This window comes from Silurus meridionalis, chromosome 7 (genome assembly GCF_014805685.1).
Source record: "Silurus meridionalis isolate SWU-2019-XX chromosome 7, ASM1480568v1, whole genome shotgun sequence".
Taxonomy (NCBI): domain Eukaryota; kingdom Metazoa; phylum Chordata; class Actinopteri; order Siluriformes; family Siluridae; genus Silurus; species Silurus meridionalis.
The window spans coordinates 1,733,155-1,870,654 of NC_060890.1; the positions used below are offsets into that span (position 1 = coordinate 1,733,155).

At 41.0% G+C, this 137,500-nt stretch overlaps 9 protein-coding genes across 15 annotated transcripts in view; 5 read left to right on the forward strand and 4 right to left on the reverse strand.

Annotated features, from left to right (window-relative positions):
• The window catches only part of raraa (retinoic acid receptor, alpha a), an 87,102-nt gene extending 73,855 nt beyond the window's left edge, over window positions 1-13,247 (forward strand). Inside the window, 8 exon segments of the mRNA XM_046853716.1 lie at window positions 1-104; window positions 2,322-2,463; window positions 9,820-9,980; window positions 10,561-10,737; window positions 10,812-11,015; window positions 11,369-11,508; window positions 11,510-11,526; window positions 12,393-13,247. The exon segment at window positions 1-104 is cut by the window's left edge and continues 45 nt beyond it. Coding sequence (XP_046709672.1) covers window positions 1-104; window positions 2,322-2,463; window positions 9,820-9,980; window positions 10,561-10,737; window positions 10,812-11,015; window positions 11,369-11,508; window positions 11,510-11,526; window positions 12,393-12,595 — 1,148 coding nt within the window. The 3' untranslated portion in view covers window positions 12,596-13,247.
• Window positions 13,248-19,497: 6,250 nt separating this feature from the next.
• mki67 (marker of proliferation Ki-67) lies at window positions 19,498-31,069 on the forward strand. Its single transcript, XM_046853807.1, has 14 exons — window positions 19,498-19,586; window positions 20,949-20,983; window positions 21,293-21,408; window positions 21,494-21,565; window positions 21,948-22,017; window positions 22,119-22,766; window positions 23,083-23,312; window positions 23,405-24,305; window positions 24,407-24,528; window positions 24,634-24,808; window positions 25,163-25,288; window positions 25,913-27,115; window positions 27,221-29,644; window positions 30,581-31,069. The coding sequence occupies exons 1-14, from the start codon at window positions 19,498-19,500 to the stop codon at window positions 30,667-30,669; spliced, it is 6,300 nt and encodes a 2,099-aa protein (XP_046709763.1). The 3' UTR covers window positions 30,670-31,069.
• Window positions 31,070-31,533: 464 nt separating this feature from the next.
• On the forward strand, window positions 31,534-39,364 carry tut1 (terminal uridylyl transferase 1, U6 snRNA-specific; the record flags this gene model as incomplete). Its single annotated transcript, XM_046853808.1, has 10 exons — window positions 31,534-31,597; window positions 32,676-32,866; window positions 32,981-33,187; window positions 33,278-33,392; window positions 34,378-34,502; window positions 34,615-34,841; window positions 35,567-35,676; window positions 36,065-36,187; window positions 36,583-36,675; window positions 37,996-39,364. Coding segments are annotated over 10 exons (2,328 nt in total), but the record flags the coding sequence as incomplete, so codon positions are not given.
• Window positions 39,365-47,613: 8,249 nt separating this feature from the next.
• Window positions 47,614-51,064, forward strand: pyyb (peptide YYb). Its single transcript, XM_046854153.1, has 4 exons — window positions 47,614-47,766; window positions 49,290-49,470; window positions 50,511-50,588; window positions 50,723-51,064. The coding sequence occupies exons 2-4, from the start codon at window positions 49,304-49,306 to the stop codon at window positions 50,754-50,756; spliced, it is 279 nt and encodes a 92-aa protein (XP_046710109.1). The 5' UTR covers window positions 47,614-47,766; window positions 49,290-49,303; the 3' UTR covers window positions 50,757-51,064.
• Window positions 51,065-66,644: 15,580 nt separating this feature from the next.
• mpp2b (MAGUK p55 scaffold protein 2b) lies at window positions 66,645-90,820 on the forward strand. Its single transcript, XM_046854654.1, is given in 13 exon segments — window positions 66,645-66,800; window positions 75,523-75,623; window positions 78,879-79,031; window positions 79,116-79,192; window positions 79,194-79,269; window positions 79,445-79,672; window positions 83,709-83,840; window positions 84,007-84,109; window positions 84,710-84,778; window positions 87,018-87,179; window positions 87,282-87,484; window positions 88,552-88,680; window positions 88,843-90,820. Coding segments are annotated over 13 exon segments (1,683 nt in total). The 5' UTR covers window positions 66,645-66,727; the 3' UTR covers window positions 89,020-90,820.
• Window positions 90,821-96,592: 5,772 nt separating this feature from the next.
• Window positions 96,593-101,188, reverse strand: psmc5 (proteasome 26S subunit, ATPase 5). 2 transcript variants are annotated; one of them, XM_046854869.1, is made up of 13 exons: window positions 101,119-101,188; window positions 100,432-100,503; window positions 99,923-99,992; window positions 99,653-99,750; window positions 99,518-99,574; window positions 99,323-99,427; window positions 99,115-99,240; window positions 98,896-99,022; window positions 98,607-98,797; window positions 98,238-98,336; window positions 98,027-98,137; window positions 96,884-96,970; window positions 96,593-96,752 (listed from the first exon to the last, which is right to left on the reverse strand). In XM_046854869.1, the coding sequence occupies exons 1-13, from the start codon at window positions 101,140-101,142 to the stop codon at window positions 96,699-96,701; spliced, it is 1,221 nt and encodes a 406-aa protein (XP_046710825.1). In that variant the 5' UTR covers window positions 101,143-101,188; the 3' UTR covers window positions 96,593-96,698. The 2 variants fall into 2 exon arrangements, with proteins under 2 accessions (XP_046710825.1, XP_046710824.1); XM_046854868.1 differs by lacking the exon at window positions 101,119-101,188 and adding an exon at window positions 100,691-101,029.
• A 2,787-nt stretch (window positions 101,189-103,975) lies between these two features.
• Window positions 103,976-114,076, reverse strand: smarcd2 (SWI/SNF related, matrix associated, actin dependent regulator of chromatin, subfamily d, member 2). 2 transcript variants are annotated; one of them, XM_046853730.1, is made up of 13 exons: window positions 113,773-114,076; window positions 110,645-110,841; window positions 110,491-110,533; window positions 110,277-110,411; window positions 110,045-110,164; window positions 108,393-108,488; window positions 107,650-107,751; window positions 107,389-107,550; window positions 107,213-107,310; window positions 107,000-107,135; window positions 106,746-106,868; window positions 104,803-104,904; window positions 103,976-104,270 (listed from the first exon to the last, which is right to left on the reverse strand). In XM_046853730.1, the coding sequence occupies exons 1-13, from the start codon at window positions 113,908-113,910 to the stop codon at window positions 104,217-104,219; spliced, it is 1,506 nt and encodes a 501-aa protein (XP_046709686.1). In that variant the 5' UTR covers window positions 113,911-114,076; the 3' UTR covers window positions 103,976-104,216. The 2 variants fall into 2 exon arrangements, with proteins under 2 accessions (XP_046709686.1, XP_046709687.1); XM_046853731.1 differs by having other exon boundaries at window positions 110,289-110,411; window positions 113,773-114,075.
• Window positions 114,077-115,103: 1,027 nt separating this feature from the next.
• Window positions 115,104-124,838, reverse strand: atxn7l3b (ataxin 7 like 3b). 5 transcript variants are annotated; one of them, XM_046853734.1, is made up of 9 exons: window positions 124,682-124,833; window positions 124,509-124,573; window positions 123,761-123,856; window positions 123,135-123,267; window positions 121,684-121,855; window positions 120,417-120,514; window positions 118,660-118,682; window positions 118,127-118,172; window positions 115,104-115,879 (listed from the first exon to the last, which is right to left on the reverse strand). In XM_046853734.1, the coding sequence occupies exons 3-9, from the start codon at window positions 123,809-123,811 to the stop codon at window positions 115,839-115,841; spliced, it is 564 nt and encodes a 187-aa protein (XP_046709690.1). In that variant the 5' UTR covers window positions 123,812-123,856; window positions 124,509-124,573; window positions 124,682-124,833; the 3' UTR covers window positions 115,104-115,838. The 5 variants fall into 5 exon arrangements, with proteins under 5 accessions (XP_046709690.1, XP_046709688.1, XP_046709693.1 ...); XM_046853732.1 differs by having other exon boundaries at window positions 124,678-124,833; XM_046853737.1 differs by having other exon boundaries at window positions 115,104-115,854; window positions 120,417-120,548; window positions 124,509-124,838.
• Window positions 124,839-126,207: 1,369 nt separating this feature from the next.
• The window catches only part of slc4a1b (solute carrier family 4 member 1b (Diego blood group)), a 13,194-nt gene continuing 1,901 nt past the window's right edge, over window positions 126,208-137,500 (reverse strand). The window contains exons 2-17 of the mRNA XM_046854721.1: window positions 136,044-136,210; window positions 135,775-135,910; window positions 134,840-134,906; window positions 134,710-134,752; window positions 133,916-134,100; window positions 132,973-133,186; window positions 132,541-132,744; window positions 131,759-131,907; window positions 131,469-131,663; window positions 130,467-130,715; window positions 130,295-130,384; window positions 129,202-129,368; window positions 128,739-128,980; window positions 127,706-127,875; window positions 126,474-126,647; window positions 126,208-126,366 (exon numbers count right to left, since the gene is read on the reverse strand). Of these exons, the coding sequence (XP_046710677.1) occupies window positions 126,286-126,366; window positions 126,474-126,647; window positions 127,706-127,875; window positions 128,739-128,980; window positions 129,202-129,368; window positions 130,295-130,384; window positions 130,467-130,715; window positions 131,469-131,663; window positions 131,759-131,907; window positions 132,541-132,744; window positions 132,973-133,186; window positions 133,916-134,100; window positions 134,710-134,752; window positions 134,840-134,906; window positions 135,775-135,910; window positions 136,044-136,185 (2,508 nt within the window). The 5' untranslated portion in view covers window positions 136,186-136,210 and the 3' untranslated portion in view covers window positions 126,208-126,285. The remainder of the gene's footprint in view (window positions 126,367-126,473; window positions 126,648-127,705; window positions 127,876-128,738; window positions 128,981-129,201; window positions 129,369-130,294; window positions 130,385-130,466; window positions 130,716-131,468; window positions 131,664-131,758; window positions 131,908-132,540; window positions 132,745-132,972; window positions 133,187-133,915; window positions 134,101-134,709; window positions 134,753-134,839; window positions 134,907-135,774; window positions 135,911-136,043; window positions 136,211-137,500) is intronic.

Sequence of the window (137,500 nt, forward strand, 5' to 3'; positions counted from 1 at the left end):
CGCCGTCGCCTCCTCCGCCACCGAGGGTCTACAAACCCTGCTTTGTCTGCCAGGACAAATCGTCCGGCTACCATTACGGCGTCAGCGCCTGCGAAGGCTGCAAGGTAAAAAAAAAAAAATGCGCATCCACACACGTGTACACCAGCGGCGTAACAGTACGCGTATTCGTACCGAAAGCGATTTTCTACTGCGGAATCGCCACCACTTTTAGCGTCATTAACGTTTTTACAAATGTCCAGCGATATCGCGTTTAACGTCCACAATGTCTTTTAAAGAAATAAATATGGACAATATTAAGAATTAAATTTATGAATAAATTTTATAAATCAATAAATGTGCAGAAATTAGTAGAAGAGTTAATCAGAACAAATCTTTCGAAAATGTACTATTAAATGTACAAACACCGAAATAGAGTCAAAATGTAATGTGTTTCATTAAAATGTTTTATTTAACCAATTACTCAAACAATATACTGTATTTTCCGGACTATAAGCCGCTACTATTTCCCCACGCTTTGAACACCGCAGCTTAAACAATGAAGCGGCTAATTTTTGGGTTTTTCCCGGTTTCACAAACTTCAAGCCAAAAAATGAACCCCATAACATTAGACCAATGAAATTGCAGGACGGGTTCAGGTGAACCAATGAAACTCTTTATATTAAATCAGATGCGCTCCCACTGAATCAGGCCGCACCACATCATAAATATGGATGATGTTCCTCTGATGTTTGACCTGCCACTCACTCGGACTGTCTACAGGAAATGTGAATCATTCACACGCTGAAAACAACCGGGCATGGAAACACACTTCACCTGTGTTCTGAGCTGCACAGCATCGGGAGAAAAGCTTCAGCGATGGTGATTTTTAAACGCACGACGATGCCAAAAGATAAACTCCCGAGAGAAATAGTTGTGAAAGGAAGGAGGAAGACAGTGAACAATGACTTTCTTGGTAGGCTACTGTTTAGATACAAGCCGTGTAACAGACACTGTCTTTCATCAAAGCCTGTGTAAAGTTCATTAGTTTCAGTGTAGACACCTGCGGCTTATAGACAGGTGCGGCATGTTTATGTTCAAAATAAACATCTTTGTAAAATTCAGTGGGTGCGGCTTATATATGGGTGCGTTTAATAGTCCAGAAATTACGGTAATCAAAATTAAAAATTTTATAATAAAAAAATGTATTCGATTTATTTTTATTGAAACAAGCAGGCGTTTTATAAAAAAAAAAAGGAAACCGTTGTTCACTAATGTTGATAATAAAAACGATCCTTGAATTTTGTGTACCATTACGCTCCTAGTATACACATGAACACACACACACTCACAAGCTGACATTTCCTCCTTTGTTTCATGTAACACTTAACTTTGTTAAGTCTGTGCTCGGACCTCCTGTCCGATCGCTCTCTAAAAGCCCGAATGGTGTGATGATAAATTAAATTTATTAGTATTTAAAATTATACACTTTTTACATGATAAACATTTATTTAGAAAGTAAACCCCATTTTTCAGGAATCAGGGGGACTTGATTAATTAGTGTGTTATTTTTACACACGTGTGTGTGTGTGTGTGTGTGTGTGTGTGTGTGTGTGTGTGTGTGTGTGTGTGTGTGTGTGTGTGTGTGTGTGAGAGAGAAGCTTGGTGGAGGAAATATGGCAGCCCTGGAATTGAGCCTGGTGTTTTTTCATTTGTAGGTCTTACACACACACACACACACACACACACGCACGCACGCACGCACGCAGAAAACAACAGTGTCTGTTGTATGCAACGTGTGTTTGTGTGTGTGTGTGTGTGTGTGTGTGTGTGTGTGTGTGTGTGTGTGTGTGTGTGTGTGTGTGTGTGTGTGTGGTATGCAGTTTGCATGCCAAGAGATTTGTTCCATTTCTGTTTCTGAAGCCGTCTGTTACTGTAGCCAAGCAAGGATCTGTGTGTGTGTGTGTGTGTGTGAGAGAGAGAGAAGCACCCAAACATGATTCATCCTTCCACCTTGTCTGCCAATAGCTGTCTGACACTGATTGTGTAAATGACACACACACACACACACACACACACACACCTTTTGTTCTGTTATCTTTCGGTCCTCTCTCTTTACCTCTTTGCTTTAAATGCATTGCTGACCATAGAATCACTTCTAAAGCTACTGAGGATGATGATGATGATGATGATGATTAATCGATTACATGTCACAGTGTCGCTTAATTGAGGTCATGTGACCCCACGTTTGTTTATTTGTTTGTTTGTTCGACGTTGAAAAAAACAACCACCACCCTACATTGATTCCTCTCACGCCCTCGCGTTGGTGCTCGTCTCCTCCGCAGGGTTTCTTCCGCAGGAGCATCCAGAAGAACATGGTGTACACGTGTCACCGCGAGAAGAGCTGCATCATCAACAAGGTGACGCGCAACCGCTGCCAGTACTGCCGTCTGCAGAAGTGTCTGGAAGTGGGCATGTCCAAGGAGTGTGAGTACCTCCTCCCTGAAACCTCTTCCTCATCTTCATCATTGTCGTTTCGTTTAAATTCGTTCGGAGATGCACAGTGAAAGGCGTAAACCGTGAAGACATTTTTCTGGTCAGAACAGTAGAACAGCCAATGCCCATGTAGAAGCATGGAGGTGGTTTTGTGCACAGGGGCCACTGTATGGTGCACAAAACCACCTCCATCCTTCTACATGGGTGGGAGTGGAAGATCTTCTGCTGTAGAGCTTGAAAACTTATTGAACACCTTTGGGATGAATTTGCAACCCAACCCTCCCTCGCCTAGATCTGTTCCCGACTTGACCAGCACCCTTGCGAATGGACGAGTCCCCACAAATCTCCACGAGCCCACAAGCAGAATGGGGATTAAATGGGGTCAGCTGTCCACAAACTTTTGACTTGGCTTTGCGCACAGGGGCATCGTCATGCTGGAACAGGTTCGGGTCTCCTAATTCAAGCGAAGGGAAATTTCACGTTACGGCACCTGAAGACGTCCTAAACAACCAGTTAAATTGTTTTAATCCAAAATTTAATTTAATTTAATGTACTTTGAATGTTCAATTAATTTGAATTTAGAAATTGCAAGGTTTAAAATTCTAATAAATAGAGCAGATTACAAGTGGGTCATTATATTCCGCTGTAATACTTGTGTTTATTTCTATTTAGAATTCTCTTAAGAATAAAGTCAGTTGTTTGTACCTCTGCTAGAAACTCACTCGTTCGTTTTGTTTGTTTGTTTATCGTCGTCTGGTTGTATGCGAGTGGATCCGGATGCGCGAGCGCTTTATTCCAGACTCCACCCTGAGAAACTATTGAAGTCTATTGTCTTCTATTCGATGTATTATCCAGGTACCCGTCTAACAGGACTGCTCGGTTGTCACGCTCCGCCGTTCATTCAGCGCTCGCTCACTTCCTGTCGTCTTTGTTTCGTCCGCGAGCTGCGATTTCAAAGAAATAAAAAAGAGCTAGATTGTCTGACTCGCGTGTTACGCCTGTGCTGCTGCGTTACGTGGCCCTGACTCTTCACCTGGACGCTTATTTGATTTTAGTCACTTGTCGCCTCTCCTTTACCCTCAACCTCACCCATAGCCGCCTGGCGTCTGGTCCGGGTTCGGACGATGCGCTGCAGACATCACCGTGAGAACGGAGCGCAAAACAAACACGGGGGCTGAAGTGAAAATGGGGAAAGAAAAGCGAGCGCTTGAAGTGAAACAAGGAGTCCGTCTGGTAGCCTGTCGCCGGCTCGTGGGAACGGAGAAGCAAGAATTTGAGCACCGGGTACTGGCGCGTATCAGAAGCTAACAGAGACAGATGCAGGAGCAGGATGCTGACTATACAAAGGATGTAGAATTGAGATGTAGGTTTGAGGATGTAGACCACACCCCAAAGAAATAACTACCGCTTTTTTAACAATATATTCCTGATTTTCCTTCAGGGTTCAGCTTAAACTGCAACATTTGCATTACTGTCAAACTACTACTTTCTTTCGGCTTCTCCCATTAAGGGGTCGCCACAGCGGATCATCCGTATTCATGATCCGTATCTTTTTACGCTGGATGCCCTTCCTAACGCAACCCTCCCCATTTATCCGGGCTTGGGACCGGCACTAAGAGTGCACTGGCTTGTGCAACCCTAATGGCTGGGGTCGGTCCCCCATTTAAGGAAGGAAAAATGATGTGGCCCTCAGAGGGTCCGCTGTACTATAGTGTCCTTTATGGCGTAACTGCTTAGTGAAAATGTGACCTAGCTAGCAAGTGTCAAGTAAAGAAAGCTACTAAGCCTGGTAAAAAAAAAAAACTAGCTAAACGGCATGCTAGGTCTGGTAAAGTTTCAGTTAGCGAGATGCACTAACATGCTAGTTTTGGCGTTTTGTAATATTGTTTGAGTGTGTTTGTGTAAGACTGTGTGTGTTGAACGTTTTATCTTCTTTGTCAGAATGTGCTTCCATACTGACATACACCAAGACACACACACACAGACACACACCAGGGTTTCCCCTGTGGCTGGATGATCACACATTCTTTCAATTCTGTCTGCTAGTGTCAGACTTGAGAAGTTAATTGGGAGAGGCGAGAAAACCGAGTACACACACACACACACACACACACACACACACACACACACCAGATAGAGCCTTACAGCAATTTATCCTATTCTTTTCTATTATAAACCCACGGATGTGTGTGTGTGTGTGTGTGTGTGTGTGTGTGTGTGTGTGTGTGTGTGTGTGTGTGTGTGTGTGTGTGTGTGTGTGTCTCCAGTACTCCTTAGGAGTGAATAGGGTGATCCATCATTGCCGGATTACTGAAATCTACAGCAGCAAGCTGAAACTGCACACACACTTGCCCCCTAGTGGACACTCAAATTGTGTGTGTGTGTGTGTGTGTGTGTGTGTGTGTGTGTGTGTGTGTGTGTGTGTGTAAAAGTGCCGGTCTTTGCACAGTCGAGCAGTGTGTTCCTGTCATATACAAATCACAGCAATCGTGGAGTCATTTGCAATTTTGTTGAACTATTGATTTTTCAAAATTGCCGAAATTAAACAAACGTAAATGTTCCCAAATGACAATGAAACGTCGCTTGTCATCACATAGCATGATGTCACAAGGACTGTTGCTGGTTAGCTAACTTAGTGAAAGGTAATTAGGTTTTGTGGGTGTTTCCATAGCAACACAATCGCTCATTTTGTTCTCTCAGTGGTAATTCACATCTCAACATAGTCGTCTTACCTCTGTGGTAACCTTCAGTTACCACAGCCTTCGGCTTTAACAAAGAAACGACCTCAAAACTATGGTTTTTACGGACATGCGGCATTGAAAAAAGAATTAGATATGTTTTTATTTTGATTGTAAAATAAGGTTTTTAAGGACTAAAATGCAAGAAATGTGGCACAACATGTCAGGAAGCTAGCGGTTAAAACAAGACACACACACACACACACACACAGACACAGACACCACTTTACATGATACACAAACACATCAGTTCCCAATTCCACTCATACACACACCACTCGCACTCACACACTCCCTCAGTCCCATTACAGCTGGAGCTCATCTCCGGGCAGGATGATGGAGGGATGCTGAAAAGAGGAGGAGGAAAGGAACATTGACATTTTTATCTTTCCGTTGAATTTCGTGCGTGTGACAGACGAGCTGTCAGCGCTTTAATTTTCTTCCCTCGAATTACAGCCGCAAGAGACAGGCGGAGACACGAGCGCACACACACACACACACACACACACACACACACACCTTCTGCTATACAGAACTGGCGTTATCAGTTTCTAGCGCAAGATACCAATATAAAATTCCAGGACGCTCATACCTATTCTGCTTCTTTTTTTTTTATATCAATGTTTCCTTAAAGAAAATAAATATATATTTTACTACTTTTTTGTGGTTAGATAAAAAAAAAATTTCAAACAGCCAAATGTCCCCATAAAGACTAAAATGAATTTTTATCATTTGGTCCCAATAAACCATGAACAGTTATGTATAACAACCCCTCCCACACACACACACACACACACACACACACACAATAATATATTTTTTTACATTATAAGGACAAGAGTTTGTGTGTGTTTTGAGGACTCTCCACTATGCAAATGTTAATACAGTCACCATGTTAATTGAAAACACACACACACACAAATCAGATTTTCAGTGCTCTGGTTAATTTTTACCTCAGTAAAACCCCAAGTCCCCATAGAGTAGGTAATAAACCGGTCCCTATAAAAGTTTGTATTTGAGTGCAATGTGGAATTTTTACTTTCATCATCCCCTGATGATTCCTCCTGCACTTTCTCTCTCTCTCTCTCACACACACACACACACTTTTAACAGTCCCTATTCTTCAGACGGTAGGCGTGTACCTGATCCTTATAAGCCCACCTTTCTTTTCTACACTCTTGGATTTCTCAGTGTGTCTTTACCTAATGAATTCCAAGATGAGAAAACACACACACACACACACACACACACACACACACACTTTGTTCCCCCTGCAGGATCTTGTGTGTGACTGATGAAGCGGCCACGCTAATAGTTCTTTAATGGCTTCATTAAACCGTGTGTGTGCAGGGCACCGATCTGTCAGCACAGCTAACGTGGCGGCGTTAAGCACGGCCCGCTTTTATTTAGGAATTAATTTCACCTCTCCAGAGGCACAAAGACGGAGGGAGAAAGCGAGAGAGGGACGGAGCATTAATGTTCGCACAGATTGGAAAAAGAATAATGGAATGATGCAGGCGGCACAATGACAGCTTCAGGTGTGTGTGTGTGTGTGTGTGTGTTTGTGTGTGTGGAATATTGCTCACACATGGTGATAAATCACATAATCGACTAATGTGTGACAAATGTCTAGCCTCCAACTTTAGAAAACAGAAAATACTAGCTACCTACCACACACTGGCAGGATTCCTGAGAGGAATTCAAAGCCCAGCTAGCTAGCCTGAGCAAACGCTGACCATTTTTCACCTCAGACGTGAAAAGTGGTAAAAAAGTGGCCTCAGCAACATTTTACCACATTTACCTAGGATAAACAAACGTGGAAGGAATTCTGATTTTTTTTTTAAAAGCTAAAAGCTCTTTAAGGCTAGTTATTAAATGTGAGTTAAAGTCGCATGATTTCTGAAAGAATCTTTCCATCATTTCATTATTTTAAAAATAATTCATTCGTGATAGACATAGCTAGAATTGGCTAATGTGATGGGAATTCTGTGAGAATTTTAACTTTATGCTCGAAATGTTTGATTGTTTAGTGAGATATTATTATATAGACTGCTAGCTAAAGTGACAGTGTTATTGATATTTTTATTTCATTAAAATATTTGACTTATACTTGTTAATAATTTACACACACACAAACGTTTTTCTTAATGAAATGTTAATAATTTAATAATACACATCTAGCTAGCTAAAGTTAGCAATAGGGACAATTTGTGAGAAAATTTTTGCACTATGTCAAGAGTCTCTCCTTCAATGTTACCTTAGTTTAGCTAAATTGACGGTACTTATATTACGGTGTTATTAAAAATTAGGGATGCACCGAATATTCGGCCACCGAAAATTTTCGTACGAAAATGGCCCAAAAGTGCATTTTCGGTTTTCGGCCGAAAGTGTGAAACAGTGTGTTGTGATGACGCAAACAGAAACCGCTGCCTGCACGTGCATGTCTAAAACAACATGTCTGCGGGGTGAACGTATTTCAGTATATCTGAGAAAGACCCACAGAGAGCGATTTGCAAAACATGTAATGCCGAAATTTTGTCTGCAAAAACTTTCTCCACGTCGGGTTTAATTTATCACCTGAAATCCAAACATCCCGATCGCTATGCTGAATATCAGAGGAACACGGCACAGAAAAGCAAAACCCCTCCGAGCACGCGCACTCCGTCTGTGGTGGACGTTTTTGAAAAGGCAGGAAGTTTCCCAGTGATGTTGTATTGTTGTATCTTTAAGCAGTTGCACTTGTTCTGAATGCACTTTGTTTTTATGAAAGAACATATTTAATTTTACAACCTTTCAGCAGGCCAGAGGGCCTGTACATTATTATTTAATGTACACATGAGCGCATTTAAGTTAAACATTTAAGACTAAGTTTTATTTTATTTTATCCTGTGCATTGCTGCAATGTGCTATAAATAAATATTTTCATAATTTGTAATTGATTTATTCTTTGAAACTTTAATTTTAATTTATGCAATTGAAATGCCTTGATTTTAGTAAGTTTAGTACACAGTCATAGACATAAATGCAATGGTAATAATAATTAGCATAATTTATTTCGGTGTTTCGGTTTTCGGCCTTGCTTTCCTCTTTTTTCGGTTTTCGGTTTCGGCCAAGAATTTTCATTTCGGTGCATCCCTATTAAAAATCATTAAGTGCTAAAGAGAGAGCTAGCTTGAGCTGAAGCGGTGGGATTCATAAAAGGATTTAAATTTTGCGCTTTTCCTGAAACGTTTGCAATTGCATGGCTGGCTAGCTAACCAATGTGAGCAACAGTGACACGGTTTGTGTTTTTCACCTCGTATTTTTTGAAAAATCGGTCCTTCAGTGCCAGCTGGTGAAAAGTGAGCTAATGTGGCAGTATTTCTGAGAGGATTTTTACCTTGTAATTAGAACATTTTTCTAGTCTTTGAACTATTTGAACTAGAACTACAGTCTTATAACTAAATTCAACAGCTAGCCGATACGAGCTGAAGTGACTAGATCGCTAAAAGCGCATTGTTAATACCAGTGTTGGGCAGTAACGCACGCGTTACCGGTAACACGTTACTTTTGACAGTAACTAATACTGTAACGCGTTACTTTTAAAAATAAAGTAACTCCGTTACTGTTACTGTATGGTGCATTACCCGTTACTTTTTTATATGAATGAATTTGGGCTGAAGTGTAGACTACAGTCTAACCTGCTTACAGCAGCGACGCATTGAAGGATTGGAGGATTAACCCCTGTACACAAAGAAGATGCACTGTGGGCGTGTCTCCGTTTATTCAGGTCTGTGCGGCAGTAATGGCGAGGCGAGGCGAGAGCAAGACGAGTTTCTCAAAGTGGAAATATGATCATTATTTCACTTTAGTTGAGTATAAAGACAAAAACTTTTTAGTCTAATGTAAGCTGTGTCTTTCTGGTTCGAAGCTCGTATCTACTGCGATAGCAACACCTCCAGAAACTCCATGCCTGAGGAGCTAGAAGCTAACCCGGTGTTCTGTTCTACATTGTTGATAGTTTTCATACTTCAGCTGTGAAAGGAACATTTTTAAGAGCTCAACACAACAGCTTTTATGATGCAGAAGCCACTTTAGTTTTTGATTGTGAATATATTATTCAGCTTGTTTTGTTATTTATTTCAGAAATGCTTGTGATATATTCAGTTTGTGCTGCTCTGACTTCAGTAAAATAGTGTTTAAAAATGACTTTGTGTTTAAGTCAGTTTTGTGTTTGTAGACCATAACACATAAAAGGGCATTAATTGGAACATTAAAGAAGGTTCTTTAAAAAAGTAACTAAAAAGTTACTTTTAACAATACCGCATTACATTTTGGTGTAAATAATCAACAAAGTAACTGAGTTACTTTTTGAAAGAAGTAACTGTAACTAGTTACTATTTTTTAATAACTTGCACAACACTGGTTAATACCATGCTAAGCGGCTAGCTCGCTATCACGAACCCTTTCTGAGAAGATTTTTTTTATGCCAAGTTAATGCAAGCTAATTATTCAGCGCTAACCCATTAGCTAGCTGGCACAAATGAATGTGAGAGGAATTCCATCTAATGTGTGTGTGTGTCTGTGTGTGTGTGTGTGTGTGTGTGTGTGTGTGTGTCTGTGTGTGTAGCGGTGCGGAACGATAGGAACAAGAAAAAGAAGGAGGAGAAGAAGGTGGAGTGTGTGGAAAGCGGCGTGCTGAGTGCCGACACGGAGCTGATGATCGAGCGAGTGAGGAAAGCGCACCAGGACACGTTTCCCTCGCTGTGTCAACTCGGCAAATACACCACGGTGTGTGTGTGTGTGTGTGTGTGTGTGTGTGTGTGTGTGGGCAAAATATTTTGCTTTAATATTTATGGAAGGAGTCTCAAGTGTAAGACATCCAGCTGTCACCTGAAGATTTCTCACTAATTGAACTGTGTGTGTGTGTGTGTGTGTGTGTGTGTGTGTGTCTCTTTGTGTCTTCACGTGTGTATGTGTTTGTCGGTATATATGGTTGTGTGTGTACCTTTGTGTGCGCTCTCTGTCTGTCGTTGTGTGTGTTTGTGTCTGTTTCTTTGTGTGTGTGTGTGTCTGTTTCTGTGTGTTTGTGTCTGTTTCTTTCTGTGTGTGTTTTGTCTCTTTCCTTGTGTGTGTGTACATCTGTTGCCTTGACTGTGTGCGTTTGTGTCTCTGTTTCCGTGTGTGTGCATGTATGTATATGGTTGTGTGTACGTTTGTGTGCGTCTCTCTCTCTCTCTCTGTATGTCTGTCGTTTGTGTTTGTGTCTGTTTCTTTTTGTCTCTGTGTGTGTTTGTGTCTGTTTCTTTGTGTGTCTCTGCATGTGTGTACATCTGTTGCTGTGTCTGTGTGCGTTTGTGTGTGTACACAGAGTAACAGTTCGGAGCGACGCGTGGCTCTGGACGTGGATCTGTGGGATAAGTTTAGCGAGCTCTCCACCAAGTGCATCATAAAGACAGTGGAGTTCGCCAAGCAGCTCCCGGGCTTCACCACGCTGTCCATCGCAGACCAGATCACGCTGCTGAAAGCCGCCTGCCTCGACATCCTGGTGAGACTCTCAGCCGTAACCGTTTTTATCGCTAAGCCGTACCGTTCGTCACGCTAACGCCCCTCTCGCGGCAGATCCTGCGCATCTGTACGCGCTACACGCCCGAGCAGGACACCATGACCTTCTCGGACGGTCTGACGCTGAACCGCACGCAGATGCACAACGCCGGCTTCGGGCCGCTCACAGACCTGGTGTTCGCCTTCGCCAACCAGCTGCTGCCCCTTGAGATGGACGACGCTGAGACGGGACTGCTCAGCGCCATCTGCCTGCTGTGTGGGGTAAGCACACACACACACACACACACACACACACACACACACACACACACACACTCACGATCACTCGCTCATATACACACACTCACTTTCTCACATTCACACTCATTCACACACACACACACACACACACACACACACACTTTTTATCTATGAATTTATATATTTATATTATTAGTCATTTTTGGCATTTAATTATGTTTGAGTTTCACAGCAGGCTACTATATGTAGGCAATTTATGGAATTTCAGCACCATCCAGTGGCAACACAGTGACCTGCTCCTATTCATATACGTGTGTGTGTGTGTGTGTGTGTGTGTGTGTGTGTGTGTGTGTGTGTGTGTGTGTGTGTGAGCAGATCGACAGGACCTGGAGGAAGCCGATAAGGTGGATGTGCTGCAGGAGCCGCTGTTGGAGGCGCTGAAGCTTTACGTGAGGAAGAGGAGGCCACACAAACCCCACATGTTCCCCAAGATGCTGATGAAGATCACAGACCTGGAGCATCAGTGCTAAAGGTGAGTGTGTCTCTCACACACACACACACACACACACACACACTCACACTGTCTCACGTTCTCACACACACTCGCACATTCTCACACACACACATACTCTCACATGCATTCTTACACACATGCAAATTCAAACACATTCTCACACACACGATCACAAACACACATTCTCACACAGTAACTCATTTTACTCTCTCTCTCTCTCTCTCTCTCTCTCTCTTACTGTATCTCTGTCTCACTGTATCTCTCTCTCGCTTTCTCTTGCTGTGTATCCCTCTCACTGTATCTCTGTGTCTCTCTTTCTCTCTTTTTGCTGTATCTCTCTGTCTTACTGTATCCCTGTGTCGCTCTCTCTTGCTGTGTACCTCTCTCTCACACTGTATCTCTCTGTGTCTTTCTTTTCTCTCTTGCTGTATCTCTTTGTCTCACTGTATCTCTCTGTGTCTTTCTGTCTCTCTCTCTCTCTTGCTATATCTTTCTTACTGTATCTCTCTCTCTCTTGTTGTATCTCTCTGTGTTTCTCTTTGCTGTATCTCTGTGTGTGTGTCTCTCTCTTGCTGTATCTCTGTCTCTGTGTATCTCTCTATTTCTCTCTCCCTCTTGCTGTATGTCTCAGTATCACTTTCTGGTTTAGTCTCTTTGTCTGTATTTATCTCTTGCTCTCTTTTTCTATTTTGTCTTGCTTTCTTGTTGCCTTTCTTGTTGGATTCTCTCTCGTTATATCTCTTTTCCGCCTCACTTTCCACTCTCTCTTGCCGTCTCTCTCCCTCACACGGTTTGTTTTTTTTTCTCTCTGTTTGTTCAGCAACTTGAAAAATGAAAGTCATTATTTGATACTTGATCGTATTGAACAAATATTTCTCTTTCAGGGGCGGAGAGAGTGATCACGCTGAAGATGGAGATCCCAGGCTCGATGCCTCCTCTGATCCAGGAGATGCTGGAGAACTCCGAGGGGCTGGAGAGCTCAGTGGGTGGAACCAGCTCACGGTCAAACCCCGCCCCCTCGGGCAGCTGCAGTCCCTCGCCCTCGCCCAGCTCCACCCACAGCAGCCCATCTACACAATCGCCCTGACACACACACACGCACACACACACACACACACACACACTATAATCTCCTCTTCTTCTTAGCTCCACCCACTCACTGCTGCAGGGGATCAGTCGTCCACCGCTTTCTTTTTCTTCTCTCTCCGTTATTGTAAAGACTCACCAGAGAGACGGAGGAATAATTGACAGACACGAAAAATCGGAACGAACGAGAGCGAAGGATTCGAGACGAGTGTGGACATTTTTTTTTGTTTTCTTTTACATGTTCTTCCTCCAACATCTCAGGCCCGGACTCGACCACGACGAATAAACGATGGACTCGGCCTAACTTCCAAAAGGCTGTTCTTTTTTTGTTTTTGTTTTTTTACATAAATATATAAGTATATATATATATAGACAAGCCTAGGAATGATCGTGAAGCAACAACAACAACAACAAAACCTTGGAAAACTTTGGACTCGGAGTGTCGCTGTATTTCTTCACTGTTTTGTTTTCTCTCTTTTTTTATGTCTGGAGATGAAAAAAATACAGAGGGAAAGAGTTGTTCTTTTATTTCAAACTGATGATGATGCAGGGTTTTTTTTCTTTTTCTTTTTTCATGGAAACAGAAATGTTGAACAAAAAAAATTTACACTTGTGTAAATTGTGCACAGATGAAATGAGATAAAACTGTGGTTGCAAAAAAAAAAAAAAAAAAAAAAAGCCTCGGTTGCATTTGTCATACAAAACAGTGTTCGTTGGTTAAGGCATAGGATGTGGAATCGGAAGGTCACGAGGTCAAATTCCGAGCTAATCCAAGATGCCGCTGCGGGGCCCTTGTGCAGGGCCCTCAACTTCTCGGTTGTAAGTCGCTCTGGATATCAGGGCATCTGCCAAATGCCATAAATGTAAATCAAATCTTGCTAGTTTGTATTCCTTTGATGAAACTCTACAGCACCACCTGCTGGTGCATCCTGTGTCACAGTGTTAGAATAGAATAGCCTCCTTTCAGTGAAACTCTACAGCACCACCTGCTGGTGCATCGTATGTCAGTGTTATACACCACCTTCTTTCAGCTGCTCTTATTAGGGGGCGCCACAGCGGATCATCCGTCTCCATCCCCCCTGTCCTCTACATCTGCCTCTTTCCAACCAACTACCTGCATGTCTTCCCTCACCACATCCATAAACCTCCTCCTTGGTCTTCCTCTTTTCCTCCTTCCTAGTGGCTCCATCCTCAGCATTCTCCTACTGATATACCCCATGTCCCTCCTCTGAACATGTCCAAACCATCTCAATCTCGCCTCCCTCACCTCGTCACCAAAACGTCCTACATGCGCTGTCCCTCTAATAAACTTATTTTGAATCCTGTCCATCCTCATCACTCCCAACGAACATCTCAACATCTTCAGCTCTGCTACCTCCATCTCCACCTCCTGTCTTTTACTCAATGCCACTGACTCTAATCCATACAACATCTCAGGTCTCACCACAGTCCTATAAACTTTCCTTTCATTCTCACAGATACTCTTTTATCACAAATCACTCCTGTCACTCTTCTCCACCCTCTCCACCCTGCCTGCACTCTTTTCTTTACTTCTCTAACACACTCTCCATTACTTTGCACTGTTGACCCCAGGTACCTGAACTCCTCCACCTTCTCCACCTCTTCTCCCTGTAACCGCACCACTCCACTACCCTCCCTCTCATTCACACACATGTACTCTGTCTTACTCCTACTGACTTTCATTCCTCTTCTCTCCAGCGCATATCTCCACCTCTCCCGGTTTTTCTTAACCTGCTCCCTACTCTCACCACAAATTACTCATCATCTGCAAACATCATAGTCCAGGGAGACTCCTGTCTGACCTCGTCCTTCAACCTGTCCCTAATCCTAACCCTAACCCTAACCCATCACCACTGCAAACAGGAAAGGGCTTAGAGCCAATCCTTGATGCAATCCAACCTTCACCCTGAACCAGTCTGTCGTTCCTACTGCACACTTCACTGCTGTCACACTGTCCTCATACATGTCCTGCACCACCCTCACATACTTCTGACACACCTGACTTTCTCATACAATACCACAACTCCTCTCTCCATCCTGTCGTACGATTTCTCTAAATCCACAAACACACAATGCAACTCCTTCTGACAGTCTCTATTCTTCTCCATCAACATTCTCAAAGCAAATAATGCGTCTGTGGTTCTCTTCCTCAGCATGAAACCATACTGTTGCTCACAGGTGGTCACCTCTTCTCTCAGCCTGGCTTCCACTACTCTTTCCCATAACTTCATGGTGTGACTGATCAACTTAATTCCCCTGTAGTTACTGCAGGTCTGCACATCTCCCTTATGCTTAAAGATCAGTACCAGCACACCCCTTCTCCATTCCTCAGGCATCCTCTCACCTTCCAGAATCTTGTTAAACAATCTGGTTAAAAACTCCACTGCATTTCTCCTAAACATCTCCACACCACCTTATGTCATCTGGTCCAACCGACTTTCCACTCTTCATCCTCTTAATCGCTGCTCTCACGTGCTCCTTACTAATCCTATCCACTTCTTGCTTCACCAACTACACATCATCCAACCTTCTCTCTCTCTGATTTTCCTCATTCATCAGCTGCTCAAAATACTCCCTCCATCTTCTCAACACACTTTATTGCTCTAACTTGCAGCACATCCTTCCCAGTTTGGTTCCTCTTCCTGGCCATTTGCTACAAAATCCTTCTCTCCTTCCTTATTGTCCTACTTCTACAACTCCTCGTATGCCTGTTCCTTGGCTTTTGCTACATCCCTTTTTACCTGCTGCTGCATCTGCTTGTACTCCTGCCTACTTTTCTCATAAATCTGTCTATCCCACTTCTGTTTCTCCAGCCTCTATCTCCTTATGCTCTCCTGCACTTCGTCATTCTACCACCATGTCTCCTTGTCTTCTTTTCTATTTCCAGATGTCACACCAAGTACCTTTCTATCGGTCTCCCTCATCACTCCTGCAGTAGTTCCACAAACATCCAGCACCTCTTTAACGCCACCGAGCCCCTGACTGACCCCTTCCCTGAACCTCACACTACACTCTTCCTCCTTCAGTTTCCACCATCTTATTCTTCTCTCAGTCCTCACTCTTCTCCTCTTCTTCTTCACCTCCAAAACCATCCTACAGACCACCATCCGATGCTGTCTAGCTACACTGTCCCCTGCCAACACCTTACAGTCTCCAATCTCCTTTAGGTTGCATCCCCTACATAGAACATAGTCCACCTGTGTGCACCTTCCTCCACTCTTATACGTCACCCTATGATCCTCCTTCTTCTTAAAATATGTATTGACCACTGCCATTTCCATCCTTTTAGCAAAATCTACCACCATCTGCTCTTCCACATTCCTCTCCTTAAAACCATACCAACCCATCACCTCCTCATCACCTCTGTTCCCTTCACCTATACGCCCATTAAAGTCTTATTTGTAAACCGCATATTCGATTTGGCACTTTTTTACACTGGATGCCCTTCCTAACACAACCCCCCCCTTTTATCCGGGCTTGGGACCGGCACTAAGAGTGCACTGGCTTGTGCCTCCCTAATGGCTGGGTTAGTAAAAGGGAAGAAATGCGTAACGTAAAACGGCTTGTCGTTTTTTTTGCATTCATTTCTATTCGTTCATGAAGTACAGGGGGCGTCCCCTGTACTTCAAAGAAGAGCCTTGAAGTGTACTTACCTCTCATTCTGAGAGAAGGAGGTACCAGTCGAGCAGTGCTGGAGGATCTCAGACAGCGTGGTGCAGTGCGAGATGTGATGAGGTCACTAAGGTAAGATGGTGCTGGTCCATTTTTGGCCTTGTAGGCACGCATCAGTGTTTTGAATCTGATACGTGCAGCTACTGGAAGCCAGTGAAGGAAGCGCAGCAGTGGGGTGGTGTGGGAGAACTTGGGCAGATTGAACACAAGTCATGCAGCTGCGTTTTGGATCATTTGTAGTGGATGAATAGCGTTCAGGGGAAGACCTGCCAACAGAGAGTTGCAGTAGTCAAGTCTTGAAATGACAAGAGACTGAACAAGCACCTGGGCAGCCTGTATGGACAGAAATGGTCGAATCCTTCGGATGTTATAGAGAAGAAATCGACAAGAACGAGCAACATTAGCGACATGTGGGGAAAAAGACAGTTCATTGTCCATAGTTACCCCAAGGTTACGAGCAGTGGCTGAAGGGGAGAGCAGAGGGTCATGAAGTGTTATTTGGAGATCTTGACCTGGAGATGAATCACCTGGGATGATCAGCAGTTCTGTTTTGCTGGGGTTGAGTTTTAGTTGGTGAGCACTCATCCATAAAGATATGTCTGACAAGCATGCTGAGATCCGAGCGGAAGCTGTGGTATCTGATGGAGGGAAAGAAAAGTTGAGTGTCATCTGCATAGCAGTGATAAGAAAACCCATGTGAGGATATGACTTCACCAATGGAGTGGGTATAGAGGAAGAAAAGGAGGGGACCAAGTACAGAGCCAGTGGTGAGTCTGCACGGGGCAGATGTGGATCCCCTCCATGTTACCTGGTATGAGCGACCTTCCAGGTAGGAAGCAAACCATTCCCATGCTGTTCCGCAGATACCAAGGCTCTTGAGGGTTGACAAAAGTGTCTTGTGGTTGACTGTGTCAAATGCTGCTGAAAGGTCCAGGAAGATAAGTACAGATGACAGATTGGCTGACAAAAGCCATGCAGTTTCTCAGAAACAGCCAAAAGGGCCGTCTCTGTGGAATGTGCCGCTTTGAACCCAGACTGGTTCGGATCATGAAGGTTGTTCTGTGACAACTACGTTCCGCACGTAAAAAAAATTAAAAATAAACGATTGCATCCGGTAAATGAAAGCCCAGTATAACGCCCCCGATAATTCGTGGATTGGAAAATTTGCGGGTTCTCGTTTGGAACCAAACTAACGCAAGTCACGGATTATCTTTTAATCCGCGGGAATCCGAGGTGGGACCGAATGTTTAGGAACGTTAGGAATAACATTTCACAAATTCTATAAGATTTTTAAAAACACAATACAAATCTTTTTAATTTAATCAAGTGATAAATAAAGCAAATAAAATGCCAGTGAGTTGGTGGAGTTCTCCGACCAATCAGGAAGCTAGAAGGGCTGTTGACTTAGCCAATAGAATCGCAGCATCTTTGTTCCTCAATACAAAGCAGCTATCTCTCTCTCTCTCTCTCTCTCTCTCTCTCTCTCTTTTAGTCTGTTCTAGTAAAAACATTGTTCCTAGTGTTCGCTTTGTTTATGGTCTGAAATGCGACTTTTACTGTAAAGCCTGTGTAGGGGGTTGTGGGGAGTACGTCTAAAAATCATGGATTTCTTAATTTTCCGGGGGACGACTGTACCGTGTACCGTTACACCCCTAGTACCCAGTGATTGCCCAAAATAAAAATACAATTCAATACGTGTAAACTTTAGGTTCAAGCAACAAATGTAAAAACTGCTAACAGAATTTTTGTCGTTCCCAAACCAGACGGCAATGCAGCTGCTCAGGATTCTCTGAATGGCAGCTGTGGCTTCTTCGGTTTTCTCACGAAGTGGAGATGCTGCTGGACTTGTCAGAGCCACAAAGACGGTGTGACATGGGCTCTCTTGGGCTTGTTAAATACAAGACCTGCTGCTGCATGTTGGATGTCTGGCCAGAAAAGCATTGCAATGATTCAGCCTAGAAATGACAAGGGCCTGGACGAGATGCACTGTTAGGAAGGGTCTGATCTTCCTGATGTTGTGTATGTTATAGTAGCTATAAACATCCGTTCTATCAGTATTATTATTTATTATTAGTATTATTAGTTATTATGAATATATAAATATTTTGGAAGAGCATCTAAAATGTAAAAAAAATTAACACCAATAAAAATGACATATAGTTTCTATATAGTAAAATGTATTAATTTCATTTGTGATTATAATCATTAAAGATAATCTGCATAATCTGCGTTCTGACTGGCCATCTGTGCTGTCACTCAAACGCAGTTTAAACAGGAGCCGTCCTACTATTGGCTGGAAGGTGTTCCGCCTCCTTTCCAGCGTCGAACCAATCAACTGCCTTCGCGCGGAATTTCGAACCCCATTCAAACTCGTAGTCGTGATTGGCCGCGGTGTTCATCCGACTTGTTCGAAGTAAACAAAATAGTTCCTGACGGAAAGGCACGCGGATGGATTGAATGGTTTGTTTAGTTCGTGTGCGTTAATGTGAAAATAATTCGTGTTGATTTATTCATTAGATTTAAAAAGAAAGTCTGTGTTGCTTAGCGGTTTGGTGTTTGGCGGATGGATACGGATCGTGCACAGTGGCCCCGGCACGCTTCGTACTGTAGTCAGTGTGAAGCGGTCGCTTCCAGAGGAGGCTCATGTCCGCTGTAGTGTCGCATTTTTTTATGATCAATGGAATATAATTCGCCTTGAAGATCTGTTTTAATTTAGGTAACGCGTGTATGTCGTAAATCGGACGTTTTGTGCACTGTTTTTCCCCTTTAGCAAACTTAGCGGTTTTACGCCTTTTAGATCCTAACCGTTTTCCGACTGCTCTCTCCATGTGCGCCGTGATTGGCTGGTTTATCTCGCGAGCGTCTTCCTATTGGCTGGTTTCCATGTCCGTAAGACGTGCCAGTCAATCAGCGCCAAGAGGCGGGATTTGTCGGAAAACGAGTGCTTGAAAGAACACCGGCGGTTTTATAGATAAACTAATATCGTGTTTAAAGTCTATAATCAATAATCATGCGTGGTTGTATGTTGTTTATTTTTCTGACATTATAAAGCAGATTGTGATCGATATAGGGAGCTGTGGAGCAGCACATGTTAGCGGGCTAGGTGTTGACTTCAGCCTCAAATTACAATAAGAATAAACACTTATGCATTTTAATGTTTTTCATCGCTTTGTTTTTCTCCATCAGGTAAGTACATCTGGTGTAAGGAAAATGCCTTTACTCGGCAAAATCGTGGTGATCAAAAGAAACGGGACTGATGGCACCGAATTTCCCCTCACAGCATCCTGCCTTTTCGGGAGGTATGTAATAACCAATAATTCGTATTTTAATGTCTATTTATATATTTGTATATATGTATATATATGTAGTAATATAAAGTAATTTTTTTACTTATGTTGTCTAACTTTTCATACCCAACTCTCGCATGGCTGTTTAATAGCCATGTGTCGTTAGTAAAGGAGTCGACTCACTGTGTCGAATTGAGTCGACTCTCCTACTGTCCACGATGTGTATTTATATAATTTGTTTTTTCTTTTGTGCTGTAATATAAAGTGTAACAAGAAAACAAATCGAAATCAAAATCTTTTCCTTTTAAACGCTTGAGCTGCGTGAGGGTGAATCGTCCTGTTTTTGATTCCGAGCCGACACAAGCTGTTAGACTGTGCATAAAATAACAGCATCTTGTTTTGTTGTTTTGAAAAAATATAATATCTGTTTATTTATTTAAAAGGATCGCATATCAAAATCGTTTGATTTGGAAACTAAAAAAAGAAATGTAACACGTTGTATGGGAGTCGATTCGTACGATTTGATTTGACTCACTGAAAAAGAAACTTGTTTGAACACGCGGGTTTTTTTTTTTTTTTCGTTTGACGTCATAAATTCTTATAGCCAATCAGCGTTGGTTTTTAGACACCACGTGACCAAGCGATTTCAGATCCTTAATCATTTGACACCTTTTTTTTTTTTTTGGAAATTATTTCTGCTGTGTCCAAATACGAGTCTATAAATAAATAAATAAAAGAAAAATCACTTAATTTACTTTCAGTAGTCATTTGTTTATAATATTTGATTGCGATCACCCAATATATTATTTAGCTCTTTTTATCTCTGATGCTTTTTTTAAATGTTTTTTTAATATATATATATTTTGAATATATATATATATATATATAATAAAAAAAAAAGGCGTGTGACTCACCAAGCTGATGGTCGACCTTCTGGTGTTTTTTAAACGTTGAACGGCTTTAGTTTTTTTTTCTGCATCATTGGCTCAAGTCCAGTTCCAGGTCTTCCGGTTTCCCTGTTTGGATGCCGAATACAGTGATCAAAGCGTTAGCCACGCCCACCATATGCCATTAAACGCAGCCCCCAAAAGGAGGTAAAAACGATAAATGGCGACTAAACTGTATGCTTAAACCCTTCCAGTAAAGCAGCTCAGCCACTGCAGCCAATTCGACGTCGTTTATAGACTTTGCCGCTTGTTTAAAGCCGATCGTTTGATCTTGTACGTCAGGAGGAGACGCTGACTCTGGGATTTAATGCAGGCTTTTTCTCCACCCTGAATGAATAATCACTCAAACTGATGGCTGGTTCTTTCTAATTGTTTTACAGGAAGCTTGACTGTGATATCCGGATCCAACTGCCCCAGGTGTCTAAAGAGCACTGCAGAATCGAGTTCAACGAAAACAAAGAGGTAACGAAGAGTGTGTTGTGTTTTTTCCGCCGACGTTTGTGGTAATCGAATGTATTTGAATAGTAGGGCAGATGGTCTGAGTCATTAAAAGCTTCCTAGCTGTTATTATTTATCATCACCCAATAGAATATGCAGATGAGCCACTCTGTATTTGTGTAGAACTAGTCACTTGTAAGCCCCGCCCCCTCCGAGCTAAGTCTTAATAAAAACAATGGACTCTCAATGAGACGACCCTATGATGCGTTCGATCATGTGACCTTTTCCATAACTGACCTTTTTTTCCCCACTCTCCTCTCTTTATTTGCAAAGCTTATTTTGACCAACCTGAGTTCAGTGAACCCGACTCTCATCAACGGCACGATCCTGCAGCAGTCCGAGCGTTTAAAGCACGGAGATCTAATCACAATTATCGATCGCTCTTTCAGGTGCGTTTTTTTCTCAACATTCTCAGTGCAGGAATTATTTTTTTAAATAACTAGTTTGGTTTTAACTTGTTCTTGACCTGCGCAGATTCGAGTATCCACCTGCGCCAACCCCGAAGAAGAAGCGCTTATCTACACCGGTAAAGGAGACGCCGTCAAGGTGAGAGGTTTATTTGGGCGAAGTGTCCAAAATGTCCTGTCGTAATGCTGTTAGAAAACAAAGCACTTTATGAAAAAAGGTATTTAGTATTTTGATTTTTTTCCTTACCGCCCACCAAATTTTCAGTCAGATTTTTTTTTATCACGCTAGTGTTTAAACTATTTAAAAACAAAAATGTTACAAATAAAAAAATGTTTTTTTTGTTTGTTTTTTTGAAGTTGAATAAATTGTTTATTTTTATTTTGTTTAATTTTTTCCCTTTTATTTTTAATTTATTTCTATTATTTTTGTTTCCCCTTTGCCAAGTAAATTCAGTGTGAACCCTTGAGGCAAAGAAAATGAGAGATATGCAATTTAAATGCCCTCTGTTTCGAATTCCCAGGTCTTGAAAGACCAGCAGGTGAAGCGCACACCTGGAACCACAGAGAAAAAGAAGTCTGAAAACGCCACAGGTGAGTTCTCCTGATTGTTTTTTTTTTTTCCCAGATGAACTTGTGTTGTATAATGGCCTGTGGGTTGACCTTTATGTCTTAATTTCTTTCATTTCTTTTAGATACTTGTTTGAAAGATGGCTCCAACCTTCCCGCCCCCCTGGATCAGAGTGTTGGAAGTCAGGAAAACAAAGCGAGTATGGACAGCACCTTGTCTCCCTTCTCTGATCTTTACAACATGGTCAAACAAGATCTGGTCACCAAACCTGCGTGGAAATCTACCAGTTTTTCCGACACCCCCCTCTCTAGACCTCCAGCGGAAAAACAGGAAGTCGAAAAGGTTTCCCATGAGAACGAGAAGCCGGTGACTCCGAAATCGACCCAGAAGAAGAGAAGATCCTCTGCTGCCAAGCTTGTAGACGATGCTCAAACGGAGAACCTGTCTGCTCAGGTTAACGCAGCCACACCCGAGGGCGTCGGCACACGTGGATCTCAAAAGAACACGCCGCAGAAGTTCACCCCTGGCCAGGTGGCCCAGCAAATCGTCTTTGAGAGTCCGAAGACCAAGTCTCCGAAAACAAGGAGGAGCAGCGCTTCTCGAACTCCGGAGAACCAGACCACTTCCCCGAATCTCTCGGAACCAGCAGATGCTGAAGAGGCCAGTGCGAAACAGGTCACGAGGACGTCTCCGAGAACTAACGCGGGAAAACGGCTTCAAGCCCAGGATGTCTTACAGGAAGTTGTAGCCACGCCCACTTCTGACAACAAAGGTCAGATAAATATTTTATAAATGTTATTTACCAAAGAATATGCTTGAACACAATACAAATAATTACTATCTTTGTTGCTTATCTACATGTAGAACTTACGGTGACCTATTGTTAACCCTAAAAATCGCACTTGCAAAATGCGACAAACTGCATTTGTTCATTCAAGGGAGTGTTTAGTTTTGCTTTATGTTCACTGTATTTCAGTGACTGTTAACTCTTAAGCAGAAGCAGCTTTACTCAAAAGGAAATCCTGTCTAGCAGATTATTTAACATGCATTTTTTTGCAAACTTTTGACTGAACCACCTTGGTGTCCAGCAGGTGATGGCAAGGCCTTGAGTAAGAAGCACAAATGTGACGACCTTCACCTTCCAGCGGCCAAGAGAAAACGAGTGTCTTTTGGTGGACAGCTGAGCCCTGAACTTTTTGACAAGCGTTTACCGCCTAATTCCCCTCTACGCCGAGGGGCAACTCCCGGGAGACGCAGCCTGGGGTTCTCTCAGAAATCTCAGTTTCTACTCAGAAGAGCCTCCACTATCGGACTGATGGTAAAGTTCGAAAAGGGGCACTTGTAGTGTTTTGTTTTTAGGTGCTCATTTTCATCAGGTTTCTTAAGTGCCTCTGCCTCTCTTGTCTGTAGGGTTACCAGCTTGATGAGGATATTGCTGAGAGCCCTGTTAAGAATGCTTTGCCAAAAACATTGGCTTCCCCTGCCAAGACGCCCAAGACTCCAAAAACTCCTTCCCCTGCCAAGACGCCCAAGACTCCAAAAACTCCTTCCCCTGCCAAGATGCCCAAGACTCCCTCCCCTGCCAAGACGCCCAAGACTCCAAAAACTCCTTCCCCTGCCAAGATGCCCAAGACTCCCTCCCCTGCCAAGACGCCCAAGACTCCAAATACTCCTTCCCCTGCCAAGACGCCCAAGACTACCACCCCTGCCAAGACTACCACCCCTGCCAAGACTACCACCCCTGCCAAGACTACCACCCCTGCCAAGACTACCACCCCTGCCAAGACTACCACCCCTGCCAAGACACCCAAGACTCCCTCCCCTGCCAAGACTCCAAAGACCCCTTCCACTGCCAAGATACCCAAGACTGCTACCACTCCCAAGACTCCGAAGAGTCCATCATCAGCCAAGACTCCTTCCTCTGTCAAGAAGTCTCCAAGCCCAAAGGCTAAAACTCGTAAACTTTCCAGTACCCCTCCATCCTCATCAAACCAGTCAACCCCTAAATCCTCAAAGCGATCTAGTCCATCAGTGAAGTCGCCCTCTACAAGTGAAGCGTCCCTTCTCAAGACGCCTACAATGCACGGCCGATTTTCGGTTTCCCGAATCAGCACCCCGTCTCCAATCCCCTTTCAGGAGAAAGAAGAGTCCGTACTTGTAGAACAGCCTCGGGAATGCGTGACCCCGAGGGCCACGGCGAGACGGAGCAGCATGAAGGTGTCTGCCCGGAAGACCCCGAAAAGCGTTCTAAAGAGTGCACGTGACGTCGTACGATCACGGAGAAGTGGAGCTTCACGTGCTAACTTAAAAGGTACGTTTGATGTAGGAGGTAGAATTATTTGTTGTCTTCTTTTTATTATTGTTAAATGTCTTTTTTTTTTTTTTTAATCTCCCTTTTTGTTTTGTTTGAAGTTGTCAGTTCTTGGGCTGACATTGTGAAGTTTGGACAAGCTAAACCTCAAGCGGAAGGTGGCGCTAAGAAGACGGCAAGCAAGAAAGCAGCAGTTAAGCAGACCAAAGTGGCCAAACCGAAGGTAATTTTGCTGCTTTGCTTAGTTTTTTATTTATTTATTTTTTTTTAAATTTTGGATTCTTTCATTGTTTAGTTAATATTTTATTATTATATATCTTCCTTGCAGACTCCTGCCCACAGACTAAAAGATCTCACAAGTACTGGGCATGCAGATTCCCCAGCCAGTATAGTCGTAGGCAAAGCCTACTTGAGACCGACTCAGCGTGTTGGTGCTGCCCCTAAAGTAGTATGCAACGTCGCTTTGTTTAAAAAGGACATGAAAATGGATGAAGATTTTACCGGTGTGTGTGTGTGTTTTATTTTTTATTAATTTTATTAATTTATCTTGCATTTGCATAACAAACTTATTTGTGTGTTTTTAACGTAATATTATTCTTAAATTTCATTCTTTATGGTCTTAATTCTTAACTTTGACACGGTGAAACCTGCAGAAACCTGATTTTAAGCTCAATTCATTGTCGCTGTTAGCTAATCACTGACTTGACCCACTGTAAAGTGGGCGGGGCTAACCGGTTTACATTGTCATCTACTGATCGCAAAGCAATCCTTACTTCAAAATGACTACAGTCTTCAATATTTTGGTACTGTGCTAGACGAGGGTTTCCCGGATTTCTGAAATCTTGGCTTGTTTGCAGGGGTGTCGGATATCTTCAAAACTCCCGCTAACAGACGGAAGAGTGCTTTTACAAAGACTAATCAGTGTCCAGCAAGTCCCCTTGGTGTCGCTGAAATGTCCATAATAAACACACCAGAAGAATCTGGTAAGTCTTGGTTCCTTTTTTATTTTAGTTTTACTTATTTTATTTAAGTTATTTTATTTTATTTTTTTTATTTTTTCCCCAAAACTACGGCCCGTGGGCACATTTGGAATGGCTCTCTGAACAATGGCAATTAAATTTTGAAAACATGGTTTTAATTAAAAAATATATATATATTTGCCCATATAACTGTATTTAATAATACAAGGTTGTCTTTCAAATTAAAATATCAAATGAAATATAGAGGTGGAGGCACAGATAGTCGATCTCTGGAACTATCAGCAAAAATACACCGCTAGTTTTTCCAGGTTCCGGTCTGCTGCTGTTACAAGAGCGGCCACTAGAGGCAAATCACTGGCACCGCGTGTTGTGTGCTGCATGGAGAGCGCATTAATATATTTATCTTTTTAGAATTTTTTGAAAACAGAATTGTAGTTTTTTTCATACATTGTCCATTTTTAACAATTTGTAGATTTAATCAGTTATAGGCAAATACAATCTAATCAATAGCAATGAATTAGAAAAAATTAAGAAATGTGGCCCTCACTGCAAAAAAGTGGGGACCACTGTTTTAAATCTTTAAGTTTAGTTTTGCCAGAATAAACTTGTTACATTTTCCGCATACAGGTGAAATGGTGGTCTCCCCCATGAGTCTCGCGTCCACTGCCAAACCGGGGCGCTACAACAGCGAAGCTGTAACCAGACTCCTCCAGGGCAACCAGGATGGAAGTTTAATTGAAGAAATGGACGTCTCTGCAGCCTATTCTCCATCTCCCAATATGCCCAGTGAAGATCAAACCAAAAACAAGAAGGTCGTACCAGCCCGAACACCACGACAAAAACCAGCCCCGTCAGAATGCCTTACAGGAGTCAAAAGACTCATGAGAACGCCTAAGCAGAAACCAGAGCCTATCGAGGATCTAAGAGGCAAATTGCTCAAGACACCCACAGAACCAAAACTACCTCAGGAAGAGAGTTTGGAGGGTGTTCAAGAACTTTTTAATACCCCTAAGCGAACGGAAACCTCCTTAGAGGTTAAGAACAGTCCTGTAGTGTGTGCTGTACGCTTGCAGAGACTTGACAAGACCCAAAAGGATAAGCGAGAGGAGGACCTCACTGGAGTGAAACGATTGATGAAAACTCCCAAGCAGAAGAAACAGGTGATTGAAGAAGACCTCACTGGCATACAGCAGATGATGAAAACGCCCAAGTTGAGAAGGCAACCGTTTGAAGAGGACCTCACTGGTGTTAAACAGGTGATGAAGACCCCCAAACAGAAGAAACGGGCGGTGGAGGAGGACCTCACTGGCATTAAGCAGATGCTGAAAACCCCCAAGCTGAAGAAACAACCAGTTGAGGAAGACCTGACTGGCATTGAGCAGTTAATGAAAACTCCCAAGTTGAGTAAGCAGTTGGTTGGGGAAGATCCTACTGGCGTTCAACAGAAAATGGAAACTCCCAAGCAGAAAAAAAAACTAATTGAGGAAGACCTCACTGGCATTCAACAGCAGATGAAAACCCCCAAGCAGAAGAAACAACCAGTTGAGGAAGACCTCACTGGTGTTCAACAGTTAATGAAAACTCCCAAACAGAAGAAACAACCAGTTGAGGAAGACCTCACTGGTGTTCAACACTTGATGAAAACCCCCAAGCAGAAGAACCAGCCGGTTGAAGATTTAGTTGGTGTGAAGCGCTTGCTGAAGACCCCCAAGGAGAAAGGAGAGCCAGTCGAGAACGACTTTGGAATCGATAATTTGATGAAGTCTCCCAAGCAGAAAAACGATGAATTGCTGGGTTCCACCGTCGTTTGTGAGGTTTTCTCTGTGGAAGGTGAGTTCATACGCTGTTCTTTCCAGTCACAATTGTTTAGCTCTTGTTTGAAATATTTTGTAGAAGAATATACTCTAAAAATGGTGTTCATCTGTTCCTTTAAAGATGCCAGCGAGGAGAAGGAGAACATCTGCCCAGCTGAGGATGTGAAAAAGAATGCCCAAGCAGCTGTTGTTCTGCAGATTGAGGCTGAAGGAGCAAAAAATTCTTACCAGGAAATGGACCTGGTCACCTCTCACGAAGCGATGGTTGTTGGCACTTCTGAAACCATGAGCATGGCTGTAGAGTCCACACCATCTGCAGGATTCCAGCAAGAGGAGCAATGCCACAGATCCACCCCTGCGAAAAAGACGAGGCGTGATGCTCAAGTTAGAACTACCCAGAAATCCCAGAAAAGTCAAGAATATCTGGTGGATTCTGATTCCCTTTCTGCTACAGTTTCAGGAACTGAAGAGGAACCTAGCGCTGATTCCGCAACATCTGTTCTTTCTGTGCGAGCAAGGAGAGGCAAGTCCTTTGTTGAACTTCTCAAGGACGCTCCTGTACAAAGTCCTGCTCGAAAATCGAGCAGAGGAAGAATGGCCAAGGAGCAAGTCGAGGTTCAGAAACCATCTCAGTCCTCTTCAGAAGATGAGCAAGTGGCACTTAAACCCAGGAGAGGAAGAAACGTTGGACAAAATTTTCAAGTTTTGCTGGTTGCTGACTTGAAGGCTTCTGCAGAACCAGTACTCACCGTGAACTCTCCAGCTCCTAAAGCCAGGAGAGGCATAAAAAATAAACATGAATCGGAGAAACCACACAAGCCAGAAACTCTGCCTAAAACTTCGGTCGAGGAAGTTGATGTGGCATCAGAGAGTTCTGAACTTCAGCAATCAGCTGAGATTGAGGCTCCCACTAAGTCCAACACCAGAGCAAGAAGAGGCAGGACAACAAGAAAGGAACCCACACCGGTTGCAGAAGTTAAGGAAATCTTTGAGATTCAAATCCGAGATGTTTTAGTGGAGACTGAAGCTGTTGTACCAGAGAGTTCTGCAGCAGAAATTCAGAAATCCACCACAAAATCCAGAAGAGGAAGGCCAGCAAAGAAGGAAATGCTAAAGGTGCCGCTAATTGAGGAATCTCTCGAACCCACCAACATCGTCGTGGATTCGGACGCCAAGAGCTCGGGTATCGTGGTGCTTGATGATGTAGTTGAGCCCCAAGTACCAGCAAGTGCTGAAGTTCAGTTTGGAGAACTTGCCAACTCGAAAACAAGGAGAGGCAGGATGACAAAGAAGGAGACCCCAGTTGAAGAAACCTCAAACCCCGCTCCAGATTCTGAGGTGATGCCTGACGAGCCCGTGGTGAAGTCAAGACGAGGAAGGAAGGTGGCTTTTAACAATCAAGCAGTGTTTGACAAGTCCAATGTCCAACCTCATGCAGTTGAATCTGAGGCTAAACCAGAAGCTCCAGCGGTCCGGTCCGGCCGAGGTGCCAGAAACAAGCGGGACGCTGCGAATGGTCCTGCTACAGAAACCATTGCGACAGTTGCTGTGATTGAGGAACCAGCAGAAGAACCGGTGGTGAAAACTGTCCGAGGAGGCAGGAGGACAAAACAGCCCAAAGCTCAGGTCTTAAATGAACCTCAGGATGAAGAACAAAACAAAACCGGTGTTGACTCGGAAAATGCTCAGCAGTCGGAGGCCCCTGAAGAAAAAACAGTCAGAGGAAAGCGCACAGCTGCTGTCAAGGCTGAAGCAGAAGCTCCAGTTAAGAGAGGCCGTCAAGCAGCTAGCGTCAAAGCTCCTCCTCCAGTTGTCAAGCCCAGCCGTGGAAGAAAAGCCGCGCCAAAATCTGAGCCAGAACTCGCCGAAAAGGATGCTGTAGCAGTTGTGGAAGCTGTCAGCAATGAAACAAAGGTAGCAGAGTCCACCGGTAAAGAAACCGACTCTGATGGACCTAGCAGTAAGGCGGTACCTAAGAGAGGTAGAGGGAAACCCATCAAGAAAGCCGTGCTCCCAACTAAGGACACCTCAGTCAATGAAAGTAAAGAAGAACCTGAACTGCAGAAGTCTAAGACGAAAGAAAAACCAGAATCTAAAGACGATGCAGAGGCCAAGCAACAGTCGCATCCAGCAGTCAAAGGGCGCAAAGGAAGAGGAGCAAAGAAACAAGAAGAACCCGAACCGGAGACACCAGTTGCTGAAGAAAATGTTCAACCAGTCCGGAGAGGAAGGGCGGCCCTTCCGGTAGTCTCTCAGAATGTCGAAGGCCCAAAGAGGGGGCAGAAAAGGAAGGTCGTGGAGGATGTAACCGAAGAAACGCAAGATACAGAGTCCTTACCAAAGAGGAAAAGGGGCAGAGGAGCTGGAGCAGAAGGTCCAACAAATGAAGCAGCGCCAGCCAAAGGGAGGAGAACGGTGACAAAGGAGGCAGAATTAACTACCGAAGTGGAAGCAAAAGTCGTCGCCCCTAAAAAGGAAGACAAACCCGTCAGAGGTCGGAGAAAAGCAGCTCCGGAAGACGTTCCGGCTCAGGACCCGGTCTCGGGTGAGTTCTCCACTTGATCAGTAATTAGTGCAAAAGCTAGATTTTAGAGCTTTCACACGCTTTTAAGTCGGACTTTTTAAACGCAGGGTTCTGATCGGCTCAGCCAATCAGACTGCGAGTAACTTTGAAATACAAAAAAAAAAAAAAGCATTGAGGCAAATAATGTAGTTTGGTCTATTTAACTACACACGGAGCATTTTGTTTCCCCACGGACCATTATTACTGACGTGCCACCCGCTAAACTCTGCACTGCTCTGGGGGTCTCGTATATAAATGTGGGGAAAAATCTTTGTAAAAATCGCATTAAAATCGCTCGTCGTTTAACGTTTGTTAGCGTCAACAATTTTATTTTTTAAATGTTTTTCTTTAACGTCTGCTTGTTTAAACAATATATATACAATGTGTATGTATATAATATAATATAATAATTTCTAAAATGTATATGAAATAAACCCGAATAAATCGAACGAACGCAATCCATGTTTTTATTACATCGATCAAATTGAGTAGTCAATTAAATTAATTAAATAAACGGAACAATTGTATTAAATAGTTCGCAATTTTTTTTTACTTTAACAAATGTCTTAATTCCTTCATTCCCTCGATATGCGGAATTATCAGGATTTTCTCTTTTTCTGAGAAATTCTTGAAGCAAACTAAAGAATCCGCAAAACGGCGCACTACAAATTGTATTTCCAGCACTGGGCGAGTAACCACGGCGACGCCGCGCTAACCCGAGCTTCTTTCTTATACCCCAGGCGTTGTTGCGTAAGTGCGAGACGGAGACTAAACACAGAATTCTGCGTATCTGTCTGGAAAATTGTGGAAAATTTAAATGGGGGGAAAAATGTGTACGAAGCCTGTGAATGTGCAGAAACGCTAATTCTTTTAAACGATTTAAACCCTATTAATGACCACCGATTGTTCCGTCCGCAGAGGCGAGCGCTCGCCGAGGAACCCGAGGGCAGAAGAAAGCCGAGACGGACGTCCCTTCAGCTCCCGTCAGACGGACGAGAAGGAAATAAAGCACTGATCTTCAGATGTAAATAATCTGCAAGAAAGAGGGGTTTTATATATTTTTGCTGGCTTTTTGTATCTATTCATTATTTTTTTATTCCCATTAATTTGTTTAAAAAAAAGCATTGTTTTTAAAAATCATTTCAGATTTATTTTTTTAAAGCTTGAAACATTTGGGGCATTTAATGCAGTTTTATCAGGATTGTTATTGGGGGGCGTTTTCCCTCCATCTCCTTTTATAGCCGCTCTGCCATTCCTCTTCTTGTTTGGAGACGTTTCATTTTATGTCCTTGTGTCAATCATATGCTTTTTTTTCTTATTCAAATTCATGTATTTTAAGCATTTATCTGTATTTGCAGTTTTTGGGGAAAAGAAATCTTCATAATAAACAGTCTGAGGATTGGAAAATGGTGTGGAAACTATTTTTTTGGTCTGTGTGTGATGGAGTGTTTGAATAAACTCCAGATTTGACTTTTATTTTTATTAGAGTTTTATAAAAGTTTATAACAAAAAAAAATGTAGTGCAAAATCAGCTGAAACAAAAATGTACGAATCTCCATCATCCAAGTAAAATACATTATTTAGCTGTTTTAGCTCCATAGCTGTAAATAACATTGATATAAATTTATGGCTGTTTAAATTGATTTGGTTTTATAATTAATTTAAAGAGGCTTCTATGGCCATAACCAACTTTTGACCTGTAGGTGGCGGTGGTGCGCATTGCTGAAAAAAATTCACCCGCCAACAAGCCGAAGAAGAAAAATAAATGTGTCGCAGAAGAAGAAGCTCGCCTTGGAGGAGGAAGTTAAATCTGACCCGGAGGGAGATTTGATTTTTTTCCTCCTCTTGTTGCGAATCACGATGGAGGCTGATCCGACATCCAGACCTTACCGAGAGGATTTCACTGTAAACTGTGTGATGTTCAAATCCCCAACGGTGCGTTCTTGATATGTCTCCATGAGGAATTTGTATTAGCGCGAGCTAACCGCGTTAGCATTCCTCTGTGGGAAACGTTTTGAGCGCGTTGTGATCCGAAATAACTGAAGCAGCGTGTTGCCTAGAATATAAAACCAATTACATGTATACATTTCTGTTCATATAACGAACGGACCACAAATAAAGCAGCGTGTTTATTTAAGTGGATTTTATTCGCATCGAAACAAAGTTTATTTAAGTTCTGTTGCGGTTCAACTTTTCACGGAGGAGTCGGTTCGTTGAGTCGGTTCTTTTGGGTGGATGTTGATGCGCAGTCGTGTGTCGCGAGCGCCTGTCTGTCTGTCTGTCTGTCTGTCTGTCTGTTTGTCTAACAAACATAAACACCCATCTGTCTGTCCGTCAATTATAACCCCTGCCTGTCTGTCCAATATAATCATCTGTCTGTCTGTCCGTCCATTATAACCCCCTGTCGGTTTGTCCAATATAATCATCTTTCTGTCTGTTCAAAATAACCACCTGTCTGTCCGTCCAACATAATTGTCTATCTGTCTGTCCATTATAACCCCCTGTCTGTCTTTCCAGCATAATCATGTCTGTTTGACTGTTTGTCCAACATAATCATCTGTCTGTCTCCTCAGCAGTTGTGTCTAACTAACATGTCTATATTGCATGTCAGTCTCTGTCCAACATAACCACCTGTCATAACCACCTGTCTGTTCAGCATAATTATCTGTCTGTTTGACTGTCTGTCTGTCTGTCCAATATAACCCCCTGTCTGTCTGTTCAACATAATCTGTCTGTCTGGCCAACATTAACCCCCTGATTGTGTGGTTTACATAATCAGTGTCTAGCTGTCTGTCTTACATAACCACCTGCCTGTCCAACATGTTTACCTGTCTATCTAGCCTGTCTGTGTGTCAACCTAATTACCTGTTGTCTAACCTGTCTTTCCAACATAATTATCTGTCTGTCTGCCCAGCATTACTGTGTGTCTAACTACCCCCGCACGTCTGTCTCTCTCTGTCTAGGCTGCGTGCCTGCCTAATGTCTGCATACCTGTCTGTCTGACATGTTTCAGGGCCGACTTTAGAAGCGCACAAGAAGGGGAAGAAGCATCAGAACCTGTGCAGGCTGCGCTCCAAGAGGAAAGCTCAGGAGCAGAACAGCGTCTACGTCAGCGGCTTCAAACCCAACGTATCCACGTGTGACCTGACGGAATATTTCCAGCAGTTCGGACCCGTGGCTGAGGTCATCGTGGACAAGGAGCGGGTCTGTGTGTGCCAGTTTATTTAAGCACAAACCCTTTAATGGAACGTCCCAGTGCTGAACCCTGAGGAACTTCCCATTCATCTCCTATGTGTGCCTGTGTGTGTTTCCAAACAGAGTCTGTATGCCATAGTGGAGTTTGTGGAGACTGCGAGCACCGAGGCAGCGTTGGCTCAGCTGCAGCACCGTCTGGACGGATTGAAGCTCCGTGTCAAACCCAGAGAGAAGAAGGGGTTCAAGTTGGCCAGCAAAGAAAAACACGACCATGGCAAAGCTCACATCAGCTTGGAGAAGCTCAACTTTGAACTCTGCCTTACATCTTCCGTAAGCTTCCTGACTCTCTCTCTCCATCTCCATCCCACACACAAACATTTGTTCATCCATCTCACATTGTTTGTTTCCTCTCTCCCTCAGGTGAACGAGCAGATGCAGAAAATGGTGGAGATCTTCCAGCTGAGCGAGAACGACACGAAAGCGAGGAACCTCTTCGTCCAGCTCCTGCAGGAGGTCTTCATCGAGTTCCTGCCAGGTCCCCATAAACCTCACGTCTGTCCTATAAACGATCAGGAAGTAAACGTTAGAGCTGAGGGACATTTTTACAGTCGTATCACAAAATGAAAAAAATTAATAAAAAAATGTGAAATTAGTATAATAATTAATTAATAATTTCAATAAATATTTGAAATAATTAGTTCGAGAGACGTTGAGATCATTTCATTTGCGCTGAAAAAAAACCCTGGAGGAACAAAAGTAAAATAAATATTTTAAATAAATACACCTGGTTCCAGGTTTTATATTTTTTTATTTATCATGAGATTAAACAACCTTTATAAAAACAAAACTTATTTAATGTCTACAAATATCTATCACTAGAGGGTGATAGGTTTTATGCTGGAACATTCGGCTATCGGCAAAAAATCCATACCGATAGTTTTTCCGGGTTTTCCGGTCCACAGGGATTGAGAGTGACCTCTAGAGGCAAATCACTGATATCACGTGCTGTTTTTTTTTTTTTTTTACGTGAGACTGCGTGCTGCACAGAGAGCGCTATATTATATTAATTGTAAGTTCTTAATTATATGAATTCATTGATATGTTCATATTGATTTCCTTTAGCACATTTTCATGATTCAATACTTATTTTTTCTTTCATCATAAAGTTCAGTACTATTTTACATGAAGTGTTTGGAAAACAAAAACAAGTCTCCATCGGTTAAATAATCGTTCGGCAAGTACGATCCAACCTGGCTATCGTTATCTGTAAAATCCACTATCAGTCGACTTCTGTACAGAGGAATCCCGGGAGCCAGACTGACAGGGGTGTTTTTCCCTGACTTGGCGTCTTGGTATGATTGTGTTGCCGTGCTGCTCATCACGTTCAGTACGATTCCCTCTCAGTGTGTCCTGCTGTAAATTTCCACTATTCCGGCATGTTCATGTTAAACTGTCGATCGCTGCCTGTGTTGGCGATTTGATCTCCGCTTACCCGCTGTCCTCTATTTATTTTCCCTCAGATTGCCGGATCGTACCTTTCGGCTCGTCCGTGAACACATTCGGCGTCCACTCCTGTGACCTCGATCTCGTCCTGGACCTGGAGGACGCCAAAGCTTTCCAGAAGCGCAGCAGGAAGTCTGAACAGGTCCGTGATCACACGAGATACTTGGCCTCGATAAAAAATGGTTTGTATAAAAAAAAATCAGGAAGAAAAATGGGATAAAGATGTGGGATTTTCTCCTCATGGTGGTGAGCAGACCGGAGAGAACCAGTCAGAGGACGGCCAGTCGGAGGACTCCATCCTGTCCGACATCGACCTGGCCACGGCCTCCACTGTGGAGCTGCTGGAGCTGGTGGCAGCTATTTTAAGGAAGTGCACGCCAGGAGTACACAAGGTCCAGACGGTGAGCAGCGCACGTCTCCCCGTGGTCAAGTTCAGCTATCGGCAGCTCAACCTGCAGGGGGACATCACCATCAACAACAGGTACAACATCCTCCATCCATCATTTATTCATCCATCATCATTTATTCATCATTCATTCATCCATCTATCATAATTCAAATATTCATCATTCATCCATCCGTTATCATTTATTCATCATTGTACATTAATCCATCCATCCATCATAATTCACGTATTCATCAATCATTCATTCACCCATCATTTATCCCTCATCATTAATTCATCCATCCATCATTCTTCTATCTCATTCATCCATCACAATTCATGTATTCATTATTCATTAATTCTTCATTCATCCGCCCATCATTCATTCATCCATCCATCACCATTCATTAATTCACTCATTCATGTGTCATTCATGTGTCTATCATTTATCCCTCATCATTTATCCATCATCATCCTCCATCATCCATCATTCATCCACAGTTATATGCAGGCATCAATAATCATTATTTGTTCGTCATCGTCTATTTATAATCCATCCATCATCTTCATCTTAACCATTTATTTGCAGCAGGAAGAAAAGCAATACATTTTTGCTTTTTATTTTTCAAAATTTGTATTTTTTTTTTTACCTGATTTTACTTATTATTATACTGATGATTATTATTATTATTATTTTCCACCTTGTCCAGTTCGTTTGACAGATTTAACTTCTATTATGACCCCGTTTGAAATTAATTTCAGTCGTTTGTTTGACATTTTGACTATTTTGACCCTTTATTTCATTGATCTTCTGACTGCAGGTTGGCGGTGAGAAACACGCGATTCCTCCAGCTGTGCTCAGCGCTGGACTCCAGAGTGCGTCCTCTCGTGTATTCTGTACGATTCTGGGCCAAACAGAAACAACTCGCAGGTACCGGATCAGAACACACACACACACATTTTAGGGATTGTAAGATTCAGCGATCCACATCGGCAAAAAGTTAATGGTGTGAAGCGCGAAAGATGAAGTATGTAGATCGTCCACCAGGGGGAGCTCAGATCACTGTTGTTCATTACACTGTTCACACTTCATGTGGATAGTTTATTTTCTCTTTTTAATCTAGAATGTTGCATAGAATAAATAAACCTTACAGCCAAAAGTTTGTGGACACCTGACCATAAGATTGGTTATGGCTGGATAAAGTCAGGCATCCCAATACTTTTGTTCACATACCGTATTTTATATGTATACACGTACAAATTGTTCTTCACCAGATTATTGTTTATCGTTTGTCCCGCGAATTTGTTTCCTTTCGCAGGGAATCCATCGGGCAGCGGGCCACTGATGAACAACTACGCTCTGACGCTGCTGGTCTTCTTCTACCTGCAGAGCGTCGCTCCACCTGTACTGCCTTCAGTGGAGCAGCTCAAGAACCTGGCGTGTATGTAGAACCGACCCGATTTACCTCCGTAATCCCTCATTGAGGAGAAAAAAATAAATAAAAAATCAGCATCGATGCAGGTTACATCACACTCCGAGATTTAAATACTACATATTTAAACCTTATGCTGTAATAATGAGCGCTCTTGGGGGCGGGGCTTGTGTAAAACAGAGTCTAACAGAGAGGAGGTTTTTCTAAAAGCAAATGGAGATTAAATGTGGAATAGGATGAAGCACACACCAATCTCAAGTTCGGGGGGTCTGCAAACTTTCGTATTCATTCATACATTAAAAAAAATTCCATATTAATTCAGCTTGTTTCCATGGTGTGTGTTTAAACTGAAGAGAGTTCTAGGAGAAAAGGAATTGATCCTTCATCTGATCTGCTTTGTGTAGGCGAGGAGGAGGAGTGTGTCATCGACGGATGGGACTGCACCTTCCCCAGCCAGCCGATCAGCGTGCCTCCTAGTAAAAACACAGACGACCTGTGTAAGTGTTAATCATTACCTCCATTACAGACCATCCATCATGACCCAGGATTCGCACAGGGTTGAATCACGAGTCCGGCTCGGAGCTGAAACTATGACTGATTTTTGACTTCCGGGGGTCTTGATTGTGGACTCGAGTTCCACAGTTGCATTTTGAAGCATGTGCTAGCACACACAAACCAAGTCTCATCTTTTACATCTGACCAGGTAGATGTTTCATCCTGGCCAGCGTCACAAAGTGTTTATATTTCGGTTAGTTAAATAATCAGATTATTTGTGGGAATGAATAGGATTAATCAAATTATCTGTGAGCGAGAGTGGGTTTAACCAGATTATCTGTGGGAGCGCATGGGATTAATCTGATTATATGTGGGAGTGGGTGGGATTAATCTGATTATCTGTGGGAGTGGGTGGGATTAATATGATTATATGTGGGAGTGGGTGGGATTAATCTGAATATCTGTGGGAGTGGGTGGATTACGTTGATTTGTGAGTGTGGATGGGATTAATCTGATTATCTGTGGGAGAGAGTGGGATTAATTTTATTTGTGGATGGGATTAATCTGATTATCTGTGGGAGAGAGTGGGATTAATCTGATTTGTGGGTGTGGATGGGATTAATCTGATTACCTGTGAGTGCGGGATTAATCACATTATCTGTGGGAGTGGGCAGGTTTAACCAGATTATTCATGGGAGTGGATGGGATTAATCAGATTATCTGTGAGTGTGGGATTAATCAGATTATCTGTGGAAGAGGGCAGGTTTAACCAGATTATCTGTGGGAGTAGGCAGGTTTAACCAGATAAAATGTGGGAGTGTGGGCTTAATCAGATTATCAGCGGGAGTGTGGGGTTAATCTGATTATCTGTGGAGTAGGCAGGTTTAACCAGATTATCTGTGGGAGTACGTGGGTTGTTGATTTGGCTCAGGAGAGAGTTTGATATTTCAGCCAAAGTATGTTATTCTGTCACACATGTATATGCTTGTTGAACATCTCATTCTAGATGTTTGCCCTTTTGTTGTTTAATATGTAGCTTCAGGGCATTGACCATGGAGATTAGTGTTCATTCAGCTTTACTGAGATCAGGGACTGATGTTGGGATGTAGAGGCGGCTCCAATACAGTTTTGTCCCACATATGGTTATGATGACCAGGGCCTTCATGTCAAGGGTAACTTTCTCCAGGAGCAGATGATATCAGCAAGAATTCCTTACAGTTTGGGTTAAAAAAGTCTCGGACACACTCAAGGTTGATCTTTTCATGTAGGTTCTGCCATTGTTTCTGTTTCTAACAGTCCTATTTCCCCTTCCTCCCTGTCAGGCACCTTACTTTTTGGTTTCTTTAAATTCTACTCCAATTTTGATTTTCCCGGATCGGTGGTGTCCGTGAGAGACGGCCGCACTCTTCCCATCACGGAGTTTCAAACCAGAGATGAGGAGATGCCTGATACTTCAGAGAGCTCAGACTCCACCAGAGAGAAACCCAGTGTACGCCCTAAACTGGGACCTGTAAACATTCTGGACCCATTTGAACTCCACCATAACGTAGCTGGCAACATCACCGAGCGAACGCACAAGAATCTGAGCAGGGAATTGTGCGAAGCGGAGAAGTACTGCCGGAGCCTGCAGTACCAGCGCAAGTCGTCCAAAGGCAAGTCCTGGGGTTTGGTCAAGCTTTTCGCACCTCGCATCGAGGGTTCGCACGATGTCACGGAAAAAGCCACGGAAGTCATCATCGCGTTCAGGGAAGCCATTTTGACACAGTCTTTCCGCACAGAGCTGAGTTCTGCAGGCGAGGCATTTCGAGTCGTTTGGTTCAAGAAGGTCCTCTCCATATTGGAAATGGTTTTCAACAACATTCTCAAGTGTACACCTTCTGACTATGTCGAGATCTGTCAAGATCAGGCCAAGGAAGAGGAAGTGAACAATAATCTTGAGCTGACATCTCAGTCTGGGAAAAAGAGACCCTTGTCCACGGAGGAGGCTCCATCCTCGTCTTCCGCACCCCAAGGAAAGAGGATGAGACTGGAACCTTCAGCAGATTATCCAGAGGAGGCTCACTGGACCTGGACACAGACACACCCGGTGTGGGCCGGGCGACGGAAGATCCGAAGAGTTTTGCTAAAAACGAGTGACGAGGCCTCAAAGCCAGAGGGGGGCTGCAGCAGCATCGAGAGCAGGGTGACGCAGTATATCATTGACAACGACCCAAGCCCCAAGGAGAAGCTGGTGTTTAGGGTGGACGCGGTCCTGGCGGGGAGCGACGAGTGCACTAAGGCCGTGCTCAAGTTCAAAGCGACTGACGATCCTGCGGGACATTTTCAGGACTTTTTCCATTTTCTCGATACTTTTCTGACCAAGATGGTGGAAACTTTGCTGGCGAAATCCGAATAATAATTTTCATTTTTCTGAGTTTGTTCTTCCTGCACGTTTATTTCACAAATAAAAGAAATGTGTTTGACCTTAACTTGATTTGTACGCAGGACACAAAAGATAACAGGAAATATTTGCCGTAGTTTGGTTGACTTCTGTTTTGTTTTTTTTTGGTTTTCTGCTCTTTATTTGTATGATGTCCACTAATGTTTTTGAACTTCAGTGTTTATTCAAAGGTTTGAAAAAAGAAATCGTGTTTTTTCGTTGTAGTATATTTTTGTTTTTGTAAGTGCAGGTTATTAAACTTTAAGCTACCAGTTTGCGTTCTTCAGTTTCTGTTTTAAACATCTTTCATTCATGAGGTCGTGAACGTGCCATGAAGCCTGTCCATCGTTTCTCTCTGGATTTTCCGTGTTGGATCAGTGATTCTTGAAGCATTTCAGACGGGGATTCAGAAGCTTGCTGAACCCTTTTAGACAAATCTACCCTCCTGTTTAGCTCAGTTTTAGACCCACTAAATCAGGGGTCTCCAATCTCTTCCACTAAGGGCTGATGTGGGTGCAGGTTTTCATTCCAACCAATCAAAGACTTGTACTCAAAGCACCAAATTTAAACTGCTCTAGTAAAAAATGCACAAGTTGAGTTGGTCCTGTTTGTTTGTTCCTTATATTTGAAAGTTCATCTCTAATAAACGAGCCGGTGACTATTGCGGCGAGAAAAACCTCCTTGAGAGGAACCAGACTCAAAAGGGGAGCCCATCCTCGTCAGGGCGGCACTGAGTTAAATGGAACCTGGTGTTGAGCACATTGCACACTGTTGATATTAATTACATTTGCGTTTGCGGCATTTAGCAGAGCCCTTGTCCAGAGCGACGTACAAAAGTGCAGTCAAAATCCATCCTCAAAGTTCTTAAGTTGCTCAGTAACTTCATGTATTCTTAGGCTGTTAATGTGGAACCATTATCAGCTGAGCAGGGTGGCCTCCAATCGAAGAAAACCCCATCCAGAGGCAGGGGATGAACCAATCAGATTCGAGGAGAGGAAATCCTACTGATCATGAATATGATTTGTCTTAAGTTAAACACTTATCCCCCCTTCGGTTTTGAGGATCGATTTGTGGCCATGGCACGCTGAAACAGGTTGTGGTTGATGAGATTTACCCTCTAAGATAAGAGAGAATCCCTGACATGACCAAAAATGATCCAATGAGTCCCTCACTCACTTGTCCATCGAAGGTGGAGCAATATTCCATTTCAATTTGAAAATTGTCTAAAAACGCTCAGCGTCCCCACTTTTGTGTTCAATCATTTCACAAAAATCGTTCGTCCACATCGAAACGTCCAAAAAATCTATCGTTCCTGTACACGCAAAACCATAATACGTTTCTACCGCCATCGTATCCGCCTACCATTTAATTACTTTCCGGTTCTTTCCCAGTCCGCTCTTCAGAGGGAATTCCAAGTCATTTGCTGATTTACTGAGCTGAGGCGCAGCTTGGAAATGAAAGAAATGGACGCTGATGAGGGGCGGTTCATTGTCCTGCCATATCCATTTTTCTGCTCATGGTAGATCAATCGATCGTAATGAATAGACCGAAATGTTGCCTTAATACCTTTTTTTCAGAATACTGAACAGATTTCACTCTCTGTATTTTGAATCCTGACATGGATTTTTTTCCACGGTGTCTGATTTTCCCGAACTCCGTAAGAAGGATGTTCGGCTTGTAAACTCCTTTACTGAACTCCTTCCCAGCAAAGACGAGGATTCCTCGTGATGGATGAGTGTAATTACGGATAGGGATGTGCTGTGTTGTTCCAGATGTAGTGTGCTGGCATTGGAATAAGCGGCCCCCAGACAGGCTCGCTGATTAACATCACCTCGTTTCGTTTCGATCTGAGCTGACGTGATGAGTCGGGACTGCATTAAGATGTAGAGATGGAGACAGGGAGAGAGATAGAAACCAGGGCTGAGTGATCAGTGCTCTGCTCTAGGGTTGGGTTGGTACAGGATACTCGTGTACGATCTCAAAGGTGGGCTAATGCAAGATGAATCGGAATTGAGCAGATCCAAGGTTCCTTAAGGTGCAGGGTTAAACAGGGAAAAAAAAATTGCTGCTAACATTTTTTGTTCATTGGATCCTTGACCAATACAGTGTTGGCAAGCTGACAACAGGGAGGACAAGTGGACATAGAGGACAAGTGCTGACACGATTCAAACCCCTCAAGTCAAGGCCAGCGAGTGGAAATGTTGAAAAATGAACACTGCTAGCACCTAGGACCTTTTTATCAAAAGAAGTCGACCGGAGCGTTGAAATGCAATCCATTGTGTTTCGGTTTAAAAAACGATCTCATCGGTGAGATTGCGCTTTTGTAAATTTGCCCCTTAACGTCCTGCAATTCATCCCCCGTTTGGCTTTGTGTCAATATCTCCGATTGTCATGTTTAAATCAGGTTTATCGTAACCCTCATTTGTTGGGGCAAATTTAACGAGATCAACAAATCGATCGGAAAATTGGCATGTGAAGCCACTCCCATGGTGATTAGACGCCGACATCTCATTTACGAGTACTTAATGGTTTTCATTACGAAAAAACCTGAGGCATGATGGTTTACCGCGGGTTCCTCGAGACGAAGGCTGAGAACGGCTGGATGAAATTGTTGATTAGATGTTCTTCGACCCGAATTGAGGTTCACAACGGACCTCATCCCACCACTACACAATTCTGACTTCTCCACAAACGCTGCTGAGAGGAAAATTCCTATGGGATCATCAGTGATCATCAGAAATCATCGATTATTAAACTCGAGTGGGTCTTTGGAGTTTTTGCATCTTTTAAGACTTTCTCATACTATGTAACATAGGTAGCACTATAACTATCAATGTGTGTGAAGATAGCTAATCAGTGTAGAACCTGTGAATGAGCGCCCCCTGGCCCTCATATTTACCTCAGGAAAATATGAGTGCCCCCTGGCCCTCATATTTACCTCAGGAAAATACTCCTGGAGAGTCTGAAATGAAACGGAACATGAGGCATCCCCTTTATTTCCACAGTGGAACAATCAAATTAACAAAGCCTGTAGGATTCATTTGCTATGTTGGCTTGTTTTGTATGCTGATATGAGGTTCGACTAGCAACACTCGCAATCACTAATATAAATTGGCTTAGCCATGCAGACAAACCGAGACCGAGTCTTTTTAAGCCGAAAATTGTCCGATAGGTAATAAAAATTTGTGATAAACGAATCAAATAATTGTATTATTTAAAAATAGTTCTTTCTCAGCTAGTCCTTACTTAGCATTAGCTAACTAACTAGAATAGATTGAGCTGAGTCTCACTGGATGTTTTTTGCTTTCTGCACCATTCTAGAGCAAACCATAGAGCTGCCTTAATCAAGCCTTGTTCGGGGTTTTTGCAAAAATGGGGAGGGGGCAGAATACATATCAGATTTACATATAAGACCCCTCCCTCAACCTTTTTTTTTTAGGCACTTAGTGGGGAGGAGACATGGCATGTTTAGAGCTTAATTAATTCGTTACATTTATATAGCGCTTTTCTGCAGCACTCAAAGCGCTTTACATATGAAAGGGGGGATTCTCCTCAACCACCACCAATGTGCAGCATCCACCTGGATGATGCGACGGCAGCCATATTGCGCCAGAACGCCCACCACACACCAGCATATTAGTGGAGAGGAGATAGAGTGATATAGCCAATTAATATGAGGGGATGATTAGTAGGCCAGCGGGCAAGTTTTTGGCCAGGATGCCGGGGCACACCCCTACTTGTTTTCGAAAGACATCTTGGGATTTTTTATGACCACAGAGAGTCAGGACCTCGGTTTAACGTCTCATCCGAAGGACGGTGCTTTTTTTTTTTACAGTATAGTGTCCCTGTCACTATACTGGGGTGTTAGGACCCACACAGACCACAGGGTGAGCACCCCCTGCTGGTCTCACTAACACCTCTACCAGCAGCAACCTGGTTTTTCCCAGGTGGTCTCCCATCCAAGTACTGGCCAGGCTCAGCCCTGCTTAGCTTCAGTGGGCTAGCTGTCTTGGGCTACAGGGTGATATGGCTGCTGGGCTTAGTGTTCAGGGTTACATATGGCTGCTTTAATTTTATTCCCTTCCAACAACCCATCATTATAACTATATTAAATCAGCCGAGCTTCGATTGCGTTTGATACAGTGGCGTGACACTCAGAATGTTGGTTTGACCCCCGTCGATCTCTCAGACGCTCTGGGAAAATCGTCAATTTGCCTAATTTAATGCCTTATTATCGAGGCCTGATGCTTCTGTGTTTAAAGAAAGTTCCTTATTCGCAATATGGGACTACCGTCATCCTTCATGTCCTCTTTACTCGATCTCTATCAGTCTGATCTGTGTGTTCTTTATTCTTTATTCTGCTCCCACACACCCGCGCAAACAGGCCTCCCGAGCACTCTGCTCACATTAACCACCTCAGACGGCATGTGCGTTCATGCGCTATCAGCAAGGCACCCATAAAGCAGCAACACGCCGGTTTAGGACTCGTCCGAGCGAACACACGGCGGACCATACCATTAACGCTACAGAGAGCTTTTAAAGTGGCCTGGTCTCTCGCAGAGGGAAACAAAGAGGTGTGGGTTCGGTGGAAGATGTTTGTCTTGCCTCCAGTGAGCGTCTGGAGGATTGACGCAGCACTCCGGCTCTGATTTTATTATGTTTAATGTTCGGAGTGATTGACGCAACGGAGGAAGACAAATCTCCGACTTTTAATCCCTCGGACAAATGAAAATATTGAACTCGTCCTACCATTGCTCTTCTCATCCCAGCCTCCAAAGATTAGCATCGGTCCCCTGCAGCTAGGTTCCGACGTCGTACATCGTACATATCCGGCGATCGGCTTTCTTTCTTTCACCCTTTCTTTCTTTTTGAAAACGGTGAGAAGCTCCCTAATGAAAACTATAAATCACACGTGTCCGACTTCGCCATGTTGTCCCATCTCTAAACTCGGTAATGCATAGCTAAAGGTGCATGAATACACGCATAAATCGGGCGTTTTTTCCATACACCTTTAAGACGTGTTTTATTTCCCAGAAGATGCAAGAGTTCTTTTTCATTTTTCTTTCTTTTGAAGATTCTTGGCTTGTCGTGGCTAACGCGATTTGCCTCCTGTCAGGCTACGTAGCATAAATGGCGATTTTATTCTCAGAGCTATAGATATACTTCGCTACAGAAATGCCATCGAAGAGCCAATCAATCAGGGACGTGTTGAAATGTTTATATTGGATTACGTGAAAAGCCACTTCAAGCTAGATGACTTTAAATTCATGTGCAATTAGACCAGGGGGGGCAGCGTGATTCCTGTCTCAATGGACCTTTATTAAAACTGGTTGCCGTTTCCATTTTTGACCACTGGGATACCAAATAAAGTGCAACATCTCAAAACCATTAGAATATATCTGTCAAACAGCAACATTTAAATGATTAGCTATTAAAAAGGGGTAATTAGCATATATAAATGCTGTGATCTTAAAAGGTCTAAAACTAGCCCCAGACATCGAGGTCGATGACATCGGTATGATTTTTTTTAGTGAAGCTGGGCTTTAACGAAAAAATCTGAAGTCCTGTTATGTACACTTAACTAGCATTAGCTTTCTATTTCTTATGTTAGCCAGGGTTGGATGTAGCATTAGCATTGAACTCAGTTTTTTATTAGGAGGTTGGTGCAATTTGAGAAGACCTGACAGTCAGATACTGTAAAAAGAAGACCACATTTTTTGGTTTTGTTCTCAGGCTTTGCATGGTGGTTGAAGGTCACTGTGGTATGTTCAAATTTCCACATTCCATACGCAGATTTGGTATGTGCTTTTTGAACATCTCATTCCGGGGGGCAGCGTGATTCCAGCAACATTTTAAATGATCAGCTATTAAAAAGCGGTAATTAGCATCTTATGGTAATGCTGTGATCTCAAAAGTTCTGAAACTAGCCCCAGACATTGAGGTGTTGGAAAAAGAGTGGACTTTTTTTTAAAGTTTTTTTTTTTTTTTGATTCAGATTCAATTTGTCTCAGACCAGGGGAGCAGCGTGATTCCTGTCTCGATGGACCTTTATTAAAACTGGTTGCTGTTTCCATTTCTGACCACTAGGATACCAAATAAAGTGCAACACCTCGAAACCAGTAGGTAATATCTGTCAAACAGCAACATTTTAAATGATTAGCTATTAAAAAGCGGTAATTAGCATCTCATGGTAATGCTGTGATCTCTCCTAAACTAGCCCCAGACATCGAGGTGTTGGAAAGAGTAGACAACATTGTTTTTGGTGCATTTCTCAGTCCGGTAATCTGTAGATCACCAGAGCTGATAACTTGGAATAAAAAAATTCCTGGCAAGACTTTGCTTCCCTTCACTAGGACGTTTATTTACCAAACACGAAGCTCCAGCAGTCTTCCTTTTAGGAGTGCATTATCTGAGCGGACTTAGCGTAGCATGAGGGCTTGTGTTGGTTCTTATCTCTGCTGGCTTTCTCCGTGTTTACCCACGCCAATCGGCTGAAGTGGACGATCATCGTCTACTGCGCGTTGGCGGACTTTTATTGCGCGGGGGGATCGGTGACCGCGGCGGAGCCGGAGCGAAGCGCGAGAGCTCGGCAAATGTTTGTTTTAGGGCTGTCAGGTGCGGAGGCGTACGCTGCTGTGTAGATATCGCAGTGTAGTGCGGAGTACGAAAAGGTCAACTGATATTCGATACGTTCTGCGCTTTGCGATGTTGATATTATGTTAAGATTATTGACCCTGAAGTTCCTCTCGCTGTCTGGTCGGTCACTGGTGCAATTTTTCCGGTTCGGTTTTCCATCCCTGCAGATTTGTTAACGCTACATTCGTTCGGTAGCATCAGCGGGTCTACAGGCAAACGTAAAAAAAAAAATGTTTGTACCTGACGTCGATCGAATTGATACGATTGATGGAGAATGTATTTGTGTGTGTTTTTTTGTCCAGGAGCATTGGCACTCCACTTCAGGGCTCGTTCGTGAAACAAGCCAGATCGCTCTCCTGTCAACATCTCTGGCGCCGTCCTCCTTCTTTTTGGAGATATGAACACGACAGTCTATGTGGACACGGATGAGTTATTGGTGTGTTGGTAGAAAGGAAGGGAACTGAAAGGAAAGACGAATGACGCGTAGCGCTAGCGTCGCTCCAGGTCGCGGAGGTGGGACCTGCTCGCGAATGCACCACCGAGGCATTTTTAGATCATAGAGAACAATGTGGACATCCATCAAAAATACTTAAAGCTTCAGCCTCATATGAACCGTTGGGTTTTAAGATTTGTATCTCGGACCTTCAGATTCATATTTCTACCAGAGAGAGCATGTGGAACATTCAGGAACTGGTACAAGGTGTGTTTTTGGAAAGGTTTCACAGAAAGATTTCACAGAAATCAATGGATTCCAAAGACAAGAAATTGTCTGATTCATAATATAAGCAATGTAGCATCTGTATCTGGAACTCACACCAATGTTTTGTGAAGCGACGATAGCACATAACTCCACGTGCCAATAATTCATGTGTCCACATAGACTGTTGTGGTCATATCTGCTTTACATGGCAACCTCAGGCCTCCTCACCTTCTCACCTACATCTGACTTTTCTAACACCTTTGTAGCTGAATGAGCACTAATGTCCACAAAATCTAGTGGAACATCATCCCCTTTTTATAACAGCAAATGTGGAATGAGATGTTCAGAAAGCACATACCATTCTTATGCTCAGGTGTCCACAAATTACAATATTTATCTAAAATTATTATTATTTTTTTTAAAACCATGTTTTGTTTTGTTTTTTAGGAAAATTTAAAAACATTTTGTATGTTTACATTATTTTTATATTAGATGAAGTGTATTATTTTAATCAATATACTGTATATATTTATTGTTACTTTTTTATTGATTAGTGTTAGTGAATTTTTTTAACCGCATTGGAAGCAAATTCTTCTTTAAATATATTTAAAAAAAAAAAAAAAATTATTCCTGAGCAATCGGATTGTGATAAACAGACAAAACAACTTTATTTTTAAAAAGAATTACCACTTTGTAGACACGACTTAACCAAGAAAATCATATTTTCTAAATAAATGACATTTTATTTTATGCATTATTAGAAATGAAATGTATATATTTTTTAATTATGTGATGTTCCTTAAAAAAAATGTTTTTAATAAAAACAATCTACACTTGCTATTTTTTTACACGGTTAAAATGTAAATCTTTTGTATCATCTTTGATTTTGAATGAAAAAAATGTATTAATTAAAAAATAATAAATAATATAAACAAATAAACAAACAAATAAATAAAAATAAATGTTTTTCTTATTTCCTGCTCTGCTTCAAAAAAAAAAAAAGATTTTCATTATGTAAATTTTTATTTAACTTATTTTAATTGATTAATTTATTTGTTTGTTTACTTTATTTTTTTATTTTTATTCTGAAGCTCTACAGAAGCCATTTAATTCTTATTGTGTTGGAAAAGCCTCAGCATTAGTTTTTGCCCTCCTTCTTGCTGACTTCGAGGCTGAAAAGTGAAAGTGATGAGAGCGAATTGTTCCCTCGTTCCCTCCCTCCCCACCTCCTCCCTTCCTCCTTGCCTGTATATAAGCAGTGGCTTTCGAGATCACAAGAAAAACGAGAGCGACGCCTGAAGCTGCACTTCTGCTCCGACTCTCCACATCCACAACACAGTAAGTGAAGAATTCTCTTCTCTTCCTCCGTCTTTATCTCTGTGCTGTCACTCCATCTCCATTTCCCTCTCTCTCCCTCTCTCTCGCTTTCTTTCTTGAATACATTTTTGTCTGTTAATTTTCTTTCTTTCTTTCTTTCTTTCTTTCTTTCTTTCCTTCTTTCTTTCTTGCTTTTACTATCCCCTCCTCCACCTTTTATTAACTTCTTTTCATTTGTTTTTTCCTTCTCATGCTTTTTTTCATTTCATTCTATCTCTCCATTCTCAATATCTGTATCTCAGTTGTTCTTTCTTTCTTTCTTTCTTTCTTTCTTTCTTTCTTTCTTTCTTTCTTTCTTTCTTTCTTTCTTTCTTTCTTTCTCCATTACTGTCTTGCTTTTACAATCCTCCTCTATCTTTCATTTACTTATCGATTGCCTCTTTTCTATCTCCTCACCCTTTTCATTTTATTTTTAATTTCTATCTATTTCTCCATTCTCAGTTTCGGTCTCTCGGGTTGTTCTTTTTCTCTTTCTTTCTTTGTTCTTTCTACACCTTTTTCACACGGAGGATTTTCCTCTATATGCAGCAGTAAAGGAAGGAGTCTCCAGTGTCAGTGCTATATATATATTTTTTTATATAAATTTTTTTTTTAAACAAAATGTAGTTATTTATATTATATTTTAATAGCTCTCTTTGAAATAGCTTTTAAGCTTTTTCAACCTTAAAAATGCTTTTAATCTTTGATTTTTTTAATAAAAAATTATATAAAAAATTTCGGGACAAATTTAAATGTAACAAACTGAACACAAATCTTTTTTAAGCGTTTAGTTTTATTGTTATAAATCAGTAAATTAGTCACTCGATGCGATAACGATTTAGAAATCGATCGCGTTTGGCGAATGGCGTCTCGTTTCTTTATAAAAAAGTGTCTGTGTTGTCATTTGACTCACTTCACGAATCATTTGACTCTTTTGATTCCCAGTTGACTTCTTTTTCACAGCATGTACTGGTTGTTCGTGTGAATGAACGACACTAACGATAAACGAGTGAAAAGACAAGAGTGATTTCTTTCACACAAAAACGAAAAGCCAGAGTGATGTGGTCGTCACTGACAAACGCAGAGACGATTTGCTCCCAAACATCTGCAACATCTGCTCCATCATTACATCCTTTATAAAAAACAAAAAAACAAATGAAATCTGAAATCTCTGCTTTTATTCTTTCTTTCCTTTCTCTCCAACCCTTCCAAATTTCGTTCATTCTTTCGTTATTTTTCTCTTCCTCTTTCCTTCTTCTCCCTTTCTGTATTTTTCCTATTTCTTTCTCTCCATCTCTTCCCATGTACTCCTTTTCTTTCTTTCTTTCTTTCTTTCTTTCTTTCTTTCTTTCTTCTTTCTTTCTTTCGTTCTTTCTTCCTTCTTTCGTCTCTCTTCTATATCTCTCTCTTTTTTCTGCCTCCTTTATGCTGATAATGCACTAATGTAAGACACACACACTCTGTCAGTGTTTGACCTTGTTATGATCTCCATGTGTTCCCCTCAGACTCAGCTGATACGATGAGGTCCTGGTTGGCGCCCGTTGCCATGGTGCTGTGCGTCCTGGTGTGTGTGGCCGAGGCGTACCCGCCCAAACCCGAACCACCGGCGGGAGACGCAGGACCCGAGGAACTGGCCAAGTACCATACAGCACTGCGCCACTACATCAACCTGATCACCAGGCAGAGGTGAAGCTTCAGAGAAACCTGATCACAGAAACCCAATCAGCACCAGATTCGAGAATTTCACAGCACTGCAGTGTTTCAAATCGTGTGAAGAAAGAGTGTGTGTGTGTGTGTGTGTGTGTGTGTGTGTGTGTGTGTGTGAGTGAAGACTGTGCAGTGTTGTCAACAAGTGTGAATGTGTAGTTTGCGGTGTGTGTGGTGTTTGTGCACAGTAAAGGCATGGAGTGTGTGTGTTTTTGTGTGTATGTGTTTTTGGGCACAGTGAGGGCATTGTGTGTGTGTGTGTGTGTGTGCACAGTGAGGTATGGAGTGTGTGTGTGTGTGTGTGTGTGTGTGTGTGTGTGCGCACGGTGAGGGCATGGAGTGTGTGTGTGTGTGTGTGTGTTTGTGCATGGTGAGGCATGGAGTGTGTGTGTGTGTGTGTGTGTGTGTGTGTGTTTGTGCACGTGAGGCATGGAGTGTGTGTGTGTGTGTGTGTGTGTGTGTGTGTGTGTGTGTGTTTGTGCAGTGAGGCATGGAGTGTGTGTGTGTGTGTGTGTGTGTGTGTGTGCACAGTGAGGGCATGGAGTGTGTGTGTGTGTGTGTGTGTGTGTGTGTGTGTGTTTGTGCACGGTGAGGGCATGGAGTGTGTGTGTGTGTGTGTGTGTGTGTGTGTTTGTGCACGGTGAGGGCATGGAGTGTGTGTGTGTGTGTGTGTGTGTGTCAGCCTGGTTACTCTTCACACCGCTCTAAACAGCAGTGATTAAGTGGCTTTAACTTGTCACATTTATCACACACACACACACACACACACACACACACACACACACACACACACACACAGTTATTTACCAATGGGGGGGTTTTATGCTCTGTAACATGTAAAGCACTTAATTATCATTATTTTCTCATTCTTTGATAACTTTGATCTTTTTATTCATTCCCCTTCTTTCTTTTTTCTTTCTTTCTGCCTTAATATCTTGCTCTTATTGCTCTGCTTTTATTTTGTTTTTCCTTTCTTTATCTTCTCTCTCTCTCTCTCTCTCTCTCTCTCTCTCTCTCAGGTATGGGAAGAGATCTTCTCCGGAGGTAGAGATGGCTGAGTTGCTCTTCGGTGATGATGAACAGGATGCGAGGCCGCGGTAAGACAGAAAACTTCTCTGATTATCAGTCACTTTCTCTTCCTCTCTTTCTACTTTACACACACACACACACACACACACACACACACACACACACACATCCACTCTGACTCTCTTACACTGTTCTCTTCCAGAATGGACAGAATGGATGACGGTTTGGGCTGGTAGTCGTTGTGTCTCATTGCGTTCCTGCGTTCCTGCCCTCCTCGTTTATCATCACTTCATCCATCCTTCAGCCCGTTCCCTCACTCTCTCTCTCTCCCCGTCTCTCTGGAGGAAAAACCAAACAGCCAAAGCAGCATCAAAAATATTGGCACATGTATCTCTCTCTCTCTCTCTCTCTCTCTTTCTCTGTCACTTTCTTCTTTTCTCTGCGTCTCTTTCTGTCTGTTTAAAAGTTTTCTGTGAAGCGACAATTGTAAATAATTTGTTACTCACCCGATTGCGAATAATAAACAATGACTAAACGTTAAAAAGGACCTCTTCCTTGAGCGAGCACACACACACACACACACACACACACACACACACACACACACACACACACAAACCATCTATAGGATGTCACGTGACAAATCCAATGAATCGTATCTAGAAGATTCACTGTTGCTTAATTGAATAACAAATGATTGAGTGCATTTACACTCTTTTGCAACAAGATGGCAGTATTTAGCGGTTTTTATTACTTTAGTCCACAGTTTTGTGTGATAATCATTTTTAGAAATGTGCTACTGGGGATTTAACCACCACTGTATTTATACATTGTCTATATAATATATGTGAAAGCAAGTAGTTGTAGGTGTTGGGTGCCATTTTGCTCTCCTTTGTTGCTAAACACCAAAAAAACATGGATGTTAGCATGAACTTTCCAGTCAGACTCACAGTTAGCATAAAAATCCTTAAGACAAAACTGTGTAAAAAGTCCACATTTCTTTCAATTAAAGTGAAAAACTACTCAAAAAAAGACAAAATATGACTAAAGTTGCCAAGTAATGACACAAATCTCAAATTAGCATTCCAGAGGCTAGTGTTAATGCCTTGAACTGGATGTATTGTGTATGTATTGATGTATTGATTATGAATTATTATTGTTTTGTCTGATGAGACTCCATTAACAAATTCCTCTAATATTGTCCTAAATGATTTTACATTTGAATATTTTTGAGGAACCAATAACCAACATACCCAGAACATTGCAGGGTGGTTTGGTTGTAACAAATTTATGACCACCTGCTTAATATTGTGTTGGTCCCCCTTCTTCAGCAGTTTGAGCTACAGGAGCTCATCTGTTGGATCAGAACCACACGGACCAGCCTTCGCTCCACACGTGCCTCAATGAGCCTCGGCCGCCCACCCTGTTCCTTCCTCTGAGCACTTTTGATAGATTCTGACCACTGCAGACCAGGAACATCCCACAAGAGCTGCAGTTTTGGAGATGCTCTGACTCAGTCATCTAGAAGTCACAATTGGTCAAACATGATCAAATCCCATTTTTGCTTCTTCTAACATCAACTTTGGGGACAAATGTTCACCTGCTGTCTAATAAATAAATCCAACCACTAACAGGTGCCATGATGAAGATCATCAGTGTTCTTCACCTCACCACTCAGAATGTTCTAATGTCATAATGTTAAACCTGATCGGTGAATAAAGAACCAATACATTTAGTTAAGAGGTTCGGCTGAACGAAACCAAGCAGTTGTAGGCATCTAGAGTTTCACCTTCATTTGACCACATAAGCGTCAGTATTGAATGAGCTGCTGATGTGCTGTGAATTAAAATAAAAGCTTTGATGCATCACAAATGCATGCTCTCCATTAATTTCATCAATACCAAGGTCCATGACAAGCTTCATTTTCACTGTTGAGCAATTCTCCTCTGTCAGACGAGCGCTTTGATACGTCACACACGCACGTTCCTCGTTCCTAGTTTTGATCAAGGCTTAGGTCAAAGATGCCACGTGATGTCAGCTGACGTCACCATATTACTTAGCAATCAACCCTCCGTACCATGTTGAGCGCTTTGATATGTCACATGTCCACGTTGCTGGAGTCGTGAGTTTAGGATTTCACGTCTTTGGCCGGGTTAACAAGCACGTGATGCCATGTGAGGTCGACACAGTACCCAGAATGCACATCTTTACAGTTTTCTTTTTTTTCTGGTAACTTTCTTACCTTTGGACCAGGTCCATGAACATGGGGAACACAGGTGAACAGCTGAAAGACTGTTACCTGAGCAACACTTTGACGACTATTTTTGGTGACTGTTGGCAAAGGAACACGTTTTAAAACAATGGTTGGCAAGGTGAAGTTGCTGCTGAAAATCTATTGGTCTCATTTTGATCCAGTGGATTGTGTATTGTTGGGCCAGAGTTGGCATGGTGGGCTTAAACGTGGCTAACAATTTGTCGGCCAACATTGGAACCCCCACCGGATGGCTGATGAAGGGTTGAGACCGAGCCAACACCAGTATGCCACCTGGGTTATAAATACTGTACGTGACACCCGTGTTGAATGGCTTCATGAATAATAATAGTGTTTGATGTGTTCAAAAAGCTACATTCAAACGCCAAATTTATTATGATTGATTATTGGTGGTAAATGTAGCATCAAGTCATTTCCCAGGTGTCGATTCATCGTCGATAGCTAAAATTCCCTTCATGTCTACAGTAGCCTCAAACCTCACGTCCTTGTTGTTTTAATGTCATCAAAACTCATGGAGATGCCATAACTCATTGAGACCTCATGGAAATGTCATCATACCTTAAGGAATTGTCACTAAAACTTGTTAAGATATCATCATTTTTGATGATTTCACTGAGATGTCATCAAAACTCATGAAGATGTCATAACTCACAAAGACGTCACGGAGATGTCATCAAAACTCATGGAGACGTCATGGAGATGTCATCATATATTAAGGAGATGTCATCAAAACTCATGGAGATGTCATCATTTTTGGAAATTTCACTGAGATGTCATCAAAATTCATGTAGACGCATTGGAGATGTCATCAAAACTCACGGAGATGTCTTAACCTTTGGATACATCACAGAGATGTCATCATACATTAAGGAGATGTCATCAAAACTCTTGGAGATGTCATCATTTTAGGATAATTCCCTGAGATGTCATCAAAATTCATGCTAATGCCATGGAGATGTAATCAAAACTCTTAGAGACGTCATAACTCATGGTGATGTCTCTAAGATGCCATCATTATTCATTCAGATGACATCATAACTCATGGTGATGTCATGGAGATGTCGTTATAGTTCATTGAGATGTCCACATGTCCACATGTCCCCGGATGTTGAAACACGATTAAACATTCAGGACGCAATAATATAATGAAATGCAAATGAAACAATTGCAATTTAAAATGTGTGGGAACTTAATTTTGATAATTAAAATATAATAAAAGGAGGATTTTCAGATTATTTCTGGGGTCAAAAAACGCAAACTCGTTAAACTGACTGCTCCTGAACCTGCGCGCGTTTCCTGGCGCTTAAAACAGCAACGCATTTAAGCGCGGCAGGGGTTGCGGTGGTGGGCCCCACTTTTGTGTGCGTTTCTGCTTTAAGAGCCCAGCAGCGCGCTGACCGAATGGATCACTCCGGATTCAGAGGCAGCCGATTGGGAGTCTCATTCATCCTATAATATCAGCTGCGATCTGGTTCTAAACATCGAATTGTGTATTTTGAAGATTTATTCCACGGATCAGGAAGGATTTCTAGAAGGAACTGAGGGGAAAAAAATCTCCGACCTGCCAGATTATCCAGCATTTAAATCTCATACTGGAGAGGAGCAGCAATAAGGGTAGGTTTCTTTTAGAGAGGATTTATAATGATTTACAATGAATGTATTATCGAACACAATTAATATCGTTTCCGGAATAAATAACCTCCATTGGGGCAAAACATAGGGACATCCAGGGATGCGCTTAGAGACGAGCTGTGGTTGTCAGGGGGCGTGGCCTGTTGTCTAGGCGATTACAGAGCCTGTTTCATGAGCGCCATATTCCCAGAAAATACCCTGATACCCTGATCTTTCCATATTTATACCAGTTTTCTATATAAATACTATGCACTGCTCATATTCACTCCCTAATAACACACCAGATGTGTGTGGTGATTTATTTGTTGTTGTTGCATTCAATATATCCATGTTTTAGCCACAAATCAGGCTAAATCCAGATGTTGATGATGTTGATGTAACCTGGTCCAGAGGTGACAAGAAATAAAAAATCTCCTTTAGAGAAACCCTCGAGACACAAAACGGACCTCCGAATAAAGTGTAAAGAGTTGTTTTTCCCGGACCCGTGTCAACCTCACGTGACTCGGCGTGACATCACGTGCTCGTTAACCAACCAAAGGCGTAAAATCGCAGAGCATGCGACATATCTTAACACTCAACATGGTAGGGAGGGTTGATATGCTGGGTAGTATGGTGACGTCAAGGGAGGCCAAGTGACTCCACGTGACATCATGTGACGTCGTTGACCTTGGCCTTGATCGAAAAATAATGAGGAACATGCGTGTGACATATCAAAACGCTCGTATCGCAAAGGAGAATTGCGTTGTATGGTGTTGAATTTTGTACAAATAACCATTTTTTTTGCCAGGAAATGCATTCTTGTCAATTATAAGAAAAGTAAAGACAGAACTGAGTGTGTGTGGTTGGATGTACAGGATGAGGTTTTCATCGTTTGAAACACCACAGTTCAGATAAGCTAATTTACACCAAATGGACTTGAGCACTCTTTTTTTTCTTTTTTTTTTTTTTAAATATATTTTATATATAATAAGTATTTTTCCTTTTCCTATTTTTCACATTTAATCACAGAAAGCATTTATACATTTTACAAATTTTATTAGAGCAAAGCAAATAAAAAAAATAAGAGCAGAATTTAAGAACCTCTAATGAATTTGAAATGGAAAGAATACCACACATTTTTGCCTAGCTTTGTGTTCCTGTGGAGTCTTGTAGATAAGTAAAATAATATTAAATAAACTTCTGTCATGTCATTTAAGTGTTTTAGCATAATTTAAGCTGGTAAAAGCATTTTTATAATTCACCTTTGATTTTTTTGGAATTTTCTAAAAAATTCATTGTTATTTGTAGTAACAAGTACAAGTTTTTTACTAGTCATGTCATGAAAAGTTGTATTATTAAAAAAAGTTGTTTATTATTAATGACGTCAAGTAAAGTTGTTTTATTAGTCACATCAATTGAAGTTTTTTTTTATTAGTTATGTCAAGTAAAGCTTTTATTAGTCACATAGGGTACATTTTTTATTCTTAGTCACGTCAAGTAAAGTTCACAGTAGTCACGTCAATTTATTTTATCAGGGATGTGAAGTTTTTATTGTTTGTCACCTCCAGTAAAGTTTCTATCGTTAGTCATGTCAAGCAAAGTTTTTATTGTTAGTCACTTTAAGTAAAGTTTTTATTGTTAGTCATTTCAGGTAAAGTTTTTATTGTTAGTCACTTCAAGTAAAGTTTTTATTGTTAGTCATTTCAGGTAAAGTGTTTATTGTTAGTCACTTAAAGTAAAGTGTTTATTTTTAGTCACTTAAAGTAACGGTTTTATTGTTAGTCACTTCAAGTAAAGTTTTTATTGTTAGTCACTTCAGGTAAAGTTTTTATTGTTAGTCACTTCAGGTAAAGTTTTTATTCTTAGTCACTTAAAGTAAAGTGTTTATTTTTAGTCACTTCAAGTAAAGGTTTTATTGTTAGTCACTTCAATTAAAGTTTTTATTGTTAGTCACTTCAAGTAAAGTTTTTATTAATCACATCAAGAAAATTTGTTATTGTTAGTCAGGTCGACTAAATTTTTATTAGTCATGTCAAAAAAAGTTGTTTTAATAGTCACCTGTCGTAAAGTTTTTTTTAATTAGTCAATTCAGGTACATTTACATTCTTATTCACAACGTTTTTTATCAGTGATGCCAAGTAAAGTTTTTATTGGTAGTCACGTCAAGTAAATTTTTTATTGTTGACATCAAGTAAAGTTTCTTATTAATGATGTCAGGCAAAATTGTTAGTCATAATAAGGTTTTTTAAATTAGTCACTCAGATAAAGTTTTTATTGTATGTCACGTCACGTCAAGTAAATTTTTTTTATTAGTCACATAATATCAAATTTATTTATATTACCTCAGTGAGATATCTGAACAACATAAAAGTGTGTGCCAGTCTTTCCACGTCTCTCCTTGCCCCTTCTGTTCATAATCATTACCCCCACCCTTTACCTCTGGGGTCGTTTCCCTGGAAACCACCATGATCTGAGAGAAAATGAGTAATTAGTGCCAGAGTTGGAGTGCTCTGTAAGCGCTCTTTTGAATGCAGTGTGCCTTATGGGTATGCTTTTTTTAGTTGTGGATAAACCTGACTCGGGAAATTTTGTCTTCTTATTTCCGACATGAATCTGTGTGCAGAACAGATTCAAATCAGCGAACTTCTACATTCTCTCCTCGTCTGACCCACAGAAGCAGAGGCTAATTGATGCACAAGGGTTGAATTAACTCGAAGCTGTGTGTGTGTGTGTGTGTGTGTGTGTGTGTGTGTGTGTGTGTGTGTGGCGAGTATCTTTCCACAGCAGAGCAGCAAAGCTTGACGCTGACGTTCCTTAGTGACACTTTCTTCTCATTAATATTTATGAGTACGAGCAAATAATTAATCCAGCTGCAGCCTGCAGGACCAAATCAGGGTCATAATTAGCATTAAGGTACCTGAATCTATTCGCATTTTCCAACGTATCCGTGTCAGGTGTCGAAATTGAGTATGACGAGCACAATATCAGACGGATGATTAATTACGGAACAATCTCTGTTCACGTCGGATTAACTGAACAAAGCAGGACTTTAATGCACGCAGGATCAGTGTAACCCCTCTGCTGTTAAATAATAATGCTGACTTATAATTATTTGATGCCCTTTCTTTAGTTGCCATGGCAAAATGAGGGAGAAGAAAGTGGATGGGGTGGAGGCAGAAAGAGGAGGGAGGGGGCTGTTACGGTTGTCTTGGATACAGTCGTTTTCCCTGTGATGTAATGAGGAAGTGGACCTGTGGGAGAGCAGGAGGCTATTCTTAGGACGGCGTGAGGATGATTGTGGATGTTGAGTGTTTAGGGCACTTCAGGAATATTCAATTCAATTCAATTTTATATGTGACATTATGCGACTTTACGCCAATACGCTGGGGAAACCGGAACATCTCAAACGTTCTGGAACTTAATACAGTTTTAATATATATATATATATATATATATATATATATATATATATATATATATATATATATATATATTTTATGTCAGCTAAATAAAGCTATCCAAAAATGTTTACATAAGACAAAATATATTTAAAATGATTATACTTATACTATGGCATAAGGAAGAAACCTTGAGAGGAACCAGACTCAAGAGGGAACCTCATCCTCATCTGGGGGCACCAAATGTCCATTTATTACAGATAAACGATGTTGCAGGGTGCAGTGATGGAGATTAGAAGCAAACTGTAGTCCTGAGTCAGTGTAACAGACTGTTGACATTAACTAAAGTCCAAATCCAAATCCTTAAAGCTCCTGCTCTTACTCCATAATTTTATGAATCCCCAGGATATGGATTATTATGTGTCCTTAATGTTGTATGAAAGTTAATGTCACTGTGCATTTGGGACTCTGGCAGCATAACTAAAAGGGAGAACCAGAAGGTAACACCGACATGAGGGAGCGCTGGAATAAGAGACGACCCACCAAACCACCGTCAACAAACCCGAGTGAACGTGTGAGAGTGAGGTCAGGTTTCTTAATTAGGAAAGTTGTAGGAGAGGGATTGAGAATGCAGGTTGATGATTTTGATGAGGAAATAAATGAAATGAAGTCATTCTGTCTAGAAAAGGAGTAAAACTTTGTAATTGATTGTTCTAATTACAGCACCATCTACAGTATACAGTTTGGATTTATATTAATCGTCTGGATTTTTTGCCTGATATTTTCCTCTTTATTATTAAAAAAGTGAATGAAATCATTACTACCTATTGATGGTGCGCTTCGGAAGGCAGTTCTTTTATTTCCTGGTGATTTTGCTACTGTGCTGAATACAAATCTAGGGTTATGCTTGTTATTGTTTTATGCGGGTGGAGAAATATGCTGATCAGCGGTTTTTAGCAAAGTCTGTTTCTCAGTGGCTGAATGAATCTGTCCATCGGTCTCTCTCTAAATCTATCTACCCTTCTCTTTTCTCACACACACACACACACACACACACACACACACACACACACACCACAAGTCTCACAGGCCAGCAGTCAGATGTATAGTCAGTGTTTCAGAGCTCCACTCAGATCTGCATGTCTGGTTCTGTATATGTGTGTGTTCACACTTCAGTCAGGAAGCTGGTGTGTGTGAAGCTGTAATTAATGTCTTTTGTTTGTGTGTGTGTGTGTGTGTGTGTGTGTGTGTGTGTGTGTGTGTGTCTGTGTGTGTGTGTGTGTATACTCCCTCTTAGTGTAATTATATATATTTTGCTAAGTGTATATTTGCCATACAGTGTGTGTGTGAGAGACGAGTGTTTAAGGAGCAGTCTATGTCCAAACGTCTGTACTTTTCACAACAAACGCATGAAATCACCAGCAGCTACAGTCACATGCTGAAAACGCAAGATCGAAGCACCTTATCATTAGAGGAAACCCAGAAGAAAGACATTGTGGTCCATCATTGCTCGTTTCCTCAAGACGAATATACTGAATTTAGCGGGACCCCTGATACAAAATGTGTCAAAGATAGCCAGTGATATTAATAGAAACCAATCATTTTAGTTATATTAATTTATATTTTAAGTTACTTTTACTATCAGGTGGACTATTATACATTTACATAAATATCAGCTTTAAATTTAATAGAACTTTAATGTAATAATTATGTTATTTTTGTTAAATATTTGTAACTTTGAAGTTTTTACCTATTTAACCAAAAATTATTTGTGCTATAATAATAATAATTAGCCGACCCCCTGCAGTACCACCAAAGAATCCCTAGGGGCAGTAAAGTTTATACAGTACGGTACTGTAAATTGCTGCCTTTGGCTAAATTATGTTGGGTAATATGTTATTAACACATTACAGTATTCCAATCCTATACTAAACACTCTTAAAGACTCCTCAGAGGGCTTAGACCATATTGATTCCCTGGAGGCATGTTTGAAAGCCTCCAGGGAATCAATAAAAAATCATGAGCTAATTTTTAAAAATAGTAATATTAGAGTCTAATTTGTGGATTATTGTAAGATCATTTATACTAAACCTAACCCGAGGTCGTTTAATCATCTGAATGGATGCTGAGGTATGACTTCACTTCCTGTTTGGTGGCAAATTTGTACAAAGCAATTGCCCTATTATATTACTAAGAAAAACATAAATATTAAGCACTAACAAAGAGTGAGAAAGTAAAAGAGGCATAGAAAAAAGAGATAGAGTGAAGGAATGAGAGATGCTGAAATAAAAAGAGAGAGTAGAAGGGAGAGAAAAAAACGAGAGAAGATAAAATAGGAAAGAAAGAGAGAGAGTATAGTTATATTACAGTATATTATTTTTTATAGTTTATTGTTATTTCTGAGTGACTGTTATTTCTGTTATGTGAATTGATATTTATCTGTTGTTGAGTCTTAAATCTGGAGAAACAGAGAGAAAGAGAGAGAGGGAGAGAGAGAGAGAGAGAGAGACCAGGAGAGACAGTGAGTCTGAGAAAGAGAAAGATATTCAAATTGAAACGGTGTGACAGATAGACAGTAAAAGAGAGAGGCTAACAGGAGAAGCTAATATTGAACCAGAGACAGACAGACTGGAAGAGACAGTGAGTCTGAGAAAAAGACTAAAACAGAGAGGAACTAAAAGAACTAGATACTAGATACTAGATACTGAGATAGAGACAGAAAGAGGAAGAGCGAGAGAGAAACCAGGAGAGACTGACATATCAAGAGACATGTCCGAATTTGGCCTCTAGGTCTCTCGACAGTGGGATGGTCTTTGCCAAAGACTTCATTAGAAAGCATAATAATAATAATATTATAAGGAGAAATCATAGAATTCAGAAAGGTGCTTGGGCCCCGTAATCGCGGCAATCACCCGAGTACAGTGCTAATGTTACAATAATTTCCGCAACATTTATAATTTGTTACTGCAAAAAACTCCTGGCATTTCTGCAGTGCTCCAGTTTGAAGTTTAGCCTCTCTCATCCTGAAACCCTGCATTTTTGGGCCAGGCAGGTCGATTCGTTCGCTCAGAAAGCCTCAGGCACGATATTGATTGAAAGCTGCTCCGATGCACAGCTGTAACGCTTTAGCATTGTCTTCACTCGCGTGTCCCTTTGTGGTCACTCGCATCTCCGGCCCGGTAAATTAAAGCGAGACTTCACTCGTACACAGTTTCATAAATGCCGTTTATCTCCCATACTTCGTTCCGCTCGCATAGGATTACTGCCTCAGTCTTTTTACGGATGATATCATTCAGTCCGGACGTTTTTTCCGTAAATCAATTTCCGGAAAAAGACACTTCCTGCGTTATGTATTATCTGCAGCGATAAAGAGCCAGTCAGGTGTTACTGTGCACAAAGTAAGCGAAAAATCTCAAATTACTTAAGCGTTATTCATTTATACATTTCAATTTATTTCAAAGGTGACCAATGGATAGCATTATGTCTGAAGGAGATGGACAAAAGTTTGTGAACACCTGACCATAAGATTGGTATCTACTTTTTTACAACATCCCATTCCACATTTAGTCTCCATTTCCTGTTATTATAACCTCCACGATTCTGGAAAGATATTCCACTAGATTGTGTTTGTGGAGATTTTTGGGGATTCATTCACACAAAATTAGATGAGGTACCACCACTGGAATGGAACAGTGAAACAAAAATTTGCTGTACCACATTATCAGAATTAGTTACCTCAGAATTACCGCACAGCTGTCATTATGCTAAAATTGCTTGATCGAAATACACAATATACAGTAGCTAAAAGTTCCAACAGCGGATTTTAGGCTACTTACAGTTTTTTCTCAGTTGCTTTGGATCTTTTCTCAGATCAGAAATGAAATTCTCAAAACTACGTGTTCAACCTCCACATCACGTTGTCACTTGTGCACATCAGCGATTTGAACAAATTTGTTTGTGTACGTTTGTTTAATTGATTGTGTACACTTGTCTGCTGTTTCCTACATTATCAATTGTTTATGTTCATGTTGTTCAAAATATTTCATCCTGGTACTCACCTGAATAGTCCCCCCCCCCAAAACATTAGCTCATTAAATGCAAAATGATTAAACCAGTTGTCAGAATGTGGGAAGCTTGAATTTCTATTAAACTTTTTTTTTTTATAAGTGTTTTGAAAACTATTCAGTTGAGAACCAGTATAATACACTTTGATCAACATGACATAAACAACAGATAATGTAGGAAACAGCAGACGCAACATAGTAAAAGATCGTAGCAAAGCATTCTCAATTTGTTCTAAGCAATGAGAAATTGGTTTTACCATGTGACCATTGAACAAGTCGTTTTATGAATTTTATTTCTGCATTGAGAAACCCTCCAAAGAAACTGAGAAAAACTGTAAAAGTGCGAATCCTAGCGTTACAGTTCTGCTCTCTCCTCAGTGCATGTTACCTCATTTACATTTAACTTGACATGAGACAATCATGTAACCCAAGAATTCTTCTTGGTAAAGCTGTGTTTTTACCACAGAGGGTCAAGTCAAGTCAAGTCAAGTTTATTTTTATTGCGCTTTTCACAACAGACATTGTCTCAAAGCAGCTTTACAGAAATTACCAGTTAAGGTGAATGGTGTGCATTTATCCCTGATGAGCAGCCGTGGCGACTGTGGCAAGGAAAAACTCCCTTTGATGTTATGAGGAAGAAACCTTGAGAGGAACGAGACTCAAAAGGGGAACCATCCTCATTTGGGTGACATCAAGACTGTGATTATAGTCTTTAAACAATACAGTACACTGGAGAGTGAGAACTAACATGAGCACTGGAGTGTAAGATTATGAGTGATGTTCTTTCTACAGTCTTTTACAATCATTTGTGGTTATAAAACTAGGAGCTACTGAGCAACTCATAAAATAGCTCAACATTTGTGATCACCACAGATTCAACACCAGCTTCTCCATGCCAGAGCCTTTAAACACTCAAGAAGGTCCAATGTCAAAACTCCACATAAAGTGGGATCCAATAGGCACTGGTACGTCTCTAAATGGTTCGGGATGTTTGCGGGGTCGGCATTTCTTCGGCACTTCTTTAAAGGTCCACAATCTTTGTAAGGTGGGACGTGACTGGGCTGGAGCAACCTCAGGATGCCTCGGGATGGGGAGAGAAAGAGAAGCAGTGGAGAGAAATTAGCGTAGCTGCTGTTCATGATAGTAACAGCACAAGTTGATAATGTGCATGTGAGAGGGTGTTATACTTTATTGTCTCTCTTGTGTTACCGTTTCCCCTGCCTTGTGGGTTTTCCCACTCAGCCATTCAACTAACCACTGATTTGAAACCCTAAAGGATCCAAACTGTACAATATGGAAAGTAGTCAACAAAAACATTTTCATATTATTATTATTATTATTAAATACTTTGTTTCTGTGTTTCTTTGTTTCTCTCCTCTTTGTCTCTCTTTCCTCTCTCTACGTCCCTATTAATCTTAGAAAGCCCAGAAGTTTCAAGATACCAACCATGCCTGTTGCATCATCTAGCTCTGACTCAGGTGAGCCTCTCTCTATAATAAATCTCTCTCTTATAAATCCTTGGACATGCCCTGCCTCAGAGCTTACCGTCAAACACATTGCAATGCGGCATTAACCGAACAGACAGAGTGACGCAAACAAGGCAAAGGCAAGATAAAAATGCAGTGTAGCATTAGATCTAGAGCTGTAATAGCTAGAAGCAATGGCACATTTGCTGAGGGGATACAAATTTATGGTGGGCCCCACTCCGCCTCTTAAAAAAGGAGGGGTAAATACAAGAAGAACTACATTACATGCAATGGTAGTCCTCAAAGTTGATGTGTTAGAAGCAGGAAAAATGGGCAAGCGTAAGGATTTGAACGAGTTTGACAAATTGTGATGCCTAGACTACTGGTCAAAGCATCTCCAGTACCGCAGCTCTTGTGGGATGTCCCCGGTCTGATGTGGTCAGGATCTATCAAAAGTGGTCAGGCAGACTGACCAGTGTTTTATGTAGTGGGTGGGAGGAGTTATCCAAGATGGAATGTACTTTGGACAGAATTTTTCTTTCAGACACTATCGTCAGAAAGTCCAGCTCCTCCCCAACTACTTTGCTGTTCTTGTGGGCAGGTCTGTTGAATCTGTTTGCCTCTGCCTCTCTCAGCCTGCTTCCCCAGTGTGCCACTGAGGTAGCTCAGTGGTTAAGGCACTGGGTTACTGCTCTGAAGGTCAGGGGTTCCAGCCAGTACATTTGACAAGTACAAAGTGCTTTACTTCCTTTCTTTTCTCTACAGCATACAGGAACGCACTGGCCATAAAGGTCTCATTAAACATCTAAGATGTTAAAGGACCTCAGCCTCCTCAAAAAATATAGTCATCTTAGGCCTTTCCTGTAGAGTATACAGGAATAAGGTAGACAAATTTAGCACACTGGAGTGCTGTGTGCTTTCTGAGACATGGGGGCCTAAGGATACTCAGGATGCAAATTTACATTTAAATTTGCGGCATTTAGCAGACGCCCTTATCCAGAGCGACGTACAAAAGTGCATTAAATCTCTAGTAATGAATAAATCTACACTGGTACGCCAGATTACAAACTTAATATAAATATAAGCCTAGAATTCTACAAACTTGGAAGTGCTAATTTAAGTGTTTCAGGACGAGGTAGGTCTTCAGTCGTCACTTGAAGATAGTCAGGGACTCTGCTGTATGGACATCTAGGGGAAGTTCATTCCACCACCTTGGTGCCAGAACAGAGAAGAGCTTTGAAGTGTACTTACCTCTCATTCTGAGAGAAAGTGGTACCAGTCGAGCAGTGCTGGAGGATCTCAGACAGCATGGTGCAGTGCAAGATGTGATGAGGTCACTGAGGTAAGATGGTGCTGGTCCATTTTTGGCCTTGTAGGCAAGCATCAGTGTATTGAATCTGATACGTGCAGCTACTGGTAGCCAGTGAAGGGTGGTGTGGGAGAACTTGGGCTGATTAAACACAAGCCGTGCAGCTGCGTTTTGGATCATTTGCAGTGGACGGATAGCGTTCAGGGGAAGACCTGCCAGCAGAGAGTTGCAGTAGTCGAGTCTTGAAATCACAAGAGACCGAACAAGCACCTGGGCAGCCTGTGTGGACAGAAATGGTCGAATCCTTTGGATGTTGTAAAGGAGAAAATGGACAGACCTTGGACTAAGTGGAAAGTGGAAAGGAGGATGGCCATGTTCTTTGTAAACAACAGATAGGTCATGGACATGGGCTTAATAATGCTCTTGGGGAGTGAAGGCTTGTCTGTCTGGTCTCATTCAACAGAAAAATTTCTGAAAACTTTTGACAGAAAGGTGGCAGAACAAACACAGTATCATAGCTTGCTGTGAATGGGGGCTGCATAGCTACAGAGCGATCAGAGAGCCCATGCTGACCCCTGTGCACCACCCATAATGTCTACATGAGCATCAGAACTGGACTGAGACCACCGGATGCAATATGGGAAGCCAGCAAGCCAGCAGAGGCAGTATAATGCTCTGTGTGATTTTCTGCTGGAAAGCCCTGTGTGCTGGCTTTCATGTAGATGTTTTTTTGACACATACATCCTACCTAAACGTCGTTGCAAATCAGGATACATGGTTTCATGGCAGTGGTATTTTCTAAAAGCAGGGTTCAGCAGGATAGATCACTAGACTGTTTGACATGCTGGATAAACAAATCTAATCGATGGAGGTCCCAAAGGTTCTTATGTCTCGGTGTCGTCCAAGTTTTGACTAGTCGGTGCTGTTTTGGTCACATAAAGAGGAATTACGCAAGTTTATTTCTGCTTGTTGTGTCTTGGCTTTGTATTGTGGAGAGTGAATATTTTTTTGAAGAACAAACCTGTCAAACATTTTTTTTTCATTGCATTTGAAGCCTACACGTGTTTAGAATTCAGACTCAGATCTATACAAAAATATCAACTGTCTCCAGCCAGTCCTAATCGAGGCACTATTCGCAATTTCCTCTTGGCACTACAGTCTGGCCCTTTTATTCTTTTCCATCTGTTTACAACTAAGCTAAAAAGCTGGACGATGATTTGATGAAGATTCCTTTCCTCAGATTGAGATCGCAGTTTCCTCAGGATGGCTTCAGGATAAGCAGAGAGGGATATTTCACTCCTCCCTTTTCCTCTGATATCTCTCAGGAGTCGTTTAACTCTGCTCTCTATCTTTGGGTCTCGTTTGGATGCACTGCCTCCTCAGGAGAATGAGTCCCAAAGCTAATCGGCTCTCCGAATCCAGTTCTTATACCAGATTATTGTTGTAGGTGTAGTCATTTATGGGTTGGAGTGAAAGATCTCTTTCTATAAAGCTCCAACGCTTTTGAACACCTTTGGGATGAATGTGAACGCTGACTGCCTCATCACCTTTTCACCTACATCAATACCTGACTTTACTAACACTTTCCCAGAAGAATTGAGGATATTTTAACAGCATTTTCAGACTAAATGTCTAAGGGATGCTCAAAAAGCAAATACAGGTGTCCACAAACATTTTCCCATATATCTGTGATATCTAGTCACAAGGTCAAAATGCTGAATTTGGAAGTCATTTGAATCCCGAAAAGCTCTGGAAATTCCCAGTAGGAAAATTAAAGAAAGACACAAGACAAGCGAAAGAGCCGATATTAAGATACGGGGAGGCTCGCCTTTGTTCAAAAACACTCCCAGCTATTGTCAAGAGAGATCGAGCTGAGAAGCAGGTGACAGGAACTAATGAGGAGAGGAAGACTGAGAGAGGAGGGACTACAGGAAAGGAAGGGAAGGGAAGGGCTGCCGGCAAGCGTTGCTGATGTCAGAGAGGTGGAAAAAAGCGAGGGAACAGAGCAGGAGGAGGAGAGAGAGCAAGAGAGAGAGAGAGGGAGTGAGCGAGAACAAGGCAGAGAACGAGAGAGCGACGGAGGAAGCATGGCTGGGAGTCTCTTTAACAGGCTGTCTCTGGAGGAAGCCGGCTCTCTTAACTCTCTCAGGAGCCCAGGAGGTGAGATAGATAGATAGATAGATGGAGGGATGGAGGGAGGGAGGGAGGAAAGGAGAGCATGGGTATGCTGATTCTAATTCCATTGATATTGTTTGCAATAGTACTGTCCAATAGTACTGCATTAATTTCACCACTAGGTTTTGTATATCGATGATACCGATTTGGTTTTTAAGTGAAGAAAAGAGAAAAAAACGTTCGAGAGAGGGGCAAAAATATAAAACCGGTGACAGATGAGTACCTAATGACGTTTCGCGAGTGTGGAGAAAGTGAGGTGCGTGTTGTTTTCTTCCTAATCCTTTAGCCACACTTTCGACCACGTAGGTTCGGTGTGAAACTTTTCCTAACTGTGACGTCACAACACAAATTTGCATACATCATTAACATGCTACGTTTATCGTTACTATGCGTTATTCTACTTTTGTTCACGTTATACGTAAGCCATTTTTATGTAATAGTCAATTGTGGTGCTGAGATGAATTGATACACTGCACCCCAGGCCTCCTCAGCCTCCACCAGACTCCATGCTAGACTGGCTAATTACTTTTCAAAGGAAGTTTTTGTTCGTTTCTTTCATCCATAATGAGAATTAGTATAGACAATAATTAGAACTGCAGATTTGCCTTTTGCTGTGCTTTAAAAAGAATCAGAAAAATAAAACGTTTTTTTTTTACTCTTAAAAGCTGACTTGAAAACGGCTAGCCAGGTTTATGAGGTCTATTATAATGACATGCTTAGGGGGTCTTTTTGGAAAAAGCCTGGTATGGCCTCTATGACTTTAGAGACTGATCCGTGGCTCGAAATTTTACCACATCACGGCGTACGCTGTGTTTCCTATTTGCTTCACAACGGTTTTAGGTGAATAACAAGCTAGAAGCTTGTGTGAGCTTTATAATGTCAAAATCGTTCTGACTAAAACAAATCTACAAACTGTCAAGGTCCCTAATAATAGGTCGAGAATGAGGGTGTAAATCTGTAATTATGGCCAAGATGAAGATTTACAGTCTATAATTAAGGTCTATGGAGAAGCTGTGTAAGCTACTAATGCGTCATTGGTGAGTATACACCGATTGTATGGTGTGTGATGTTGGGCTGAATTTCTCTGAAGTGTTTTACGAATGTGGGGGATGTGATGAAGGAATGAGGTGGCTTTGGGCTTCCCAAGAACGGTATGATGTTTTGGGCAAAATGAAATGCACAATGTGACGTGAAAAGAGACGGGAATTTATTATAGTATGGGAAAAGCAACAGGGGGTTACAGCATAGACTAGTAGACTAATAATCGCTGTGAAGAGGTGGAAAAAACAGGTACAGCAGACGGTAAAAGATGCAGGCAGATGGTGCAGCTAATTAAAAGTTGTTTCAAATTAATGGTTGTTAGGATGTTTGTGTGAGCAAAAGTTTTTCAACCTCACTTCCACCCACTCTCTAAAAGAAGCTTTTTCTGTTCTCCTTCAAAGCGAAATAAATATAGCTGTGTGTTGTGCATCTCTAAGTTGTTTTTGCGTCACTTAAGTAGTTTTGAGACGGATCAGTGGTGTATCCTGGAACTAAAAGCAGGTCCAGACTTATTTTTGAGTTCTACTAGAAGCTAAAAGCTCAGTCTTTTTAACGTCATACAACTCGATTGGGGAATTTAACTTGTAGTCCTACACCTAGCGTACAAATTAATAATGATTTTCCAAACATTTATGGAAGAGGGCATGTTGTAGAAAGGTAGCTAGTCCACTGGTCTTGAGAGGAAACATCATGTTTGGAACATTTCACATTCCTTTTTTGGATAAAATCTTTGGACCTGCTCTCCCTGACAACACATTTACATTCCGGACCCCAAAAATCCCCAATGTCTTGACATTTTGAAAGCAGATGTATACACCCCCTCTACAACTGTCTGTACCAGTGCTGTTCATAGCATCTGTTAACAACATCAGTGTGTTCCTGATGAAATACAGAAATTAAATTGCCCAATTACAAGATATCATGATACCCCTTGTGGTTAGGAATGGCAAACATATTCACATCAGTAAAAATTTACATGGATTTTCTGAAAGGACCTCATAAAGATCCTCAAACATCTCCCATTTGTTCCTGTTGTTTTTGAAGAACCCAGTGGCTTCTCATTACCACATGGTCACCATGAGCAACAGCTTTTAAATGGAAATATTGCCTTCAATTGCAAGAAAACCTTTAGGTAAAATATATCCTTAGTCAGCTAAGCAAGTTGTGTTTTTTATAGTTGGTAAATGATTTAAGTTAAGAGCCTGCATGTCAAGCAAGTTGGAACCCCATTCTGCATGGATTGTAGACCTACCTGCCCAGAAAGCAGGTCCAGGTGGATAGTTTTGGCTACCTAGTCAAATAAATCTGATATTCTAGAAAGTTATGTTCGTGGACTGTTGCCCAACCTGGGCAAAATGTATTTCTCATATGGAAAACCTGGAACTGCTTTAAACCAGTGGTGTCCAGTGCAGGTTTTCATTCCAACCAACTAAGTCCACATCAAATTCTACCTGTTTAATTCTGATTATTTTATTTTTCAATGGACTACCAGGTGTGGCCCTTGATTGGTTAAAATGAAAACCTGCACCCCTGCTTTTAAATAATATTTTTGATGAGATTTAATTCTCGACTTAAAGCCATCCTGAAGAATCTTAATCTGAGGAGAGGAATTGTCAAAAGTGGACCTGCCTCTACGATAGACCACTGATCTGAGAATTACTTTGCAGATCCAACTTACCTTAGGTGTAAAGAGGAGGAAAGGTCTAAAGGCCAGAATGGCTTGACAAATTCTTTGCTAAGCTTGCCTCGATAAGGACTGGAGAGAGCCAACATTTCTGTGCAGATCTTGAGCTTAGACATGTGGGCTTTAAGAAAGGCCAATTGTGAACCAAAAACCTTTAATCTTGGGGCTAAAGGCAAGGATACAAGTTTAGAATATTGCCATATATTGTGTAGTTCCTTCTTGTTCATGCAAGACAGCTTTGATCCATTAAGGCCTGGACTCCACATAAACCCTGAAGGTGTGCTGTGCTATTTAACACCAAGTTCTGCTTAAGGTTGGATGTCCATGGATCAGACTTGTTTGCTAAATCATGTCTCACAAATGCTCAATCAAATTGATTCCAAGTAATGCCCTTGAACTTTTGGGCCCATTCCTGAGCAATTAATTGATGAAGTGTGCAGGCCAAAGCCATTAGGAAATTATGCTACAATAAGGTGGTGTAACGCTGTTTTGGAGGCGGCCATTGCTTTCATGGAAACCACTTGCCCCTGTTCTGATGGTCTTCGTAGGAACTTTGGGTAGTGTACAGGGGTCAGCATGGACAATTTGACTGCTTAGCAGCTATGCAGAACCCATACACAGCAAGCTGTGATGCTCTGTGCCTTCTGAGCCAACAAGAACTTGTGCTGCAGTAGGTCTTCTGTGGATTGTACCACTTGGGCTAGCCTTTGTTTCACGAGTGCATCAAAAACCCGTCAACTGCAGGACAAACCGGTGCATTCTTTTCTCGTTTCCTGTTTCTTTTTGTGACTCACCAGGGTGTTTCCTACAAATTAGCTCTCTCGCGAACACCACTCAGGGGTTTTCTTTGACTGTAGTGAATATATATCAGCACCTTTACAATAAATCGTTTTCAAATGTCACAACCTGCGGCTACCGAAGATTGACAAGTCTTCTCCATTAGCAAAAGTCAGGAATATCATTTTATCTCCTAGACTGTGTGGTAATATATAGGATATCATCTTCTGGCTGTTCAAGCACTTCAACATGCTGTCACTTTGACTTTCTGTTTACCGAAATATGCTCTTAAACAGCGTTAAATCACAACTCTCGAGCCATTTAAATGCCCCCCTGGTGCCTGTCTGACCACTTTTTATTAGCAGCATTAGCATTTTTTAATCACTATAGCCTTATTTCTATTTGTTCGTATAAGGTATGCATCGGATAGTCCAGATTTCAGCCTACCAGGATACCATCAAGACCAATTTCTGTAAAATCTATGTGTTTGTTTGCATCTGTATGCATATTTGTGGATGTGTGTTTTTGTGTGGTACGTGTGAATGAACAAGTAGAGGATGTGTGAGAAGAAAAAAAAGGGATAAATATGCAGATTATTTACCTGCCCTGCTCGGCTCATCCCTCCTCCATGTTCGCCGGTGTTAATTAGTGAAGGGAAATGTGCTAATCTGGTGCTTTCGCAGCTCTTTTTCAGCCTCCGTTTTACACTGGATTACTCTTTCTGTGTGTGTGTGTGTGTGTGTGTGTGTGTGTGTGTGTGTGTGTGTGTGTTTGTGTGTGGTCCCCATAATCCCCATAATCTACCGGTATGTATTAATTACTTGCCTGCATGCATTACATATGCATGACCAGGTCTGTGGAATATAAATGATTAGCAAGTAAGAAAAATATATATTTTAATCTGAATTTATATCTAGTTTTGCTAATGTTTATTAATTGTAATTAATTTATAAATGAATAACATATTAATATAATACCATATAAAATAAGACAGTCGACGCACGCATTGAACAATTTCGGCGTTTTCCGCAGTGACGAATCCAAACGCTTTGATTGGACACTGCGTTCTCAAGAAAAATGTGTGATTGGTTATAACTGTAATGCTTAAACCTAATGCAGCAAATCTCTAAAATAAATAAACCTAGCTTAATTGTGCATTGCAAATTTTGTCCCAAATCCCCGTTAATTTCCAAACCCCCCTGCATGACATAAGCAATGTGATGCAATGCAACAGTACAACAATTATGTACGCAAGATATAAGTATTAATAATTTACCACAACAAGCTTTTTACAAGCTGTAAGTTCAGTCAGTTAGGTACAACCCTTAAATCAAAACATACTTAAGTAAAAGTCAAATGACAGATTTGATGATAATATTGTTCAATCCCCATATACCCAGACAGCATCCTTCCACTTCCCTATCAATCTCAGATGCAGAGTCTATGAGCTCGTGTATGCAGAAGAGGGCAGACAGCGCTGTATGTTATGCTGAATTATGATGAAAAGAATAATGGTGAGGTCAGTTGGCTTAGGATGTGTCAAAGATCTACTCTCCTGGATCTACTCTAAAATACATTACTCTCACGTAACCTCACATGCCCGTTGCCGTGCGACAGAGGAGATCGGTAATCTGCAAAACACCAAACTACACGTGTTTATTTCAGGCGTGATTTTCATCCCCCAACCCAAACGCATCTGTTCAGCGCGAATGAAAAGCTGGCTCTCTGATGTCAGCCTGCGTGAGAAACTCAGACAGAGCAGCAATCAGAAACAACGCGGCAGAGGAAGAGGCCGAGCGAGAGGAAGACGAAAGGATTGCGTAATTAAATCTAAAAATCTAAAAATTAAATCCAACAAGAACTTGTGCTGCAGTAGGTCTTCTGTGGATTGTACCACTTGGGCTAGCCTTTGTTCCACGAGTGCATCAAAAACCCGTCAACTGCAGGACAAACCGGTGCATTCTTTTCTCGTTTCCTGTTTCTTTTTGTGACTCACCAGGGTGTTTCCTACAAATTAGCTCTCTCGCGAACACCACTCAGGGGTTTTCTTTGACTGTAGTGAATATATATCAGCACCTTTACAATAAATCGTTTTCAAATGTCACAACCTGCGGCTACCGAAGATTGACAAGTCTTCTCCATTAGCAAAAGTCAGGAATATCATTTTATCTCCTAGACTGTGTGGTAATATATAGGATATCATCTTCTGGCTGTTCAAGCACTTCAACATGCTGTCACTTTGACTTTCTGTTTACGAAATATGCTCTTAAACAGCGTTAAATCACAACTCTCGAGCCATTTAAATGCCCCCCTGGTGCCTGTCTGACCACTTTTTATTAGCAGCATTAGCATTTTTCAATCACTATAGCCTTATTTCTATTTGTTCGTATAAGGTATGCATCGGATAGTCCAGATTTCAGCCTACCAGGATACCATCAAGACCAATTTCTGTAAAATCTATGTGTTTGTTTGCATCTGTATGCATATTTGTGGATGTGTGTTTTTGTGTGGTACGTGTGAATGAACAAGTAGAGGATGTGTGAGAAGAAAAAAAAGGGATAAATATGCAGATTATTTACCTGCCCTGCTCGGCTCATCCCTCCTCCATGTTCGCCGGTGTTAATTAGCGAAGGGAAATGTGCTAATCTGGTGCTTTCGCAGCTCTTTTTCAGCCTCCGTTTTACACTGGATTACTCTTTCTGTGTGTGTGTGTGTGTGTGTGTGTGTGTGTGTGTGTGTGTGTGTGTGTGTGTGTGTTTGTGTGTGTGGTCCCCATAATCCCCATAATCTACCCGGTATGTATTAATTACTTGCCTGCATGCATTACATATGCATGACCAGGTCTGTGGAATATAAATGATTAGCAAGTAAGAAAAAATATATATTTTTAATCTGAATTTATATCTAGTTTTGCTAATGTTTATTAATTGTAATTAATTTATAAATGAATAACATATTAATATAATACCATATAAAATAAGACAGTCGACGCACGCATTGAACAATTTCGGCGTTTTCATGATGACGAATCCAAACGCTTTGATTGGACACTGCGTTCTCAAGAAAAATGTGTGATTGGTTATAACTGTAATGCTTAAACCTAATGCAGCAAATCTCTAAAATAAATAAACCTAGCTTAATTGTGCATTGCAAATTTTGTCCCAAATCCCCGTTAATTTCCAAACCCCCCTGCATGACATAAGCAATGTGATGCAATGCAACAGTACAACAATTATGTACGCAAGATATAAGTATTAATAATTTACCACAACAAGCTTTTACAAGCTGTAAGTTCAGTCAGTTAGGTACAACCCTTAAATCAAAACATACTTAAGTAAAAGTCAAATGACAGATTTGATGATAATATTGTTCAATCCCCATATACCCAGACAGCATCCTTCCACTTCCCTATCAATCTCAGATGCAGAGTCTATGAGCTCGTGTATGCAGAAGAGGGCAGACAGCGCTGTATGTTATGCTGAATTATGATGAAAAGAATAATGGTGAGGTCAGTTGGCTTAGGATGTGTCAAAGATCTACTCTCCTGGATCTACTCTAAAATACATTACTCTCACGTAACCTCACATGCCCGTTGCCGTGCGACAGAGGAGATCGGTAATCTGCAAAACACCAAACTACACGTGTTTATTTCAGGCGTGATTTTCATCCCCCAACCCAAACGCATCTGTTCAGCGCGAATGAAAAGCTGGCTCTCTGATGTCAGCCTGCGTGAGAAACTCAGACAGAGCAGCAATCAGAAACAACGCGGCAGAGGAAGAGGCCGAGCGAGAGGAAGACGAAAGGATTGCGTAATTAAATCTAATTATGTAGCAGCTGTGAGCTTCAACGCAGCACATACCCCACTCCGAACCAGCACACACACACGATCTTGTTAACGAATGCAACGTTAACAATGGACTCGCTTTACAGGTGCTTTCCAGATGCATCTAGAGGTTGTGCCAGCTCCACTTGTTCCACCTCATGAACATTTCGGACCTTCAGAAAGAAGATGCCGAACCCTGTGAGGATCCCAGAGGCATCTATAGATGTATCAGCTCCAGTTGAATCCCACCTGATGAAGATTTCAGACAATGAGGATAAACAACCTCTTTATCAATACTCAAAATTACATTATACCCATGTTGGTTAAATTCATAATGATCTCAGATTACTTGAGATAGTTGCTCAGGAGCTTGTGGTTCCACAACTACCAACTGATTGTATAAGGACATTACTCCTAATCACACACTCCGGTGCTCATAATATTTCTTACTTTCCAGTGTTTTAATGGTTTATAATCACACTCTTGGAGTCACCCAAATGAGGATGGGTTTTGAGTCTGGTTCCACTCAAGGTTTCTTCCTCATACAATCTAAGGGGGGTTTTGCTTGCCGAAGTTACCCAAGGTTTGCTGATAGGGGATAAATGATGCAGTACTTTGGGGAATGGTATCTCAGTGGTTAAGGTGCTGGGTTTCTGATTAGAAGGTTGGGGTTCAAACCCCAGTATAACCAAGCTGCTGTTCTTAGGCCCTTGAGCAAGGCCCTTAGTTGTGCTCCAGGGGCGCTGTATCATGGCTGACCCTACGTTTTGACCCTTCCAAGCAAGCTGGGATATGCAAAGAACTCTGCTTTAATATATACGTGACAAATAAAGGCTATTCTATTGTTCTATTAAATACATTTTAATTTAATATATGTAAATTGTTTTCTACAATTTTTACTTTCTGTGCTTTCTGTGCTTTGTAAAAAGCTCTACAGAGGAGGAGAACATTAAAGTTTTTTCCAATGTTCCTTTCACCGGGATTAAAAATGCGCTTTGGAGTTCAAGGAGTTCAAGTTTCACTAAAGATCTACAAGAACCAAGAGTGCGATCCAAGAGAACTCATTATTTTCCTTAAGATTTCGTTAGCATTAATTAATATGCACTTTAATGAGCTGAGGGACACTGAGGTGTGTGTGTGTGTGTGTGTGTGTGTGTGTGTGTGTGTGTGTGTGTGTGTGTGTGTGTGTGTGTGAAAGCAGTTTCGCGATCCTACAGCATGAAGCTCTGAAGAAATATGAAGCTTGTTTCATGGACCACTTCAGGTTTTATGTGGTGTGGATGGAAATGAATTTTTTCATTGAATTTTTGTGAGGTGTTTCTTCTTTTTTTCACCGCAGTGTGTTGATTGTTCTCAGACCTCCTCTTTGCTTTCCTCTTCAGCAATGCATAGCGTCCTGGACACCCTGAGCGACAGCACCGGCTCCACCACCGCCAACGATTTGGACCTCATCTTCCTGAAGGGCATCATGGAGAGTCCTGTGGTGAGCAGTATAGACAGTTCCCCTTTGTTTATACAGAATATTTCACAATTGCTAATAAGCTTCATGGACAAATTGTGGTGTTTCAACTAAAAATCTTTTCAAATCACCAAATAGGTGAGTCATGCTACTCTTGTTGGTTTGTGAGCTCTTGCTTAGTGCAACCCAATTCCAAACAAGTTGAATTAAAACAGTAAGCAGTTATTTGCGAATCTCATTAACCCATGTTTCCACAATAGAACATTTTAGACATATCAAATGTTTAAACTGAGGTAATGAACCATTTTAAGGAAAATATAAAGTATTTATTTATTATTTGATGGCTAACGCAAAAAAAACAAAAAACTGGAGTAAGATTTTATGCAGAGAGGAATTCATAAATGTCAACAAGATCCAGAAATACCACCGTCCCCTCAGGGATAAAGCTTAAATAGACAGAGGCAAAGTGGAAAACTGTTTTGTGGTAAGATGTTTTGAAATTCGAAAATATTCTTGGCACCATCAATGTCATGTCCTCGGGACTAAAGAGGAGAGGGACCATTCTGCTTGTTATCAGTGCTCAGTTCAAAAACCTGCAACTCTGATGACATTAATGCCCATAGTATGGGCAGCTTGCTTATCTGAAAAGGCACCATCAATGCTGAAAGCTATACACATGTTTAGAGCAATGTACGCCTCCATCCAGGCGTTGCTTTCAGCAAGTCAATGTTGAATTAATTACAGCATCCATTACAACAGCATGGCTTTATAGTAGAAGTGTCCTAGTGCTGAACTGTCCTGCCTGCACTCCAGACCTTTTACTATTTGAAAATATTTGGCACATCATAAAAAAAAAAAAAAATACGACAAAGAAGACCCAGGACTGTTGAACAGCTTGAATCCTATCAAAAACAACTGGGACAGCATTCTTCTCCCAAAACTTTAGCAACTGGTCTCCTCAGATGTATACGGACAGAAGACGTTTTTTATATATTGACATTTGATATATTTTTTATGTTTTTTTGAGAATAAGATTTTGGTTTTATGAGATTTGCAAATTTTGTTTTATTTACATTTTACACAGTGTCCCCTTTTTTTGGAATTGGGGTTGTACTTGAAGATTAGCCCAATCCACTTACTGAAAGTGCTCAGACTAGATTTCTAAATTGTTATGTAAGAGGAACTGATGGTGAATTATAAGTATGCGAAGTAATTTCTCTTAAAGGGTTTTAATGAGACTGCTAAACACCAGAGCATTTTTATTTCTCTTGTTAAACCTCTATTTCATTGTCCTTCCCACCACTGTACGAGATTTCTTTTGAGAAGCCTCCCTGTGGAACCATCTGCACATGCAGCAGTGAATCCAGATGAGTGAATATGTTTAGAGCTGCTTTTAATTAGCATGATGCTGCTTTTGTCTCTTGAATTTTGTTTTTTTCTTCTAGTCCAGCCTCACTTCTACTTAGAGATTGATATATTCAATGATATTAATCATATTTTGGTCTGACCTCCTTTATAAGAGGCAAAAAGCATTGTGTCCTTTTTGAACCATTTGAAAACGTATAAAGTGTCAGGGGAAAATGGTAGACACACCGAAACACAAAAAATCATTTGGTGGTGACTTTTTACTGCGATTGTTAGGGAACAATCATGAGAGAAACTCACATGGTTGTAAAGAAAATTGATAGTAGATAAGAGAGAAGCAGGTACCATAGCCGCTTCACTGGAACTCAGGAGAGCATTCTTTGAGGCACTTTTTGACAGGTTTAATGATCGATTTGTGTTTATTTGTTTTTTAAATATTGGTCATAAAAACTATGTTGTAAATGTAAGGAATAAAACATTTCTTATTACCAGTCCTAACCAGTCCTAACCCTAGAAATTTTTGTTGGAAAACCAAAATCAGACATGATATGAGTAAAACATATTTCAAATTAAAATTTCAAAATATGTCTCTGCCATTGTTCAGAAGGCAGACAAATGTGGGGGTCGGCCATATTTAGCCCACAGGCCATAGGTTGGGGACCCCTGCTTTTCCTAGGCTAGCCTGTAAATTCAACAATATGCTTTACCAAAAGGCCTAGTTTAAATATTTAATATATTATGCTTTTCCACTATTAAACCTTGTCCTTGACCACCAGTATAACCATTTAACCCCTGTATTTATTTCCAACTTTACCTCAGACTTTAACTTTATTTGTTTGCCCCCAGTCCTGACCCCTTTAACCCCATTATTAGCCTTCTTAGACCTATTCCTTAATCACCAGACATAACCTTTACTTTCAAGCTCCCATCTTTTGTCACTAAGTAAAAGGACTAACAAATAAAAATATAGTCATATCACAAACATTATAATGATTATTAACTATGCATGTAGATTAAAAAAAATCAATTGCACATAATGATCTGATTGATCAGAATTAACTTTCTGTTTTGGAGGAATGTTTAAGATAAAAAGAAATAAATAAAATGTATAACATGATAATAATGAAACAATAACAGTGCAACTTTGCGCATACATAATTAATGTGATTGTAGATTATTTATAGAGTGCACTGATGAGACCACTAATATAAGTCTCACCTCAAAGATGTGGCCTGATGTCTCTTTGATTTTTACATGTGCTTACTTTGACCTGACCTACTTTATGATTTTCAATGCATTTGAAACAGTATGAAGAGTCAGGGAAAAAAAAGGTACACTCAAAACACAAAACTCTCTTGACAATATTGAGTTCATTGTGATTGTTTGGAACCAATCACATGGGAAACTCACATGGCTGTGAAGAAAGGGGAAAAATGAATATGAGAGAGAGGCTACTCTCTCTTAAGATACTGTTGGACCTGGGGAGGGTTATCTAAAAAGATCTGTTTAATCAGGAATTTGTGAGTTTTTTCAAAAAGTATATACATTATGCCTAAACATTTCCAATCCCCAGTCCTAACTTTACCTTCAACCAAGACTTTTAACCCAAAGCCATACATTTACCTTCAAGCCAGTTCTAATCTTAAAATTCTAATTAGTCCCCAGTTTTAATTTTTTCCTTCACCCTAGTCCTTAAACCCCATTCCAAATCTTTACCTTCAACCCAGTTCTTAAACCTGTCCTCAACTTTACCTTCACGCTCCACGTTCAACCTAGTCCTTTAACACCAGCCCTAACCTTTACATATAACCTAGTCCTTTAACACCAGTTCAAACATTTACCTTTACCCAGTCCTTAAACCCCAGTCCTAAACTTTACCTTCAATTTTTTGTGTCATTTGTATTTGTGCAACAGGCCCATGAGCGGTTTGAGGAGCCGAAGCTGGAGGCAGTGAGGGAGAACAACGTGGAACTGGTACAGGACATCCTGAAGGATCTCACACCTCTCACCGAACAAAGTCAGGCAGCAAATGAACTCGCCTGCATACTCAGTGAGCCCCACTTTCAGGTACATGCACAAACACAAGTGGTCATGTACATAAAAGCCTGGCAGAGGAGCCAATTACCATGGTATTTTCTCATTGGTCCCCAGTCTCTATTGGAAACACATGATTCTGTAGCCTCCAAAAGCTATGAGACACCACCCCCCAGCCCCTGTGTCTTCATGGACCCTGCTCAACAACCAACCCGTCCCTCCTGATGCTGTCAGGATGGTCGGCATACGCAAAGTCTCTGGAGAACACTTGGTAAAACTTGGGTTTATCTGAATATGTTTAGCTACAGGGAAGGATATGAATTTACCTACCAATAAACTTTTAGTTAAGCCTCCTGACCAATTATAATGGAGTGCTGTGGTATAAGTTGACTGCCTCTTAACTGTAGCTGATATCAGCCTGCCCTCTTGCAATATTTCCTGCCTAGGGCGTGACATTTCGTGTGGAAGGTGGAGAGCTAGTGATCGCACGCATCCTGCATGGCGGTATGATTGATCAACAGGGCCTTCTGCATGTCGGTGACGTCATCAAAGAGGTTAATGGGAAAGAGGTGGGCAGTGACCCCAAAGTGCTGCAAGATATGCTAAAGGAGGCCAGTGGCAGTGTTGTGCTTAAGATCCTGCCCAGCTACCAGGAGCCTCACACACCTCGGCAGGTCAGCGACACACAAACACCAACTTTACATTGAAACTGTTCACTTGACAAAGCAACTAAACCCCAATTAAACCCGTTCACAAGTACAGTTTAGTTGGCTTGCTTGGGTGTGATCATACTATGGTCAGTTATCCAACTAACCCTCATGAAAACGTTGTAGTGCAGTGCTTAAAGCTCGGGGATACTTTTCGGAAGGTTGGGGGTTCAATCTCCGGTATTGCCAAGATGTCACTTTTGGGGACCCTTACCCCTCTGTGCTACAGTGGTGATATGGCTGGCCCTTTTTTCTGACCCCAGATTCCTACTTCACTGGGATAGATGAAAATATTCTTCTGAAATAAATATAGTATTGTAAAAAAAAAACTCTTTTGAAACTTTATGTTTCATGCTGTAGAGAGGTCTCAGCATGCTAACTGACTCATTGTTATGAATATGCTCACATTTGTTTGTTCCCTGGTTCCCCGGGATAGGCTCCAGGCATCCTGTGTAGGATAAGTGGTATAGAAAATAGATGGATGAATTGGTGGGTGTATAGATGTATTAGATATAAAAGGCACATGAAAATAGATTTTTCTTTTCCCCTATTCAACAAATACTACAAGCTTTTGCACTTGACATAACTGACAAAACATTAACAGGCCACTTAGCACAGGAAAAGGTTAAGACATTGATACCGGTCCGTGCAACAAGGCATCATTACATATTCTGTGTGTGTTTGTATGTGTGTGTATTTAAATAACCATTTGAACAGCTTGGCCCGTTTTATCACGATTTCCTGGAACCATGTGCCGTATGATGGAAATGTAGGCCATGTCTGTGTCTCTCCTGCCTCATGTGGCTGCCCCATCTGTGCTCACCTGAGTCACACTTTCTGTCATCCTGACCTCCTGCCCACATTTAGCACTGCCCCGGCATTATTCCTGTCAGGTTTTTGTCAGGTTCCTGTCGGTTTCCTTTCATGTTAACAGCAGCTCTGACAATAGCGCAGGTCTACACCGATCAGAGATAAGTTTATGGCCACCGATCAGGCATAGCATTATGACCACCTCCCTAATATTGTGTTGGTTCCCTTTTGCTGCTAAAACAGTCATGACCCATCGAGTATCAACAGCATAAACTTCTTCAGCAGTTTGAGATACAGGAGCTTGTCTGTTGGACCGGACCACACGGACCAGCCTTCGCTCCCCCACATGACCGTGTCGCCAGTTTGCCACTGTTCCTTCCTTGGAGCACAATTGAAAGATACTGATCACTGCAGACCAGGAACATCCCACAAGAGCTGCAGTTTCGGAGACGCTCTGACCCAGTCATCTAGACATCACAATTTGTCAAACTCGCACAAATCCTTACGCTCGCCCATTTTTCCTGCATCTGACACATCCACTTTGAGGACAAAATGTTCATTGCTGCCTAATAAATATATTCACCCACTTACAGGTGCCATGATGACGAGATAATCAGTGTTATTTAATATGTTAACTTTACCATAGTAACAGCTTGTCCAGGTTGCCGAGAACGCAACTGAGAACGGGCTCTAACCTCCACAGTGCTGTTCTACATCATCGGATGGAACTACAAACAGAATAAAATGACAAACTATTGTTTGTTGATACAAAAAAATCCTAATTGCTCCACAGTCGCTGCTGCTATTCTTTCGTTTACATTGGTGTGGATTATTTTCCGGAACCAACTGTTTGTTAAAGATAAAGTTATTTTACATTAGATTATAGTCTTCGTTCTATTTTTATATGATTAAAACGCAACGTTTCAGAAACGTTTCTAGTCCAGAAGAGAGAAATGGGGTGAACAAAGGGTAATTTCTGTCTGTAGTGCTTCAAGACCACTGGGTTGCTATGGTGGCACTGTTTAGGCCCACCCTCGTACTGACCCTTTCTTCTGCATGCATGATTTCCCTATTTTTTTCCATGCCCAGTATGGACCCTGTGACAAACAAATACGTATGGACTATCGTTGGGGTGTGTGTAGCGCTGGCACACTCGTACAGATCCCCTGTGTGCAAATATGTTGAGTGTGTGAGTGTGAGTGCTGACTCACACACTCCAAATACAGGAGAGATAATGTTAGAGACAGGAAGGGGACAGCGTGTGTTGCACGTCGTGTCGGACTGATTTGTTGGAAATCTTGTTCACACACAACCCCTTCAATGGTTTAAAGCAAGATGATTTCTTATAGTCCAAATATAAAATTGTTTAAGTTCAGAGTGGAAATAATGGTAAATTAACAAGCGGGAAAAACAAGCGGAAATCAAAATCAAAGAGCTCAGGTTCCGTCGTTCAATGGATATTAGAGGAATGAGAATCATCTTTTTTACATGTTTTATCCATGTTCCCTATGCCCCATGAGGCTTTGTGCAAACTATGGGAACTTAAGGTGCGATATAAACAATTATTAACAGTACACAATTAATGTCATTTTACCTAACTTGGTAATGCTTTTGTTTTTTATTATGCACATAATCATTAAAGACACCAAGTATTAAGTGGGATTGATGATGATGATGATGATGATGATGATGGTAATATGTAAGTAGTATTAGCAGTAGTATTAGGCTAGTAGTAGAACCATGATCTGAGTGTTAGTTTTTTATATTCCTAGCAAGGCAAGAGTAAGAAAGACTGTTATTTAACACGTTGTTTCTGAGATTTTTAATGCATGAAAAAAGTTTTTACTGCCTGAAAAACAAACTGCACATAAACAAAACATATTGCCGGCTGTGCAAATCAGTCAACGCTGTTACTACTTTTGGCAGAAGTTATACCCATAATCCTTTTTTACAGCAGCACCCCCAAGAAACGGGTGGATATGTTTAAGCCTCGCATCTTTTGGTTGCATAGTTCTGACCCCTTCCCCTGGGTGACACAGTTCTGGCCCCTTCCCCTGGGAGACACAGTTCTGGCCCCTCATTATTGGGAGACACAGTTCTGGCACCTCCCTATTGGGAGACACAGTGCTGCCTCCACTCCCTGGAAGACATAGTTCTGGCCCCTTCCCATTGGTAGACACAGTTCTGCCCACTTCCGGGAGACACAGTTTTGGCCCCTTGGAGACACAGCTCTGGCCTCTCCTCTTTGAAGACACAGCTCTGACCCCTGGGAGACAGAGTTCTAACCCCTCTCTATTGGGAGACACAATTATTTTCCCACTCCCTGGGAGACACAGTTATGGCCCCTTCTCATTGGAAGACACAGTTCTGTTCCACCTCTAGGAGACACAGTTTTGGCCCCTTGGAGACACAGTTCTGGCCCCTATGAGACACAGCTTTGGCCCCTTCCACTTGAAGACATAGCTCTGGCCCCTGGTAGACTCAGTTCTGGCCCTTTTCCTTGGAAGACAGAGTTTTGGCCCCTTACCATTGGGAGCAACAGTTTTGGCACTTCTCTTTTGGAAAATTGCATTTCTGGCCCCTGACTGGCCCATTTATTGCTCATTTGTAAGCTCATACATTATACATTTCTAAACCAAGTACTTATTTGTGAATGCCACGTGAGCATTTAAGCTCTTTTTTTAGACACTTTAAATGCCTAGCACCCAAGCCACACCCAAAAAAAGAAAACAGATTGGTGACACCCAAATAGATCATCCTGAAATTTGGCTGAAAAGTGCTGCCAGTCCATTAGTTACATTTTCACAGCTGCTGTAATAGAAAGTGAATCGACACATTCTGATCAATCAGAATTTCAGAATTCAACACGGTCTGAGGTAAAGAAAAGTTTTCCTAGTGAGTAATGGTCACAGGATTAGAAAACCGAAAACCAGTCCAGAAAAATAAAGTTTTTTGGACTGGTAGATAATCGGGCTACCGATAAACTTCAGGACAAACAGTACTGTTATTGATACTTACATTGTTTTATCTTCGTATATCCTTTCAACATCTTTCACATGTCTTTTTGCAAATTATAGAGTAGTATCGATACAGCATCAATAAGTAGTATCGGTATGTGTATAGGTACCGATCAAATGTAAACGATACCCATCCCTAGTCACGACTGTGTGTGTGTGTGTGTTTTCACTACCAGGCGTTTGTGAAATGCCATTTTGATTACGACCCTGCCCACGATAATCTAATCCCCTGCAAGGAGGCCGGCCTTCGGTTCCACAGTGGCGAAATCTTGCAGATCTTCAATCAGGATGACCCCAACTGGTGGCAGGTTGGTGCAAGTCGAACATTTTGGTGTTATTCTCTAAAAATCTTTCTAGTGCAAAATTTATAACAAGGGGTAATTGAGCTTCCATTCAAGGAAGATCGTATTTGAGTGCACAGAAGATATGTGTAATTGCAATTCTTGAAGCCCCATCATGGCCTTTTTGCTCCAGGCATGTCATCTCGGGGGCGGCAGCGCAGGTCTGATCCCCAGCCAGCTGTTGGAAGAAAAAAGGAAAGCATTCGTGAAAAGAGACCTGGAGTTAAACACTGCAGGTAGGAACACACAACGAGTCGATCTTATACAATCATTTCCGAACCCTGGTCTTTGTAGAGTCCCCCCTGCTCTAACACATTATTTCACTCAGGAATATGGCTTGAAATGTTCACAACGTCATCGCATTGAAGATTAAACTACCATTTTTAAAAAAAGAGAGATGTGAGAACAGGTGCGTTTGGCATGACATCATTTTATCCACTGCTGACAAGCAAACATCTCCCCCTAATGGACATCTAAAGAAGCTCCAAATTTAAGTTTAAATATAAAGTTTGTACTTGTCGTTGTTGTCATATTCCGCATCACATCAAAATAATCACTAGAAATTGTATATAATGTGTTATAAACTAAATAAGAACATCTGGAAGTAGAACTTTGTATGTTGCACTATGGGTCAGAAGATGAGACTACCAGAAAAGAAGACCAGGAACTGCCTTTCTGGACCACTCTCAGGTCCACACATTTATCAATTGCCATGAACTTTTGGCTCAAATGGCTATGAGTCTGGAAACAAAATACATATGTTATGGGAAAAAAACACTGATGCATAAGATGGAGGTGTATGTGTGTGTTACCGGGCTGTGTGCTGATGTCTACAGGACCTCTGTGTGCAGGCATGGGGGGGAAGAAGAAGAAGAGAATGATGTACCTGACCACCAAGAATGCAGGTAACATTGTGACCTCTCTCCTGTACCTCTTTCGCTTCTGTTCTCTGTGGCTCTGTGTCTTTGTGTCTGTCCGTCTCCTGAGGAGTCTGAAACCTTTCCTTTTCTAAAACGCAGCAGTGGACAAAGTACACAAACCATGAGTTAAAGTAGATCCACTTGGCAAAATATAACTCCAGTTCAAATAAAAATGCTCCCTTTAAACATTCACTTAAGTTTATTTGCCTTCGAATGTATTTAGGTATCCAAAGTACTATGATTTATTATGGCTATTTTAAGTTTAAGTTGAATGAAAAATTTAATTACAATCAAAACAAGTTCAAAACAGAGCATGCACTCTATCCTGATTGGTGGCATGCTGCTGTTTTATCCACTCATAAATAAAAAGGAACAACTGATTTCGGAAAACGTAGTTGAGTAAAACGTAAGATATATGATTTTTGAAATGTAATGAAGTAAAAGTCTCCCCAAATAGAAAGACTTCATTAAAGTACAGTAATGAATTTACTTCGTTACTCTCCACTGCTGCTAAACAGTCCCCCCATTTCAATCCCACCTCAAAAATTAAAACCATCTTTCACTCCAATACCAATCCCAGTTCAAAAGTGTTCCACAGTCAAGAAACATCCCAGTCCAAAACCATAATACCTCCAGTTTAGAACAACCTCTAATGCAAACCCCACCAAGTCTAAGGTCTTTAATCCAAACTATTCCACCAGTCCACAACCATCCACCAGTCTATACACTCCTTTAAACCCTTGTCCAAATCACACCAAGTCCAAAAACCCCACCGTTGCTTTGTATAGGGGTGTCCCCCCGTCTTATATATATTTGAATAATCGAATCAGAATACTCAAGTCTTGACTAAAGTCGGCGAATTATGTGTGCGTATGTGTGTTGGGGGTGGGATTGATGGGGTACCAGGTGATGAACAAGTGGGTAAGACAACTTTTTTCTTCCACACACAACACACAGAAACAACTTTCTAATAAAGTGACCAAAACGTCAGGTGACAGATGAAAGTAACAACGCGATTCGGATAAACATATTCGTAAAATGATTGCTTATAACATTTTAAAGCCATAATGTACAGAACATCACACATAGAAATAGAGGATCAATAAACAAATTATATTCCAACAAAATACAGATTCTCCCCACCTTACCAATGAGTCACGTTTCTAATGACCGTTCATACCATGAATTTGTTCGTAAGTTGTTACTGTGTTTGTTATTGACTATGCATATCTCCTAATGATGTTAGAGCTATAAATACTATTAATAAACAATAAAATATACAAAACCAAATCATAATAATCTAAAAATTGTGTACAATATTTTGTATTAAGTAATAAAAATCGTATAAAAATTCATTCGTTACGGTCGACGACTAGCTAGCGGCGAATCTCCTCCATTTTTTCATTTTTTCGACTCCAAACAAATTTCACTTTGAGGACAGGTTTGTACAAATCCGTGAAAGTGGATGTTCGTAAAGTGGGAAGCGTCTGTATACCTTTACAGAATCTCCCAGACATTGTTCGATATTTCATTTCATTTCGATTTATTCATGCAGGTTAAAAATATCTATTAAAAGCTTTTCTTTTTTCACAATTTTATTTACAATTACAACTTATTGGGAGAAAACCGGTAGTTTTACGTAAAATCCGACACTGAGCACGCCCATATATCCAAAATGGTATGGTACAATCTTTGTTTTATAACACCTCTGCAAAGTTTCAATTCTGAAATTGGTATTCGAATCAGGCTCCTTCTATCGAAGCATCGAATCTTCGACTATTCGGGGGCAAACCCTTTTCTCCATATAAAACTACCCTTCATTCCAAGTGAATTTCATCCCAGTTTAAAACTCAAACTAAAATCATGAATGAAAATCCGACTTTTCTTAGACGTTACTTGTGCATTAGACATTTTTGTTTGTACCTTATTTGTAAAGTGTTGTGTATTCGAGTGTGTGATCTGCATACTGTAAAAATCAAAAAGATTTGCTTGTATTGTCATATCTTTAGGGGGACGTGTTTGCCTTGTCCCTTCGGCATAGCAGGTTAGCATGTTCTCCTTATGCTTTGGAGGTTCCCCCTGAGTACTGCAGTTTCCTCCAACTGATTGACCATTGACCAACCAATTAACGAGCCCATGCAGACGAGACAAAGTAGGCATAGTGATAATTTGTGTCTAATAGGTTTTTGAGTTTGACGTAAAATAGTTTGATTTTCCTCGTTAGAGTTTGACAGACACGAGCTGCTGATCTACGAGGAGGTAGCGAAGGTGCCCCCATTTCGGAGAAAGACCCTGGTGTTGATTGGCGCTCAAGGAGTCGGACGGCGGAACCTGAAAAACAAACTGCTGATGTCACAACCTCATCGCTACGGCACCACGACACCCTGTAACACACACTGTTCTACACTGAAATGTTACAATCAAACAGGCAGCTTTTTTTTGTGCGGTTGCTAATCCATATCTCTTGTTTCCTTCGATACACCTGTAGACACGTCCCGTAAGCCCAAATTCGACGAGAAGGAGGGGCAGATGTACCTCTTCATGTCACGCAGTGAGATGGAGGCGGACATTAAGAGCGGCCGCTTCCTTGAGCATGGCGAGTACGACAGCAACCTGTACGGCACCAAGATCAACTCCATCCATGAGGTGATCGAGTCCGGCAAGGTCTGCATCCTGGACGTCAACCCTCAGGTGAAATTAGAAGTTTTGACATCGGACTTCAGAGGATGAACAACTTCTTAATTAATACACAAAAAACATTCTGCATATGCTGTTTATGTATCACTGAACATGCTGAGTTAATGCTGAGCTAATTTATGAGTTGCTTCTGGAGGAGCTCCTGCTTTCACAACTGACTGTAGCAAGGAAATCACTCATAAACTCACACTCCAGTACTCATGATATGTTTCACTCTCTGGGGTTAATGATTTATAATCCGACTCAGATGAGGATAGGTTTTAAATCTGGTTCCTTTTAAGGTTAGGGTTAGCGTTTTCACTGTTCCTGCCCCTCTTCCCTCCGTGGATCTTCCCACTTCGTCTAGGCCTGCCTCTGAAAAGTGTTCTCTTCCACTGGAAGCCACTCTGTGCAGCTGGGGACGGTTTCTCATCAACACGTTGGGTGGTTCCATGAAATCCCGGACATTTTGGTGTCCCTGATGAACAAGCGGTGGCGACTGTGGTGAAGGAAAAACCTTGAGAGGAACCTCAAGAGGGAACCTCATTATCATCTGTGTTGCACTGAATGTCTATTTTTTACAGATAAACAATGTTGAGGTGTGCAGTGATGGTGATCAGAAGCAAACTGTAGTCCTGAGTCAGTGTAGCAGACTGACATTAACCAAAGTCCAAATCCCCCAAAAAAGTTCCTGTTTTTACGCATGGATCTGCAGGTTTTTTCTCATGTCGTTGATGAGAAACCATCCACAGCTGCACAGGGCAGCCTCCAATTGAAAAGAATGCCATCCAGAGGCAGGCCGGGACATGTGGATCATTAAGTATACTTAATGTTGTATAAAAGTTAAGGACACTGTGCAGTTGGGAATAAAATTAGCTTGTTACCTGCTAGCATAGCATAGAACCTTAATCTGCACTTCTACTGGTCAGTAGTGCCACCTAGCTTGGACCAGCTTTAAAAACCAATTATTCAGGAAATTAATGGATTTGATATGGAACATGACCTGTAACAGAAACCCCCAGCATGAAACATTTCATTGTGTTTGTCCAATATCGAGTAATCTTTGGTTTATGTCACTTCAGGCTCTCAAAGTGCTGCGGACCGCCGAGTTTCTGCCCTACGTTGTGTTCATCGAAGCCCCCGACTTTGAAGTTCTCAAGGACATGAACAGATCTGCGATCGAGGCTGGAGTCATCACCAAACAGCTCACGGTGCGTAACATCGCCCCCTTTTGTTCGGGTAGAAATTCTACAAGGTATCTTAAGAGCAGTTTTGTAGTCACTAGTTGAAAACTTGGCATCTATGTAAGGTTCTTTCAAGTCTCACATGATTGGTGTCTCGGGCGATTGACTTTTCTCGATGTGTGTGAGCAGGACTGCGAGCTGAAGAGGACGGTGGAGGAGAGCGAGAGGATTCATAGAGCTTACGGTCACTACTTTGACCTCACTATCGTCAACGATAACCTGGACGGAGCGTATCGCAGCCTGAAAGTGGCGCTAGAGAGACTGAGCACTGAGCACCAGTGGGTTCCTGTGAACTGGGTTTTCTGAGCCAGATGAAGGTTTATGTCTTGATATTAGAGTGCAGTGAAATGTGAGCAGGTCGTAAATAAACCTAGAAACAAACTTAGTCGTATTTAAATACTACCAAAAACACACCTTTTTTTCATGCCGATTATATGAAACGAATCTATTTTTTATCAAAAAAAGATGGTATGATATTCTCAGAATTGTTGTTTGATCTTGGCAAAAGCGATACCTACCATGCGCCCTCTAGTGACAATGCAGTAAAATGACATGCACGTGTTTAGCTAACAGGTAAAGATTGTTGTTCATTTGTGCTAGGTTTTTTGCAATTAGAATTATTTTAATTATTATTATTTGATTTTCACACTGGCATTATGTCTATCCTTTTTATATAGTGCATAATGATTGTCATTTTTCATTCTGCTTACGTTTTTTTGTTTCGTAAGAAAATTGCAGACGCGAAAGCAAAACTCGTCAGTCAAGGGGCAACCTTTAAGTCCAAACGACCTGACATATAAAACCCGTGTCAGACAAGTTGTCACAAAGGAGAGCAACAATACAAATCTTAGGCATGACCTAAAAATCCACCATCCTGCTGAGTTTTTGCAAATCGTCCCCGCCAGCATGTGGTTCCCGACCCACTTCCTCATTCACAGCCCTGTATCATGCAGCGCCTTCAACTCTACAAAGTACAATTGAAGCAGCTGGCGGTGGAGCGAATGCACACGGGAAAGAATCCAGACAAACTACAATAAATGGATACAAAAGAAGCGCGATTGTTTGCCGTACACCAATGTTCTGCAGGGGTGATGGCCGTCTAGCTTAGTTGGAAACTTCTGTGCAGGTAGAAATCATCTCGCAAGCTTAGCGTCCGCTTTCGTTTCATGGAAAACACATTCTCGATTTGAAGAAATATTAAAAGACCGCTGGTTACAAGGGTTACAGAAATGCTGCAAACATGTTTTCATTCCTCTTGATAAACAAAACAATCCTATTCACTGTAGGACTTTGGATATGTTGGTCATAACACTGTGACAAAAAAAGAAAACGATTCACAAGAAAAAAAGGAAAATCAGAGCAAACTAATAGTATATTATGTATAATATCAGAAAAAAATAAAATGATAATTAAATTTTTTTTTTAAGGTTTATGAGAATAAAACTCTACATCGAAAAACCTATTCCACATTCAGCCACTAGGGGTGTACTAACTGAAACCCAGAAAGTGTCCTATAAGTTTGAGATCTATAGCAGGAGATCGTCCACTCCAACCCATGTAAAGCATTTTTTCAGGGAGGTGGAACAGTTATATATCAAGTGAAGGGAAAATTTCATGCTACAGCATCCAAAGAAGTCTTGTACAATTGTGTGTCTCCAAGGTTGTGCTAGCAGTTGGGTGAAGAACCTCGGACATCAGGAAAAAATCAGACGTCCCAATATTTTTCTCCATATTAAGTGACTTTAATTTGAAATTTGAGAACAAAAAAACAGAAAAGTTCAGTATGATGAACTCCATGAAACTCGATGAACTCCAACAAAAGAGAGTAAAGTTCAATTTTCTTCAGGCCATTAAAACATTCATAAGGAATTGATGGAGCTAAGATGTAGTTTAAGTGTGTGTGTGTGTGTGTGTGTGTGTGTAAATGCTGTACGCGGTTAATAAGGCCTGACCGCTGTATATTTGTACAGACTCTGTGTGAACTGTAGCTCTTTACTTAAAAAAAAAAAAAAAGCAAGAAATGTTGCTGTATATGTGTTTAAACTGTAAATAATCACGAGCTCATATTCAAACACAGAATATTGGAAATAAAGCAGCAATAAACGTCCTGCCGTTTCATGACTTTTCCTTTAAAGAACCCATCCCTCATCCTTCATCCCTCATTCCCTCATCCCTCATCAATACTCATGCAGTCGTGAATCTAATAAACCTGATCAAACCCTGAAACCACTCACTCGTGATTCATCTGTGTGAAAGATTTAAGTGTGTGTGTGTGTGTGTGTGTGTGTGTGTGTGTGTGTGTGTGTGTGTGTGTGTGATTGAGTAAATGTATAACACAGTTTACTAGACAGGAACTACATTAAATTATAAAAAATGTATAAATAAATAAATAAAAATTTAAATTATAGTTGGTGAATGAAAAAACAAGAAAGAAAGAAATACAATAGAGTGAAGGTGAAAGAAAAAGAAAGGAACAGTGAATGAGAAACAATAAACAAAGAAAAACAGTGTAAAAAGAAAAGGAGAAAAAACGAGTCTCAGTCACATCATTAACACTATTTCATTTTTCATTTTATTCATACCAACGAATAAAGTGCATTAGGTTTGTTTTTTCACTTACACACACACACACACACACACACACACACACACACACACACACACACACACACACACACACACACTGTAGGACAGAGGGCGCACACACACAGACACTGTAGGACAGAGGGCGCACACACACACACAAACACACACACACTCCACTGCACTGCAGATGGACTCTGGACTGTTCTAAGGCGTTTAGAATAATTGTAAACTTCCTCTCAGCAGATAAAGTTGATGTCGGAGATCGAAGTTGCTCCGTCACGTGCGCTGTGTGTGTTGAGGTGAAGGTGAAGGTGAAGGTGAAGGTGAAGATGAAGAGATCTCGGTGTAGGCCGGTGGTTCCTCCTCAGGACCACCGAGTTTCATCTGCACAATAAACACAAACACATCCAGCATCTTCATCATCATCATCACTCCTTTCACACTAACAAGAAAAAAAAGAAAGAAAAAGAAAGAAAGAAAGAAAGAAAAAGGTGAAGGTGAAAGTAAATGGAAAAAGAAAGAAAGAAAGAAAGAAAGAAAGAAAGAAAAAGGTGAAGGTGAAAGTAAATGGAAAAAAAGATAGAAAGAAAGAGAAATATCAGAAGAAAGAAAGAAAGAAAGTAAGAAAGAAAGAGAGAAATATCAGAAGAAAGAAAGAAAGAAAGAAAGTAAGAAAAAGAAAGAAAGATAGCAAGAAAGAAAGAGAAATATCAGAAGAAAGAAAGAAAGAAAGAAAGAAAGAAAGAAAGAAAGAAAGAAAGAAAGAAAGAAAGAAAAAGGTGAAGGTGAAAGTAAATGGAAAAAGAAAGAAAGAAAGAAATATCAGAAGAAAGAAAGAAAGAAAGAAAGAAAGAAAGAGAAATATCAGAAGAAAGAAAGAAAGAAAGAAAGAAGAAAGAAAGAAAGAAAGAAAGAAAGTAAGAAAGAAAGAAAGAGAAATATCAGAAGAAAGAAAGAAAGAAAGAAAGAAAGAAAGAAAGAAAGAAAGAAAAAGGTGAAGGTGAAAGTAAATGGAAAAAAAGATAGAAAGAAAGAGAAATATCAGAAGAAAGAAAGAAAGAAAGAAAGAAAGAAAGAAAGAAAGAAAGAAAGATTGTTTTATTGTGCTATGGACTTCACCTCTGAATATGGCGGTGGCTGGACCCTGGGGATGATGGAGTCATATGCAGGGGGCGGGAACGCAGCGAGAGACGACACTGAGTCCCGGTCGAAGTTCTCGTCGTTAGCAGGAAAGGGAATAACGTAGATGGGGGTCTCGCGGGGCAGCGATTCGTTCGCTCTCCGACGGCCGAGGCAATGACACTTGCAGCAGCATTTCATCACCAGCATGGCCACGGAGAAGCCCAGGAGCGGTGTTAAGAAGATCCTTCAGGCCGTAGGGAAGAAACACTGTGTTACACAACTCAATGCAACATTTACGTTCATTAGCGTTAAAGCGTCACGCTCAGTGCTCGCCCAAATGAAGTACTCACATGGCCAACGAGACGAAATCAGGCAAAATAAATACATATAATCCAAATCGAACCACTGCCTGGTTTAAATTATTATTTGAAAAATATTTCATAAATATTTCTTGATCAGAACTCTAATAAAGTTTGTTAAAAAATAAATAAATAAGAAATCTGTGTAATTTCAAAATTCTGAACATGAAATTGAATAATAAAATAAAAACAAAGATAAAATGATACAAATGGTAAAAAAAAATTATAAAAAGTAATAACTTTTTATTAGAAATTAAAATAATTTTAATTGGATTTTTAATCTAAAATTTAGTTTTAAGTTTAATTTAAAAAAATCAATTTTAAGACAAAATGTTAATAAAATAATGATTTATTGTAATGGTTAAAAATGGTTTAAAAAAGTGAAAATTCTTTCACTTTTTTAATCTTATCATTTTTGTATTGAATATTTTGAGATATATATATCATGTTTTTAGTATGATAAAATATTTTCATATTCTTTTATAATTTATTTAATTTAATAATTTAATTACACCTAAAAAATTTTAAAAGCACTGAAATATAAATTAAACAAAAAGCAATACAATTCTTTTAAAAATTTTACTATTTTTTAAAATCATTGCTAAAAATTACATTTTTTTAGTTAAAAACTTGAAAAAATGTTTTTAAATGCAGAAATATTCAAAGTTTTTACTATAATAAAGTAGAATTTTTCTAATTAGTATTTTGAGATATATCCCATGATTTCTGGTGATTTTTGTTTTTTCTTTTCTTTTTATTATAATTATTATCAATCCATCAGAAGAATCAGTATTTTTATACGTTTACTTAGATTAGATTCAACTTTATTTTCAATAAAATACATTAGAATATAATAAAATGTTTAACAAATAAAAACATTTTGAAATCTATAATAGCATAAGAAAATAAAAATATTAAATATTAAACTTAAACTTACTTTATATAGTAGTAATCAATTTCCATGGTCCTGCTTCTGGTCTATCGAAAGGAATAAAAAGAAAAGCAAAAACACTTAGCGATCAATAATAAGTATTGGCACCCTCAGAGTCCACTCTGTTTCCAGGTGTGTCAAAATGCAGGAAGTGACATCTCGCAAATATGTACATTATATTGACAAAAGTATTGGGACACCTGACTTTCAATGCAGTAAAATTTCATTTTTGCTTCACTTGAACTAGGAGACCCAAACCTGTTCCAGCATGACAACGCACAAAGCCTGCTCCATGAAGATCTTTTTTACACGGGTTGGAGCGGAAGATCTCCCACTATTGAGCTCTGATCCGCAACCATATTGGACATCTTTATGATAATTTTGAATGACTGCACCCCAGGCTTCCTCACCTTCTAACCTACATCAGTAACTGACTTTCCACAAATTTCCACAAGCACAATCCAAAATCTATTGGAACACCTTCCCAGAAGAGTGGACTAAATATGGAATGGGATGTTTAAAACCTTATTTTTGTCTGAACAGTGCCATTTTAAGTCCTATAAAATCGACACAAACTAAAAGTAAATCTTATACTTACACTGAATCCAAGCAATGAAGTTTTGAAAACGTCTGAAGAAACTCCTTAGGTTCAGGATCCGAGGCGTCTCAATGTGGTGCAAAAACCAGCACACAAGGACTTTGAGCGGGTCAGTGAGGTAACGAACGTTTTACAGCGGGGAAAAAAGCAAAGGAGTCTCAGACGACGTGCCGCACATGACGAGGAGTTACAGTAGACACGACGAAGCAACGCTCCCCAAGAGCTCGTGGCGCTCGAGAGGCCGTAACGGTGGGTTAATAATTTATACGAGAACATGTTTTCCCTCCAACAATAAGTCAACAATAACAGAAAACTCTGAAGCAAGACTGGGTAAGTAAATGATTAAAAGACAGATGCGGTTTTTACTGTTGGTATTAATAAAATCATGTAAAAACGTTTTCCCTTCACTTGATCTAGGAAACCCAAACCTGTTCATGGCTTGGAGTGGAAGATCTCCTGCTAAGAGTTCTGACCTTAACCCTATTGAACACCTTTGGGATGAAGGTGAACCATGACTGCACCCTAGGACTCCTCACCTTTTCACCTACATCAGTACCTGACTATACTAAGACCCTTATGGCTGAATGGATCCCCGCAAATGTCCTTAAGCACACTCCAAAAATCTCAGATCAATGGATCATCTCCCCAGAAGAGTTGAGGTATTATATTGGCAAATGGGGACCAACTGTGAAAGAACATCTACTTCAAAAAAGCCCAAATAGTGGTTTCAAGATGCCAAGAATGTACCCAAAAACAATTATTGAAAGTGTCAAAAAGAAATTATTTAGTAATTTAGGAAATAACAGGCCAGTCATCATAGCAAGGTTTAGGGGGGAACCAGTCGTCAGAAGACCGAGGACATTAAATCTTGCGGAACCTTCAGATGAAGTTCTGAGAGTTCATTTGAAAAACCCAAAGTAAGAAAGAAAAGTTTATTTTGTTCACCTAAGATTTAGAATGATTTGCTTCAGCCTCGATTCCAGTCAGTTAAAAAATGTACACAGAAAATTTGCTCTGGAAGACTTCAGAAACTTTCAAAGCTTCTGTTTGGCCGATACAATATTTGGCAAATGACAAAAAAGGGCCTTTGATACCACAGAATTAACCAAACAACTTCGGGCAAGACTTCAGGACATTTTCATACTTTTTTAGAACAATTTATAAACAAGCATATACCGGGAATAGCCTACTTACGATAGAGAGGTGCCCCCCATCGTTACTTGAAAATATCATAAGTCGAGGCATGGCGTCATGGCCTAGCCTACTCTGGAGTCTTAAACAAATGGCGGTCAGTATGGGGTAGTGTCCTGTTATTTAGCAAAACAGAGCAATTCACACTATGCTACTGTATACACTAAAACTTTCTTTCGGCTTCTCCTATTAGGGTTCACCACAGCGGATCATCCGTATTCATAAGCCGCATGTTAGATTTGGCACGTTTTTACGCTGGATGCCCATCCTAACGCAACCCTCCCCATTTATCCGGGCTTGGGACCAGCACTAGGACTGGCTTGTGCAACCCTAATGGCTGGGGTTGGTTCCTGACCGGGGATCGAACCTGGGCCGCAGCGGTGAGAGCGCCGCATCGTTACCACTAGACCACACCATACATATGTGCATGGCGGCCGCCGTGTGGACAAGTGCCAGTTGGCGAGTGAAGGGTGGAGCCAGATGAAATGAGCAGTAAGAAGCACAACTGTAGCTGATGAGACTCAGTGTGCTGTTTCAGTGTCCGGTGACGCTGATAAAAAGGAGAGGGAAAATTGCTTAAATTAGGCTTTAAAACACCAAAACCAAAAATAATGAGCTGGAAAGATTGCTGGAGGTGTCAGATACCACATACGTAGATCCACCTATAGAGTACTACATCACCAGGGCCTGATAGAAGAGCTGCAAGGGTTTAAACATGGATCACCAGGATGAAGGCCAAAATGATAGTGTGTTCATTTCATTCGTCAACACATGCACACAATCGCAACTGTGATACATGGGAGTGGCATTGTACTATGGGGGCTGATTTGCAGGAAAGGGACAGAATTGACTGACTGGAAAAAGCTTGTTTGTGCAAGCAAAATATACTCGTACACCAGCTAAAAAATGTAGGTCCGGTCTTAGCCACTGGATCATATCTGGGCTCAGGTTTTACATTCTTACTCAAACACTATGGCCAGAAGGGAATAAGTTCAAATCTCAATTATTCTTGAAAATTCATGTACGCAGCTTTCTCAGTTACATTCTAGGATTAAATTCTCAGTTTGTGTAGCAAATAAAATAGGAGGTACATTTCTGAACAGGAAACACCATTTATTTAAAATAAATTCAGAGTGCAGATATAAACTGGAGAACAAAAGAAAACAGGTGAGGTTGCCAGGTGCTGACGGTAAAAGCTCTACTTCCAGAGCTTCTTGATCGACATGTTCTTCTCGCTGTCCTTCTGCATCACCTGTTAGCAAGAGTAAAAGAGTGGTATTCCAGTTTAACTGTGTGTATGTAGATGATGACTGAAGTTAACTGTTGCTACAAAACTTTCTATAATGCAGAACTCTGCAATCTGTCAAATAAACATGAATGTACCTTTGCGACAGCCATCTCGAAATCTTCCTGAGTGACGTGGACCCTTCTCTCTCGCAGGGCGTACATGCCGGCTTCTGTACAAACCCCCTGCATGAAAGAATTTGCATTACATGAAGGGGTATATAATAAAAACAAAAAATAGGAAAGCAAGAGGGATGCTGTTTAATAACATTTAAGGATCCACTCGTCATGGATGAGTCTGGGAAGGAGCCACAGACAGGGGCCAGTCGTCATGGACTAGTCTGGGAAGGAGCCAGAGGCAGGGGTGTGTCGTCATGGACTAGTCTGGGAAGGAGCCAGAGGCAGGGTTGTATCGCCATGGACGAGTCTGGGAAGGAGCCACAGGCAGGGGCCAGTTGTCATGGACGAGTCTGGGAAGGAGCCACAGGCAGGGGTGTGTTGTCATGGACAAGTCTGGAAAGGAGCCAGAGGCAGGGGCTAGTGTTCATAAACGAGTCTTTGAAGAAGCCTGAGGCAAGGGCTTAGTTGTCATGGATGTGTCTGGGAAGGAGCCAGAGGCAGGTACCAGTCATCATGGATGAGTCTGGGAAAGAGCCAGAGGCAGGGACCAGTCATCATGAACGAGTCTGGGAAAGAGCCAGAGGTAAGGGCTGGTCGTCATGGATGAGTCTGAGAAATAGCCAGAGGCAGGGGCCAGTCCTCATGCACAAGTTTAAAAGAAGTCATGCATGCTTTTTGGTCATGTCCAGAATCCCAGAAAGTAATCAGTAATTATGTTCACACTCACGACAGCCAAGTCACAGAATGAATCCTGCTCTTATGCCAAGTCTTGACAAAGGCACCAGCAATAAAATATAGATATCTATGTCACAGGGAGTGGTCCAGATTAAGATGATGAAAAAAGCCAGATCGCAATTAAGTTCCAGGTGGAGCCACAGAAAGGAGCCAGTTCAAGGTCCTTTAAAGATAGGCTCATTGTTATTGCTTGGTGTTTGACAAAGCTGTGCCCAATCATCAGGGGTAGGGCCAGTTGACATATTACTGTCAATAAGTTTATAATTCTCATTCTAGCGTTGTTCGTTTTCAGCTACTCATTATTATGAAGAACTATAGAGGTGGTCAGTGTTATGACACACCTGATCATATTCTTGATACCACTATTGTCCCAGTCCCACTTCTTACCTTAACCTCAGCACCTGATGCCCCTGGCATGAGCTCAGCGATTTTGCGCAGGTTGATGCCACGTGTCAGGTTCATTTTGCGCGAGTGGATCTTCAGAATGTCCAGACGGGCCTGTTCGGGAAGAGGACTTTGGTTGTTGATTTGGTTCGGCTTTTTTTATCGCTATAAACACTACAACAATAACAATCAGCCAATGATAATATCAGCATACCTCCTCATTGGGAGGGGGGAACTCGATCTTTCGGTCAATGCGGCCAGGTCGGAGAAGGGCAGAGTCGAGGATGTCTATGCGATTGGTGGCCATGATGACCTGCAAAGGATGACCCCAAAAAAAAAACTTTAGGAAAACAAATCATGAAACATCCACCAACTTCATGAATATGGGGTGGTGTCAAAAAAGCTTTGAGAAGAATGCTGGGGGTGCTGTATTGCTGTGCGAGGGAACTATTTTAAAGGTGACTGTGTGTAAACATATAACTTTCTAGTAAACAGAGCTCTTCTCGAATTTACAGTCATAAAATTCCAAAAGTTCTACAAATGAAGAAAAGAGTTCTCGTGATGGGTTTTGTTCCTCTTGTACCTTGATGTTCTTGGTGGCCTCGAAGCCGTCGAGTTGATTGAGGAGCTCAAGCATGGTGCGCTGCACCTCGCTGTCTCCACCAGAGCCTCCCTCGAGACGTGAAGAGCCGATGGAGTCGATCTCGTCCATGAAGATGATTGAGGGGGCATGTTCACGTGCCATTACAAACAGCTCACGTACCATGCGTGCACCTGCAAAAAAAGAAAATGTTGAGGTGAACAGCACGTGAATGGCTGCTGCATGTGTCTTTCTGTGATTGGCACGTTTAGAACACCACATCGGTCCTCACCCTCTCCAATGAACTTCTGCACGAGCTCAGAGCCAGACACGCGGATGAAGGTACAGTCAGTGTGGTGAGCCACGGCTCGGGCCAGCAGCGTCTTCCCGGTGCCAGGAGGTCCGTACAACAGCACCCCCTACAGGTCCACACAAGAGCAAACCGGTATTAAAACTTTTAGAGGACATGACACCTGGTTTGTGATTTGTGTAACGTTTTAGCCCCGCCCACCTTCGGCTGCGCGATCCCGAGGGCTTCGAAAAGCTCAGGGTGCTTGACGGGCAGCTCGATCACCTCCTTAATCTCTTTGATCTGCTTGTCCAGGCCACCAATCATCTCATAGGTAGAGTCAGGGACCTGGACGGAAAACGATTTTTACACACCTCTCCGTCTCTCCCTCTACCACACACAAATACATACACAAAAGTATTTCAAGTACCTTCTCAACCATCATGAGCGACACCAGAGGGTCCACCTTGTTGGGGAGGATCTTGTGCAGTGTGTAGCTGTCGTTACGGAGCGCCACCCGGCAGTTCGGTGTCACCTGCAGAAACAGTTTGCATTTCATACGCCGCATTAAACAAACGACATAACCAAATCACAAAGACCAGTTAATGAAATTCGCAACACTCACATCGTTAATGTCGATGTTCTTGTCCACGTCGACCACAAATTTCCCCTCGGGATGAACCTTTAAAAATATGAATCAGAAAGCATGAAAACAGTGGTTCAATGGTCTTCGCCAGCCTACCTACAGCATGAAACTCACCTTCACCAGCACTTTCTTCTTGTCCATGGCTCGGACCACCTCGCCCACGTAAGAGCCCTGTTCCTGCAGCAGCTGCAGCTCCTCACGAAGCAGACGCACTGCACAAAGAGAAACTCGTATCAACCAGGAAGTTGCCGTTTGGGTGCCAATGACACAAGTGACACGATAAATAGTGCGCAGTACGAGCAGATGGTCCGTGGTGGTTCCTCAATCATTAGGAGTGAACGCGCTTTTTAAAAGACTATAAACGATTGGGATTCTTGGGTCTACCTTTAGCATTGAGCTCGTTTCTTTGGGCCTGCAGACGCCGAAGGTTCTGGCTCTTCTCGTTCACAGTCAGCTTTAGATGACAAGGAAAATAAATAAATAAATAAAACGCAGAACAAGACATAAAATAACAACATCTGACCATTTAAACACTGTACACCAGACATGTCAAACCATCATGGTCATGTAAAAATCATGACTGATGTCATTAAGTGTTAATTGTAATTAAGTTTAATTTCTGTTTTTTTTTTTTGGTTTGTTTTTTCAGTGAGTCGAATCATTTGACTCGGCTCAACAAAACGAGTCAACTCTTTTAAACCTTGCAGCTACAGAAAATCTAAAATGGGAAAAAGCTAGTAAAGTGAAACAGTCAGGGAATTGCCTATTCTTGCAATTAAAACAAACAATAGAAAAACAAAGCTAGAAATAAATAAAAACACACTGATCGTGTGCGCGACTCGGCTCAGGAGAAAAGATCCGACTCAATGAATCGACACATCACAAATTCTTACTTGTAACTCCTCAATTTTGGATAGGTAATACTGCCGGAGACCAGAACCTCCTTTACTGTCCTCCATCTCCATCTGAGAGCAAACACAGAGCAAAAAATATAATCTCAATCAAATATTTATTCCAGATTTTACTATATCGTGGAAATTAGCTAAGCTCCAGCTAGCTAAGCCGAACACTGACAGTAAACCTAATAGACAATACATTTATACAACAAATAGATTAACAACACGATCGTGTCACTTCTTATGAGAAATAAACCTGGAATGATGATAAAACCTCGTCTCTCATTGCTAGCACTTTCTGGCGTTAGCAAGCTAATTCATCCATACTTCCGACCCGTTTTAGAGCAAAATCCCGCCTCCTAGGCTAGGATTGGACACGCAAAATGTGCACTTGTATTCTGTCCAATCTGAGAAAACTATACGAAAAAAAACCGTCCAATCCTAGTCAAGAAGGCGGGACATGTCAGAATACAAGTAGGAAAAGAACCGCTTTGGGTTAGCAATAACAATGAGACAGCAGACCACAACCTATTGAAAGAAAACGTTTTAAAAAAGAAAACAAATCCGATTTTTTAAAATAATTTGATCATATCTCAAATGTCCTCTGGCTAAACATTAAACTAAATAACCTACACCACTACAACGAAACTGCGATTTGCTTGATTTGAAGGAAACAGATCTTACATGGTCGACTCCGTCCTGCGCCATCTTGAAACCGCGTGACGAGTTCCGCTAGGTTATGACGCATTTCCGGTCGATTACTTTTTTCTTAATTAAAATTAAATATTTAAATAATAAATATTAGTATTGATAAGTAAAAAATAAGCAAATCTAAACGTACTATTAATTATTAATTAATAAAAGACACGTCATAAAAAAAATAAAAAATATATTTTTTTGATTAGTCAAGCCTAACAAGATAGAACATGAATAAAATAAATGTATTTATATACTTTTGTGTAATTTCTAGCTCACAGGAAAGCTTTCTTTTTTATTTTTACGACTCATCATGTACTAGGTTCCTTTTATACAATGAAATGCTCTCTATAATGTGTATGTCCCAGCCCCTGATCATCTTTTATTCTACTGCAGCAGAGGTAGCCATTGTTCATCAATGCATTTCTATCTGCTGAAACTCCAGGGCGAAGGACTACATATTTTTGAAACGTCTTGAGGAGCATGATTATGGTGGCATCAGGTTCCTTTTCATGAGCAGAGAACATGAAAATGAAACATCGTGGCTGCAGGTGAGAGGATGGATCCAAACAATGCCAAGCGGACCAATATTTCTTTAATGAAATGAAATGCTATCTACATAGTGTATTATAGAGAGCACCCCCCCATCCTATTCTACTGCAGCAGAGGTAAACATTGTTCATCAGATTAACTCCTGTTATACTTTGTGAAAACTCTGTCAGTTCAATGTGTGGTGGGTGTTTCTGGTTGAGACCTGTCCAGGACGCCAAGACGGATGAGTAACACCGGATCGGTTTGGCCGCACGGCAGCGTCTACCATCCGCTGGAGATGATCCATGTAGTGGGAAATGTATATGCATGTGTTGCTGTAGTGCAGAAATCCTGATAATGTAATCAGATACGCACACTTAAGCACAAAGACCGGCTGTTTTATTGTACAAATACAAAGCGATTGAAAAAATATTTGTAAAAAGTACAGATCATCAGAAGTATAAAACATAGAACGTGCTCTTTTTTTTTGTCATCTAAAAATAATTTTTTGATTCGACAGGATATAAAAAAGAGAAAAAAAAAGATCTTAAACAATGGCATGTTTGATACAGTCACTGTAATAACAGGCCAGGCTTAAAGAAATACTCCGAAATAATAAAAAAAACAACAGCAATAATGGCTGTTAAGAACTTGTAAGGAACGCTCTGGGCCAAAATCTGATTCCTACACCTAAAGATCAGTCGGAATTAAACTGATCAGCGTCCTGTACACTCGATAGCCAGTCGTTTGTCGAAACCTGACCGTAAGGTTTATACAAGCTCAGAAGATCAGAGCTTTATAGCAGCTCCTCTCCAAAGCGTATAAACCAGATCTTCAAGGAGCTCACTTTGTGCGCAGGGGCATCGCCGCGCTGAAACAGGTTCGGGTTTCCAAGTTCAACCGAATGCACAATATTATAGCACCATCTAAAGACGTCCTGTACTATTGAGGGCCTCCGGATTTGTGAGAATGGTTTGGAAAAAGAACCACATAGAACAGGAAAGGTCAGGTGTCCCAATACTTTTGGCAATCTAGTGTACGTTGAATCATTTTTTCTGCTGGCATTTTTAGACTTGCCAGTTATAAAAAATAGCTACATTTTTAATTGTTTGCTAGTTCCAACACTAGACTGTCCGAATATATATATATATATATATATATATATATATATATATATATATATATATAAATTTTGTTTTCGTAGAAAGTGTAAAAAAAAGCCCAAATCGTCCCGTTAAGTTCATTTATAGACGGAATGTAAGAAGCTGCTTTAAGAAAAATACAAATAAATCGCACTGTATGGCTTTAAAATGATGGCCGGTTTTGGTAACCGCGGTTTAAATGAACCCCCACGAAATTCTTTTAGTATTCACGCTTCGGTTCATAGCGGACGAGAATATTCTCTCTTACGGATGTATTCTGTGCATAAGTTTTCGACCCGGCCCTTTGAACTTCGCGTATTACGTGGGAGTGAAATGGACCTCATCACGGATGATGTCATGGGCGAATCGGATCAAACTATAGATATATATTTATAAATCTGGCAACCGGTTTTTGCAATACAGAATTCAAGATAAATGCACCGGTTTCTAGGAGAACCTAGAATTTTTCCAAATGACACAAATATTGCTCCAGGACACTGGAAAGGTATCGAAGGTGTAAATGCAAGGGGATTCGTTTTAGATTGCAGAATCCCACCCCTTTCAATACTATATGTGGAGATTTATGACGATCCTCGTCAAGTCCATTTCATTTCCAGGTTTTAACGCCGATAAAGTGCACGCGTCAAGAGGCCAGACGATACGTCTCCAACGCCGTCTGCGGCGACACAGGAAGACGCCCTTTTTTTATCTGGCAACCGGGCAAAAATGGCCTGTAAAAAATTGTGATTCATTTTTAATTGCGGATTTCCGGATTTTGGTTTAGTACCAAAATGATTCTGCGAAAGAAAAACGTCCGCTCCAGTGGTAGACGTGTAGTCTGTCCTGTACTCAAATTCGACTGATCATCCAATCGATGTTACCGATCAGAATGTGAGAATTAGCATTTCCGGTTTAAACGGAATCGGACCCCAGTTTTAAAGCCGTCTGAACGTCAGTTTGAATGAAAAAAAAAAAAAAAAAAGATGGCTTACGCTCCTACCTGCTGTTTATAAACACGTGTCTGTGCTCCTTTACTGTTATGTCTGGAAATAACAGAGAAGGTAAACACACGCAAACGTACTGTAAACACTACATTTTGTGTTCTGTCTCCTAAATCAGAGATACCTGAATGAACCCCCCACCTAAAAAAACAAAAAACAAAAACACGGCAGTTATGGCTTATAAAAGTTGTTTGAAATAAAAATCCCCCCCAAATACAAACATTTGGTACCAAAGAAACAACAAATGCACACTGCAATGGAAATTATATAAAAAAAATAAAATAAAAAAGTACTATAGCCGCAAATCCATTAACCAAATTTGAAGCGGAAAAAATAAAACTGCACGATGATGATGACGACGAAGACTCGCGCTATTTCTTCGCCGCAGCGTCTTCTGACGTACAGGAGGGGTTTAGGTGAGGCGGATCCCGAGTACCTGCTCCAGCTCGTGTCTCCTCTGCTGAACCTGTAGGACCACCAAAGAGAAGGCAATTCATTTATTGGGGGATCAAAAATACAGACGAGGTTACGCTTTTTCACGCCGTACTTTTGTCCGCTGTTTAAAATGTATTTTTTTTTTTTACGACAATCTAGCGATATGGATCGTTTTTTTTTTTTGTCTCTTAAATGCAGACATTTGCTATTGAAATAAATGGAGTTAAGTAGAAAATATCTTTGGACAATTCAATATTAAATGTAAAAAAAAAATGTATTAAAAAAAAGCTCACAAAATCTATTTAAATTGTGTCTATTTAATCGATTACTCAATTTATTCAATATAATAAAAGATTTAATTTATTCCATTTAATTTTTATTTAAACCACGCAGGAATTTGATTTAAAATCGTTTACAAAAAAAGTTTGCAAATGTTTATAATAAATTTTGTCTAACGCTACGCCCCTGCTTTTTAATAAAAAGATGTCGTTTGTAACTTATCGCCCCCTGCAGCCTGCAAGCTGAACTGCAACGAAAATGGATTTTGCTAAAACATTGCATACCTTGGAGAATAGGTAGCGGCCCACAGCCTCCTGGATCCAAGGAGCCTGGAAGAACTCGCTCCTTCTCTCCTCCTCCGGGTTCCCGGCAGTGTCGGTCATCAGCTGGAAGACAACGCGCACACACACACACACACACACACACACACACACACACACACACACACACACACACACACACCATTTTAGCAGCGCCACTGAGTCGGACCAAACGACTTTTAATGAAAACCAGTCTCGATCTCACAAGCTCGGCAGCTGAGTAACTCAGCGATCTTGGCTTGATGTCTCGAATTTTCAAAACTCGTCTCCATAACATAACGTCAGTGTTACAGCCAAACACCATTACTGCCATAGCAACAATAATATAAATGTAGTCCTTTAGCCAAGTCGTATTTGGTGTCTCAAATTTCGCTTCGGAGCCAGAAGTTAAAAAAACAAACAAACAAACAAAAAAATACAAACCTCTGGATCTCGGCTACAGCGCCTTCGCACTTCCTGGAGGCGGGGCTGAGGCAATTGTAAATATTCAAACTATTCCTTTAATTTTTTTTTTCAATCATTTCTGTGTGATGTCTGGAAAATGTAAAACATTTAAAAAAAGATCCTATTCTCAATGCTTTGGTATTAATAACAAACAAACACACGAAACAAAGAAAGAAGGAAAATTACCTTTTTAATTATCAATCATTTATGAATAGACCTTTACATTGTATTTACTGAATGTTTGGCTAAAATGTTTTTTTTTTCTTTAATATTTTACATATACAGTGGTCCCCCGGTTATCGAACTTAATTCGTCCCTTAAAACCGTTCGAAATCCGATATGTTCGAAAACTGGACCTAATTATCCCATAAGAAATAATGGAAAACCAATTAATCCGTTCCCGAACTCCACCAATACCCAATAATTAACCATTTTTTTCCTGTTTTTAGCCGTATTAATAGTCAGGAATCCCCCTGCCACGCCCCCTACGGTGGCTGTCATGGTGCTTCAGGGAATGCCCTTTTCCTTCGCTCATGCGTGCCCCGCCCACATTGAGCTCATCGCAATCGGGCTTCCTCCGTAAAGCACCGTGGATATTATTTATGGACTGCCTTTTGCCGGATTATCCCGATCTCTGCGGGTATTTTGTGTTGGCTCTGTAAAAGTATAAATTAACAACTTTACAAGAGTAAGAAACAAAATGATTACTGTACTTACCGCTAAATATCACTAATATTGTTCACAAACAGGAGTTGCGATAGATGCTTACTCAGCAATGGTTAAAGCGGAAGCAGTTTCTTCCCCTCGCGCTGGGTTGGGCAGCGTGGGTGGCGTTCGGTAACTGGAACTTTGTTCGTTCACCGGACCGAAATTTCGTTCGGAAAACCGTTCGCTAAATGGAATTTCAATAGCCGAGCCGTTCGATAACCGGGGGACCACTGTATCAGTAATTATTGCAATAAATAACAATTAAAATAGAGATCAACCAATAGAGGGCAGTAGTAGTTGTCTACTGGAACGATCAGCCAAAAATCCACAATGTGCACGCGAGACTGAGCGCTGCACGGAGAGCGCTATGTTACGATTATTATATACAATTTATTAATTAAATAATTATATTATTTATATAATCAAATACATTCTTTTATTTATTTTATAATAAAATTCAGTACTATTTCACATGTAGAGTTGTATTATTATAATTTTTTTTTAAATCCAGTATCTATTTTAAATCGGTAATCCTCAAGTGCGATCCACATATTGAAAAAATAAATAAATATATTATAATATAGTATTTTATATATATATATATATATATATATATATATATATATATATATATATATATATATATATATATATATATATATATATACGAAATTGATGGGAAAACTTCATCCAATCAGACCAATCAGATTTGAGAACTCTACTAAATATTCTGGAATATTCTGGACTGCGGGTACCTTGAGGTCTCGTCTCTGAGACTTGAGCCAGTCCTGGATGAAGTCCTGAGGGTTGTTGCTGAAGCTTAGCATGAAGTCGCGCTGCGTTTTCAGCTGGTTGATCGACTCGATGGTCTCGTGGATCTGATGAATGAGGGAGAAACAAAAATCCTGTTTGTAAGCTATCGGCCATGTCCGGACCTGATCACATGACCCCTCACACACACACACACACACACACACACACACACACACACACACACACACACACCAACCTTCATTTCTAGAGCGGCGATCTCCTGCTGGTTGGTGGTGGAGGACAGGAAGCTGCTCATCTGGCTTTTTAGTGGATCGTCCACTTCGACGTCGATGTCGAAGCATGCCGTCTTCTTCTGGTCGTTCGGATCCACGCTGTCAAAGACGCAGGGAGGATTATTCTTTTTTTTTTTTGGCGAGACGTGAGGTAAAAAACCAACCCTCGTACACACCTGATGATGTGGTTGATGACGATGGGGTCCGGGTGCTGCAGGAGTCCCGCCAGCTTCATAGGGATCTCGGAAAACCGCATTCTGTGGCAGGCAAAGATCTGAAACGAGATGGCGGCGTGTTAAGCGACTTGGCGAGCGCTGGTGGGGCGGATTCTCCTTACGCCACCTAGCGTTACCTGTCTGAAGTAGCGGTTGCAGTTGATGTATTCTTTCTCGTGACAGTCCTGCAGCTTGTTGTTCTTGATGTAGAGCCAGAGCGCCTGCATGATGCTGGCTCGGGTCTGAGTGTGAACGCCCAGGAGACGCGCCAACCGTGGGTCCAGCTTGTACTGCGGCGGCTTCGGGGCGAGGGAATGGAAAGCGGCGTCGACGTGACGCGTTAGTGCACTGGGTCATAAATCGGGTTTGTAAAAGTGGCACAAAAGCCCCGTGTTTACCTGGTGGTCGAGCATCAGCAACAGCGTGCATTTCACACCCACGTCTCCAGGTCTCTTCACCTGAAAGCCGTCCGTCTCCTGAGTGCTGGGCATCCGGTGCCACTGACGAACCAAACGCAAACATTTCAAAACAACAACCCCGACGAGCCCCTTAATGTTCTAATCTCCTAATATTTCCTGTTCCTCCCCAGATTTATAGGCTTGTGGAGGCAACATCATGATTTTATCCCTAAGTAGAATCATTTCATTTGATGCACTTCGATTTACATGCAATTCGATTTTTTCCCTGCTATATTTATTTTGTTTATCAAGTTCTGTGTTAAATAATAACCATTTTCTGCAGTAATGCCATTTTATATTTATAAATCTCAGTAAAATATTCGTATTTATATGCCTGCAGTAAAATAAATAAATAAATAAATAAATAAATGTACACAAAGTATCATTTTTAATATGAAAAAAATTATTAAGAATTATACTTTGTGTACATTTATTTATACAGTTTTATTTATATTTATATATTTTTTTTTCTCTAGTAGAAGTTTGTAGTTATTTACCAACAGCGATACTTTCCAATATTTATTTACAGAAATAATTTTTTTATTTTTATTTATCTTGGTGTTTGTCTTGGATATTGAACTTGATTTTAAACTGTACACTAATTTTTAAGAACTGTATGGAAACATCTAAACTGTTATTAAGATTAACTAAGATTAAAGTATTGGCACCCCCGGCTGTGTTACCTCCACCAGGTGGTTGTCTGGACCATACAGCTCCTTATCCAGCTCAATAACCAGGCTTTTAAAAAAAGAGGAGAACTTTCTCTTCTGTTTTCCAGGCTATGGATGAAAAGGAGAAAGAGAAAGAAAGAGAAAGAAAAACTGTCAGTTATGTTCTCTGACTATACACACCAATTATTTCCTTCTTTTAGCTTTCACTCACATTTTGTTCTTAACCACTGAGAAAGAAAGAAAGCAGTTAATCTATTTCATTTTCTCAGGTGGCTCAGTGTGTGTGTGTGTGTTTGGGTCGATCACGTCATGCCCACATGTTTCTCACAGAGTTTCAATTCTTAACCCGATTATAAAGCCTCGAGCAGAGGCGTAGCCATCATGGGAAATTTCCACAGCACATCTGGTTGTAAGACTTTGTGGAGCGGCACGGTTGCGAGATGAAGAACAGCTCGGAGACATTACGAGTCCTGACATTAGCAAAAACAGTTTGCTGTTCAAGGAGGGTAAAACACGCACAGACTCTTTTGGAAGGACGAGCTAGCTCTCTCATTGAAATATCTAGCGACTCTCACTAGCAGAAAACCGTCGTTAATATCAGCTACGTTCGACATTAAAACTCAGAGACAACAAATATAATCAGCAACGGTCAGGTCTTTCGAATGATAAAAAAAAAACCATGTTGCTAGGCACAATAAGCTAGCTAATAACAGAGGATAATTATTTAAAGAGGTGATACATAATGGCAAAAAATACAGTTAAAATAGTGAAATTTATAAATAAATAAAAACACGAGACGGAACTGTCCGGAACATCAAACATGACCTCAGATATGATGTAAATTTTTTTTCATAAATGACTCAGAAAAACTACCTTTAGCTTCAAGTAATTTCTGTAAGACCTGACAATTTAGAAAGTGGGTGTATAACAATGAAAACACACGGTCACCAATAAAAAAAAGAAAAACGAAAAAGGACAGAAATGTCCAGACGGTCAACATTTACCTCAGATGTGATGTTTAATTAAAACACTCAGTTTTACATCAACTAATGTCCGTATAAAAACAAGACAGAAGTATCCAGGACGTTGTTTTATTAGTAAGTCATCTTATTTGAGGTAAATGTCAATCATAAAAATTTTAATTCGATTCTAGCTTTAAGTATCGATTAAAGATAGTTTGTAGGCGACATTGAAAACATGTAGTGACTAAAAATAAAAATACAACAAAATTATTTACCTCAGATGTGATGTTAAATTACTAATTAAACACTCAGAAGAACTAAAATTGCACTGTTTACTTTTACAGCAAATATTGTCCGTATAAAAATGAGACAGGAATATCCAGGACATTGACGTTTATCACAAATGGGATGACTTACTACTAAAACGATCATAAGAACTAAAATTAGACTCTAGCTACCTTTAGCTTTAAGTATCAATTTAGGATAGTTTGTAGGCGACATTGAAAACGTGACTAAAAATTAAACACAACAAAAATATTCACCCGAGATGTGATGTTAAATTATGAATAAAACACTTATTTAAACTAAAAAACACAAAAATGAATTGCTAAATTTATTTAGCAATTAATTTATTTGTCGTAGTTATTTAACAAGCTTGTGTGAAGACTTTATTGTGTCCATGGTAACAGCTGTGGAACTTACATCCTCTAAGAGTTTGCCTTCCACTCGAAGTTCCCATGATGCCACTTTCTCAGACTCTTCCCCCTCTGGTTTGGCAGGTGTGCAGGTGTTTGAAATGTAGATCCTCAATTTGCGCTTTTGCTTTAGAGACAAAAAAAAAAAAAAAGACGGTAAAAGAATTGTGGTTCGCGCTTTTTCCCGTTTTAACGTTGCTCATCGTCCAGGTATTGATTCTAGATACTTAAATACACACAGTGCTTGTTACCGTGATGGGCTTCTTGATGGCCTCCTGGATCTCCATGCGCTTCCGAGCAATGGTCTGGTCCAGTTTCCTCTCGAACGCCAGAAGGTCCATGTAGGCCTGAGACTCTGGGACCAGGTCCCGGATCTGCGTCAAAGCAAAACAATTGAACGCCGGCTGACAAACACACATTTAACGTGTTATACGAGCCAGAGCGAGAACTCACCCTCTGGGGAAGAATTTTGTCGGCCATTTTGCGTCGCTTTAGCCTGAAAACCGCGAGGTGAGACAAAAAAAAATTTCAAATACATTACAATTACGTATGATGGGTGAACACTGGACGGTTGATAGGAAAACTAGAGTCTGATGTTGGCGCTCACCCTCTCCGAGGTCCCATCATCCCCCCTGCCTGCTGCTGCTGGTGCTGAAGGAGTCTCTTGCGCGCTGGATCCATGGCGGTCTGGGGCATGCCGGGACGAATGGACATGGTGCCTCCGTATGACGGGCCGGGCATCGGAGAACCCATAGAACCCATTCCACCCATGGGCATGTTTCGACCAGGAGGGACGCCCGGACGCTGCAAAAACACAAACATGCATTAAAAGGAAAATCTTAAAAAGGTAAATATATCCGGATTTTCACATCTCCGAATGATCTCGCCCCATTTCAGCCACGCCTCCTGTTAGCTTCCTCGTACACCGTTACAGAGGATTGATTGAAGAGCATCTGTTTTGCCCTAAAGCGTTCGAAGACGCTCTTTTTGTTTATACGTTCCTTCCTGAGGATTTGGCATCATGTACGTTTTTGTCTGCGAGCGCCCCCACCAGCCGAGATGACTAAATCGCCCGCGTTGGATTCACAAACAAAAACAAAAAACAAACAGAGCTGTTTCATGGACCAGGCATTAATTGGTTTGTTCGTAAATAACCTCGCAAATAAACCAGCGTTCGGGTTACATTTCCTTTGGGGTTGCCAGGTTTTTCTTTTCTTTCCATTCATTTTTTTGCGGGGAGGTGGGGGTTATTACATTTGTGTATGACTACCGAAATTTTTTTTTTTTGCATTTTTACATTACAGGGAAGAGGAAACGCACCAAACCAGTTTAACTGCTAAAAATTCACCACAAAGGGGGCATGGCTTACGCTTTACATCTTAGGAAAAACCTTGCGATACGATACTATGGCTAACACTGTTCAGTTGGACGTCTTCTGTGAGGTGAAGTTTCTTCGCAGATAAAAAATGTAATATATATATATATATATATATATATATATATATATATATATATATATATATATATTATTATTATTATTATTAAAATTGTTTTTTTTATAAAAAAATGCAAAACAAAATAACTTTTTTATTAACGCAATTTATTATTATTATTAGTACTTGTGATCAACATTTAAACAGTTAAAATTTATTAAACAATTTAAATAAAATGCCTCCTTGGTTAAACTATATAAATCATAACATTTTATAATATTTGCTAAGAAAAAAAAAAAAATCCAACCTTTTTTTATTACATTCATTAAATTGAGTAAACAATATAATTAGCACCAATTAAAATCGCTTAAATAAAATCCAATAATTCAAAAGCATACTGTAACAAATCTTCATTCCTTTCATCATTCGTTCTCTCGACATGTGGAATTGTCAGGATTTTCTCTTTATAAGAGAAATTCTTGAAGCGGGACATACGTTTTTTTGTTTTTTACACCCCTGGTATTGTTGTGTATGTGTTGAAGTTTAAAAATCAAATCAAATAATGCTCAAAGTGAGAGGGGAAGACTAAACAAACTTGCGGTCCAGCGATTAATACGTTCCTCAGGAAACGTAGATTTTAATTAATGTTCCGCCAAATAAATAAATAAATAAATAAATAAATAAATAAAAGGAGGAGGATCTCACATGCATTTTGAACTGCTGCTATCAAAGCACTGAAGACCAAGATGTGGACAAAAGAAAAGTTCCTTCCTGTTAGGGGGCGCCACAGTGGATCATCCGTCTCAACACGTCTCCTCATGACATCCATAAACCTCCTCCTTTCTCAGCATTCTCCTACTGATATACCCCATGTCCCTCCTTTGCACATGTAAAACCATCTCAATCTTACCTCTCTCACCTTGTCTCCAAAACGTCGTACATGCCCTGTCCCTCTAAAAAACTAATTTTCAATCCTGTCCATCGTCGTCACTCCCAATGAACATCTCAACATCTTCGGCTCTGCTACCTCCAGCTCCGCCTCCTGTCTTTTCCTCAATGCCACTGTCTCAGACAAGTTGGCGTCTCCTTTGCCATGGATCTTTTTTTTTTTACATTATTTGCGTCGATTTACTTTTCTACAATTATTAGTGGATGCGCTTTACTTTCATTATTTGTATCTAAGTGACCAATAGAGTCACGTACAATACAGATTTACATGGCAGAGGTAGAGCTGTATCTTCCTGGAGACACAACAGGAAAAAAACACTTGGCAACGAAGTTCCTTCGGATTCTATAATTTGTGATCGGTGCAGAATTGAAAATAGGTTGATGCTGGAACTTGGGTTTGGTCCACATTGATTTGCAGAAATGTGATTTTTTTTTGGCTTAAATGTCTCCTTTAACGTGAATTTAAATTTAGATAACAATTCAGATATTTGTATTAATTATTATTATTGTTATTATTATTATCATAATTATTATTATGATATAATAATGAACCATAAGCCATAAAACAAGGAACACCAGGGGAGTTAAAAAAATAATAATAATAAAATAAAAAATATTAAATAAATTAATAATAATAAAAGATAAAGAAAAAAATAATTTAAAAAAAGTTAAAACTCCAAATATGTTTATGTTGTGATGGTTTTTGTAACCACGTGACCCAAACTGTTAAGACACAATGCAACAAGAATTCTTGAATGAATGCCAACGCACGTGGAAGTCGCTGAATGAAATCACAGAACGACATAAATATTAAATGTTTGTTTTAATATTTAAAATAAATGAAGAATTAAAAAAAAAACCCGAAAGTTGTACTATATTCAGTCAATGCATTGTTCTTCAGCGTGCCACATTTCGAGGGAGTGTTCCAAACAGCTCTTTATTTAGACATGAAGGGCACTATAAAGGGTGTGTTCACAGCCAGTGTAGGGCCCTTGTGAAGGGAGCACGAAGCCGCTTTAGAACGCGGCCTGAACTCTACTTAAATGCGGAAGTAGGAGCCAAACCACTTTGCAGAGAAGCGAGATGTAAAAAAATAAAGTATTCGTGTTTATTTTAGTCCACATTGGGAAATTTTTTATTTATTTACTTGTTTTGTGAAATGTACTGCTGTTTAGTTACTTTGTTCGATTAATTAATATATGCTGCGTTAGCGATTTAGCTTAGCCATTTGAAATAAGACACAGGAAGCTAACACGCGCTTTATATTATAAAACATAACAAAATGTGCTTAATGGCTGAATTTGGTCCCTAATTACAAACTTGAGATTAATATAATGATAACTCGGGTGGTTACCGGGTACTGGTTAGCCGGGCTCGGCATTGCTCTGTAGGCCGGATTCATCGCTGCCATCCGCGGGTGGCCGGGAGAGTTCATCCCGGGATTCATCACCGGGGGGCCCGGAGTATCAGGGAAAGCCGCTCTGGAAGCCATTCTCGCTAAACTCTGCGACTGAAAAGAAAAAATCGGCCCGATATTAAAATCTACATCGATATTCTAAACTATCTACTTCCTTGATTTCGGAGGCGCTCGATGATCTCCGAGTGTCATCTCTCTGCCTCCCATCAACTGTCTTGTCAAAACACCGCCCCCCCCGCTTTCTGTCGCAATGGTTGTTCCGGAAAAACCGTTTAAAGCGTTTCAACCAATGGCGGAGCGCGAGAGGGGATGGGCGTGGCCACAACTCAAGATCACGATTCACTGAAGAGGATCGAATCTTTATAAATAGAGATAGATAGAAAGAAAGAAAAGGGGGAGTAAGAGATAGATGGAAAGATCGAAAAGGGGGAGAAAGTGTAGGATAGGATCAGAAAAAGGTGGAGATAGATAGATAGATAGATATAGATAGATATATAGATAGATAGATAGGAAAGGGGTGTAAGAGATAGATGGAAAGATAGAAAAGGAGAGAAAGAAGATGGGATGAAAAAATGTGGACTTAGATCGACAAATAACTAGATAAGGGGAGAAAGAGGAAGATGGGATCAGAAAAGGGCGGCGATAGATAGAAAAGGGGGAGAAAGAGCAGGATAAGATAAGAAAAAGGTGGAGATAGATAGATAAAAAGATAGAGAAAAGGGGAGAAAGAGGAAGATCAGATAGGAAAACATTTTGTAGGTTGGAAAAGCGAACAGGGATCCGTTTTTTATTGCGAAGGCAGTAAATAATAATAATAATACTAATAAAACGCTTCCTCATGGTTTTTGACTGGATTTTACACTCAAACCAGTTTATTGTACATGAACGTGTGTATCACCTCCACCCACTTACACACTTCTAGTTGGATGCTTTTTGCAGGTCACGGGCTCTGTACATGTACGAGGACAAAGTCGAACCGAATCTATTTGTATAGTGCTTTCGACAATGGATCGTCCCGATGCAGCTTTACAGAAAATCATTTATAAAATATACATTTTAATGCCAAAAATTAGTCTGTTTAAGTTCAAAACTACCTGGTTCTTGAGTTTAACCCTCCTTAATAATCTCACGTCAAAATGTTCACGTGGAATCACCACCAGACTCCATCAAGGAGAACGCCTTTCTCGGACACTTTTCAGAACAAAAACAAACCTCGAGTGTTCGCGCCAGAATCCAAAACTCTGAAACATCACCACACAAACACGCGGTGTATCAAGTCATGTTTATTACGTGTGTGTGTGTGTGCACGTGTGTATCATGCCATTTAGCATGTGGCTCATGGCCAGTGTAGCAGCATTTTCCCCCAAATAGTCAAAATATATGTATAGTCACAACACAGACACAGAATTCCTTTACATTGTAAACATCGAGTACACAGATAGAAAAAAGAAAAAAAAAAACCTGACCAAAACAAACAAACAAACGTGAAAAAGATACGTGAGAATTCGTTCACTGAAGAGGAATATGTGTGTGTTTCAAGTCGCCAGATATTTCATTATCAATTACTCCTAGTCTGAGCAGTTCAGTCTGTCTGAATCTTGATTTCGGGTCAAAAACATGTATAAAAAAAAAAATTGAATTAAGCAGCATTCAAGATTGATTTAGATTTTTTCCCGCCCGAAAACCGTTACAGCAGTATCAGGAGCACAAGTATGTCAGCAACCTTCATTCTCCTACTTTCTTCTCCTGCTGCAGTACGTTCGTACGTCCTCCTCATACGTCCTGATCGTTTCCGTCAGGGGCCGAGGGGCCGCGGCGACACGTTCGGCGCGAGGACGCCGATTTGTTGTGCAAAAAAAATCCCCCCCCCCCAAAAAATACAGACTACATAAAAAAAAAATTTGTGTAAACCGGAGGAAAAACCGCAGCCGATCAGATCCTTTGAACCAGGTCGCTCTGGACGACTCGCCGTGGAAACCAGTCTCCATCACTCCGGGCGCTGCTTAGGATCCAGCGAAGCTGAAGGACGAAGACAGATCTTTGGCTTTTAAAGAAAATCCCAATAAACAATAGATTCAATTGCCTCTGAATGATCAATCTGTTACATGCTAAACAATAAGATGCTACGTTTTTTTTTCCCCCCAAAGCTTTGTTCAATGTTACAGCCTTTTCCCCCCAAAATAAATTCATTATTTTCATTAGAATTCTACTGACAACACCCCATAATAACAATGTGAAAGAGGTTTATTCAAAATCTTTGCAAATTTATTAAAAATACAATAAAATCTAATAAATCACATGTACGTTCGTATTCGCAGTCTTTGCTCAATACTTTGTTGAAACACCTTTGGCACCAATTACAGCCTCAAGTCTTTTCAATTTTGCTGAGTCCAATTTTCGCCCAGTTTTGCCCCATTCTTCTTTGCAGAACCTCTCAAGCTCCTTCAGGTTGAATGAGGAGTGTTGGTGGACAGACTTTTTCAGACCTCTCCAGAGATGTTCAATCGGGCTCGAGTCTGGGCTCTGGCTGGGCCACTCAAAAACATTCATAGTCGCCACTTCTTTGTATTCTTGGCTGTGTGCCTGTTGGTAGATGAACCGTCTCCCCAGTCTGAGGTCCAGAGCGCTCTGGAGCAGGTTTTCATCAAGGATGTCCCTGTACATTGCTGCATTCATCTTTCACTCGATCTTGACCAGTCTCCCAGTTCCTGTCACTGTAAAACATCCCCCCAGATGATGCAGCCACCACCATGCTTCACTGTAGGGATGGTATTGGCCAGGTGATAAGTGGTGCCTGGATTCCTCCAGACATGACAATCTTTGTTTTATCAGACCAGAGAATTTAGTTTCTCATGGTCCGAGAGTCCTTCAGGTTCCTTTTTGGCAAACCCCAATTGAGTTTCACTACTTAGGAATGGGTTCCGTCTGGCAACTTTACCATACAGGCCTGATTGGTGGAGTGCTGAAGAGATGTTTTTTTTTCTGGAAGGTTCTCTTCTTTCCACAGAGAAACGCTGGCGCTCTTTCAGAGTGACCACCGGGTTCTTGGTCACCTCACTTTTCTCCTGATCGCTCAGTTGGGCGACTCCGCTCAAGGAGTCTTGGTGTTTTCAAACTTCATCTATTAACGGATGATGAAGGTCACTGTGCTCAGTGGGACTTTCAATACTCCAGAAATGTTTGTCCCTCAACACAATCCTGTCTTGGTGGTCTTCAATTCCTTGGTCTTCTTGGCTTGGTTTGTGCTCAGACATGCACGGTTAACCGTGGGACCTTATATAGACAGGTGTGTGCCTTTCCATATCATGTCCAATTTACCACAGGTGGTCTCCAATCAAGTTGTAGAAACATCTCAAGAATGATCAGTGGAAACAGGGTACACCCGAGCTAAATTTTGAGTGTCATGGCAAAGGCTGTGAATACTTATGTACGTGATTCTTCTTTTTCCCGTTTTTTATTTGTAATAAATTTGCAAAGATGTCAAACGAACCTCTTTCACCGTGTCATTATGGGGTTTTGTTTGTAAAATTCGGAGGAAAATAAATGAATTTGATCCGTTTTGGAATAAAGCAGTAACACAGATCGCACATGTGAGGCGTGTCAGATTTCTAATTAAAAACTTGAAATATAGGTAAATAATTTCATTAAAAAAATAAATACATTAAATAAATAAATCTATTCAAGTTATCTTGCATTGTCCGTTTCTGTTAAAAACAAAAATCTGAGCAATTATAGCTAGATATTTAAAACATTTTTTAAATTTTCTTTTTGGATTTGTTATAGACGGACACTTCTTTCCTACAGCTACACTACGTGAAGCAAAGTATGTGGACCATAAGATTTGTATGTGCGTTCCACGTTTGCTGATAAAAACAAGCACCAATCTTCTGGGAAGATGTTCCACTGGATTATGAAGTGTGTTAGTGGAAATTTGTGGGGATTTATTCAGCTACAAGTGTGTTTCATTAGGTCGGGCATTGATGTATATATAGATATCTTCATAGAGCTGTGCACAGGGACACCGTATTGCTGGAACAGGTTTGGTTCTCGGAGTTCAAGTAAAGGGAAAATCTACCATATTCGAAGGCATCCTGTACAATTCCTGTTCATTCAATGTGATTTTACTCCAAAAAATGTTTTCAAATCAATGATTATTTATATATAAAAAAAAAATACAAAGATTTTGGTTTAAAGTTTCCCCTTGGAAATTCATCATGATATTGTGAAAGATCGAAAAGATTGTTGTGTCACTTTGCCCAGCTACAGTTCAGTCAATCTTACAGATACTTACCGTTTTTGTGTTTTAGTGACTTGGATCGTCTCGGTGAATTTGGATTCTGTGTAGAGAGAGAGAAAGAAAAGCAAGAAAAAAAAATCTGTTGGCGATATTCATTTTTATTAAAAATACAAAGCGTCTCTAATAATTGCTTAGCGTCAAAGGATAACTTAGAAAGATCGTCAAATCGCTAGGGAAAAACCAAATGCTAGAAAAGGCAGAAATGTTGCAAATAAACTTTCTTTCGGCTTCTCCCATTAGGGGTCGCCACAGCGGACTATCCGCATGTTTGATCTGGCACATGTTTTTATGCTGGATGCCCTTCCTAACGCAACCCTCCCCATTTATCCGGGCTTGGGACCGGCACTAAGAGTGGCTGGGGTTGGTTCCCTGACCAGGGATCGAACCCGGGCCGCAGCGTAGAGAGCGCCGCCTTCTAACCACTAGACCACCAGGGAACCTCGAAATGTTGCAAATAGGAAAGAAAAAAAAAAAAAACAACAACTCACCAACAGAGCAGGATCGTTTCATAGAATGTAAAAAAATACCTTATCTGCCCTTCTCTTCTTTGCTGCAATGCAGAAGAGGTTGTTGTTAAATAAAACTCCGCATTTTCCACAAAAACATTTTGAAGCTTATTTCAGAAACGACATTTGAACTGGAAATCGGTGCATTGGGAATTGTAGAGAAATTGTTTTTAAAAGTTAAAATCGTTAAAATCGATAAAGAAATCTGGTGTCAGTGAATGCCGTGATCGATTAGTTGGGCTGCTTAAGTTACGGCTTAGCGTAGTGTGAAAATGGTTTAGTTAAATGAGGTGTTATTGTGTTAACTGTTTGCTAACTTCAGGACAGTCGCACTGGACCTGTTGTGTCTCGTGAGTTTCAGGTTTCTAGCTTGCGTTTCTCCGATCCGTTCTCTTTTTATTGTATTTGTCTGCCACAACAGTAACTTTTGTTTTCAAACATGCTCTCACTTCCTCCTTACTAATCCAATCCACTTCCTGCTTCACCATCTCCACACCATCCAACCTTCTCTCTCTCTCTCTCTCTCTCTCTCTCATTTTTCTAGTTCATCAGCAGCTCAAAATCCTCCCTCCATCTTTAACACACTCTCCTCACTAGTCAACACATTTCCATCTCCATCCTTTATCGCTCTAACTTGCAGCACATCCTTCCCAGCTCGGTTCCTCTGCCTGGCCAATCACTACAAATCCTTTTCTCCTTCCTTACTGTCCAACATCTCCTCATATACCCTTTACTCTGCTTTTGCCACATCCCCCTTCACCTGCTGCCACATCTCCTTGTACTCCTGCCTACTTTTCTCATCTTTCTGTCGATCCCACTTCTGTTTTTCCAACCTTTCTCCTTATGCTCTTCTGCACTTCCTCATTCCACCACCATTTCTCTTTGTCTTCCTTTTTATTTCCAGATGTCACAGACCACCATCCGATGCTGTCTATCTACACTGTCGCCTGCCAACACCTTACAGTCTCCAATCTCTTTCAGGTTGCATACATAGAACATAGTCCACCTGTGTGCACCTTCCTCCACTCTTATGTCACCCTATGATCCTCCTTCTTAAAATAGGTGTTCACCACTTCCATTTCCATCCTTTTAGCAAAATCTACCACCATCTGCCCTTCCACATTCCTCTCCTTAAAACCATCACCTCTGTTCCCTTCACCTACATCCCCATTAAAGTCTGCCCCAATCACCAATCTTTCATTCCTAGGTCTACCACTTCATCTAACTCACTCCAAAAATTTTCCTTCTCCTCCATCTTACAACACACTTGTGGAACATAAGCACTGAATACATTTATCATCACAACTTCTAATTACAGCTTAATGTTCATCACCCTATCAGAAACTCTCTTCACCTCCACTACACTCTTACTGTACTCTTCCTTCAGAATCACCCCTACACCATTTCCATCCACACCATGATAAAACAGTTTAAACCCACCTCCAATGTTCCTGGTCTTACTCCCTTTCACTTGGTCTCCTGAACACACAACATATCTACCTTTCTCCTCTCCATCATATCAGCTACCTTTCTCCCTTTACCTGCCATAGTACCAACATTTAAAGTACCAACCTGAACCTCCACTCTTTTCTCTTTTTCTCTTTTCTCCTCCATTTCTCCTTTCCCTGAACGATTGACTAAGGTCTGAGCGAGTTGAGAATTTCACAATCTTTTATTTGTTAATTGGCTTCTTTGCAGCCCTGTCAGACTGTTAATTTCCTGATAATCCGACATGACCTGGGCCTCGGAACCCCAGAACCAACTAACAGAATGCTTACCTTTCTTTTCGGCCCCGTAGGACCAGTCGTTGTCGTTCACGTCGTCGTTGTCCTCCTGATCGCTCTCGGATTTGTTCGTGTTGTTGCCGCTGGCTATCCTGAGTATGGAGGAGAGGCGTGAGATGATTGTGCCTCAAAAAACAACCAAAAAACAAATGAATAGAAATTAAAACACAACATCCCTTGCCGAGAAGCTCTCCAACTAAATCGCTCACAAAGTCGAAACTGAATCTCAACGGACAAGCTAGTCGCTACCACAAAACTGGAGAGACACATTTGTAAAGTATGTCTTTTGAAAATGTCCATGATGTCTACGGTCAGTTTTACAGAACCTTTAGTCCTCACAGTGTATACAGGTAGAACTCATGAACATTTTCCCGACATCATTCTGTGTGTTTGTGTGCACGCCAAATAACATTTGAAAAATGAATAAATAAAGAAATGTAATAAATTGCTCGAACGTTATAAATCCTATGTTAAGTTATGTTAAGTTTTATCGCGTTTGGAATCCAATAAACGAAAACAACGAACAAATGAATCAATTCTTCGGAGTAATTCTGGCAAAAGTGAAGAAAATAGGCACAAATTATTATTATTTTGAAAAATCCGTTGGCAGTATGTATTGTAGTAAATACACTATATTGCCAAAAGTATTGGGACACTCAACCTTTCCTGCTATATGTGGTTCTTTTCCAAACTGTTACCACAAATCCAGATTCACTCAATTGTCCAGGACGTCTTTAGATGGCGCTATAATAAAACTTTGCATTCACTTGAACTTGGAAACCCGAACCCGAGCTCCTTGAAGATCTGGTTTACATGCTTTGGAGAGGAAGATCATCCCTACTGAACACCTTTGGGAATGAATGTGAACGCTGACTGCACCCCAGGTCTCCTCACCAACATCATTACCTGCCTTTCATAACACCCTTGTGGCTGATGAACACAAATTCCATAAGCAAATCTAGTGGAACATCCTCCCAGAAGAGTGGGGGGAATTATAAGAGTGAATTGGGACTAAATGTGGAATGCGATGCTCAAAAATCACATACCGTACGTATGACCAGGTGACCCAATACTTTTGCAATATAGTGCATGAGGTACAGGAGCATTATTCTGTTCACATGGAGTATGCGTAAACCTGACCTGAGGGTGGTGGTATAGCTGCTGCTGTTAAATCCACAACAATGCTAGCTAATAGCAATAAAAAAAAAAAAAAAAAATTTTGTTTAAGGTGGTAATTGCACCCGGAGGTGTTTCGAGGCACCTGCGGTTGGCGATGCGGCTGCTGTTGCGCCCCATGCCCAGGCACTTCTCCAGGTGAGGGGCAAAGCGCGAGGCAGCGATGCTTCGGCTGCAGTTGGGACACACACACTCCTTGTTCTTCCACTGGTTGTACACCTGGCCGAAGATGTCCACTCCAGGCTGGTCCACGATTTCTGTCATGTGAGAAGGAAATAAAATCACTTGTTCGTCGACAGTAAACTCTGAAATCAGAGGTGACCTGGATAAGATTTCCAGAGTACCTGCTAACAAACTCCCTCTTTCCTGCTCACTTTCACGCACTGACTCAATTCCATTCCCTTGATTACGGTAAAACACGTGACTGCTTTGGCGGCTGTGAGGAAGCATGCGAGTGGTCATGGCAATGAAATGCTCTCTAGAACATGTAAGCCCCACCCCCGAGAGTGTGCCTTGTCTTATAGTAGTCGCTCATTTCTGTCTCCAACCATAGTCCCTTTTGTCCTACAGTCTATATTATAGACTCTATAATACACTCCTTCTCAATAAGAAAGGAATTTCATTAAACTCCCAGTATGTGACCTCTCAGATGCGCTGCACAACATAAGGGCAAGGAAGACCACCCCTCCTCCCAGTGACCAGGTGCTCCATCTATCCACAGCTCAAGTGAGGGGAAACTCTATACAGAATTAACCCAAGAAAGTCTGCTGGACCAGACAACTTCCTGGCTGATTGCTTAGGGAATGTGCAGAACAGCTAGCGGATGACTTCACCGACATCTTCAACATCTCCCTGAGCAGCGCCGTTGTTCCTACGTGCCTCAAGACAACGACCATCGTCCCTGTGCCGAACAAGACTACAGTCACCTGCCTCTATGACTATCGTTTCGTCGCACTCCCACCCATCGTGATGAAGTGCTTCGAGAGGCTCGTCACGCGGCACATTAAGACCCACCTACAACCCTTACTGGACCCCATGAGGTTAGCGTATCGTCCAAACCGTTCCATCGCCACAACCCCCCATCTGGCCCTCACTCACCCAGAGAGTCGCTAACAGGAATTGATGCACGAATAACTTCACCGGAAGTTTTTTTTTCCTGAGCTTTGAATCGAAGATATTAGTCAAATATGCAAAAAATTCTTTACATTTTACTTACAGGATATGATGAAACTTTGTTTTTCATTTGTATGAGACTCAGTAAATAAGAACTAAATGGAAAAGAATGCGAGTGGGGAATTAAATAAACGCTGGACATCGTGTGCCGTAGGTGGGAAGTGGTGTTTTTGGCTGTTTCCGATATCAGCAAAGTAACGTGTAAAAAAATATTATTAGCACGTCTATTACTGGATTAATAAGACCCTATTTGAGAAACATTGTTGCTTTTTTCACTCCTTGTTCCTCCCATCATACTACACATATACTCATTTATGAATTTCCCCCATTCCCTACTCTGGCCACCAGTTTATAGGCCTGTACCGAAGTCCTTCGTGCTCTCCTGGTCCGTGTCATCCAGGAAGAAGTAGCCTTGCTTGACGGCTCGGTGAACTTCGAAGCAAAGCCCCAGACAGGCGTCTTCCACCAGGTCCGAGAGGATCTCTTGAGCAATGCCCTGCAAGCACATACAGCGCTGTAGAGTTGAAAACCAGCAGTAGAAAGCTGACGATAGACATGTCAAAATGTCAGAAAAAAACGCAACACCGCCATTTTCAGGACGTTACAATAACAAAGGAGAAGGAGATTCAATAATGTAAGCCCGACGGGTGCAATTTAATTCCATAGGTTAACACGCTCCCCATACCAGCCAATGGCCGTGCTCTCTAGAACATGTAAGCCCCGCCCCTCAAGTGTGCCTTGTTCTGTAGTAGTTAGCTAATCCTATGACAATACCGTCAATTTTTTTGTTTGTTTAGATACAGAGCGGGCGTGGCCCGTCTCAGGACGCTGTTCGAACCCTTTTCCGTGTGTCATATGCAGGTGTGTACTCGGTGTGTAAGCCAGCTGGTATTTCAGTGCATCCATGTGCGTGTTACGAAATGTAACACGTGTTAACGTCACACACACTTGCACGAGAAAAACAAATCAAGTGGATGTAACACACACACCTCCATTTTGCTGTTGTCCATGCCGGACAGGGCCGTCTCCTCCATTTTCATTGGCGAAGACTACAGGAAGAGGCATCTACATGCTGGAGCGCAGGGCTGCGGAATGAACACACACGCAATTAGGCAGAAGTAGATTCCATTTAATTATAAAAATAAATCTGCAAAAACCCTTGAAATGCACCAGAGCAGTAGCACTACAAACGTGAAAACACACACACACACACACACACACACACACACACACACACACACACAATTATTCTGACTAAGACTGCAGTGTTCTGTCTATAATCTGTAAATAATACAAAGAAGGCATACACACTCCCAAAAGACAAAAGGTTTGATCATACACACTGCAGACAAAACCAGCTTTAAAGCCACCAACACACACACACACACACACACACACACACACACACACACACACACGTTCTCTAATGCAGTCATAGCAAAATAAAAAGTCCCAGCCAAAACATAAATATTTAAAAAAAAAAAAAAAAAAAAAATTCAACAAACATGGATTATTTTTATTTATTTATTTTTTAAGATCAACGTGACCGCAGCAAACAAACGTCTGTCAGCCACAATGTCGCAAAACAAACACACACACACACACACACACACACACACACACACACACACACACACACACACACACACACACACACGTAAAACCTCTCCATAAGACCCTCCCCATTAAACACAAACACCGGCGGCGTTCGTTGGATTTTTATCCGTTTATTTGTACCTTCTGCGAAAAGGCCGCCTTTTATTCCGAGTCCTGCTGCTGCTCATCTGCTCAAAATCTTCCCTCTGTAAACCAGAAATCCGCCCACATTCAGTCCCCGAGCACAAACTATAAAACCATTCTTCCCTTTTATTTTCTTTAAAAAAAGAAAAGAAAAAAATATATATACTCCCAGATTTATTAAAGCGGCGTTTGGCGTGTGTTCACGTCCATTCTCCACCGCATTCAGGCCTCAACAATCGATCCAGCTTACCCGGGAAAGTCGATCGAAAGAGAGGAGGAGACAAGACGACTTTAAACGCGACCAGGGCGAACAGGGCGGTGTATGTGTGTGACGTCACAATGCGCGAATTTGCATAACGCATGACGTCATGTTGACCGCAACGTAATCGAATAAACCAGATTTTGTTTTGTGTGTGACAAACTGTGGATATCTGTTACAAACCAATGGATGTTAGAAAAATGAAGGAAATAGTGTAGGGAGGAAGGAGGGAGTGGAGAAGAGTGGCAAGAAAAAATAAAAATAAAAATCACGACAGGGAAAAGACGGTGGTGAGACGTGATATGTGGCACGTTTTAAGCCGTCAAGTTTATTTCTATAGCGCTTTTCACATTGTCTTAAGAGTCAAGGGATATGATGTGTGTTTATCTCTGATGATGAAGCCTGGATGAATGTGGCAAGGAAAAACTGCTGTTATGAGGAAGAAACTTTGAGAGGAACCAGACTCAAAAGGGGAACCTCATCCTCATTTGGGTGATATCAAGACTGTGATTATAATCTTTAAAACAATACAAAACACCAGAGTGAGAACTAACATGAGCACTGGAATGTAAGATTATGAGTAATGTCATTTCTACAGTCTTCTATCAGTTGATGTCATGAAACCAGGAGCTACTGAGCAACTTATATCATAGCTCAACATTGGAGATCATAATAAATCCAACACCAGCTGCTCCATGCCAGAGCCTTTAAACACTCAAACGGGTCCAACGTCCAAACTCCACATTAAGAGACAGTGGCACTGACAAAAAGACAGTAGGTGGAGGTGGCAGAGTTGAAGAGGGGAAGTTACGAGAGGATGGACAGGATTTGGAATGTGTTTAGGGGGACATTGGAGATAGGACATTTGATGTTTAAAGAGGCTATTTCTGAGAAATATTCCCTTCACTAAAACTAGAAGACCCACACCTGTTCGAGCATGAGAATGCTCCTGTGCACAAAGCCAGCTTAATGAAGATATGGTACATGGGTCAGAGTGAAAGATCTTAAGTGGCCTGCAAAAGAGCATTGACCTCAACCCTATTGCATACGTTTGGGATGATTTGGAATACTGACTGCACCCCAGGCCTCCTCACCTCACCTACATCAGTACCTAACTTTACTAACACCCTTGTGGTTGAATGCGCACAAATCTCCACAACCTCAATCTAGTGGAACCTCGATCTTGTGGAACATCTTCCCAAAAGAGTGTTGGCTCATATAATAGTTTTTGCCTTACGTTGCCGTTTTTGTCCACGTTTTTGTCTTGCCTCATTTTGTACTCCCTCTTATCCCATCTTATTGTTACCTGTGTGTAATTATGTGTGTATGTATGCCCCCCAGCTCCAGGGTCAGCAACTCCTTCTACTCCACTTGAAATATTTCCAGACACACTTTCTTCCCCAGTCTTAAACAATAATAGAACAACGTGGAGCTGTAGATTGTTCATTCACTGCATTTATTAAGCATGTCACAAGTCAATACTGAAAATAGTATATTTGGCATCATAACACATTTTTATGACGGCATTCGAGTCTCTGAGTAGATGTCCACCCCAGGCTCCTCTTCAAACGTCACTTTGGCATCGTTGGCATCCAGCTGACAGACGTATTAACAAGAAATAATTAATAATGTAACTATTGCCTACATTATTATATAAGTCCAACAGGATATATGGCTGCTAATGGTACAGTTTTGCAGCTTACGCATTTAATCTCGAGCTTGGTGAAGGCGCGCCGGCTGAGGAACACTCGCAGCGGGATGGTCAGGATGAGGATGAATGGCAGGGCGAGTGACAATGGGCTTGACTTCACTATCCACAGCACGGCCAGGCACACGATCTGGATACCAGTGAACATATGCATCCTGCTCATCTTGACCTAAAGCATCATGGAAAATCATGTCCAATGACAGAAGAAACAACCTTTATTTAGCAAAACACGCCAGGTATTGCAAATATTAACCAAATATTAAAATGGCATAATGCCAGGGCCGAGGAATTACACTACCTTACATGACTTTGCGCTACCGTTCAGTTTTCAATCATCTAGAATTAGTTTGATAGGAAAATTACTATTCATTTTTTACTAAAGCAAATCAGATTTCTATATAGAAATACAAAGACTCATCTTCAGCAGCCATCAGTCCTGCTTTCCAATAGACATTGTGTTAGCTAATCGTATGTTTTTAATGCAAAAGAACGGCTAAAAATGGCTGACTGCCCATTGCTAAAAACAGTATCTGATTTGCTTATTGTGTAAATAATGCATTATAGAAAGTTTTGTCAATGCGCCCGAATCATCTTAGGACAGTTTTTATCACTTTGTCATCAATGCTGACCCCCAAGGAACTCCGATTATCGAGGATTAGGCGTTCTACAGGCTGAATGTTCACAGGAATGACTGCTGTGGTTTGGGAACCACCAGGACCCGGATCGTCACTGACGGATGTACGGCCATCTTTGAAGCGTTTACACCATTTGAATGTTTTACTGCGGCTGAGCTTCTCATTACCGTACTGTGCTTGAAGTCTTTTGTAGATATCCATGGGATTTACACCTACATTCATCACCACACACTTCCATGCAACACTGTTGTCTGCCATCTGGTTCATGGATTGGCTCACAACATGTGCGCAGCCTATCAGTAATAAGATACGTTAGCCAGTTACTACTGTGTGCAGTACTGCCATGCTAGCATTCAATTTTATTCCTGTAAAATTTAAAATCCCAGTCTGACTTGAATGGCACTCTTACATTAATACAAGAGTGAACTCTAGTCATGTTAAAAGCGACCATGCTTTACATGAGAGGTTCAAGTAAATACTGTACAGCATTTTATATAGTGATGAACAAGAAAGTAAGAATGAAATGCCAAAATATGGCTCATAAAAAGACAAACATGTTGTGATTTTTACAATAAAAGACCCAGAAACGTACTCTTTGAGCATACGGTTCATTGGGGTGGTACTTCTTTGGAATAAGGAGCAGCAGCATGCGATCCCACAGCTGAATGCCACTCAGAGATGTAACGCCCATGTAGAGGAAGATACCAAACAAAGCCGCCATGGGGATCATCTTCAGAATGGGCTCCATGAGAATGGACAGGCCTTGCAAGAGTTCAGAAGAGGAACAGGGGTCAATTGATGATTAATATATTGATTACATCATTAATTGAATAATCAAGGAGAGATGAAAAAAGACGAACACTAACTTCCTTCACTTACTCAGGATTATAAGCAAGGAATTTATCAAAAAGGAAATCCCCAAAGAATTTGGCAAGATTTATCAAAAACATTCTTAAAGTTTTCCCATGTTTGATTAAAAGGGTAACTTCCAAGACTTATACCCTACAACTTCCTCTAAAAGTCCCTAGGGTTTTCCCATAAGATTCCCCCAAGTTGTCCCCCAGATTCTCTCAAGGTCACACAATTTCCTCAATGTTTTGCAGAATTTCTTCAAGGAATTCCAATGATTCCACCAACGGATTTTCCTAATATTCCACCAAGAGATGTTTTTGTAATTATTTCTTTAAATTCCGCTAGGAGTCCACAAGGGGTACCCTCAAGGTTCCCACAAGATTCCTTAAACCTTACTTTCCTTAAGATTGCTGCAAGGTGTTGCCCTTAAGACATATAGCCAAAGGGTTTCCCTCAGTGCTTTTCCCAAGATATCCATAATTGATTCTCTTTTAAGACTTCCTCATGGGATTACCCAAGATTTGCCAAGATTACACTCAGGAATTCCCTATGTTTTCCTTTTATTTGCCTAAGGGATTTTCTGAAATACTATCATGATTCCTCCAAGCATTACATCACAGTTCCCTTCTCTAATGAATTTCTCATCACTGCACCCACAAATTTGAGTTTAAATAATGACATTTGGCATGAGTAGGATGAAATCAGTATGCCTGTTATATCAGAAAAGTGCCATTGTGTCTGCAGGAAAACATCTCTAAAAAAGAGAGACCTACCCACGAGGAGGGCCACCAATACACCACTAATTCTCTGTTCCAGAACTTTCTCGATCTGCGGTTTGGGCCCTTTACTCATGACAGTCAGGGCATTGGCATGTGTTACAGAGCGAACCGTGGCAGCGCTGAGCCATGGCATTCCGAAGAAAGCACAGAGCCCTCCCATGCTCACCAAAATCAGAAGGTCCAAATGGAAGCCTGATCCTTTTAACATCTTCCTCTCTGGTTTGCTTACAATTAACCTACAAAGAACGATAATTCAAAGGAGGGAAAGATGGGAAAAAGTATTGAATTAAAATCTATTTCTCAGATTTTACAAAGGCATGCTTTCAATTCTTTTTTGAAAATCACTTCATCTAGTTCAGCTACTACAGCTAGTGGTAGTAGTACCACTAGCTGTAATCTGGTCTCTTTGATTGGGATCTTAGTAAATTAGCACCCAAGATAGAAAACTTGGACTAACGTAGTTATCTGCGATTCAAGGAAGATGAGTATGAACACCAGAATGGCAGGCACGACACAAGCAAACATCATCCAGGTGGGGAAGGGCTTGTGCTCGCCCATGGGGTTAATGAGCCAGCCTCGCATGGCAGGGTTAGACACCTGCAAGCCCTTGGGCACCACTAGTTTCTAGAAAACATCAATGTCACAGGGTCACTTATTCCACAGCAATTGGCAAACTATTATTTTTTTTATACATTTAAAATGAAGTCATACCTTTTATCTATTTATGGTTACATTTAATGCTAAGGGACATCCACAAATAAATTAGTTTCTGATTTAATCCTACTTCTAGTCATTGCCTCATTACCCTTCGTTTTTTCTTTGTCCTAAAGACTCTCTTTAAGAAACTTAAAAGTTACAGCTTTACCTCTGACCATTATGACCACATTAATACCGGGTGGTGCAGGGAAATTTTAGAGCTAGGAGTTGGCGACTCTGGGGATTCATCAATTGTTGGGAACCAGTGTGACCTCGTTTCGAACACCTTGGCATTAGTTTCAATGGAGCAGTGGAGTGCTGTGCAACGAGCGTTCTCTGTAAAAGCCATTTATAAGAATGTGAAAGGGATAGTGTGAGTGCTGAACAAACTAATTTCGGCATCATTACCAGCTAGGAGGTTATGACTGTATCCGGTCTGCAGAAGTCCCCCAGTCCCCATCCCTCATGATGGCAGCTTGTACAGCCTCAACATTCTCTGGTGTGCTCAACACCACCTGTTGACTTCTTTTTAAGGTTGAACCTGCTTCTGTGAAATTAGCAGACCGGATACAATTGTGACGTCCTAAATGGTAATAAAATTCCCTTTGCGCAGCACACACAATATCACTATTCTTATAAAAGGTTTTACAGCACACGCTTGTTGCGCACCACTTAACTACTTCATTATAACTAATGACAAGGGCTTCTACTGGTTCCAAACAATTGCCGATGCTCCAGGGTCACCAACTTCTAGTTCCAAAATGTCCAGTTTCCCCACGCCACCCTGTGTAAACTTGTGATTTAGTGTTCAAAACAATGAACCTATAAAAATAACTGTCCCACAAAAAACTTACTTGCGTGTAGGTGTCATTAATGCTAATATCCACAACCACCATAAGGACAATAGCAATGGGGACACCAAAGTCACCCATCAAACGACGAACCTGAAAGGCAAGAAATAACATTGACTTTATGAATTTATATCAGTAGCCTATCTAACCACCACAACCAGAACCAGCAACTAACCTTGCCAGGCAGAAAGTAGCCATTCTTGAATATACGGAGGAAGTAAGCGATGGAAAAGCAGCCGAACATCAAGCACATGGAGAGCAGCGCGGTGTTGGGGTAGGCACGGTAACGTATGGTGGTGACTGTAGTGATGTTGCCTGTAGAATTATCTACAGCCGTGTGATGGGTGATGATAGGGTGCCAAGGATCTGCGACTGAGGTATTCAAATGCTCGTAGTTGAGATTAAGAGGGTGGGCCTTAAAAATCTATGATCATGGACCAGCAAGAAGAATTTTTTAATATACCAATCAATGAAGATACAAACATTTACATGGTACAAAATAAATGTCATGATAAAAGTAAAACTTTTTTTTACAGCACAGTGAAATTCTTTCTTTGCATATACCAGCGATGTTAGAAAGCTGGGGACAGAGTGCAGGGTCAGCCACATTACAGTGCCCCTGGAGCATACAGTGAGGTTACAAGGAACCCCAAAAGTGGCAGTCTGGTCATACTGGGGCTTGAACCCCCTGACCTTCCAATCAGTAACCCTAAGCCTTAACCACTGAGCTACCACCTCCCCCAAAGTTTCATGTATCCCAGCTTGTCAGGAATCTGGGGTCAGAGCGCCAGGTTAGCCATGGTTCGGCACTCCTGGAGTAGATATACTGTAGTTAAGTGCCTTGCTCAAGGGCCCAACAGTAGCAACTTGGCGGTGCTGGGGCTTGAACCCCTGACCCTTAACTACTGGACCACCTCTGCTCTACAACAGGACCACTGCTCTGGTGGTGTATCAGGCATTTGTTATTTTAATTAGTCCAAAATGATGCATAAAATATACAGTATATCTATTTCTTTAGTGAGCTAGCTAGTTACACTCGTACAGCTCAATTTCAGTTAACTTTAACATAAAAAAATGTATTGCATGAGATAAGCTATAATCAGATGTCACTGATTAACAGAAGTCCTACAGCATGTGTGAAAAATCCTTTTTGTGGACTTTTCATGATGTCTCTTACACTGGCAAGTTTGGAGAAGGTCTCATAAATGAAGATGAGCGAGATGAGGATGGAGAAGATCTCTTGGGTGAAGCGGGAGATAAAGCGCACCAGGAAGCTGCCCTCCGTCGCTACCATGAGCACGACGATGACAATGAGCCATACGCCGACCCACACTCTACCTACGATGTACTCGATGTCCCGAGACTTACAGAACTGCCGGAAAATCAACGTTATACATAAAAACGTTTGTGTTTATGGTGCACTGGAAATCCTAAATGACTCTTTAAAATACATTATTATGATGTTACCCCGTAGAAGGCCTCTTCGAAGACCAGCAGTGGCCCTGAGAAGCCGATTACGAGGACTGGCTGGGCTGCGATCAAGCAGAAAACGACGCCTTGCACTGCCGTAGACAGCAAAAGCTCAGATACTCCCATCATATTATCCACTTTATCAGCTGTGGCAGAGGTGGGGCAAAATCTCAACACATGATATTTGATTGGGTGTCAGCTTATCTGTTTAAACAACACATTCGCACCCCACATCGTCACATTTCGACGCTGTGGATGTTGCGTCCGACAGCGTCCACATCCGACGCCGAGGGTACCCCCTTTGCGTTGCTTTTCGACGTACAGGGACGGGAAACCCTTCGCGTCGCTTTTCGACGCAGATAGACGGGACCCCATTTGCGGGTTACGGTTAGGGTTTCGGTTAGGGTTAGGGTTCGGGTTAGGGTCAGGGTTAGGGTTAGGGTCTGGGTTAGGGTTAGGGTTAGGGTTACGGTCATCTTCAGGATTTTATGAAATTTTAAAATTAGTCCTATACACTTATTATGATAGATAATAAATTATTAAGTGTATAGGACAGCGATCTGCATTGAAAAGCGAAGCACAGGGGCTCCCATCCATCTGCGTCGGCGGCGAAGGGTTTCCGTCCCTGTACGTCAGCGGCGAAGGGGGTATCCTCGGCGTCGGATGTGGACGCCGTCGGACGCAACATCCACAGCGTCGATATGTGACAATGTGGAGTGAGAATGCCCTGGTTTAAATTCTCAACTAGCAAAAACACACTGGAAGCACAAATCGCTCACCTAGCAGACCACCGAAGGTGATAGCAGGGGAGAGGGCGGCAAAGTAAATAAAGATCACAGCAGCGAGGACCTGAGTGTTTAAGCCATCAGTGATGTCACTCCTGTAGTGCTTGTAGCGTCTTCTAAAGTCACGGATCAATCCTCCGAATGGTTTTCCGGTGCGCACCAGTGGATCCTCAGGTGGAGGGACTTTGGACATAGATGCTACATGGAGACATTGTTTTTTTTACTAATTAACAAATTATTATTTCTTGTTTATATTGAACATACAAACAGGTTTAATGTTTCTTAGAATTTCAAATTAGCTAACTAGCAAAATATATATATATATATATATATATATATATATATATATATATATATATATATATATATATATATATATATATATAAACTAAATAGGTATTGATTTATGCATTAGCATTTCAATACGTTTTCTGTCTGCTTTGGGGTTGAGGTGGTGCTGAGGCTCGGAGGGGTGGAGTCTCTCCTGAAGGAGCTTCTTCTGGAAACCAATAATAGGTGCAAGCATGCTTTCATCCTGAATCTCTGTAGGCGGAATCACCACGCTGTAATCCAGGAAGTCCTTCACCGCACGATTCAGCTCTTCGTCACTCTGAGCTTTTAACGCCGCCTGGATGAAGACCTAAGAGGGTGTGCGTGAGAGACAACGTCATAATTGTGTCCATGTTTCAGTAGCTTTTAACTGCTCCACCCACAATAGCAGCCACACCATCTTCTGGATTCTTCTTTGAGAGAAAATTTGTTTCATGTAGTGAAATGTTTCATCGTTCATGTAGTCACTAAAATTTACTTTGCAGCGATGACACTTTTTAAGTAAAATCGTGTTATTTATTTTCATTTTCTCATAAAAATTTTAATAGTACACTATTTGGACGAAAGTACTGGGACACCTGAAATCTTCCAGATATATGCGGAAGTTGGAGGCACACACTTGTGTAGGATGTCTTTGGATGCTGTAGCATTAAATTGTCCTTTTACTTCATCTAAGAGACCCAAACATGTTCCAGCGTGATGCCCCTGTGCACAAAGCCCACAAAGCCAGCTGCTTGAGTTTACATTTATTGGAGCTGAAGATCTTGACTGGCCTGCTATAGAGCTCTGACATTAAGATTATTGAATATCTTTGGGATGATTGTGAACATTGACCGCACTCCAGCCCTAATCATCTCACCTACACCAGTACCTGTCATTACTAACACCCTTGTGGCTGAAAGAATCTCCACAAATCTTCCTAGAAGAGTGGAGGTTATTATACCAGCAAATGGAGATGATATTAGAAATTGATATCGTTTGTATAAGTGGGAGCTCCTTTTCTCTACATAATTTACAGTGTATTAAGAATGGTCCTTACATGATCTGACAAAAGAGCGCCGATGGCTCGTCCAGTCTCATGGTAGTCCACATCATTTTTGGTCGATCCAATTAGCGCAACGACGAAGCAAACAGGGTCCGAAGATTCCAGCGGCGTCTCCAGAATGTGGGCTTCCTTCAGGCGTACAAATGCCACGCTCGGCTTCTCCAGGAACTCCAGAGCCCCTGAATACACCCACACATCAGAGTCATTCATTTGGGCACTCGTTTTATTAACTCGATCAAATTACTCATTTTTCCCAAAGACCTTTTTACATTTGTTCGAATACAAAACAAATAAACAAAAGATCATTTGCTCGTTGAAATAAATCCAAGATTTATTGACAGCAATTTACTGTGGAACACGAACGAAATAGTTGAAGTTCTTATAACGGAAAACTGGGAATAAATGCGGAATGGAACGTCCAAAAAGATCGTGTTCAGGTGCCTACAAACCTTTTTTTTCCCATATAGTGTAAATACATATTGACTAAAATACAATATATTTTTTATATTTAGTATATTTTCAATCATTTAAAATATTTGTTCGATAATATTATTCAACATATAAAATATATACTTTTTTTTATGTATTTTTATTTTTATTAAAACCTTTAGTGTTCAACACAAAACAAGGCAAGTGCAAAATCATTTTATAACTACAATACTTTTTGACTGACATCCGCAACAAGAACAGATCGCGTTCTAATTTGAGCTGATCACATTCTATTTTTAAATAAATATCCAAACAAAAAGACGAATGAATTTTAATAAATAGAATTCACAGTCACTTACCAACAAACACCATGGAGGCCTCCACACCTTCAGAAGCATCTTTCTGTGAAATACAGCAAATACTTATCTTTAGGCACATTGTATTTATCCTAAGTTAGTCTCTGTCTGAAATTGTTACAAAAAAAATTACCTTTACTGGTACTAAGAAAGTCTGGATATCAAGAGCTGATGCAAGAGATTGTGTCTCCACTGATTGGCTGTGAGGAAAAAAGAGAGAGAGGTCAGAGAAATTGTCTGGCCTGTGCCTTGATTTTTTTACTGTGGTTTATTGGCTTGAATTTGAATTTAATTTAATTCCGTGTACCTTCTGGCTTCATTCCATTTTCATTTTAAAAGAGAATCGGAATAATTAAAGAGGGACCAGTATTTAAATTTTCTTGCCTACTACGAGAAATTAGTCACTTTCCCTCGTTTTTTCGTGGATGCTAAAAAAAAGGAAAATCAAATGGAAACTAAAACAGAAAATACTTTCGTTTTTTAATCAAAACAGTTTCAGGACAGCCATGCAAGGCTTTAGATCAGAAGTGGGCGGAGTTTAACCATTTAAATTTCTTTTAGTAGGCATGAACTCTTTTACATCATTTTTATTGCATTGATATCTACAAAGAAAATCATTTTAATACGGTCAATTTTCAATGAATACATGCATCAGATGCATGATAAGCAATATTTTAAAACATAAACCATGTTATTGGATTACACACTATTTAATTATTATTTTATACTGCATGAACTAAATAGATAGCCAGATGTCCAAACAGTAGCAATTGTGCAAATTTATAAGTGCAGATAAATATTAAATATAAAAAATTCATATTAAAATCAAACTTGGATTTTACAAATTGCATTCGAATTAAATTAGAACTGAACTGACTATTTGGAATCAAACCTTTGCATTGGAAATATAAATCAAATTTGGATTTGGATAAAAATTTACAATTGGGAGTAAAAATAGACCAGATTAATTTGAAATGTGTACCTTAAATTGAATTTAATATTGAGCCAGAACTCAACATCTGGAATTAAATTTAGCTCTAGAACTTATCTAGCTATAGTATTTATTACCTACGCTTCTGCATTAAAGCTTTAAAAACCTCATCACGCTCGCCAGGTCTGATCTCTTTTTTCTCGATCATCTCATCGACAATTTTCTCCATGATGCTGGAGAGTGATGGTTCCTCTCTGTCCAACAACACCACCCCTGAGAACATGGTGGAAAGAGGGAAGGACAGTTGTTAAGGATGGACAGTTTTGTATAGTGTAGAAGAATATTGTATATTGTAGCGTGGTGTAGAGTTGTGTAGTGTTTAGGATTTACGATGAAAAATCCTCACCTGTGTTCATCATTCTGCTGAGCTGCACAAGGCTTTTGAAGGTCAAATAGGAGATATGGGAAGATTCCCAGTGGCCCATTTCTAGGTCGTAGTTCTCGCTGTAACTCTGCCATTGCCCTGTCTCATTGCACTCGTTCTTCATTTTCGTCCCTCAGCTCCACACAGGTCTGTGGAAAAACATATAGAAATTTGATGTTCCATTCTTGGGGATCTTTGGAAGCAACGTTCTCACACTTTTCAGTAAAAGAAGTGGTGGAAGTTCCAACTATTCTTTTTGTTTTTCATGCCTGGAATTATTTATAACAAACTGGAACTCATTGAACTTGTAACTGTAAATGGATAAAAATTGACATGATGTACATTAATAAAAAAATAATGCAGATGTAGACAACTTTGAGGAGATCATCATGCCATGAACATCTCAAAACTGTGTCCAAATTGTAATTATTGTGTCTTAGCACCATTATTATCCAGCACTGCCTTAATCCTTCTGGGCATGGAATTCACCAGAGCTGCGAAGGTTGTTGCTGGGATCCTCTTCCACTCCTCCATAATGACATCACGGAGCTGCTGGATGTTAGACACATGGTGCTTCTCCATCTTCCGCTTGAGGATCCCCACAGGTGCTCAATAGGGTTCAGGTCTGGAGACATACTTGGCCACTCCATCACCTTCACCTTCAGCTTCGTCAGCAAGAAAGGTGCTATCTTGGCGGTGTGTTTGGGGTCATTATTATGTTGGAAAACTGCCGTTTCTGAAGGGAGGGCATCATGATCTGCTTCAGAATCTCACAGTCCATGTTGAAAACCATGTGTCCCTTGATGAACCACAGCTCCCCAGTATCAGCAGCACTCATGCAGCCCCAGACCATGCTGCTGCCACCACCATGCTTGACTGAAGGCAAGACACAATGCTCTTAGTGCTCTTTACCAGGGTGTCACCACACTGCTGGGCACCATCTGAGCCAAACAAGTTTATCTTAGTCTCATCAGACCACAGAACATTGTTCCAGTAATTCATGCTCTTGGGCAGGTCGTTTTCAGCAAACTGTTGGCTTTCTTCTTTGACGATGGCCTGCAAACCGACTTGTTGCAGTGTGTGGCGTACAGTCTGAGCATGGGCAGACCGTCCAAATCTGCAACCTCTAAAGCAATGCTGCAGCCGTTGAAGCAGCTTTTGCACCTGACGCACAGCACGAGGACTCGACTTCTTTATGGACCCTTGCGAGGTCTGTTTTGAGTGATCACTGTACTGTAACTCAGTTTCAGGGTTATACTGATCTTCTTACAGCCTCAGAATCTTTGTGGACTTCTAATTCTCAAATCCTCAGAGGGTCTTTAACATGAGGTTCCATATTGAACATCCAGTGGTCGGTATGAGAGATTCGTTCTCAAAGCAGCAAATTTGAACTGCTCTAATACAAGATACACAAATTTGTTCTGTCAAGCAGACAAAAA

What these genes read in the sequence shown, in the direction of transcription:
- mki67 (XM_046853807.1), top strand. Translation starts at nt 19,498, where the DNA reads ATGCCTTTACTCGGCAAAATCGTGGTGATCAAAAGAAACGGGACTGAT. An exon ending in ATTATCGATCGCTCTTTCAG is followed by an intron (nt 21,409 to 21,493) that starts GTGCGTTTTTTT and finishes TGACCTGCGCAG; the next exon opens with ATTCGAGTATCCACCTGCGC. An exon ending in TGAGGTTTTCTCTGTGGAAG is followed by an intron (nt 27,116 to 27,220) that starts GTGAGTTCATAC and finishes GTTCCTTTAAAG; the next exon opens with ATGCCAGCGAGGAGAAGGAG.
- pyyb (XM_046854153.1), top strand. Translation starts at nt 49,304, where the DNA reads ATGAGGTCCTGGTTGGCGCCCGTTGCCATGGTGCTGTGCGTCCTGGTG. An exon ending in AACCTGATCACCAGGCAGAG is followed by an intron (nt 49,471 to 50,510) that starts GTGAAGCTTCAG and finishes TCTCTCTCTCAG; the next exon opens with GTATGGGAAGAGATCTTCTC. An exon ending in GAACAGGATGCGAGGCCGCG is followed by an intron (nt 50,589 to 50,722) that starts GTAAGACAGAAA and finishes GTTCTCTTCCAG; the next exon opens with AATGGACAGAATGGATGACG.
- psmc5 (XM_046854868.1), bottom strand. Translation starts at nt 100,720, where the DNA reads ATGAGAGACGAGGTTTTATCATCATTCCAG. An exon ending in AGGCCACCAAGAACATCAAG is followed by an intron (nt 98,337 to 98,606) that starts GTACAAGAGGAA and finishes CATCCTTTGCAG; the next exon opens with GTCATCATGGCCACCAATCG. An exon ending in TCGAGATGGCTGTCGCAAAG is followed by an intron (nt 96,753 to 96,883) that starts GTACATTCATGT and finishes TCTTGCTAACAG; the next exon opens with GTGATGCAGAAGGACAGCGA.
- smarcd2 (XM_046853730.1), bottom strand. Translation starts at nt 113,910, where the DNA reads ATGGCTTCCAGAGCGGCTTTCCCTGATACTCCGGGCCCCCCGGTGATG. An exon ending in ACAAAATTCTTCCCCAGAGG is followed by an intron (nt 110,412 to 110,490) that starts GTGAGTTCTCGC and finishes GCTTTGACGCAG; the next exon opens with ATCCGGGACCTGGTCCCAGA. An exon ending in GCCGCTACCTATTCTCCAAG is followed by an intron (nt 104,271 to 104,802) that starts GTATGCAATGTT and finishes GTGGTCCTACAG; the next exon opens with GTTCAGCAGAGGAGACACGA.
- atxn7l3b (XM_046853734.1), bottom strand. Translation starts at nt 123,811, where the DNA reads ATGAAAATGGAGGAGACGGCCCTGTCCGGCATGGACAACAGCAAAATG. An exon ending in AGCCGCATCGCCAACCGCAG is followed by an intron (nt 120,515 to 121,683) that starts GTGCCTCGAAAC and finishes CTCCATACTCAG; the next exon opens with GATAGCCAGCGGCAACAACA. An exon ending in CTACGGGGCCGAAAAGAAAG is followed by an intron (nt 118,683 to 120,416) that starts GTAAGCATTCTG and finishes TCTGCATTGCAG; the next exon opens with CAAAGAAGAGAAGGGCAGAT.